We start from the raw sequence: 115740 nt of genomic DNA, 5'->3' as shown, positions 1-115740 counted from the left end.
TTTAAAAGCACTTGTGTTCATTGTTTTTTTTTTTTTTTTTTTTTTTTTTTTTTTTTTTTTTTTTGCCTGCAGTATTTTAACTAAGCACCCTTGGTTAAATTCATGTTATTTTTTTTTACCAGAATACGGCCATATAAAAAAACTCTTTAAACTTTAAATTTAGCATTTATGTAGAATTTTAAAAATAATTTCAGTTATTAAAAAGTAATTATATATTTTTCCCTGCTAAAATGAATCTTTTTATTATTTTAATAATTTATCAGAGCCTACTCGGAATAATTGGACACAAGGCAGGGAGACACCCCGGCAGTGGTGCCAGTTCTTCACAGGGCAACACACACATTCATCCGGAGGAAACCCACATCACTTACTTTAGTGCTGCATTCAAAAAACAGAAAATTGGTTCCTAATATAGTACCCAGGCAATAAACATTATATCACTGCAACCTATTAATAGAATCAAGACGTCCCTTACTATATGTGAGATCCATTGACATGTATAATTAATGTAGATCTCATTTACACATGAGTCTAAGGTCACCAATATGGGTTAGAGCAGTATAAAAACCCCTCTGCTTTGGTCTGTGGAGCAATGTATTCTCTGGAGTCATGGAGCACCCTCCATACATCTTAGATGGGTTGGAGTGGTGTTTGAGACTCATCAGCATTACTGACTTGTTCGTTCTTGTTGCTGAACATTCAGATTCAGGGTGACTGTCTGTGAGGAGTGTGGTGTGTTCTCTTTGTGTCTGCGTGGGTTTCCTCTGGGTGACTGTCTGTGAGGAGTGTGGTGTGTTCTCCCTGTGTCTGCGTGGGTTTCCTCCAGGTGACTGTCTGTGAGGAGTGTGGTGTGTTCTCTCTGTGTCTGCGTGGGTTTCCTCTGGGTGCTCCGGTTTCCTCCCACAGTTCAAAAACACAGACCTTGGTAGGTGGATTGGTGACTCAAAAGTATCCGTCGGTGTGAGTGTGTGAGTGAATGTGTGTGTGTGTGTGTCACCCTGTGAAGGACTGGCGCCCCCTCCAGGGTGTATTCCCGCCTTGCGCTCAATGATTCCAGGTAGGCTCTGGAACCACCGCGACCCTGAACTGGATAAGGGGTTACAGATAATGAATGAATGAATTTGTAATATGTACACATTTACATTCTTAGAAATACAGTAAAGTGGGCTGTTAGTGCACAAAATGTAAAGACAATTACTTGTAGGAACCATTTAAGAAATTCCAGTTACAAATTAAATAAAATACAAATTTTGTACAATAAAATAAAAAACTAAAGTGTCTAGAATGGATTAAGAAATTTTGGACGGAAATTAGGAAAATGTGCACTCAACATGCATTTCCCTTATTAGTATCTCTTATGTTTTATATTAAATAATGGGCTTTTTCACTCCGTAGATCTCAATGTGTTGCTGTTTTCACTACATACAAAAGATGGCGCAACTCCTGATTGTGAGTCGTCAGTATGTATCTAAAAATCTTATTGTGGTATTTGAATATCTGGCAACCCTATTTCACACTCACTCTCGTGTTACCAGGTACAGGTACATGGAAGATTTTACTCGTTAAGCCATGAATGCAGGCGGTTTGCAGTCGTAGCTTTAGTTTGGGGAAAGTTATATTCCAGATATTTCATGACGCCATGGCGGTTAGCTTTATAGCAAGCTAAACTTTTCCTGAACAGACTTCCTTTCTGGATTTAGCGCGCTGCTGAAAGGTCGAGTTAAAGAGTAAATGTGGAGGAATGTGGTCTTCATATCGTTGTATTTGAAGGTGATGTATGAAAAACACCTTTCCCTTTTTCTGTTCAGTAGTGTTCTGTTTACTGTGATTTGAGCTGTAGTCATCCCAGGTGCAGAGTGACACTGAGTTCTAATTCTGTTAAATTTGAACATTTACACTGGTAAATGCTGTTATATGTGACTAGCAAGAACTTTTTGTTCTGATCTTGACTTACAGGGGACTGAATGATATTTCACTGTGCCCTTCCCCCTTTACAGCCCACACTATAAGATCAGCTCCAATGATCCAGCCCTTTACTTTTTAACAGTGAGGTGTTTTTACACAAGTAAAAGTGTGCGTGAAACAAGCAGTCCGTGCCATGGCTAAGCATTTCCATTTTGAAACTGAAGAGTTCCACTCCCAGTCGCACAGGCTGGTTCAAACAATCAGGGTTTCTGACATCATAAACCTAAGTAGCCAATCCCCCCTGAGAGGTGGAGCATTTGAGTTGGGCAATTTACACATCCATGGAATCATGCATACTAAACAAATCAAAGGTGTAAAGCTGCATCAAAGCCACTTTTAACGCCCTGTGGGAATTTTCTTCCTGGTAGTAACTTGTAAATCTCTAAATCTGATGAACAGATGACTTTAAGGACAAGGTATATTTCACAACAGCGATGGAGGATATAAACTGGGAACCTAAGGTGAGCCTCATAGATGCACACTGTAAAAAAAAAAATAATAACAATTTTATTGTAAAATGAAACCACTTTTATTTTAAACGCTAAGCACCACTTAATGGACCTCCATGAATATTTCACATTATTGTAGTTACTGACAGATATAAGTATGAATTAAAATGAAAATAGCTGCTTAATTTGCTTTAAAACTGACAATCTTATTAAATTGACGTAAACACCCGAGCTCGCTACGGAAATTCTCGAACGCAACCGTGACGTCACTGGTGGACAACAGCTGAACAACGCCGCGGTAAAACACCGTTATGACTGACTGTTATGACAGTATCTAGCTAAATAACCAACATTATTCATGACAATAGCCTAGCAATAAGCTAAACTCAAATGTAGAGGTACCGTTATTCTTGTAAATGTGATCGAAGTCGAACTCGAATTCATCCGACACTATAAACCTCCGTAATGCAGCTACGTAGCCGAGTATAATCTGAGCCACCGAGTTTAGCGAGTCAAGCTAACGTTAACTAACACCAACTAAAACAGGCGAAGTGAGTGTCCTTACCCTGTTTACCTCCATGTTACAGAGGCTCTTGAACACCTTTCGTTGGTGTCCTTACATGCCCATATTGTTGGAAAAGCGCCAGTGAAATGAGCTACAGATAACGGAGTGAGCGGATGGTCATTTCCAAAGTGTCTGTTTAAAGTTGACAAATTTAGTCCATTTTCTGGATATTGTGGGATCTTTGGGCCATTTGTTCACAGATGTCCCACTGTACATTGAATGATTGCAGCCAAAAACAACACACCTTTTCCTCATTCTGCATTAAATTAAGTGCAGCTTCTAGAGTGTTGTCCACCATCTACGTCACAGGCAAGACGCCTATTAGAGTTTCCCAACACCGCTGGGGGGGGGACCAACGGTCTTTTAAACCTTATTCCTTCAATTAGTAAGAAATAACATGTTTTCTGACTGTCAATAAACACAAGTTAGGAACTCAAACTCCACTGTATTTATCTGTTTAACACTTTCATAGAGTTGCTGCTTAGCCTTTAAAACTACCCTAAAATGTAAACTGATTTGTAATAATAAGAACAAAAAGAGAGAATCCTGATCAGTAAACATGATTAGAACAAGGGTGTACACCTCTAGTCCTGAAGGCCTTTTGTTCAGCATAAGTTGCTTGTTTTTAATACTGAAACACCCCTGCTCAACTCATCCATTGACTGCCAGGATTAGTGGGTGTGTTGGAGCAGGGCCAGGGTATCACTAACTGTGCTGGACACCATCCAGGACCAGAGCTGTGCATCCCATGTAGTTTAATTAGTGAATGAAAACAAAACAAAAAAATTAAAACATCAGTTATTTACAGTACAGGAATCACACCTTCACCATCTGCCACTGAGCATGTTTCTTTTCTTGGCTTTTAGGTGGCAGAGCTCCTGAACTCTAAGGTGGGAAAGTACTTGAGAGAGCGTCCTTTCTTAGCCCTGGTTCTGTTGGTGTTTGGGGTAACAGCTTCGGTGCCCATCGGGCTTTTCCTGGCATTCACCGCTGTTACATTCATCTCTGTCGCAGCATGCTTCATCTTTGTGGAAAGTAAGTAGTGGCGGTGATATAACTAGGACCTTACTGGCCACAGTGAAAATAGAAAAACACCAGTGTGTTACATCTACTCTCAAGGATGAACCATCCAGAAAAAGGATGCCAAAATGCTGGTTTGACTACATATAGGTCTCCTAGTAAACAAACATGGAGGTTTGGCCAGGTAAAAGATATCTGTACAGTAAATGTAGATACCCAAGTCATGTGATGTGAGCTTATGGCATTAGGATCAGGTAACAGTATTAAGAGTCATATAAAGATGTAACAAGACCCAGTCACGATGTACCACATTTGATTGGATGAAAAAAAGTTATGTTTATTGCTCATATTTACTCATTTTCCCATACAGTTTTCCTGCTGATGATAGGAGGAACCACCTTGCTGTGTGTTCTGTTCTGCCTCGCCATGGTAGCCTTCTGGGTCTCCTGCGTACTGAGCACCTTATACATCATTATATCCCTCACATCAAACTTCAGTTCCATTCATAGGTACAGTATCAACCAGGTTTACGTTTAGATTCCTACAAAACCATAGTGTTGGATCTCTGATAAACGCCATGGTTAAAGAATATTTAAACAATATACGCTAATGTTGCTAGCAATGAATAGAAACTAGTAGTGATTAATGTGTTTTTATATCTGATTAGAACACCTGCACAAATCTTCTCTACTGGAGATATGGAGACCAAAGAACCCGAGTAGTAAAGGAACCTGTAAACTGTTCCTATAGACTCCATCCTGTCTGGAAAATGCTTTATGTTACAACTTCAAAAAACCTCAGGTAAATGAAGAGATCACATGAAGAAGTCGTAGCGCATAAAGGTACATATTATTTGGAAAATGAATTTCTCAACATGTTGTTATTGTTACTGTGGTATTTTCCTACTCTACAAATGTTTTATAAACAAGTTTATTTTTGTTACTCAAATGGGAGATTCAGATTCAGATTATATGTTTTAATTAAACTCCATAAATATTGCTATTGTGTGAGAAAGGCAGCAATCATTGTGCAAATACTCTGGTACCTTTTTATGCAAAAATATGAAATAGTTTTAAGTGTTTCATAAGCTTATTTGTAACTACAGCCTCAAAGAAAAACTAGTTTTTCAACTATTTTGGTGCAGGATAATACCAAACACTACCATGTTACAACATAGTTTTACAAATCCTTGCTGCTTGAAGTGGTCATTATTACAGATTAGCATCATTAGGAGGATGGGTGTTATGACCTAGAGCAGGTACTACTAGAAAGTTACATTTCAGAACATAGGCTACTTTGAAATAGCATTATGGGCGCAGCAGGTTAGTGTCACAGTCACACAGCTCCAGGGACCTGGAGGTTGTGGGTTCGTTTCCTGCTCCGGGTGACTGTCTGTGAGGAGTGTGGTGTGTTCTCCCTGTGTCTGCGTGGGTTTCCTCCGGGTAACTGTCTGTGAGGAGTGTGGTGTGTTCTCCCTGTGTCTGCGTGGGTTTCCTCCGGGTGACTGTCTGTGAGGAGTGTGGTGTGTTCTCCTTGTGTCTGCGTGGGTTTCCTCCGGGTGACTGTCTGTGAGGAGTGTGGTGTGTTCTCCCTGTGTCTGCGTGGGTTTCCTCCGGGTGACTGTCTGTGAGGAGTGTGGTGTGTTCTCCTTGTGTCTGCGTGGGTTTCCTCCGGGTGACTGTCTGTGAGGAGTGTGGTGTGTTCTCCCTGTGTCTGCGTGGGTTTCCTCCGGGTAACTGTCTGTGAGGAGTGTGGTGTGTTCTCCTTGTGTCTGCGTGGGTTTCCTCCGGGTGACTGTCTGTGAGGAGTGTGGTGTGTTCTCCCTGTGTCTGCGTGGGTTTCCTCCGGGTGACTGTCTGTGAGGAGTGTGGTGTGTTCTCCTTGTGTCTGCGTGGGTTTCCTCCGGGTGACTGTCTGTGAGGAGTGTGGTGTGTTCTCCCTGTGTCTGCGTGGGTTTCCTCCGGGTAACTGTCTGTGAGGAGTGTGGTGTGTTCTCCTTGTGTCTGCGTGGGTTTCCTCCTGGTGACTGTCTGTGAGGAGTGTGGTGCGTTCTCCCTGTGTCTGTGTGGGTTTCCTCCGGGTGACTGTCTGTGAGGAGTGTGGTGTGTTCTCCCTGTGTCTGCGTGGGTTTCCTCCGGGTGACTGTCTGTGAGGAGTGTGGTGTGTTCTCCCTGTGTCTGCGTGGGTTTCCTCCGGGTAACTGTCTGTGAGGAGTGTGGTGTGTTCTCCCTGTGTCTGCGTGGGTTTCCTCCGGGTGACTGTCTGTGAGGAGTGTGGTGTGTTCTCCTTGTGTCTGCGTGGGTTTCCTCCGGGTGACTGTCTGTGAGGAGTGTGGTGTGTTCTCCCTGTGTCTGCGTGGGTTTCCTCCGGGTGACTGTCTGTGAGGAGTGTGGTGTGTTCTCTCTGTGTCTGCGTGGGTTTCCTCCGGGTGACTGTCTGTGAGGAGTGTGGTGTGTTCTCCCTGTGTCTGCGTGGGTTTCCTCCGGGTGACTGTCTGTGAGGAGTGTGGTGTGTTCTCCTTGTGTCTGCGTGGGTTTCCTCCGGGTGACTGTCTGTGAGGAGTGTGGTGTGTTCTCCCTGTGTCTGCGTGGGTTTCCTCCGGGTAACTGTCTGTGAGGAGTGTGGTGTGTTCTCCTTGTGTCTGCGTGGGTTTCCTCCGGGTGACTGTCTGTGAGGAGTGTGGTGTGTTCTCCCTGTGTCTGCGTGGGTTTCCTCCGGGTAACCGTCTGTGAGGAGTGTGGTGTGTTCTCCTTGTGTCTGCGTGGGTTTCCTCCGGGTGACTGTCTGTGAGGAGTGTGGTGCGTTCTCCCTGTGTCTGCGTGGGTTTCCTCCGGGTGACTGTCTGTGAGGAGTGTGGTGTGTTCTCCTTGTGCCTGCGTGGGTTTCCTCCGGGTGACTGTCTGAGGAGTGTGGTGTGTTCTCCCTGTGTCTGCGTGGGTTTCCTCCGGGTAACTGTCTGTGAGGAGTGTGGTGTGTTCTCCTTGTGTCTGCGTGGATTTCCCTTCGGGTGACTGTCTGTAAGGAGTGTGGTGTGTTCTCCTTGTGTCTGCGTGGGTTTCCTCCGGGTGACTGTCTGTGAGGAGTGTGGTGTGTTCTCCCTGTGTCTGCGTGGGTTTCCTCCGGGTGACTGTCTGTGAGGAGTGTGGTGTGTTCTCCCTGTGTCTGCGTGGGTTTCCTCCGGGTGACTGTCTGTGAGGAGTGTGTTGTGTTCTCTCCGCGTCCGCGTGGGTTTCCTCCCACGGTCCAAAAACACACATTGGTAGGTGGATTGGCAACCCAAAAGTGTCTGTAGGTGTCACGTGTGTGTGTCTGTGTTGCCCTGTGAAGGACTGGCGCCCCCTCCAGGGTGTATTCCTGCCTTGCGCTCAATAATTCCAGGTAGGCTCCGGACCCACCGCGACCCTGAACTGGATAAGTGGTTGCCGATAATGAATGAATGAATATTGAATATTGACCTTACAGCAAGCCGATCCAGGTTCGATTCCCAGACCGGACGGTTCTGTGTGGAGTTTGCATGTTCTCCCTGTGCTTGCGTGGGTTTACTCCAGTTTCCTCCCGCAGTTGATCGGCCTCTCTAAATTGCCCATAGGTGTGTGTGTCTGCTGAAAAGAGGTTGGGATGTCTGTTTATCTAATCTCATAGAGCACCATAAATACGGTGAACGCCTGACTCTTCCGTGCAGAAAACCATCGCAAAAAGTGATGGCGGCGATGTATGTTTGTATAGTCCATCTGTTGCTCTGCATACAGTTTGCCACTTTTCACCCTGTCCTTCAATGGTCAGGACCCCCAGTGCACTGCCACAGAGCAGATATGATTTTCATGGTGGATCATTCTTAGTGCTGCAGAGATTTATGTGCTGGTACAGGTGGATCAGAAACAGGGCTGCTGAAGTTTATTAACCCCTCGGTGTTACTGCTGGACTGCAATCAATAATAATGACAAAGGGCTAATGACCAACACAATCTGTACAGCAACAGATGAGCAGCTGTTTCTGACTTTACATCTACAAGCTGGACCAGCAAGTTAGGCGTGTGTAATAGAGTGGACACTATTTAAAAACATTAGCAGCACAGCTGTGTCTGATCCACTTGGAACAGCACAATACACAATAACACCACCACCACCTCATCAGTGTCACAGCAGCGATGAGAATCATCGGCCACCAAAATCATAGCTACTCTGGTGGTCCTGACTATTGAGGAACAGGGTGAAAAGGGGCACAAAGTATGCAGAGCAACAATGAACTTCAGTGTGTAATTTTATAACTACAAGCTCCCGCTGTAGGTCAATGGACCTGAGAGAATTGACAGTGAGTGTAGAGACAATGAGGAGGTCATAATGCTATGGCTGATCAGTGGGCATGTGTGTATTTATATGTAAAAGTTTTTCTTTTTTACATTATAAATTATATAAAATTGCACAGCAAAATAAACGTTTGTTAGTGTATACCAGCTGTTTAATAGAATGTAGTGAATCATACTAAACCTTTAGAAAGTTATGTATATAAATTTCTGAAATGTCAAATGGTTTGTATGTTTAATGCACTTTTTTTTTAAACTGAGAGAAACCCTATTCATTCTAAAGAGGTGTACAAGAATGAAAAGCAAAAACACTGGCCTGTAACATTTTTATTGGAGGTGGTAATATGTAAAAATCTAAACCACATAAAAAGAAAGAAACCCTACAGGAATGACTCAAGTCAGGGGAAGTATTTAGGAATTTAAGAATCTAGAAATTAATATCTTAACTCTTGAACTTCAATGAAAGCCATATACACACACTCCAGATTGCTTTTGATATATGCACACCATGTTAACTTCCATGGGCTCTTTTGATGAATTACTGCATGTGAACAACAAATATTTAGTTGCAGGACACAATTATCAATATTATCTTAGTCTGTGTTGTACATGTTTTATTTTACACCATGACCACTGATGAATGACTTCATCCCCTACAGAGATACAAAACCCACAGTAATTTGGAGCCAATACATTAAGTATACAAACTATCAGTGCTGAATGAATTGGCAATACAAAACACCCTCATATTCTCTTCTTTACACAAAGGTTAATACATTTACAGGGGGCATCTCTGTTTATATACTGTACATAGTGTTGCTAAAATAAGGCCTTTTTGTGACTTTATTATGAAAAATCTTGTAATGTTTGGGTCTGAAACCACTCTTTCACGTCATGTTACACTGAAATGACTCTGTATTCTAAATTATTCGTGTTATAGGGCTGATATTTGGCATGTACAATGATGAAAGTTGTGTACTCTGGTTTTAAACCTTTGTGTGTGATTTGTGAAATTTTTGGAAACATCCAACATTGATGTCATGAATATTCAAAAGTATTCTAACAATTTGAGTTTGTAGGTTTTTTTTTGTTTGTTTGTTTTTTATTGGGTCAATCGTTACAATTGGAGATTCATCCTATAGAAAACTTTGTGATGTGTTTGTTTGTTGTTTTTTTTATTTTTTTATTTTTTTTTTAAACAGCACTAAAAAGGTATTGCAAGATGCTGAAAACAAAAAAAAATATGTTGACAGATCCAAGAGAAATCCTCATTGCAGTTCATAGCGCTGCTTCATTTTCATCCAGATGATATTTCACAAAAGCAGCAAGAGTTTCACATACTTTCTGTCTTCGGCCTCTCGCTGTGGCATTAGTGGCCCATGTCCCCTGCAGTGTTCTGAATGGTGACATGGGTCTCTGTTCTTTGGCACTTACGCTGGCAGGCTCAGCTTCTTTCCTTTCAGTACTGCACAAACCAGAGACGATGTTAGAACGGGGACTTCATCATGAAATACTTTTTTTTTTTTTACACAGTATGATTTAACAAAAGGGGTGTACGATACTGAAATAAATATACAAGACAATTCCACAAAAATTGAATATACATTTTGCATATCATCATTTAAAGCTGATGTACCCATGTGGACATGGAAACCTTTCTGAGTAAATGTTTACTTTTCTCAACAAGTAGTAGACAATTTTATGACATTGGTTGTGCTTCAGACTCCTTCCCCCAGCTTGGTTAAGAGCAAAATGGATTAGCTACTATCATAAAAGTAGATTCTGTATCTAAGCCCTCTCAAATACCAGCCCATCACGCAGGACATGTTTAAATTGCATTTGATATGTAACAAGCACAGAAATATGGTTTGGTCCAAAAAACTCCCAGCAAAGCCACAGTTATGACTTTGAAACTGATATTATGCTTAACAAGGTACTTCATCGTATTCCAAATGTTTTCAAAAATGTATGTGCTGCTTCTTTGAATAAATACAGCAACATCTAAACTACAAAGCATGTCAGTTTTCCCTTTTAAATCTTATGTTGTGTTCATCAGTGAGTCGAGTCTTACCTTTTGTGACATAAAGGTAGAAGAAGTCACAATAGAGGATGGTCTGGACAACCCCAGCCACAATGGCGATCATGTCAAAGAAGCCCTCGAAGTAGAACCTCCAGATCCAGTTGAAGAGGTAGAGAGCACGGTAGACGCCCAGACAAAACAGATAGTGGGTAGTGATGGTCTCAGCTTCTCCCGTCTTACTGATCAGGAAGAGCTGAGGCAGAATGGCCACTGACTCAAGGTAGATGGAGAAGGTCCACAAAATCTGCATTCAGAACATAATATGGATGTTTGTTTGTTTTTTTTCTGAATCCATAACAACAACAAATTGTATAGGAACTTTGATTACAAAAATAAAGGGGGAATATGCAGATCTTTCTCCATTACACACAAAACTCACTGGAAAAATCAGCTCAGGGATGACTACAATGCTTTTAGATCAACGTACCTCCAGCGGAGAAAAGTCATGGTTGACCAGAAAAGACAGGCCTCCCACTGGGACGATAAGAAACTCCACTCTGAAAGTGTCATGGTTCCCATCATATGTGGCTTTGAACTTCATATAGATTAGGTAGACAGTGGCATAGGCACATCCAATGTAGATGACCTGGAAAGTAAGAAATGGTGCTTTGATGAACACAGACAAAAATGATCAGATACTCCAGTTTGCTCCAGCATGCCGAAGATTGCCCTGTGATTTATTTAATTAGCTGTGTGTGTGGTACATTCACAGTTAAACTTTTTAAAACTTGGAGACAGGCTCAGTTTGGAATAATCTTATATGTAGTATAGCTAAATAAAAAATGTAATTTGTAACAAAAATAAAACATGGCATTGAATGCACAAAAAAGAAGTCACCAGAATAACCTTAAAACTCACTTCAAAAGTAAAACAAATGTAGATATATTAAAAAGCTTATAAATAGCTAAAATAAGATACATTTAAAAAGGTTAAACTGTCTTTAGGGACAAAATAATATGCATTATTTGCTGTACCTTCATGGATGTGTTGTAAAGGGATATGAAGGAGGTGAGGAGATCCAGATAACGTGTTGTGAAAACCAAGGCAAACAGGATCTGGCTTTTTCCAGAGATCCCTGTAAAGCAGAAATAAGAGTCAGACTCTGGGTCCCAACTTTCAGAACTGCACACCTTTGCTTGCTTTGAGTCACCGAGGCCACGTTAGGAATACGAGTTGAAGCTGAAGTGAGCCGAGGGCATGTCTCTGCGGAGCACATATTGCTTACATATTACAGACTGCCACGTCGAAAGAGAACACCTAATTTTGGGGGGTACTTGCTGAGGAGAACTGAGATAAATGCTGCCCATTAGCATAGAAACAGAGCATGTACGGGACTCTATTTTTGACCTGCAATGTAGTCAAAAAGTCAATTCAATTACTTTTGCATTTTTCGCATCCGTTTGTCGATTTTAACGATTGAATACCGCTGGGATATTTGCCGTAGTTTTTTTGTATGGGGCTAAAACCTTCAACTTCACAAATGCAGGGAAGAAATAGAGCTTTTAAAAGTCAAGACGACGGGGAAAATGGTTAGGATTGTGTCCCAAACTCCCCCCATTACCAAATTTGCACCTCTCTATCTTCTAGTGTAGCCTGAATTAAACAGCTTAATATACCTAGCTAAGATAAATTGACAGTGATATAGTAACAGAAAACTCCAAGCAGGTTATTAATATCAAGTATGAGGCAGAAAAGCAAAATAACACTCACTGTTTTCTCAGTTTTGTAAAGAACCCCCGGGTTAGCAGCAAAACCGTTACCGTTAGCGATTGCTCAGTGGCTTCCACCAAACGCCAGCAAGACACATTAATTCCTCTCAAATACAACGCATTACATTAAAACTCGTAATGCTGCAACCGTCCTAATCTTCACATTAACATTAAAACCAATACTGTGATTTAAAATGAAGCCTTACAGTACTAGACTCATTCAGGTGAACTGAGGGCTAGTTTTATTTTAGCTTGATAAGATAGTGATAGCTAACGGAAATTAGCTTCCATTGGAAGCACAAGAGAGAAACACGGCTGTGTCAAAGCCCGTGTACAGATGAAGACAAACCCCGAGTGGCATTGTTTGGTGTGTCTGCGTTTCAGCTAGAATCCTCACTTACCTGCGCAGGACCTGCTTTTCCATATTTTGAGCAGCAGGATGATGATTGCTGCTAAGTGTGACAGATCCCCGGCCAGTCTAAAGACATTCATGTTTATACTTTAACTGTTTAACCACGAACAAGGGAAGACTAGTCCTTTATGTCCGCTGTTATTCCAATCGCGAAACGGCCGAAATTCGCTTTAACCGGTTTTCTACACTTTTCCAGCGCATTCCTCCAAGAAATATGGCGAACACGGGGCGACGTGGCCGGGGGACGTGGCCAAGAGTTAAATTACAAAGCAGGCCGGGAAGAGTAGTACAGCACGGCGAGAGAGCCCGAGTCCCGCCTACAAGTCAGCGACTGGGAGTGGAGAATCCACTACACTCAAACGCAGAGGATATCTACAGCGGGTTGATGTGTTCATTCGTTCACTCATTCATTCAGGAGCTTTTTTTAGACTGTAATATTTTGGCGCACTCATCGTTTCGAGGGTCCTATGGGGACACAGTGCGTAGAGTGAACATGTTCCACACTAAATAGTTTGAGATTTAACATTAAGGGCCTATGTTACACTACAATGGATGAGAAATGAAGAACACATTAATATTAAAATACATTTTGATTAACTGCAGTAATTTTGTTTATATGAATCTTCTTGAACAAAAATTGCCAAAAATTATTTAAATTTCTGAAGGGCTACACTGAAAATGAGTTACCTTCTGCACTTCATAATATAATTTGACATTGTCTAGAATTTATTTATAAATGTAAGTCTTTGAAATTATTTTTTTTTTACCAGTTATGGGTTTTTGCACCTTACGTGGGCAGGGAATGTTATACTGTAGCCATTGAATGTGATTTTGGAAGGTTATACTCTTAGTATGATCAAAATATATCGTTATGGGTTATTTAAAAAAAATGTTTGCGAGTGTTCAGTTAAAAAGACGAAGGAATTTGCTCTGACTGACAGCTTTGGGTGCTCTAGCTTTGGAAAGACGATGGGCATTATGGGAATTGTAGTGTCTGTGGTGATTTTGCGTAGCGTGTTCTATAGTGCTACTCAGCCATTCAGGATGGCTTTTAATCGCTGTGGTGTTTGTTTTTGTTTGCACAGCAACAGTTTACTGCCTTTTCTTGCTGAAGTAATTTCTAGGAAATGGCGTCATTTGATGGCAACATATGTTGTGATCACTGATGCTCCCTCCTATACCATGAGAGATGTTGGCTTTGAACTGATGCGGTCTTTTTGCTCATTTTGCAAATCTGGATGGTCCCGTTCATCAATACCATAGAAAACACAATGTTAATATTTTCATGAAAACTAGGGTGACCAGATCTGGGATATTGAAAAAGAGCACACGTCTCCGGGAGGGCGAGGGGAGGGGGGGGGGTAGCTGAACCTATGTGTGCTTTACACCTTTATTTGCTACAGAAAACATGGGAATTTCTTTTTTAATTCATCCGAGAACTTACATTTACGTTTCGGCATAACTGCTCGAGCTGAGGGTGGGTACATGAGCTTTGCCTGAGGTAAACAAGGACTACTGACGTGCAGACTGACCAATTAAATGTTTACAGAGAAGGTTATCGACCAATAACGGTAGCTCTACAGTCAGACCGTCCAATCAGAAGATTTTAGGCTACTTCACCACGCCCCCTTCTCACTCAAGCGAACCAATCGGAGTAGGGGAGGGCGGGACTAGTTTGTGAACGAAACTTCTCGAAGTTCTACGTAAACTCTAGAAAAACAAAATCACGTTTGTGAAATTCCGCCCGGACATTTTTTTTAAGTCTAAACAAGAGGACATGTCCGGGTAAAAGAGGACGTCTGGTCACCCTATGAAAACAAGCTGACACATAGACTCCTCTGACCAAAGCAAACATTTTTACTGACTTTTAGACCAACTGAGATGAGGGTTTGGGCCTAGAGCGGCTCCTTGCCGCAATGACCCTTTTTTTTTTTGGTTTGCCGAGATTGAGCCTTTGGTGAATGCTCCTTTTATAGCTTTTATTCACCTGCTTATAGTATAATGCTTAGGAACATTGTGACAATAATTTTCTATTAAGTTTCAATTCCATTTTTTAAAAAGTTCCTTCAAGATGCTTCTTTAAAAAGGGGGAGTCCTAGTCTTTAAATGGGAAAATCCCAGGCTGTATTCTGCTGTGGTTCCACTGTATGATTACAACCAAAGTTAAATCAGTTTCTCATTTTGAATGTGATTTGAGTGTTCCTTTCAGTGTTAATCATCTTAATTCACAATTTTATTTAATCAAAGTTTTTTTTTCCACACATGCTTTTACCTGACTATTTAATCGCAAACAAATACAAAGCATTAAAATGTGAACTTGAGCACGATTGTAAATCCCAGTAACACGCCACACATCAGTCTACCTGAACAAGGCTTATAGTAGCTCCTGACAAGTGATGTGGACAAAGCCAGATATTATAGGTAAAAAAAAAATTTATTGTGTTACTTACTGTCTGTGAGGAGTTTCGTGTGTTGTCCCTGTGTCCGCATGGGTTTCCTCCGGGTGACTGTCTGAGGATTGTGGTGTGTTCTCCCTGTGTCCGCGTGGGTTTCCTCCGGGTGACTGTCTGAGGATTGTGGTGTGTTCTCCCTGTGTCCGCGTGGGTTTCCTCCAAGTGACTGTCTGTGAGGAGTGTGGTGTGTTCTCCCTGTGTCCGCGTGGGTTTCCTCCGGGTGACTGTCTGTGAGGAGTGTGGTGTGTTCTCCCTGTGTCTGCGTGGGTTTCCTCCGGGTGACTGTCTGAGGATTGTGGTGTGTTCTCTCTGTGTCCGCGTGGGTTTCCTCCGGGTGACTGTCTGTGAGGAGTTGGTGTGTTCTCCCTGTGTCTGCGTGGGTTTTCCTCCGGGTGACTGTCTGTGAGGAGTGTGGTGTGTTCTCCCTGTGTCTGCGTGGGTTTCCTCCGGGTGACTGTGAGGAGTGTGGTGTGTTCTCTCTGTGTCTGCGTGGGTTTTCCTCCGGGATTCCTCCCAAGTTCCAAAAACCAGATGTTGGTAGGTGGATTGGCGAATCAAAATTGTCTGTGTGTGTGTGTGTGTGTGTGTGTGTCTACCTGTGAAGGACTGGCGCCCCCTCCAGGGAGTGTTCCAGCCTTGCGCCTATTGATTCTGAATAGGCTCCTGACCCACGCCACCCTGAATTGGATAAGCGGTTTCAGACAATGAATTAATTAACATATAATTTAAATATATATACCTACACACACCATATGGAGTGTATAGTCTGGGAAACGGGAGCAAACTCTAAATTGCAAGACTATGACAGTGTTTACTTTCTACATAATATATGGGATTCCCATGGTGAAGTCCCTTTAAGAGTAAATTGTCTGACGATGAAATATTTTTACTTTCATCTAAAAACAGAAAAAACCTATATTTATTGCTGACAACATTCATGTGATAATTTGCACACCAAAAGTGACTCAGTGGCAGACATAGGTCACACTCAGAGCAGTTAGAGGAAGGAAGACTAAACCAGATCACTTCTCTTATTTATCTCATACAGTTTCTGTTTATAAATCACTTGGAAAGACCGTTGTTTCACCAGACAACGTACAAGAAGAGCTGGTTATATTTCGACCAAAGCCTCTTATCACCATGATCTTTTACTTCTTTTTTCAAGCCATGTTTATTCTCATCTTTTCCTCAGGTAAGAAACTAGAAGCTAACATTTGGCTGTTTGGTTTGATTTGAGGATGTGAGTGTTTGTACTGTTTAAATTATCTAAAAATATCAGTACATTTGCAGTGATTAGTTGGCAGTTGCAGTCAGCACCTTTATATGCATTACTTTTCACACGTATCTTTACTGTCGATTAATGTAGTCATTTGAAAAAACTTTGAAATGCTGTGTATATTTTGGCAACTCTGGGCTATGTGTGGTCCGTACATTTATTACATTCTCACCTGGGTCAGTTAAAACCGTTTACTAGAGTTAGAGGTCTTCTTAGCTTAAAGACACTGTGTTTGTCCACATGGTTTCACGCTTGCTGTCTGCAAAAACTTTAAAAGAGTTGAGGGTGACTGGCTTCCTCTAACTTTTCGTCCTCTGGGCAGCCACCAAAAATTAAAGCTCCACATTGTAAGTGTGTGCTAGTACCCCCTTATTATAAGAGCACTTATAGTCTCCACAGAAAATCATGAAATTAAATGGCATGCTCTGGAGCATGTTTAAAACCAACATCCACTTGAGGAGCATAAAGTCCTCCAACATATGCTTTTGAAGCAGTGGAACTGAACATTACTCTCTGCAGTAATAGATAGATCTGAGATGAATTGGAAAGGATTTTGTGATCTAGAACTAATCACCTTTTACCAATACTTGACTAATCACTATTGATTATTTTTCTAAACATCATTGATTCACTAGTACCCTGGAGGCTGAATGTAATCAACTCCGTACAGAGCAAAATGTAGGAGTAGTACAAACTTTTATTACATCAAAGGTGGATAAACTAGAAAGTGTGAGTGTGTGTCGCCCTGTGAAGGACTAGCGTCCCCTTCAGGGTTTGTTCCCACCTTTCGCCCAGTGTTTCCTGGTAGGCTCCGGACCAACCGCAACCCTGAACTGAATAAGCGGTTACAGACAATGAATGAATGAAAGGATAAACTATAAACACTCTTCATTTAAGAGAAATCTGGGTTGAGACACAGTGACTAACACGCTAGTCACTATAATTTCTTGATTGTGTTTGGTATACATGTATTACGTCTGGAAATATCAATAAATACAGAAAGAATGCTTTGTATCTGGGCGGCACGGTGGTGCAGCAGGTAGGTGTCGCAGTCACACAGCTCCAGGGACCTAGAGGTTGTGGGTTTGATTCCCGTTCTGGGTGACTGCGAGGAGTGTGGTGTGTTCTCCCTGTGTCTGCGTGGGTTTCCTCCGGGTGACTGTCTGTGAGGAGTGTGGTGTGTTGTGTCTGCGTGGGTTTCCTCCGGGTGACTGTCTGTGAGGAGTGTGGTGTGTTCTCCCTGTGTCTGCGTGGGTTTCCTCCGGGTGACTGTCTGTGAGGAGTGTGGTGTGTTCTCCCTGTGTCTGCGTGGGTTTCCTCCGGGTGACTGTCTGTGAGGAGTGTGGTGTGTTCTCCCTGTGTCTGCGTGGGTTTCCTCCGGGTGACTGTCTGTGAGGAGTGTGGTGTGTTCTCCCTGTGTCTGCGTGGGTTTCCTCCGGGTGACTGTCTGTGAGGAGTGTGGTGTGTTCTCCCTGTGTCTGCGTGGGTTTCCTCCGGGTGACTGTCTGTGAGGAGTGTGGTGTGTTCTCCCTGTGTCTGCGTGGGTTTCCTCCGGGTGACTGTCTGTGAGGAGTGTGGTGTTTTCTCCCTGTGTCTGCGTGGGTTTCCTCCGGGTGACTGTCTGTGAGGAGTGTGGTGTGTTCTCCCTGTGTCTGCGTGGGTTTCCTCCGGGTGACTGTCTGTGAGGAGTGTGGTGTGTTCTCCCTGTTTCTGCGTGGGTTTCCTCCGGGTGACTGTCTGTGAGGAGTGTGGTGTGTTCTCCCTGTGTCTGCGTGGGTTTCCTCCGGGTGACTGTCTGTAAGGAGTGTGGTGTGTTCTCCCTGTGTCTGCGTGGGTTTCCTCCAGGTGACTGTCTGTGAGGAGTGTGGTGTGTTCCCCCTGTGTCTGTGTGGGTTTCCTCCGGGTGACTGTCTGTGAGGAGTGTGGTGTGTTCTCTCTGTGTCTGCGTGGGTTTCCTCCGGGTGAATGTCTGTGAGGAGTGTGGTGTGTTCTCCCTGTGTCTGCGTGGGTTTCCTCCGGGTGACTGTCTGTGAGGAGTGTGGTGTGTTCTCCCTTTGTCTGCGTGGGTTTCCTCCGGGTGACTGTCTGTGAGGAGTGTGGTGTGTTCTCCCTGTGTCTGCGTGGGTTTCCTTCGGGTGACTGTCTGTGAGGAGTGTGGTGTGTTCTCCCTGTGTCTGCGTGGGTTTCCTCCGGGTGACTGTCTGTGAGGAGTGTGGTGTTTTCTCCCTGTGTCTGCGTGGGTTTCCTCCGGGTGACTGTCTGTGAGGAGTGTGGTGTGTTCTCCCTGTGTCTGCGTGGGTTTCCTCCAGGTGACTGTCTGTGAGGAGTGTGGTGTGTTCCCCCTGTGTCTGTGTGGGTTTCCTCCGGGTGACTGTCTGTGAGGAGTGTGGTGTGTTCTCCCTGTGTCTGCGTGGGTTTCCTCCGGGTGAATGTCTGTGAGGAGTGTGGTGTGTTCTCCCTGTGTCTGCGTGGGTTTCCTCCGGGTGACTGTCTGTGAGGAGTGTGTATTATAATAATACAGTGTGTATTCCTGCCTTGCGCCCAATGATTCCAGGTAGGCTCTGAACTGGATAAGCGGTTACAGATATTGAATGAATGAATGCTTTGTATCTCCTCATTGTAGTGTTCTCAGTGTCTGGGTGTCACCTGGAAGTAATTCAACCAGAAAAGCAAATCCTTGGGACAGAAAACCAATCTGTGTCTATCACCTGTCAATTCAACATATCTTCCTGTAGCAGCTCACTGCAGGAGGTGCTCTGGTATGTTTTCACCCATAATTCACACCATCAGCTGGACCCAAAGGAAAATAGTGGCAAGTACAAACTGGAAGAAAATCGTCTACATATAAATTCCCTCTCAACCAGTGATGAAGGAGTTTATTACTGTGCTGTTACCTTAAATGGTTTGGGCAAAGATGGATCACAAGCTTTTGGAAATGGCACCACAGTAAGTCTGCAAGGTAAGAGCTAGTTGTATGTTTCGCTCAGAGCATATGTCCATAGATGTGTTCACGTTCTGAAAAGGACACCTACTGTGGACATAAACATTCAACTGGGTGCCTGCAGCTGGTATAACCTTTATAGCAGGCTTGAAATGAAATAGGAGCAGCTGCACATGAACCTATGTGCACCATACCCAGTACCAAGCACTGGCTAGTGGGGTACGAAGCTCCTCAGTTGTAGGAATGTGTTCTCTGTACTTCACTAATATTCTAATGGATGAACACTATCAGATCCTCACTGCAGTATTCCAACGTCTAATATAGAAGCTGTAATTGCAACAAAGGGAAAACAAACACTTCATTAATCCCCGTAATTTCAGATTCAATTGTGGATTATTATTACTGTTATTATAATGTGTCTAGATTAATAAACATGTTTTTTTCACAATATAAAATTTCAGGCCAGTTTTTAACCAGGCCATATCAAGGGGTCATCCATGTATTGTTAAATATAATAAAGGTCTTGAGTAGTAATGTAAATTTACTTCATTTTATACTTTGACTCTTACAGCTTTGTAATGTTAAATATAATTAATATCTGCTCTGTATTCAGGCCACGTCATTCAGACCAAACATGTTGGGTATACAGTGCTATTGGCACTGATGGTCTTACTGACCATCTACAGTCTCATTATCCTGACCCTTATAATCTGCGTTAAGGTAAGCTGAATCATTAAATCTTTTAATAAATAGCTGTATTTCTGTACCAAGCCTGGTATCTTCCTTTTCCCTTTTTGCGTAAACTGAAAATATGTTATGCATGTGTAATGCATGGGGCGGCACGGTGGCGCAGCAGGTAGGTGTCGCAGTCACACAGCTCCAGGGGCCTGGAGGTTGTGGGTTCGATTCCCGCTCCGGGTGACTGTCTGTGAGGAGTGTGGTGTGTTCTCCCTGTGTCTGCGTGGGTTTCCTCTGGGTGACTGTCTGTGAGGAGTGTGGTGTGTTCTCTCTGTGTCTGCGTGGGTTTCCTCCGGGTGACTGTCTGTGAGGAGTGTGGTGTGTTCTCCCTGTGTCTGCGTGGGTTTCCTCTGGGTGACTGTCTGTGAGGAGTGTGGTGTGTTCTCTCTGTGTCTGCGTGGGTTTCCTCCGGGTGACTGTCTGTGAGGAGTGTGGTGTGTTCTCCCTGTGTCTGCGTGGGTTTCCTCCGGGTGACTGTCTGTGAGGAGTGTGGTGTGTTCTCCCTGTGTCTGCGTGGGTTTCCTCTGGGTGACTGTCTGTGAGGAGTGTGGTGTGTTCTCCCTGGGTCTGTGTGGGTTTTCTCCGGGTGCTCCGGTTTCCTCCCACAGTCCAAAAACACACGTTGGTAGATGGATTGGTGACTCGAAATTGTCCGTAGGTGTGTGTGTAGGTGAGTGAATGTGTGACCGTGTCTGTGTTGCCCTGTGAAGGACTGGCGCCCCCTCCAGGGTGTATTCCCGCCTTGCGCCCAATGATTCCAGGTAGGCTCTGGACTCACCGCGACCCTGAACTGGATAAGGGGTTACAGATAATGAATTAATGAATGAATGTGTAATGCATGATGTAGGTCTATGCATGATAACAGCTTCTCTCAGTACACTCTCAGAAAAAAAAAGTACGGTACATTATTGATATGGCACGCAGTGTAAATGTACCTTCAAAGGTACAAAAGTCCAGTGCACTAAATATTCCTCTACAGAATCATCCACAAACATGGTTTAAAATTCCACTGCTATGCTGACGATATCCATATGTACATCAGCTCTTCTTCCCTCGCTGCCTCTGCCCAGGCTTTGAGTACATGCATCTGGTTACAGAACAACTTCCTCAAACTAAACGCAGACAAGACTGAAGTTTTATTAGTTAGAACGAAATTTCTCTGTTCATGTTGATGGTCTTGATATTAAGCCAGGCCCGTTCCGTTAAGAACCTTGGCTGCCTCCTAGATTCGAGTCTCACTCTTGACTCTCATGTTAATCTAGTCACTAAAACTGCATTTTATCTTCTGTGGAATATTGCGTCCCAAGCTTAGTGACAGTGATGCTATAATCTATATTTTTTTCTCATATTGATTGTTGCAATTCACTGTTCTACATACGTCCAGTCAAACTGTTTATCCGTCTTCAATACATGCAGAATTCTGCAGCTAGGGTTCTTACCTCCACCGAGCGTACAGCACATATTACACCTGTTCTCCAGCAGCTGCATTGGCTTCCTGTTGAGCTTAGGATTAAATACAAAATCTTTCTTCTCACCTTCAAAGCTCTACATGGTCTGGCTCCTTCACATTTGTCTGAATTAATTTCTTTGTATTGTCCTTCCCCTGTCTCCGCTCCTCAAACTCTGGTCTTTTTACTGACTCCTCAACTAAACATTCTACCCTGGGTGGCAGATCTTTCTGTGCTGCTGCCCCTAAACTTTGGAACTCTCTTCCTCCTCTTAATTTCAGCTGTTCGTCTTCATCTTTCTTCAAATCACTGCTAAAAACATTTATTTTTTCCAAATTTTACTCCCAGTAAATTATTCCTCAGGGTTTTTTATCCTTTATTTAAAGTGTCTTTGGGTTTGGGAAAGGCACTATTTAAGTTGAACGTATTATTATTATTTGTATTCTTTCATTATCAAACTCAATTTTAAGTTCTTCAATTATAATAGATTAAAAGTACAATTACATTCCCTAACTAACAGTACAGAATATGTACCCTTGAGGGTACCACCACAGTAACAGTTTTTCTGACAGTGTACTGTGCAATATGTCTTCAGCTTTCACCTGCATGACTCATTTTCCAGCATCAGTGCACTATTTTGGTCTTTAATATCCTCACCCACACAGAAAAGCACAGAGCCATTTGATCCTGGTTCTGATGAAAACAACACTAAGCACTTGTGTACATGCAAAAAGATGCACAGAATTCACTCTGACCATTCACACTCATGTTACATGCCCAAAAATGGGATATGTAGCTGATCTAGGACAACAAATGAAAGTGACTCAAATCTGATTTGAAAACATCAGATATGACATGTAGTATGTAATCTGTTTCGCTTACATTCTATACTCAACTGTACTTCATTTCAATTAAATAGACTGGACGAAGCACATTGTTCAGGAAGGAAAGATCCAGGAGACAAATCAAGGTATTGCTGCTTTATACATATCATTAAACAACACATAGGCACCCATTTAAATGTTGTCTGCAGCAGCAAAGGACATAGTTTAGCCGGACCATGTTTGTTTTACACAGTAAGAAAATGTATCATTTCATTAAATCAATTTTTGTGAATTCATATTATAGGGATAACAAAAAATAAGATCAACGACTGTGACTTATTATAAGGATTGTTGTCGAAGCTCATTAGAATAACTTGTACTCAAATGGCTGTGTATAGAAAGTGTTAAAATATAAAGTACCGTATACTACATCAGTAATTGAGATATTTCAATAAAAGTCTGCTAAAGCAGTGGTTTTCAATACTATTCCTGGTGGCTACTACTCTGCATATTGTAGTTTTCTCCTCAGCTTTAGCTTTAGAAGCTTTTGCTTGTTAGCCCATAAGCATCAGTTGTGTTGGGAGTAGAGGAGCCTCTACAATATGCAGGGCAGAGACCCGCCACGACTAGCATTCAGAACCTTTGAGCTAAAGTAACTAGGTACTCAGTAATATATGATTTGACAGATATTCTGAAACCAGGGGCTCTAGTTATATATGTCCCTTGAAATAGCGGCTAATATTGAAGCACCCTATCGATTTCTGACCACCTTTGTGCATTAACAGTAACTGTTGACCTAAAGAGTTAAATTTGTTTTCTTTTTCAGAGTGATTTGTCCAACCGAGCCCATTTTGGTGTGGTGGTGCAAGAATTATACAATAAGAGGAACTTGCGCAGTAAAAAGAAAAAGTCCAGATATGCTTCACATGACATCAAGGTTGACATCTTGTTGTACTTCTACATTTAGCTGTAATTTGGAAGTCTGTATGTGAATGTGAATATCTGCTGACTGCTGATTTTAATAGCTCTGCTTTACTTTTCTGCTAAAATCTTTCACAGTTTGAAAATCCACAGCCCCATGCTGAGATAGAAGACATATACCAAAATCTGGACAGGACTGAATAAAACATCTGTGTTCTTAATTTATACCGGACACGTGGATCAACCAGCAAGAAGGAGGATGAAAAATTGACAATTCAGCTTTGATCTAGGTAGACACCAGACCAGCCTCCTCTCTCAGGTCCTACAAGACATAATCTAAGCCAGTATAAACTAAACTGTGAAACAAATAGACCAAAAGTGTGTAAGTTATATTAACAGCTCTGAACTTAGTGGTTTACTAACCACATGTTGTTTACTTCCTCTATGAAATGCATGGTTTCTGATAGATATCATTTCTTGTTTTTCTTATTTTTTCTTGTAATGTTATTTTTGAGCCATAATTTTAATATCATGTCATTTGAAATTGTACGATATACCTGGGCACACAATATTTTGTATTTACAAATCATTCAGATTTATTCTCAGTCCAAGTGGTCCATATATGAATATTAAACTGCAATAACAGCCTGCTTTGTATTCAGTGTTATGTGAAAAACCTACACACTTTCATAAATATCCACCATTCAGGGTACAATAACATTTTCCACTAATCTTAAAATTGTAATGGCTGTTTCAGTTGAAATGCTTGTATGATATCAAAACAAGAACTACCTGACTATTTCTAGTGAGGTTGTAAAATGGCCATAGATAAATGAACTATGACTATGAGCAACATTGTCTGTATCTGTTATTCCAACAATAATGGCCTATGCATTTAAAAGGAATGAATGTGTCATCTCCAGAGGTGGGTAGAATAGTCTAAATTCATACCAAAATAAAAGCACTGTTTCTTGGTTTATATAATGGCTCAGGTAGAAGTAAAATTACCTTCCAAAAAATACAAGAAGGTATAAATCAGTAAATGTGGAAGGCTGAAATGGAACTGAGTAGAGTATTGTGAGCTTGCAATACTCAGAAAAGAAAAAAGAAACATTAGTATATGAAATAATAATTATGAGTTATCATGAATGGAATAAGCAGTCCACGTCATGGCTGAGCTTTAAAACTCCAGTCTTTCAAACGTGAATCAATGAGTACTGGGTTTAATCAGTGGTCGAAGTGGGGCATAATCAAAAAAGGTCCTTACAAGTATCTCATGTTAATAATTCGTTATTAGCGTCTTTAGTCTATTCGATATTCTCACTAACAACATTTATACACTGGCACGCTGAAATGACGCAATGCTGCAAAACACCAATCAGAAGTTGAGATTTTTGCCAACTGGAATATTCAGATCAGCCACTGTCACCGCGTGTTTTCATTGGTGGAGTGACTGTGCTCGTGCATGTGGGGAGGGGCCTGACGCGCGTGTCCCTTCTGACACCTCTAGATGAAGGTAGAGGCTAAAATATGGTGAGTTAATTTTGTCTATATTAATATCTCGTTCAAACATCCTAACTCAAAGTCTTAAACGGACACATATAGTGTTACAGTGGTTCTTGGTGTCCATTTAAGTCGAAGTGGGTCCATTTTAACCCCGCTTTCTTTAAAATGAGAGGATTTCTCTGTACCTTACCTAGTCTAATTTCTGCTTAAGAGTGATAATCAAAACCAGTTGAAAAACTGCCAGTTGTTATGTTTTACATATGTTTAAGCCATAAATTAGAGATACCTTGTTTTTCTGTATTGTCAGTTTTGTGGCATTTACACAAACAGAAGTGCTAAATATGTTTGGATTGTGTGTTTTGGAGGGCAGTCATGTGGTCCATGTTCCAGAACACCATTCATTGTTGACCCTTGCTGAGGCCCTGTCCCTCAGTACACAGCCAGATTGTGTTAAATAGAAATAGAGCACATACCAGCAGAAAATAATATATATTTTAAAAAGACATAACAAATAATCTTATGTTATAATGTACATTGAGCATAACTTTTTTTCCTACAGGCAGAAGTAGATATGGGCTTACAAAGCTGTGGCTATGATGTGGAGCTTTTTGTGGATGTGCCGGACCATGACCTGATCTGCAGCATATGCCAAGGAGTGCTGCGCTGTCCGGTACGAGCAGCCTGCCACCATATTTTCTGCAAGAAGTGCATCATGCAGTGGCTAAAGAGGTATGTATGTCTTCAGTTCAGTGCTGTTAAAACTGACATTGTGGATTTTGCTGGATGTTGAGTATCTTTTCTCTCCAGACAGCAAACCTGCCCATGCTGCAGAAAACCTGTCAACCAGAGCCAGATATATGTCATGTTCAAGCTCAGCAAAGCAATCGGTCGGCTTAAAATAAAGGTAGGCTGCTAATCAAAATGTGTCAGTGTTAACTCCTCTGAAGTTTATGCAGTATTTTAGAACAATAGCCTTGTGTCACCTAAATATTCTTTAATAAATATGTATTAAATCCTTATAATGTAATTAGTATAATGTCCCAAAGCACTGCAACATTTTGAGTATCTACAAAAATGCTATGTATGTGTAACAATCATTCATGCATTCATTCATTCTAAACATCTGCTGATGCTATTATGACTCCTTTACTATCATATACAGTGCTTTGTGAATGTATTCAACCCCTTGGCTTTTTACCTATTTTGTTACATTACAACCTCCAATGTTTATTGTTACTCTGGATTGTAATGTGATGCATCTATATAGCTATATATATATATATATATATATTCAGAAGTCACATGCTTACTGAAATGACGTCCACCTGAATGCAGTCTAAGTGTCACATGATCTGTCAGTACATACACCTCCACATAGGCCCCGGAAGCTGCAACACCATTAAGCAAGAAGCACCACTAACCAAACAACACCATGAAGACCAAGGAAATCTCCAGACAAGTCAGGGATAAAGTTTTTGAGAAGTAAATGTCAGGGTTGGGTTATAAAAAAAATACCCAAATCTCTGATGATCCCCCAGAGCACCATCAAATGGAAAGAACATGGTACCACAACAAACCTGCCATGAGAACCCTGCATACAAAATCTCTCGAAACGGGCAAGGAGGGTATTAATCAGAGAGGCAGCACAGAGACCAGAGGTAACCCTGAAGGAGCTGCAGAGTTCCCAAGCAGAGACTGGAGTATCTGTCCAACCATAAAAAGCCATACACTCCATAGAGCTAGGCTTTATGGAAGAGAAGCCTTTACTTACAGAAAAAATAAGAAGGTTTGAGTTTGCCTCCAAGGAAAACACAATGTCTGGCGCAAAACCAACACATTTCATCACCCCAAGAACACCATCCCCACAGTGAGACATGGTGGTGGCAGCATTATGCTGTGGGGATGTTTTTCAGCAGCAGGGACTGAGAAACTGGTCCGAGTCAAGGGGAAGATGGATGGTGCTAAATACAGGGATATTTTTGTGCAAAACCGGTCTCTCGATGATTTGGGACTGGGACGGAGGTTCACCTTCCTACAGGACAATGACCCAAAGCATACTGCTAAAGCAACACTCAAGTGATGGGGGAAACGTGTAAATGTATTGGAATGACCTAGTCAAAGCCCAGACCTTAATCAAATTGAGAATCTGTTGTCAGACTTGAAGATTGCTGCCCACCATGTGGTGAATAGTTATGCACACTGATGTTTTCTGTTATTTTGTCCTATTTGTTGTTTGCTTCACAATTAAAAGAAAATCCAATGTACAAATTTCTAGGCATTCATTCATTCATTCATTATCGGTAACCCTTATCCAGTTCAGGGTCGTGGTGTGTCCAGAGCCTACCTGGAATCATTGGGCGCAAGGCGGGAATACACCCTGGAGGGGGCGCCAGTCCTTCACCGGGCAAAATGCTCACACATTCACTCACACACTCACATCTACAGACACTTTTGAGTCTCCAGTCTACCTACCAACATGTGTTTTTGGACTGTGGGAGGAAGCCAGAGCACCCGGAGGAAACCCACGCAGACACGGGGAGAACGCACCACACTCCTCACAGACAGTCACTCAGAGGAAACCCAGGCAGACACAGGGAGAACACACCACACTCCTTACAGACAGTCACCCGGAGGAAATCCCTGCAGACACAGGGAGAACACACCACACTACTCATAGACAGTCACCTGGAGGAAACCCACGCAGACACAGAGAGAACACACCACACTCCTCACAGACAGTCACCCGGAGGAAACCCACACGGACACAGGGAGAACACACCACACTCCTCACAGACAGTCACCCTGAGGAAACCCACGCGGACACAGAGAGAACACACCACACTCCTCACAGACAGTCACCCGGAGAAAACCCACGCAGACACAGAGAGAACACACCACACTCCTCACAGACAGTCACCCGGAGGAAACCCACACAGACACAGAGAGAACACACCACACTCCTCACATACAGTCACCCTGAGGAAACCCACGCGGACACAGAGAGAACACACCACACTCCTCACAGACAGTCACCCGGAGGAAACCCACACTGACACAGGGAGAACACACCACACTCCTCACAGACAGTCACCCTGAGGAAACCCACGCGGACACAGGGAGAACACACCACACTCCTCACAGACAGTCACCCGGAGGAAACCCACGCGGACACAGGGAGAACACACCACACTCCTCACAGACAGTCACCCGGAGCTGGGCTCGAACTCACAACTTCCAGGTCCCTGGAGCACCGTGCCTAAATTTCTAGGCATGTAAATTAAAATATGCAAACCCTCAAATAATCCATTTTAATTCCAGGTTGTGAGGTAGCAAAACACGAAAAATGAAAAAAAGGGGAGTGAATACTTTCACAAGGCACTGCATTTATAATATAGCAAAGTTATTGATGGAGCTGCACTATGTGTATTAAAAGCCTCCATCAAAAATGTGTTCATCCATTACTGATGATGACTAAACTACTACAGCTAACAACCCTATCATCCTAATCAAACCCTTTGCTGGTACATTATGTTTTCCAGTTTGTTCTCTGTGTTCAAGGGTGGACATTTCTGATTTGATTCCTGCAGGAACAGCTGATAATATTTCTAGCCTTATATGGGTATCAGGCAAAATGTCTGATGAATATAATAATTATGTAAAATATATATTTATATGGGCACCATGGTGCCTGCCTCGGCTCACTGCCTGTGAGGAGTTTGGTGTGTCCTCCATGTGTCTGTGTGGGTTTCCTTTGGGTGCTCAAGTTTCCTCCAACAGGTGAAAAAACCTCATGTTGTTAGGTGAAATGGTATACATTGGTGTGAATGTGTGAGTGAGTGATGCCCTGTGATGGACTGGTGCACCGTACAGAGTGTGTTCCTGCCTTGACAGAGTGATTCCAGATAAGCTCCGGACCTACCATGTCACTGAAAAAATTGAATGAATCTATGAATGAATAGATTACAATGTGGTGTGCTTATATTTGCAGGGTATCATCACCAGTTCTTGGATTAATTGCATTATCTCCTACACTGTGCTGACCAAACAAATATGTAACGTGATTGTGTATGTAAGGCATGAACAAAATGAAATTTCTCCACCTTCCCACAGTGCAGGAATGAGATCCAGGGCTGCCGGTCCACTTTCCCTCTCTCTGAGCAGTACTGCCACAACATGGGCTGCCCCTTCGAGCTTATCTCCTGTCCTTACCAGGGCTGCAGGTCACAGCTTTTGAGGAGGGACCTGGAGGCACACACTCGTCACTGCGAGCACTGGAGACAGCCATGCCACATGGGATGTGGTGCCGTGCTTTCTCAGCAAACGCGCAATCAGCACAACTGCTACCAGGAGCTGCGCCGCCAATATGAGGCCAAACAGCAGAATCACCGTGCCATTGCCAAAGCTCTGCAGAAGAAGATGATGAAGATGCAGAACACCATGGCTCACATGAAAAGGCAGATCAGCCTTATTTGTGAAAGTCTGGAGGTCATGGAGGATGTGGAAGAGGTGGATGAACATGAGGAGGATGAGGAGCAGGCAGCAGCGATTCTTGAGGGTTAGGGGACTCTTTGGGATATGCTCCAACCTTAACTGATTACTGAGGTAATTTTCTTATCTGGAAGCTCATATTGGTCACCAATCCCAATGTTTTATTTTGAGATTTTGAGAATCAATTCTTGGATAAAAAAAAGTATATAAACTAGAATATCTCTTAAACTTTAATATATTTGTTTTATTAAATCTGATCATGCATTTGATTAAAAAGAAGAAATATATGACTGAAACACACATTCATTCATTGTCTGTAACCCTTATCCAGTTCAGGGTCGCGGTGGGTCCAGAGGGGGCGCCAGTCCTTCACAGGGCAACACACACATTCGAATCGCCAATCCACCTACCAACGTATGTTTTTTGGACTGTGGGAGGAAACTGGAGCACCCGGAGGAAACCCACGTGGACACGGGAAGAACACACCACACTCCTCACAGACAGTCACCCGGAGCGGGAATCGAACCCACAACCTCCAGGTTCCTGGAGCTGTGTGACTGCGACATGCCTTATTCAGATATAATACACACATGCCTTATTCAGATATAATAATGAAAGTAAGGAAAATTAGGGCTAATATATTGCACATAAAATACATAAAAACCCCATTTGCAAAGAAAGTTGGAATGTTGTACAAAATGTAAATAATATTGCAATGACGTGCAAAATATTTAAACCCTATATTTAACTGAAAATAGTACAAAGACAATATTAAAGTTTGAAACACTTGCCCATTTTGAATTTGACGCCATGTTTCAAAAAAGTTGTGACGTGAAACAAAAATACGGATCGGTCGTATAATGCTACAATAAAATAAGGTTTAAAAAATATGTATATTGTGTATCATTAAAAAAAACAGATATAGTAAGCATATAGTATGTATAATACTATACATCCTTGGTACAATGAATATAATGGTATAAATACTTAAAAACGTAATATGCATACTTGAAAATGTAGTATACATACTTGATTATAGATAAATAATATTAAATCAATATTTTATAATTGGTAATTTAATCATTTTTAATGTAGTACCTAATAGTTAATTGTGTGCATTTAAAATATAGTATGCATAATTAAAAATAGTAATATGCATACTTAAAATATATATTTTGCATAATATGCAGACAGTATTTTATATATGCATACTATTTAATATAAGAAAGTAATTTGCATACTAGTTTGAATACTACATTTATGAGCACACGTCATTGTTGTGTATACATACTACATGTATTTAAGTATGCATGCCATAATTTTAATTAATCATACTATACTTTAGAGTGTGTATACTAAATATTTAAGTATGCATGCTAAATGTTTAATTATGCACACTAGTTTTTTTAAGTGTACATACAAAATTTTTATGTATGCATACTAATTTCTTAAGTGACTTTTCCAAATATCAGTCAGTGGTTTATGTCCATTCTGTAGATATCTAGCACAGTTATAGCACTGTGTGAATTTTGCAGGGTTAAATTAAACACTGAACAATGACAATTAATGTGCGCAATCATTATCATATATTATCTCTGAAACGTTTTATGTAGAGCTAAGAGTTATGGCACATTTCAACTGCATTGTACCTAGTAGACTCTGCTCAGCACGACTCAACACACTTTTCAGTCCCTGGTCACTTTTCCCCATCTCTAACAGGAACCACAGGCTTTGAAAACCATAACAATGGCGTTGGTGATGTTCAGCGCTGTTTACTCATTGTGTATTTGTGTGTTTTTTGTGGTATTTTTAACAACAACACGGCCCAGTTTTTACAGATCATCAGAGTCTACTTCTTGCTTGAGTTTTTAAACAGCCATCAATCCAAGGAGCATTTGAACCTCTTTGAAAAAAAAAAAAAACACAACGTAATTTTTATGAGCTGCTGTTAAAAACAAATGTGATGCTGCTCTATCTTGGAGGTTTTAAATAGTTTATGCTGCAGGTCTGCAGTTTTTGGTGGTTGACAAGTCTGTCTGCACACTGCAAGGTTTACATCTCACTTGGATCTGTGTTTGAGCAGGGACTGGTTCCACGTAACCAAGTACTAGATTTGCCTAGTGTAGTCCAGCCCCTGTAGTGAAATGTTGCCAATAGAGAAGGACTTTGGAGAAGATAAACATGAACCTATTGGCACAGTGCCTAATGCCGTGCGTAGGATAGAGGGGTATAAAGCCTCCAGCATAGAGCTCTGGAGCAGTGGGAGATGCTTTTGAGATGAGGTAGGGTCAGGCTTATTCAACATCTTTAGCTCACTGACACACGCTGAACGCAGTAAAATGTAGTAGAAAGTGTTACCTGGACTGTAAAAGAGTGTTACTCCAACAAAAGCAAGTTAAACACTTTTAATATTGATTCCTGCAGAAGGAGTGAATGAGCAGGTGTCCCGAGACTTTTCCCATAAAGTTCAAAACTTCAGACACAGACTGAAGAGTCAGGAGACACTAGCCTGTGTGACTGTGAAGTGTGAAAGAGTGATGGATATTAGTGTTCAGATTGGTGAAATGGTTTTTATTTACTGACCAGAAAGCAGTGTTTACAATGCAAATACAACCCATTAATTCTCTGTCCAGATTGACCAGGGAGTCTACGTCTTATAGGGTTTGTGGGGGCCTGTATTACTTCGCTATAAGAAGTAACTGCATCTTAGAAACTGTGGGCTTTTAAAGATATCATATAAAATCTGGAATGGAGCATTTCACACAAACCTCTCTAACTATGCACACATCCGGGAAATTCATAGAATTTGCAATGGGATTGTGTAATGTTGAGAATTCTTTTATTTGTGAATAATCAGTTGTTGAAGTGATACTTGTACTGTTTTTAATAATGATATTAAAGACAACTGATTGTATCAAATTTGTGAAAGGATATTTTTCAGTTGTATGTGGTGTATATGGAAGCATATCGGTCACCAAATAAACATGAAAATGTAATTTTTCAAGAGACAAATTCAGATCTTAAAATTAAAACTAAAATTCATTGGACTCCATTGAACTACTGAGTTTTCATTCACAACGAGATTCAGACATTTTAGGAGTATCATTATTTAAATACAAATGCATTAACATGATTATGTTCTTGTGCCATGTTGGCTTTAGAATGATAATAAAATGTTAATTACATTATTTCGTTGAATGTGACTCATGGGCTTCACGTATCTGTGAAAGAGTCGACTCATCAGGGCAGACCTACAGCTCAGGAATTAGCATTGTACGGTTTATAGCTTATACTAAATATTCAGTATTGTTTACGTCAAAAACGTTTGTGTTAATGAAAATTGTACTGTATTTCATGTGCTTTGTGGGTTGTAGTTTGAAATTGAATTAAACCCTTGATTACATTGCGAATGTTATACTATATTTCTATATTTCCGGAGACCGTTATCCTTTATATCTCTCTCAATTAAAATTCAGTCATTTGTTTGAGCGGCCACCAGAGGGCACGACGTCACAGCGGCTGGAAATATCGCGAGGATTCCTCTGAAATAAATACAACGGGAACTCTCGTACAGCCTTCTTTTTCCTGAACTCACATCACGTAAGTCAGAAATGGCCTTCTATTAGCGCGAAAATAAATCCATTTACATCGCAGCTTTCGCTTCATACACGATAAACCCTATGTGCCGTAATATCTTATCGATGTGTTTACATTTCTGTAATGGTACAATTGGGCCGATGGCTTAAGCAGAAAATGTATTTTGTTAGATTAGTAAATTCAGAAATGGCGACCTCTCGGTCTGTGTTCCGTGGATTAGCCTTTATGCTATAGAGGGTAATGTAGATAGTACACTAACCTTTTAAAAAGCCAAAAGGTAAATTTGGTGCCTCTTACTGTGTGTAGTACGTGTTAATGAAAACGTGCTACTGGTAAAAAAAAAAAAGGTTGATTAGCCTTGTAGCTAACAGGATATACTCTTGTTTCTCTCGTGGGATGAAGCTTTTTCCCCCCCGCAATAACTGAATTTATTGAATTAAATTATGGCGCGCAGGGAGCTGTTGGAACAAGACACGAACCTCGTTCTGGTGACCCACTGTTGGGAAGTCATTTGGGTTTATAAACAGTTAAAGATATCATTTGTTTCACTCCAAAATGAGTAATTGAGGGTGCAGTCATATATTATAGGCCTGAGATTATTACTACAGGTGGAGATTTATGTTAAAGCCATGAGGACATGAACTAATGATTGTTGCTACGAACTGGACTTAGAGAAAATGGAGTTTAACGTGTAAAAACGTAATGTAATTTAACGTGTTTCATGAGGTAAATGTGTTTAAGATTTACACTTTATTGCAGCGACCAGGTTTAATTTTGTCCAATACTTCAAGCTAAAATAGTTATACAAAAACACACTGAAATGGCACTGTTGTTTGTTGGGAAATACTCTTTACCTGCACCTAAATTATCACTTTTATTCATTTTTCATGTTTCATTTACAAAAACATATACAGATAGGATGTAAATGACACCCCAGTCATCGTTTAATTATTATTATTTTTTATTTTTTTTTGGTCTAGCAAATGGCGGACGACGCCGGTGGTAGAGGAGGTTTCCGCGGAGGTTTTGGCACCGGGGGCCGCGGCCGTGGTCGTGGACGTGGTAGAGGCCGCGGACGGGGCAGAGGAGCCCGGGGTGGCAAGTCCGAGGATAAGGAAGTAAGTGTCCGTTTGATGGTCCCTCATACTCTTAACGTTTTGTTGCTTAGAGCTGAAAGTAAACTTAACCCCTTCTATTTTTAGTGGGTGCCTGTGACCAAGCTGGGTCGTCTGGTGAAGGACATGAAGATCAAGTCCCTTGAGGAGATCTACCTGTACTCTCTGCCTATCAAGGTATGTGGTAACTTCCAGTAGTAGGTGGTGTTAAGATTGTCACAAGAAGTGAGATCTCAGAATTGTACTAATGTAAGATCAGTGATTTGACAGCTTTTTGTTTTTGTTTTTTTAACAAGTAATTAGAAAACAATTATATTTCCAGTGAGCTGTAATGTGCATTAGATGCTTTACATTGAAGGGCTGCTGCAAGATGAGATGTAGAAGGGATCTTTAAGAGGAAATTACTTTTTTTTACTTCTCCTCTCACCACTCCCCCACCCCCAGTGAGAAAAGGGTTGTTGGGAAGATTGTTTCCTTTCACACAAACGTCTGCTTTACACAGTTTAGACCCTTTAATTTTATGAAATGTAATTCTCTGATTACAATTTTGTTTTGGTCTTATTTCAGGAGTCTGAGATCATTGATTTCTTCCTGGGGTCAGCCCTGAAGGATGAGGTGCTGAAGATCATGCCTGTCCAGAAACAGACTAGGGCCGGTCAGCGTACCAGGTTCAAGGTGAGTCTGTATTTTCATGATTTGTTGTGTTGTGGCCTTTTTATTTATTTTTATTATTATTTTATTAACATGGTGACTGTACCTTAGGCTTTTGTTGCCATTGGTGACTACAACGGCCATGTTGGTCTGGGAGTGAAGTGCTCCAAGGAAGTGGCCACTGCCATCCGTGGAGCCATCATCCTGGCCAAACTGTCCATCATTCCTGTCAGGAGAGGCTACTGGGGTAACAAAATCGGCAAGCCCCACACCGTACCCTGCAAGGTGAGGAATACAGTGCAGTAACTGTTGCCTGTAGTTTGTGTTGGTGTTTTCTCAGATGTGTTAACATTATGGGATGGTCTCTTAGGTGACCGGTCGTTGTGGTTCAGTCTTGGTGCGTCTGATACCTGCTCCTCGTGGTACCGGCATTGTGTCTGCTCCTGTTCCCAAGAAGCTGCTCATGATGGCTGGTATCGATGACTGCTACACCTCGGCCAGAGGCTGCACAGCCACTCTGGGCAACTTTGGTGAGATGTCTCTCAAGCACAGTAGCGTTTAAATGTGTGTGTTCTCCCTGCTCTGGCCAGCTGCATCTCGTCTGTGGTGCACTTGATGTTTTTATGGGAGAAGAGGAATGAGTATACTAATGCACGGCAGGAATGTCTTGTGATATTTCTGTTCCCTATTGATGCTCAACAGGTTTTTGTTATTTGTTTGGCACCGTGTTTTGTTTTTTTGAGGTTCTCATCATTTTTGTCTTTGCAGCCAAGGCTACTTTTGATGCCATCTCCAAGACATACAGCTATCTGACCCCAGATCTCTGGAAGGAGACGGTCTTCACCAAATCTCCTTATCAGGTATGTTATCTGCTACAGATTTGTGCATTTATATATTGAAAACAATTGTAGATTCCTGACTGAATATCTTTTGTCTTTATTTCAGGAATTCACTGACCATCTCGCCAAAACTCACACCAGGGTCTCAGTTCAGAGGAGCCAGGCTGCTCTTCAGGCAGCTTCCTAAATTTTGTACAACAGACTGAAATAAAGTCCTGGAAACAAATGTACTAGTCTTCGTCTTATTTATCCAAATGTCACATGACCATGTCATTTGGACTTGATTATAAAGATGACTCCATTTGATACGGTACAAGTTATAAATTGGCACTGGCACATCCACCTTGCATATCTACAAATGAGGATGTGCATTTTGCTACATCCTGTTGTATAAATGAACAGCTAAATGTTTGGTCAAAGTGAAATTCAGTTTCTGTAAACTTGTGAACCAATGACTTTACTCACCCTGCAGTCCAAATCCTTAAGTGTACTGCCACTAATTTTCCAAATGTGTACATTTTAATAATAAAACGGTAAACTTAAAAATCATAGCCTGTAGCTGTTTTCTATGCTGTCGGTTGTAATCTCGTAGCAGACATTTCCTCTAGCATTTTATTCCCTGAATTTAACAAAAAATTTGGTAACAGCACCATTTTAGTTGTATACAAAATATCAAGAACCTCTAAAACATGCAGAGTACATGGCCAGCGGGGACAGACAGGAGGGATAAATGTGACTTGGTGGGAATGGTGATGGCAGATGTACAGTTGACCTTTCCTGGCAGAAACAACTACTGGTCCAAAACCCTTTGTTTGCTACTTGCTGTTTGATGCAAGATTGGCTTGAAAATAAGTTCACACAAATATGGTAAAGTGACAGAATTGCAGTGGTGCGAACGGAAACTAATGGGTACTCTGTCTCTAAAGATCTGTCCAAAGCCATGTCTTGAAATTGAGTGAGATCTTTGATGTCAGCCAGCAGTGACAGGTGTTGACATTTCCAGCGTACATGAACTACAAGGCCATGTCAAACTGCAAGAGATTCCTAGGTTTATACTTTTAGATGCTAGGATCAATTTTTTTTCAAAACATTTGGCATTGATTTCTTGAAAAATGTAGACGTTCCTGAAATATTCTGACTTTAAAGGCTAAGCACCACTTAATGGCCCTCCATGAATATTCCACATTATTGTAGTTACTGACAGATATAAGTATGAATTAAAATGAAAATAGCAGCTTAATTTGCTTTAAAACTGACAATTTTATTAAATTGACGGAAAAACCCACGCTACAGAAATCCTTGAACACAACCGTGACGTCACTGGTGGACACTAGCTGAACAACGCCGCGGTAAAACACCGTTATGACCGACTGTTATGACAGTATCTAGTTAAATAACCAACATTATTCATGACAATAGCCTAGCAATAAGCTAAACTCAAATGTAGAGGTACCGTTATTCTTGTAAATGTGATCGAAGTCGAACTCGAATTCATCCGACACTATAAACCTCCGTAATGCAGCTACGTAGCCGAGTATAATCTGAGCCACCGAGTTTAGCAAGTCAAGCTAACGTTAACTAACACCAACTAAAACAGGCGAAGTGAGTGTCCTTACCCTGTTTACCTCCATGTTACAGAGGCTCTTGAACACCTTTCGTTGTGTTCTTACATGCCCATATTGTTGGAAAAGCGCCAGTGAAATGAGCTACAGATAACGGAGTGAGCGGATGGTCCTTTCCAAAGTGTCCGTTTAAAGTGGACAAATTTAGTCCATTTTCTGGATATTTTGGGATCTTTGGGCCATTTGTTCACAGATGTCCCACTGTACACTGAATGATTGCAGCCAAAAACAACACACCTTTTCCTCATTTTGCATTAAATTAAGTGCAGCTTCTAGAGTTGTTGCCCAGTTGGAAAAAGGCTGTTTCAGACTGGCAAGACAAAAGTAGAGCTCAGAGTTGCCAAAAAAGGTTATAACTGGTGTAATGGTTCTCAGAATTTCAAACCCCAGTTTGCTGTGTGGATGGCTGTGATGTTACCCACTATCACTTTAAAAGAATATTCACAGATGAGCACTGAAGAGTATTTTCCAATACATTTATTTTACATGTTTATACATTAGAGAAAGCCAGAGATGTTTATGCACTTTCTGCCTTCATCCGCTCTTTTTGCTTCATCAAGCACTTGCGCGCACTAGCGTATGCACCAAGATCCCCATCTGAAACAAAGCAGAGCAACATCATATACCTAGAAAACTTTAGTTTGTATTAAATTTGACACTGAAGTTGAATATGTCCGAACAAACACTATGATGTGCTTTTCTTAAAGATGCGAGGTCAATGTGTGTTGATAATAATTCACAATTCTGTGTGAACATAAAGAGCAGGATGAACGGATTGAACTCACAGCGAGACTGATATGCCCTGGAGACCTCCTTAAACTGCTGGTACTCCTTGGCACAGTTCTGCTTGTAACTGGGGCCTTCACGCTGCTGGCAGGCACGAACTCGCTCTTGAACAATCTTCACAATCTCCTGGTCTACCTTACTACAAAACAACAACGTTCAGAGATGTTACAAAACTAACACACACACACAGGAGAAATTTTTAGACAGAATACACTGATACATACTGATCTCGTCTCCACTGCATCTCTGCTTCATAATAGCAGACAAAGTCACCTTCCTGGCATTCGATCAGCTCTGGCACACGACGGAAATTCTGGTGGTAGTAATAATATTTGTTCTTGTTCCTGATGCTGTCAACAGCATCTATGGAAAGACAAGACATTAATAAACAATAAAATACACAAAAACACACAGAGAGAGAGAGAGAGAGAGAGAGAGAGGGAGAGAGAGAGACATGCTGCCTGGATAGCCACCCACAACTCTGGCAATTGTAGATGATAGATTTCAGGTGTGAATGGACCTCTCCACCACATATAATTGCTTGTTTGAGTTAATGTCTGACGAAGAAGCAGATAACTTTGGCCTGATGTCATGGTGCATTATCCTGCTGTAATATCCCATCACCGTGAGGGTATATAAAGGACTGCAAATGGTAACCAAACAGTGAAACATCCCTGCCACCGGACAGACCAATTGTCCTAACACATGCTGTGAGCAAACACCCCACCCCAGTATGGAAAACCCCTCCAGTCTGCACAGTACTTTGTTGACAAATGGGGTGCCTGGCTTCATGTCTTCTCCACATATAAGCCCTACTATCAGCCTGGTACCTTGACTCATCGGACCATGCAGCACACTGTGCGATTCCCTTAGGGTCAAGTTAGCATCCTCACAAGCCCACATTACACACTTTGTCTGGTGTTGTGGCGTTAACAAAGGCATTCTGGTGGGCCTTTTGCTCCCATGTGGATGTGATTTCTGGTACAGTTTACTGATTATTTGTATGAAACATTGTAGCCAGACTATGCTGTTCGTCTGAGACCTATTCCCTTTGCACATGTAAAACTTTGTAGGAATATAAAGTGCCTGCACAACTTATGGTATGGAATGTCCCATCCATCTGACCTTCACAATCACAACTCATTCGAACTCCAAACATTCATGTGGCCTTGCCATTAACATGGTGGCCAGTGTTCAGTGTCACTCACAAGAAAACACCTCACAACTTATACACCTGTGAGACATCCTGAGCTGTGCCCTGAGGTAATGCCACTTCATAATTAATTTACATACTGCTATCCCATGATTTGTGGCATGCTAGCATTTGTTTATATATATGAATTGTGTGTATATATATATATACACACACACACAATTCATAGAAAAACAACATAGTTATTATTGCAATTTATGTATTCATTCATTCATTATCTGTAACCCTTATCCAGTTCAGGGTCGCGGTGGGTCCATAGCCTACCTGGAATCATTGGGTGCAAGGCGGGAATACACCCAGAAGGGGGCACCAGTCCTTCACAGGGCAACACACACACACACACTCACACCTACGGACACTTGAGTCGCCAATCCACCTACCAACGTGTTTTTTTGGACTGTGGGAGGAAACCGGAGCACCCGGAGGAAACCCACACAGACACAGAGAGAACACACCACACTCCTCACAGAGAGTCTTCCAGGGAAAACCCACGCAGACACAGAGAGAACACACCACACTCCTCACAGACAGTCACCCGGAGTGGGACTCGAACCCACAACCTCCAGGCCCCTGGAGCTGTGTGACTGCGACACTACCTGCGGCCCTATTGCAATTTAGTGAATTGGAAAATGATTTTGATCTTTTATGATTAAATGAGAGGATAGGAAGAGAAGAATATTTAGGATATTTAGGTCCTTATTAGTGTTAATTTCCGTAGTTATTTTTATTTCCATTGATTTATTTTAAACAAAAATATTTTTCACGTGCTATGTTTTCTTTAAAAAGATACATATCTCAAAGACCTTTCCTCAAACAGACCACTCGCCGTCTAGATTCATAGCAGTGCAAAATTAATTCGTTTCTGTGCAAGAGCTGATGCCACTGGTATTGACCACTGCACATTACACATGACTATGTTTACATGCCTCTATATAATTTTAATACCCCTTAAGATTTGTAGGGGTTGTTTTGGCTTCATACCTTCAGTCTTTCCTGAGCAACAACAGTCACAATATCCATAATTTAAGCACAGGACTCTCAAAATCTCTCATTTTTTATTATTTATCGCTTCAAATATACACTTATATACACAGTGTGTTATTTGTGCAAACACTGCAACTCCACAAGAGAAGGAACAGTCATATTTATCTGGTTTAAGCGGTCTAAGGCTGAGGCCTGTGGATATGAATTGTTTTTAGCTAGCTAGCTAACGTTAGCTCTTTGCTACAAAAAGGTCACTTAGTATAACTGCTTTTTAGAACTCAAATTCTATAACTTTATAAGCTAAACCATGAAAAACCAGTCACTGTAACCGGAATCCCTTCAAAAGAGTGTTAACAAGGCTCACTCACTTCTGAATGTGGTGACTGGAAGGTCCACAGAGTAATAAAACAGATTGGTTAAAATTAGAGCAGGGTTAGGGAGAGTCGTCTGTTTATCCACCACCGGGGTCCGGCGCGGAGGCTCGGGATACACGTCTTTGTCGAAGTCCTTCGGCATTTTTTTGCTCCAAAACTGAGCGAAATATTAAAGAAATCTCCCTCCTGTTCGACCTCAACCCTTCTCCTCTGTCTTCTCTGCGCCTGCGCGAACCAAACAACATGGCGGCAGGTCACAGAGACCGGAGCGAGGCATAAACCTGCGCTGAAATTTGATTTCACAGAGTCCTAGCGCACAACTCATCCATTTAATCAAACGACAGTATTTGGGTTTTAAAAGCACATTACTCTTTTTTTTCTTTGACTTTAAACAGGTCAAAGGTAAAAGGTCATACACGGCAAAGGGAATACAATGTTTTGCCACTAGAGGTCACTGTTATTCTACATTTTTAGCTTTCCCCAGTTACTAGGCATGAGCAGCAGCACAGTTGCTCGCTGAATATTAGTGATGTTCAATCTGTTCAAAGATGTGGTATTGGAGGTATCAGTATTTCTGTATTGATTCGCACATCACTACTGAATATACACAACGTAATACCAAGTCTAATATTCATTCATTGGTTCATTGTCTGTAAGCGCTTATCCAGTTCAGGGTTGCGGTGGGTCCAGATCCTATTCAGAAACAGTGGGTGCAAAGCAGAAGCACTGTACAAAGTGCCAGTCCAGCATATGACACCACACACTCACATATTCACTCACACCCTCGGACATATGGACAAGTATGAATGGCCAATCCACCTACTGGAATGTGTTTTTTGACTGTGGGAGGAAACCAATAGCACACCTGAGCTTGAACCCACAACCTCAGAGTCATGGAGCTGTGCGACTGACACTATTCAGTTCAGAAATAGATCCTTGGTTCATGAAGTCATGATTTTTAGCAGGTAGTGTCTCAGTCACACAGCTCCAGGGACCTGGAGGTTGTGGGTTCGAGTCCCTATCCAGGTGAGGATTGTGGTGTGTTCTCCCTGTGTCTGCATGGGTTTTCTCCGGATGACTGTCTCTGAGGAGTGTGGTGTGTTCTCCCTGTGTCTGCATGGGTTTTCTCCGGGTGACTGTCTGTGAAGAGTACAGAGTGTTCTCCCTGTGTCCTTGTGGGTTTCCTCCGGGTGACTGTCTGTGAAGAGTGCAGTGTGTTCTCCCCTTGCTGAACTTCATTGACAATTTTAACTTGTTTTTTGGGAAGAGAGAACTTTTTAGGAGAGACGGACTGCACACAAACAAGAGGGGTGTTAAACTTCTGACAGACAATCTCATTTTCTCAGTGTGCAATCTATCTACTTCTCTTGGGGGTGGCGCATCAGCATCAACATCCAGGAACTCTCCTCTACAAGCTGATGACACCATGTCAGAGCCGGAACATCCTCTCTCCACTGAGGACGACCTGAGGGAGCAGCAGACACTGGACATGAGTGGCAATGACCAACTCTATCAGCTGCCAGAGACACCAAAACCCCAAGAGGAATCCTCCTTGTCCTCTATCTCCCCCCCCACATCACCCCACCTGAACCTCCCAGCAGCCATGGAGAAGCTGGTTTCGGCTGGGACAAGGCTGTCACTTTCCCTGTCAGCCAGCCCTCAGGTGCAAAGAAGAACCACCCCAGCTTCTACTCCACCATCATCTACTGCCACTTCTCCACTGCAGTCCCCCAGACTGTCCCCTAAGAATAATCACACTCCATCACCACCTAGAGCACCTCAACGGAAAAGACAAGCTCCTCAACCCCCGGAAAGGCAGCTTCGCTCACGGCCCCATCGCCAGCAGGAGCTTCACACAGCTTCGTCAGCTGATAAAGGCAAAGAAAAGTGATGTTTTTCGGGTCCTGGCTGCTGCAGTGATGATGTCAGCAGTACATGTTTTCAAAACAAGCTTGGACCTTTGATGCCTGTAATCTCTCCCATTCCAGTACTTATCAGAGAGAGAAAGAACAGAGAGTTCAGGTCAGATTCTGTGAATGTAGCCAATCTACAGCAAATAAAATGTGAAACAGAGATTCTGTGGCAAAGTGCACAAGTTACTAAGTTAGCTCTTCTAAATATCAGATCTCTCACAAACAAATCACACTTAATTAATGATTTTATTACAGCACATGGGCTTGATTTTATACTTTTAACTGAGACTTGGCTAAATGAATGTAGTGCTGCAACTGTTTTATTGGAGTCGGCTCCTCCAGATTTTCATTTTTTAAATGCATCTCGTGCCAGCAGAAAAGGTGGAGGTCTAGCTGCTTTGTTCCATGGTTCTTTTCAGTGCAAGCAGTTATCATTTGGAGACTTCACAACATTTGAGAATCTCTGTGTAGTTTTGAAAGGGACACCACAGATATTACTAGTAACTGTCTACAGGCCTCCGAAGTACAGCGCTAATTTTATTGATGAATTTACAGAGATGCTGTCCTTTATTTCTACAGACTTTGACCATTTTGTTATTGCTGGTGACTTTAACATACATATCGACAATCCCAAGGACTGTTTTGCCAAGGAACTACTTGCCATATTGGACTCTTTTGGTCTTTCACAGCATGTTACAGGGAGTACTCATTGTCATGGTCACACGCTGGATATTGTTATCTCAAAGAGTCTCAACATATCAGTGACTGTGAAGGACGTCGCACTGTCAGATCACTACTGTGTGTTCTTTGATATGTGGGCCTCACCAGTCATCAGAGATAGAAGAGTTTGTGTCAAGAAAAGGATTATAAAGGACTGCACAGCTACACTTTTCATGAGTAAATTGTGCACTACACCATGTGAACGATCCAACTCTGTTGATGATTTGCTGAATAGTTTTAATACAAAAATTGTCAGTGTAATGGATGAGATTGCGCCAGTTAAAATGAAGGCCTTGTCTTGCAAACAGAAAGCACCATGGAGAAATGCTTCTGTTGTTCAAATCCAAAAGAGGGAGTGTCGCAAGGCAGAACGCAGATGGCGTAAAACAAGTCTTCATATTCACAAAGAAATCTACAAAGATAGGCTACGTCAATACAACGCGACAATATGCAAAACACGACAATCCTATTTCTCTAGTATCATCAACAATAACACTAACAACAGCAAAATCCTCTTCACCGTGGTCGACAGACTTACTAACTCACCCACACCAATGGCCCCTGAATTAGTATCAACTGAGAGATGTAATGAGTTTGCATTCTTTTTTAACACTAAAATCCAGAATATCAGACAAGCGATTAGTACATCTATATCCAACAATGAGTCTGTACCCTCTCCATCACCTCATAAAAACTCCTTAGTTAAAATGTCAGAGTTCAGTACTGTTGATAGTAATATTTTAACTGACACAGTTAATCATCTCAAATCATCCACTTGCAGTCTTGACACACTACCAACCAATTTTTTAAAGAGTGTGTTTCACACTATAGCACCAGACATACTCCACATTGTAAACACCTCACTCATGTCGGGGGTTTTTCCGAGCTCACTAAAAACTGCAGTTGTAAAGCCTCTTCTAAAAAAGAAAAATTTAGAATCTTCTCTGATAAGTAACTACAGGCCAATTGCTAATCTACCGTTCATGGGCAAAATCATTGAGAAAATAGTTTTCAGGCAAATCACTGGTTTCTTGTCCATAAACAGTAGCCTAGACAAATTCCAGTCCGGGTTCCGGTCTAATCACAGCACTGAGACTGCTCTAATCAAGGTAATTAATGACATCCGCTTAAATACAGAGGCTGGAAAGGTATCTCTTCTATTACTTCTTGACCTTAGTGCTGCCTTTGATACCATTGACCATAAGATTCTTATAGATAGACTCGCAAACTGGGTTGGACTCTCAGGAACAGTCCTGAAGTGGTTCATTTCTTACCTGGAAGGCAGGAACTACTTTGTAGAAATAGAAAATAATATTTCAGAGAACATGCCAGTAACCTGTGGTGTCCCCCAGGGCTCTATTCTTGGTCCACTTTTATTTAATTTATATATGCTTCCTCTTGGCCAGATTCTACAGAACTATGGGCTGTCCTATCACAGCTATGCAGATGATACTCAGATTTACATGGCCCTGTCCCCAAACGACTCTGGCCCAGTTGACTTATTAAGCAAGTGCCTTGAACACATCACAAACTGGATGGGACACAATTTTCTGCAGCTGAATAAAGATAAAACTGAGATTATACTATTTGGGAATAGCACTGAGAGACAAAGATTGGCTACGTATCTGGACTCGAGAGCCCTCAAATCTAAAGAACTGGCTCGCAACCTTGGTGTATCAATGGACTCAGATCTCAGTTTTAGTAGTCATATTAAAGCGGTTACTAGATCAGCATTTTACCATCTTAAGAACATCAGTAAGATTAGAGATTTTCTGACTAAACCAGACCTAGAGAAACTTATCCATGCTTTTATTTCTAGCAGGATTGATTACTGTAATGGTCTCTTAGCTGGACTTCCAAAAAAGACCATTAAACAGCTTCAGCTGATTCAAAATGCAGCTGCCAGAGTTCTCACTCGGAGCAAAAGAAGAGATCATATCACCCCCATCCTCAAATCCTTACACTGGATACCAGTCTGTTATAGAATAGACTTTAAGGTGTTATTACTGGTTTATAAATGTCTCAATGGGGTAGGACCAGCGTATTTATCAGATCTGCTACAGAGATATGAGCCGAGCAGAGATCTCAGATCTTTAGGAACTAGTCAGTTAGTCCTGCCTCGGGTCAAAACTAAACATGGAGAGGCAGCATTTAGCTACTATGCCACTTTTAAATGGAACCAGCTGTCTGAGAATATTAGAAGTGCCCCAACGTTAGACACATTTAAATCAAGACTTAAAACTCTCTTGTTTGAGCAGGCTTACAGCTCAGTTTAAAATATTCTGCACTTTTCTGTAACGGCATTTTATTTCTTTTATTTCTTTTCATTTATTGTCATTTTAAATTGTTTTAATCATTTTAATCATTTTACTCTTTTTATGTAATTGTCTTATTGGAATTTATGATTTTACTCTGGCTTTTAATGTAATTTCTTTTTCTGTAAAGCACTTTGAATTGCTTCTGTATGAAAGGTGCTCTATAAATAAACTTGCCTTGCCTTGCCTTGCCTTGCCTTGCCTTGCTGCGTGGGTTTCCTCTGGGTGCTCCAGTTTCCTCCCACAGTCCAAAAACACACATTGATAGGTGGATTGGTGACTTAAAACTATCCGTATGTGTGAGTGTGTGTGTTGCCCTGTGAAGGACTGGCGCCCCCTCCAGGGTGTATTCATACCTTGCGCCCAATGATTCCAGGTAGGCTCTGGACCCACCGTGACCCTGAACTGGATAAGGGTTGTTTTGAGTTTTATGAGTTTTAGGATGCTTGAGATCCCTTATTTTCTTTTTGTACTGTCTCATTCTGTAACAGATGCTGGTTCACCTCTCTAGGTTTCCCTTCAGTGTCATCTCTTGGCACTACCAGGCCGATATGAAAAGCAACACCACTTCTTAACTGGGCCACCCACCAACTTAGAGTGCTTAACCTCTGTGTCGTCTTAAGCATGAGTCTTAGAAAAACACTTGTCGCTGTCTCTTTCAGCTTCGGGTCTGGACCGAAAACACAGCCATGGTCAGTGATCTCCTAGATTTTCTAGCCTTAAAGCTGACTTAGAGGGTTTTTCTGTGACGTGTCTGATTGTAGACCTGTAGTAGAGTGAGTGTGATGATAATTACTCTAAAGTTGGCACTTTGTGATTGTGTAAAGTGTATGAACCTGATCATTTTAGATTCGATGTGAAGGACTGAATCATGTTTGTTCCTGGCATTTTTGCTTTTATTTTATTTAAAATGATATCTACATTTTTAACGAAGGCATTTACCTGAATTTTTTTAAAAAAATGTAACTTCAAGGAACCTACAAAGAAGAGAAGATAGGGGTAATTCACTTCTGAAATACATGGGTCATGCTTTTCTCTGAATAGACAAGGAGATATCTATCCGAAAATCTGAGACACAGATAGTGTAGACATTGATGACCCTATGTAAGACCCACAATGCTATCCAGAATGCTAACTTTGAGCATTGATGTAACTGGGAAGAGGCATGAGGCTTTGTGCATGTTGAATACTCATCAATCCAATGTTTATTCTTTAAAAATGAAGCTTTAAAATGTGCTGTTTGCTAAAGCATTCCACTTTAAAGCATTAGCATCTGAAACAAAGCTCTATGGCTCTCAAAGTCAAGTCATTTTAACGTTAGAGTCCTTTATAGTCAAAAATACACATTTAATAATATGACCGTTCAGCTCACACAATGTGAGAATGTGTTACAGTTTATTTCAGTGTCAATTTGTGAAGTCTGGGTTTAATAAAATTTGGGTTTGTGTTACCCCCACAGTCTCACCGTAAATTCCATGCCCCTCGTCATGGGCACCTGGGCTTCCTTCCTCATAAGCGGAGTAAGAGGCACCGTGGGAAGGTGCACAGCTGGCCCAAAGATGACCCCAGAAAGCCTGTCCACCTCACAGCATTCCTGGGCTACAAGGCTGGCATGACCCACACACTAAGGGAGATGCATCGCACCGGCATGAGTGAGTCTTTTTAGATTAGTGGAATAGCTTCACAAAATGCAAAGTAACAGTTTTTGTCCTTGTCTCACAAACACTAGTGCCTTTCATTAGAGGAGGGCGATACCGGGAATTTTGGTATCGATCCGATACCAAGTAAATGCAGGGCCAGTATCGCTGATATCCATACCGATACCTCTACTCTTCGCCACGTGACAGTGCAACAGCAAAACACGAGGGGATACTGCTCAATATCAATACCAGCGTTGGTATCGATATTTTGATCGATCCACCCACCTCTGCCTTTCATCTCTTAACATGGTAGATAAACATTTATTGTTGTCAGTATTCAGTACAGCCAGCCAAAGACTCTTATTGTAGTTTGCATTGTTCAGTAGCATTTATGGACAAGTGAAAAACAGGATATTGGCATTTGGTATTTGGTACACATTGGAATGTGTCTTGGAAAACACATGGGAATCGCCCACTTGCTAACAACAAAATGCTTTAAAAAAGACTCCCGAGTTTGTTTAGGGAGGTGTTGTGATGCCATAAACGTCTCAGACTCTTTCAAACCAGTGATTACATCTGATATATTCAAAACAGAACTATTTATTTACCCATCCGACACATTGGAGTAATAGCTGTGCCCAGTTTAACATGCAGTAGATATGATGAATATGTAAGGTTTAGACGTCCTTTACCACAACCCTCTAAAACGTCATTAAACTCAATATTCATTCCAGTGTAACTTTTTTTCCTCCCTCAAAGAGATATCAAAGCGAGAGGAGGTGGAGGCTGTGACTGTTATTGAGACTCCTCCTGTGATTGTGGTGGGAGTGGTAGGATACATCAACACTGTGAAGGGTCTGCGCAATTTCAAGACCATTTTTGCTGAGCACATTAGCGATGAATGCAAGCGGCGTTTCTACAAAAACTGGTGTGTATTTTTTTGTTTATGCGCCTCTCTGTGCCATCTGTTAACTTATAAACAATTATTGGAGGGGGTATAGCCAACTTACAATTACTGGGGTTTTGTAACCCCCAGTTCTGACAAGACATTATTATCTGTTATTACATGTACGATAATGAGAGTAGATTAGAGAGAGAGAGAGAGAGAGAGAGAGAGAGGGAGGGAGATACAGAGAGAGAGAGGGAGATACAGAGAGAGAGACCGAGAGAGAGAGAGAGAGATTTTTTTAAAAACATAACATTTATTCAACCATCCATAAACACATATAACAGTAAACAAACACAGTACGACATCACAGACATAACCACAGTATCAATTAAAGCATTCAGCTCAAAGGGCTTGTGAAGATCAGCTCTCCCTCCTCAACCCTGCACAGGAGATCATTACAACACCATTCCAGCTCAAAACCTTCAATGTTATTCAGAGTTTTGTAAAAACCAAACTCAAAGAAAATTCTGGACTTTATTAGGGACAAGAACAGAGGTAAAACCTCCTGACCAGATCTGTCCTCCATTTTATTTCTCCTGGAGTTGTATATCGCCAGTTTTGCCTGACCCACTATGAAATTAAGCAGCTGCCACTTAACACGGTCTTTTTGTCGATAACCAGCCCCAAAAATAAAAGCACAAGAGTTAAAAATTTCCCCACATTTCAAAAATAAAAACTCAAGTGTCAGAAAAAGGGACTTAAGCCTTGAACAGTCTAAAAAACAGTGAAAGATGGTCTCTCTGAGCCCACAAAAAGCACACCTATCACTGACTTCTGGATTTATCACAGACACAAAGGAGTTCACTGCTATGACCCCATGTAAGATCCTCCACTGGAGATCTCCAGACCTCTTAGTTAGGGGTTGTTTATATAAAACCCTCCAGACAGGCTGCCTTTCCGTCCCTACCCCCAGCTTGTCCCTCCACACCGTGTCAGGTCGTCCATTCAGTACTGTTTTATTCAACACTTTAACACAGCATTCATATAAAACACGGCCTGACACAGAGTGAAGGTCCACGTCCCGCAGGCCCGAGAGCTCTAACAAAGGGCCCGATGCTCCATTTAAGTCAGGAGTAAGAGCAGTACGTGGGAAAAGGTCCCCTTGTTGGGCATTATACTCCCAGTACTGTACTTTTCCAACAATGACAGTTCCTCCAAGGACAGCCTGTCCTTCCACAAGTCAGTGATGGTTTCAGCTTGACGGAGTGACCTCAGCCCCAGTACAGAGGCAACATTCTGAATGTCCTTTAAGCCTGGCCCTAACACACCCACCAGGTCCCGCAATGTCACTGTTCCAGAGTTACTGAGCATTAAAGCAAGGCCCGGTACACCATCTCCAGACACGTCCAACCGAGCCCCTTTTACTATTGGCTCTTCCAACAGCCAAAAAAGCGAGGCAGTAGTCTCCAGTCTGTGCTTCTTAAAAAGTCCCCACATTTTAAAAAGCCCCCGATATAAAAGAGGTAATCCAGCAAGGTGCAGTCTTTTATAGTCTGTAAAAAACAGTGCAGTGTCCAAACCGAGTCCATCGACCTTGCGTAGGATGGTGCAGGCCACTTCTCTCCACACTAGATCAGCAGGGCCAGCCAGAAGAGCCAGAGAGAGAGAGAGAGAGAGAGAGAGAGAGAGAGAGAGAGAGAGAGAGAGAGAGAGAGAGAGAGAGGGAGATACAGAGAGAGACAGAGAGAGAGACTGAGAGAGAGAGAGAGAGAGAGAGAGGGAGATACAGAGAGAGACAGAGAGAGAGACTGAGAGACAGAGAGAGAGAGAGAGAGATAGAGAGAAAGAGAGAGAGAGAGAGAGGGAGATACAGAGAGAGACAGAGAGAGAGACCGAGAGAGAGAGAGAGAGAGAGAGAGAGAGAGAGAGAGAGAGAGAGAGAGAGAGTTGGAGTAAAATGCTTTTAACTACATGGGACTTTCCTCATAAAAAGAGTTCACTTTATTTTTGTATTCCTTTACCATGACCCTGTTTCAGGCACAAGAGCAAGAAGAAGACCTTTACTAAATATAGCAAGAAGTGGCAGGATGAAACAGGCAAAAAGCAGCTGGAGAAGGACTTCTCCCTGATGAAAAAGTACTGCTCTGTTATCAGGGTCATTGTTCATTCTCAGGTAAAGTTAACACACGTATGTGAACATTGCATTTCCACATCACGTCCCAAAATATAACTAGCAGAATTCCACACAGCTATAAGTATTTTTCCAGCTTTTCCAGCCACCTCAACATGGTGTGACAGATCATCTCTGAGACAGCTGGGATGGCTTTTTTTGTTTAGTGATAGGTGGGTGGTTGGAAGGAGCGGTAAAATAGTTTGGTTAACTTTATTTTTCCCACCCACTGATGCATAATGATGTGATCAATATTACCATAAGATGTTACAGAGACAGTTTAGGGTTGCAATGGGATCAGCGCCTACCTGGAATCACTGGGCGCAAGGCAGGAACACAGCCTCGAGGGGGGCGCTATTCCTTTGCAGGGCGACACACACTCACACATTCACTCACCCCTATGGACACTTTTAAATAGCCAATTCCACTACCAGCATGTGTTTTTTGACTGTGGGATGAAACCCAAGTGCCCAGAGGATACCCACATGGACACAGGGAGAACACACCAAACTCCAAACAGACAATCACCCAGAATGGGGCTTAAACCCACAACCCCAGGACCCTGTAGCTGTGTGACAGTGACGCTACCTGACCACTTGTCAGAAATGTTTAACCAAATATAATAAGTGCTGTGAAATAGCTAGGTAAAACGGCAAATATAATTTAATAATTCAAAAAATAGAAATGAAAATAATAATAATAACAATAATAAAGGTCTTCTCAAAGGAACTATCCACTAAAAGTATGTTCAAAGAATCAGAAACCGTACATGTTTGGAATCACTATTAAAAGCCCTTGTTTTTAAACCATGCTGTGGTTTTCAATCTACCCTCACAATGAAATCACGTTAGAAAATAACAGGATTTCACTACTCTCTTTTTATCTCATGCAATCGATGAGCAATCCATTACACTTTGGCTAATAAAAAAAATGTTCCACCCATGCGTGTAAGAGCATGAGACTGCGGTTTCAAATGGCAGTTTAAAAATAAGCCACTAAACAGAAGCCTTGCTTACTCACTGCACATTGAGTTGTTACATAGCCCCTACACAGCAATCACGTAAACACTTACATCAGCAGAGCTTTTGGTGAAGAGTAAAGTAATTTCACACTGAATGCTCTCTAGTATGAGCAACCTCATACCTTTGGCACACATTTAAAGGCCCCCAAACTACATCTGATTACTTAAAATAACAGTTTAGAATGATCTGAAAAGGAAAACGTAGGTAATTTTGGATATACACACATTAATATATCAAATATTGATATTAATTAAGATTTGTACCAAACTAAACTGTAATAAACTGTAATATAAACTGTTATTTACTACTGAAAACCCCAGTTATGGTCTTCTGACCTGCAGTGGTCTAACTATTGGCCCTGTCATTAGTATGATGGTGAGCTCAATCGCTGGTCCCTGGAATTCTTCTCTTCAACAATTTGAGGCCAGGAGGACAATTGGCCTCACTCTCTGGGAGGGTATGATGACTCTCATCTGCCCTTATTTACTGCTTACGGTGCTGTCGAGTATGGGGCTGGCACATAACTCAAGTGCATAAGGGCAGTTAGCATTCTCCTTAGCTCCATTAAACTGTTCAGTTATGTTGCTTTAACAGCAGAAAATCTGGCAAAAGAGACAAGCCCTTTCAGTGCAGATTGTGCTTAAGAGAGCAATTAGCATTTTACACAGTGATTACGCTACACAGTATGAAACAACATTAAACTGAAAAATTGAGTCCTGCATGTAACAGCAATCCTGTATTAAACATTAAATGCTGTACGACCTCTGACATTTGAGGGGCCCACTCTATGGAGCATAAACGCTTTCATTGAGAGATGACAAAGTTGTTTAGTTCTTCTTCTACTGAGATTGATTTTCATTGAAAATAAATGTAAAAAAGTATTTTTAATACTTTTGCTGGTGGCAAAATGACAAACTGCTCCTTTAGTTTTTGGTTGGAGAAATCATTGTTATTTTAGAAAAAAATAGCCTCATTTGCTTCTCTTTGTGCAGATGCGCCTGCTGCACCTGAGGCAGAAGAAGGCTCATATCATGGAGGTGCAGGTAAATGGAGGCTCAATAGCTGAGAAAGTGGACTGGGCTAGAGAGAAACTGGAGCAGGCCATACCCGTGTCCTCTGTCTTCTGCCAGGACGAGATGATCGATGTAATTGGGGTCACCAAAGGCCATGGAATGAAGGGTGAGATGAATGATGAGATAACAATAATGGAGAATTTTGGTGGATTTCTTAAAACTGAAAGAACTTGATAAACTTGGGGCTTTTTCATGCAGCGCTGCAGTGTGTCTGGAATTTCTAACAGTAATAGGGTGACCAGATCTGAGAAGGTGAAAACGAGCACAAGTTCCCGAAGGGGTGGGGGGGGGGGGGGGGATTACTGACGTGCAGACTGACCAATTAAATAATTAAACATTTACAGAGAAGGTTATCGACCAATAACGGTAACTCTACAGTCAGACCGTCCAGTCAGAAGATTTTAGGATACTTCACCACGCCCCCTTCTCACTCAAGCGAACCAATCGGAGTAGGGGAGGGCGGGACTAGTTTGTGAACGAAACTTCTCGTGAAATTCCGAAACATTTTTTTAAGTCTACAAAAAGAGGACATGTCCGGGTAAAAGAGGACGTCTGGTCACCCTTAACACTAAATATCTAACACTAAATTGTTCTTTAGCCAACATGTTTTTGTTTTACTTTGCACAGTACACGTATAGCAAGTTATGAAAGCTTATTTCACAAATTAGAAGAGTAAATTTAAATTAAAATCATCTATGTAATACCTGACACTCTCACACTTTGATACCTGTAAAACCTAATGAAACAAACTATAGCATAGCTAAAGTAGTAACAGCATTTAACCCAAATTTCATCATTTTATCCATATTTATAACAGTACACTAACAGAAACCACATAAGCAGGTCTCATTGAAGTTAAATAAAAAGTATTGTAGAAGAATTTAAAGGCAAGACTGATTGTTTCAAAATGCTAACTGTTGGCGATAAGCTTATTTTACATGTTAGCTTGTTAGCATGTTAAAAAACTGACCACAGACCTTAGCTGATTGACAATATAGATTAAGTGAGATTTCCCTATCAAATTATCACTTAAAAGCTGATTCGCGTCTGTGTTCCCAGGGGTGACAAGCCGCTGGGACACCAAGAAACTGCCCAGGAAAACTCATAAGGGACTAAGGAAGGTAGCCTGCATTGGAGCCTGGCATCCAGCTCGTGTAGGCTACACTATCGCCAGAGCTGGCCAGAAGGGCTACCACCACCGCACCGAGATTAACAAAAAGGTCTCATATTTCCTTGTCTTTTTCTGAAGCTCCATATATTTTGACTAATATAAATTACATATCCAAAAGTTTGCAGACAGATACTTTAATTGCAAAGCATCATCTACAGTGGTATAAAGCCTCTGAAAATTGGACTGTGCAGCAGTGGAACTTGATGTTCTCAGGAAGGATGTAGCTCCATCCAATGCCTTTGGAAAGAGCTGGAGTATGTTCCATTGTCTAGTGTAAAGCTTTCCTAGTAATTAATTAATTAATTCACTCACTCATTGTCTTTTAGTGCATTTATCCTATTAATGGACACTTTATTGTGATTGTCAATCCAAATACCAACAGTTATTTTTGGACTGGGAGGAACCCCGTGCAGACAATGGGAGAACACACCTAACTCCTCTGAGACAGTAACCTGACACAGTAACCTGAAACTACAACCCTAAAAGCCTGGAGCTATGTGACAGCTACAGTGTTACTCTTGCATCACTGTGCTCCCCTTTCGATAATAAATAATAATGCAGTTTATTTATATAGCGCCTTTCCCAAACTCAAGCTCGTTTTAAAATTGAATATTATCACAGGTGGGAAAATGGATAGGAAAACAACGAAGTGCTTTTAAATGTTGGCTGTTTTATAATTTCCCAGAACATTACGAGCTGTTACTGCAGCAAAGGGGAGAAAAAATATCAATTATACCGTTCATTTGAAGAGAAATGTTTGATGCAGAAACATTAAACAACACTGTACGTAGTATTTAGACGTATCTGAAATCTTCACATGAAACCGTTCTTCCCAGTAACTGAATTATTATATATTTTTTCAGATCTATCGCATTGGGAAAGGGATTCATGTCCAGGATGGCAAAGTGGTTCACAACAGTGCCTCCACCAACTATGACACAACCAAGAAGACCATCACTCCTCTGGTAATGAACGTCTAACATTCATGATTCACACCTGGCTGATTTTTGGTTTGTGACTCTGGTTTTGCTTTTGTTGGAATCCCTGAAGTTGCCCTTTAAAGGTTCACAAGGTTATTTTATTTTATTTACAAAGTAGTATAAATTGAGTTTACAATTAGAAAAATATTGATGACTTAGCCATGGCATTAGCATAAAGCATTTAGGGCCTGAGAAAAACAACCTTTCGTCTGTTTTCACGGTTCGGCTATTTGGCTAATATAGGTCACATTTGACAAATGCAAATATTGGTCAGGATTCACTAGCCATTAGCAGCTAACAGCTAGGTGCTAGGTGCGTGAACACTGAGAGGCACACAGGTGAAATTGACTATTTATTCTTAAATATTTTTCTAATGACAAGCTGACAATGGCTCAATGCATTATTTACTTCAACAGGGAGGCTTCCCTCGTTACGGAGAAGTGAACAATGACTTTTTGATGTTGAAAGGCTGTGTGGTTGGGGCTAAGAAACGAGTGCTCACCCTCAGAAAGGTATGTTGGAGTTAATGTTATACAACTGTTGTATACTAACACTGGATGCAAATTTTGTAACATAACAGGAGACTGTATTGTCTATTTTAGTAAATCTGTGCACCTTTGCTAGGGGTTCGTGGGATTTTTTACCCAGTGTTTAACGGAACACAGTGTAAGAGTTGGGTCTTTATTTTCTTTTAGGGCTCCCCCTAGTGTAATTCATTCATTATAGCACTGTACTGAAATCACTGGGGAAATATTGACATATAATAGATATACAACTCTAGCAAAGGCAAACACTGAATGCAGGGAGGTTCCAAATAATGTACATTTTTATATTTCGCTTAAAATCCTGCCCGTGTCATGACTGATAGCATCAGTGCTCCTCTCAAAGCTGAACTGAAAGCTACACCTCTGTCTTTTATGTACTATATGTGCTATTCTTTATCATGTGACATGTTCACAGAAAGATTCATTCACTCACATCTCTGTTTTAGTCCTTGCTTGTGCAAACCTCACGCAGAGCAAAGGAGCCCATAGAGCTCAAATTCATCGACACCACCTCCAAGTTTGGCCATGGATGCTTCCAGACAGCTCAGGAGAAGTTTGCCTTCATGGTAAGTCATTGCTAGGTCAGGAAGTGGAGGATGTAGCAGAAAATCTGAATTGAAATCCTAATGTGTGGCACGGTGGAGCAGCAGGTAGGTGTCGCAGTCACAGCTCCAGGGACCTGGAGGTTGTGGGTTCAATTCCTGCTCCGGGTGACTGTCTGTGAGGAGTGTGGTGTGTTCTCCCTGTGTCTGCGTGGATTTCCTCCGGGGGACTGTCTGTGAGGAGTGTGATGTGTTCTCTCTGTGTCCGCGTGGGTTTCCTCCGGGTGACTGTCTGTGAGGAGTGTGGTGTGTTCTCTCTGTGTCCGCGTGGGTTTCCTCCGGGTGACTATCTGTGAGGAGTGTGGTGTGTTCTCTCTGTGTCTGCGTGGGTTTCTTCCGGGTGACTGTCTGTGAGGAGTGTGGTGTGTTCTCCCTGTGTCTGCGTGGGTTTCCTCCGGGTGACTGTCTGTGAGGAGTGTGGTGTGTTCTCTCTGTGTTCGCGTGGGTTTCCTCCGGGTGACTGTCTGTGAGGAGTGTGGTGTGTTCTCACTGTGTCTGCGTGGGTTTCCTCCGGGTGACTTTCTGTGAGGAGTGTGGTGTGTTCTCACTGTGTCTGTGTGGGTTTCCTCCGGGAGCTCCAGTTTCCTCCCACGGTCCAAAAACACACGTTGATAGATGGATTGGTGACTCAAAAGTGTCCGTAGGTGTGAGTTAATGTGTGAGTGTGTGTATTGCCCTGTGAAGGACTGGCGCCCACTCCAGGGTGTATTCCTGCCTTGCGCCCAATGATTCCAGGTAGGCTCTGGACCCACAGTGACCCTGAACTGGATACGGGTTACAGATAAGGGGTGGATGGATGGAATCCTAATGTTCCATGCAGTCTTCCAGTATTATTTTTATCCGTATCTATTTTGCATTAAATTGTAGGTTGAAGTGGTTACAACTGATTCAGAATTTAGATCGGGATTATTCTATTCCCTCAGGGTCCTCAGAAGAAACACCTGCTGAAGAAAGCCTCTGAACCTGTCTCAGAGGAGCAGCTTTGAGGTTTTTCAACAGGCTTCATCTCTCCTTCATCAAACCTAAGTCCTTTTAGGAAAATCCTCTCGGAGTCCATCTTAGCAGATTATCCATGCAGTTAATTACTCATAAAGAAATCTGATGTAAACTATATTAGCAAACAGTAGTCAAATCAGGCAAAAAAAAAAACTGCATGAGTTGAATAACGAAGCTCAAATAAATGTATTTATTCATTTATTTATAAAGCTTTTTTTGGCTGCTGTGCTGTGGAGGGCTTTTTCTCACTTTACTCTCAAGCTCTGTTTTAATTAAAGGGCCTATAACTGACACCATTCTGACTGTCACATGATTGCTTTCATTTTTCCAACCAAGGACACCTCTCATCCTTAATATCATCTCTGATCAAGCACAAGGCATTTCATCATTCTTTATTGTCCATAAACACTATGTTACAAATACATGCAAGACTCACAAAATATTCTATCTTAAGGCCAGCTCACGGTCTTAGAAAGAGAATAATTATACTTTACATACGACAAGAGGGCAAACTCATACAGTTTACTGGCATTGACCACTGGAATATCTCTCTAGACAAAATATATCTGATCCCAAACACTGCTGGCCCTGAATTTGTGAGGGAGTCATGGTATGTCTTGGTGTCTTTGTTTATTATTGAATATTGTCTTTAGTGATCATCACCCTCAGGGTTTCCGCTAACGTTTTCTGTTCAGTACAATTTTGTATTCGAAGTTCAAAAGTCTTCTCCAACTGCAGCTCCTATTTTACCACACAGGATCAAGCCTTTAGCTTTATGCTGTGTACTTAGAGCTACAGGAGGCATATTCCCACAGAAACACTCTATTCTCCATATCTCAGTGCATCCTAATTTCACTCCAAATGTTCATGTTCCTGCCGCTCCGGACTGTCTTCTGAAGAATGCTGTGATACAGAGGAATTGTCCATTCCAGACGACATCAGGGGCAGATACAGGTCATCCATGTTTGGCATCACAAAGACTTTCTGCAGACAAGCAATCAAGCTAATTAGATAACTATACTGTGTATATACAACAGGCCTACATTCAGTCATCTTATGCACTTGTGTGTGTGTGTGCGTGAACTGACCTGAAACTCACACTGCAGTTTCCTCTCTATCCATTCAGTGACATGAGAGAAAGTGACTTCTCTCTCACCCAGCATGGGTTTCACTCTCAGATCCAGCCTTGGGGGCACACGGAAACTGTACCTGCACACACACACACACACACTGCATTATAACTAGTGCACAAAAGGCACCAATAACAGCATTCTGTTTTCCTGAAGCATTTATATTTTGATAGGAAAGTCCTCAGTACCATATTCTGTCAGTAGGGGGCGGTGGGATGTTGACAGCCAGAGTTCCAGAGAGTTCCAGGACCTCCACAGTGAGCAACAGGGGGGTGTTGGAGACCTCTGCAATCTTCTTCTTGATGTACTCGTTCTCTGTGGCTTTCTGGAAGTACTTGGACTTGGCGATCTTATCCACGAACCGCAAGATTTTCCTGCTGGTGCTTCCACTGCTGTGCCTGTAAAGGTAAGTCAAACATTTCTCTCATAATCTTCCCTCTCTTCTCAAATCATCTTCCTTACTTTCATTACTTTAATGAGCATTCACTCTGGAACTCTGAAGACTCTGAAAATCCACAGAGGACCACACCGTAAAGAAGTGTGAAGTCTTAATCTGGATCAACAGTGAGGTCCAGAGACAGTGATGAATAAAATGTTATTTTAGCTTTATTTTATTTTATAGCTGACAATTAGGATGTTGATCATGAGACAATAGCAGTCATTGTAGAGATACTTTACTTAATTTAGTTTCCAGATAAGATTCAGATCATAATTTCAAGCCTGATTAAACTCTGGGTTATGACGTTTTTTTTATGGGGCTACTATGAGAACGTGGGGCGGCACGGTGGCGCAGCAGGTAGGTGTCGCAGTCACACTGCTCCAGGGACTTGGAGGGTTGTAGGTTCGATTCCCAGTCCAGGTGACTGTCTGTGAGGAGTGTGGAGTGTTCTCCCTGTGTCTGCGTGGGTTTCCTCCGGGTGACTGTCTGTGAGGAGTGTGGTGTGTTCTCCCTGTGTCTGTGTGGGTTTCCTCCAGGTGACTGTCTGTGAGGTGTGTGGTGTGTTCTCCCTGTGTCTGCGTGGGTTTCCTCCGGGTGACTGTCTGTGAGGAGTGTGGTGTGTTCTCCCTGTGTCTGTGTGGGTTTCCTCCAGGTGACTGTCTGTGAGGAGTGTGGTGTGTTCTCTCTGTGTCTGCGTGGGTTTCCTCCAGGTGACTGTCTGTGAGGAGTGTGGTGTGTTCTCCCTGTGTCTGTGTGGGTTTCCTCCGGGTGACTGTCTGTGAGGAGTGTGGTGTGTTCTCTCTGTGTCTGTGTGGGTTTCCTCTGGGTCACTGTCCGTGAGGAGTGTGGTGTGATCTCTCTGTGTCTGTGTGGGTTTCCTCCGGGTGACTGTGAGGAGTGTGGTGTGTTCTCCCTGTGTCTGCGTGGGTTTCCTCCGGGTGACTGTCTGTGAGGAGTGTGGTGTGTTCTCCCTGTGTCTGTGTGGGTTTCCTCCAGGTGACTGTCTGTGAGGAGTGTGGTGTGTTCTCTCTGTGTCTGCGTGGGTTTCCTCCAGGTACCTGTCTGTGAGGAGTGTGGTGTGTTCTCCCTGTGTCTGTGTGGGTTTCCTCCGGGTGACTGTCTGTGAGGAGTGTGGTGTGTTCTCTCTGTGTCTGTGTGGGTTTCCTCCGGGTCACTGTCCGTGAGGAGTGTGGTGTGATCTCTCTGTGTCTGTGTGGGTTTCCTCCAGGTGACTGTCTTTGAGGAGTGTGGTGTGTTCTCTCTGTGTCTGTGTGGATTTCCTCCAGGTGCTCCAGTTTCCTCCTACAGTCCAAAAACACACGTTGGTAGGTGGATTGGTGACTCAAAAGTGTCTGTAGGTGTGAGTGTTTGTGTTGCCCTGTAAAGGATTGGCGCCCCCTCCAGGGTGTATTCCCGCCTTGCACCCAATGATTCCAGGTAGGCTCTGGACCCACCGCGACTCTGAACTGAATAAGGCTTACAGATAATGAATGAATGAATACTATGAGAACGTCCTGATGCAGAATCCTAAGTCCTGGAACTAAAGCAAACAGAGGATTAATACCCATCAGCCCCAGGTGGCGTGCTCTTTTCCCCTAGAGTTCCTTGAGGCTCACAGGACATGGTTTCCTCTTCATCAGATGAGCCTGCACTGGATGATTCCTCATCACTGTCTGCAATGATGCATAGCCTAGGCCTGGAGCTAACGCACACACACAAACACACACAGGGATAGAGAGAGAGAAACAGAGATCACTTTTCAGAAGACAAATACTTGATATTCTTTTAGTTAACACTGCAGTCTAAGCTATGACCCACACACTCACAGAAAGAGCTAGTGCTAATTTCAAACCTTGTTCTGTCAGACAGTTGTGCCATGCGGCTCAAATGAAGGCTGAAAAGCAATTGGTAGAGCAGTGAGTGACAGCATGTGGGTTTGCAGTCTGAGAGAGGTCTAGGAACACTAGAGGATTCAAAACATTTTTTATATCGTAACAGATAATAATCTAGAATAAATATAGACTCAATTACAGCTTTGATATAAAAATGAACACAAAAAAACCTGTCACTGTGGTGGTTAAATTAGGGAACGTAATAGTACCTTATTATACTTCTGAAGAAGAAGAGAATGTAATGTACCTTTAGGAAACACAGCTGTACCTTTAAAGGTACATTAACTCTTTGTGCACATTTAGTGACTAACAGTGTAGCTCTACCTTACCTTTATATCTGACAGTGTATCAAACACTTGTGTGTCACAATTACCATTTTATAAACGCCCTGCATAACAAGACCTTGTCGTATAATCACTTTAATATATGGGTTTTGCAGTGAAACAGATGGTTAAACCTGGAGGAACTAAAGGATGCGCTGACACAGGATTCAAAATGGAGATAAGGAGGTGATAGCGATAGGCAGAGAGTGAGAGCTTGAAGAATGGCAGTCTTCCAGCAGTGTTCTTCTTTAAAGGCTAATTTTTCATTTCAGTGCTGACTGCTGGAGTGGATACCTCTTTATTCTCTCACAAAAGACAAGAGCCTGGATTTACCCCACGAGTCCACTGCCCTCTGTGAGGTTCTCTGCTTCGGAAATGCTTTCTCTGCCCAGTTTCCGCAGATTCATCTTTGTCTCTAGAGTCATCTGCAGTGAGCCAGTGTAGACCACCTCCAGCTCCAGCCACAGGCCTTCGAACACAAACACCAGATTACATACACATTCATTATGATAACATAATGTCACAATATGTGCTCAACGTTTGACACCATACATTGGCATTCAAATGTTTTTTTACTAGATTTTGGTCTATATTTATATCATGTAACAGCCCTTAATGACATCTGATGGTGTGGATATATCAGACACTTTGTACTAAACACCCACTAAACACATAAAGGAAAGGTATTGCTTAGTATTTGTCAGTTGCTCAAGTTTGTATCAATATTGCCTGCTATTTTTGGTGGTAAAATGGTTCACTCCTTCCTCAAGTTCAGCTCATTTAAGTTTGATTATTACATGGTAAACTAAGTCAAATTCAATGCATTATATAACTCCAGAGCTTGGGTCAGTAAAACTAAGTAGATTAAACATTCTGTTGTGTGGAACAAAAGGGAAAACTGGCTACGTGTCCAACCCTGTTACACAATTTAAACCACTGTGAGGAAAGTGAAATATATGGTAATGTTCCTGGGATGTGTTACACACAAATGTTTTCTCCGACTGATAAGAATAAGACCACAAGCTAAGGCTCCACTTTAAAAGGCAACAGTTTCGATTTTGGGGAAATGCTATTCTCTTGTTTGTTGATGTTCAGAAGCTCAGTGTCTTTTAAGGTGAAATTACTGTTGTTTGTATGTGGGTGAAGTTTAAATTGCCTGTAAGAAATGATTCACTGTTTGAAATACCATAGAAACTCATTTGTAACTTAATTTGTTTAGTTTTATAACACGTTTGTTCTGTGTGTTACTTTCATGCAGTTATCGCTCTCCCAAATTTAGTACCAGTTCATACTTTCAATGTCTGGAGGTCTTTTCATTGTCTAATACCCTTTAGCTGTGAGCAGAGAAAGAAAGCCTAGCGTACCGAACGTAGACCCTTTTTTGTAAACACAATACATTTCAAGCATGTAAACAGACAGTAGAGCTAGCAAATGGTGAGGAAACATCCTCGCAATTTTATTAAATATATTTTTAACTAGGCACGGTGACTGTCTGTTAGGAGTTGTGTGTTGTGTTCTCCCTGTGTCTGTGTGGGTTTCCTCCGGGTGATTGTCTGTGAGGAGTGTGGTGTGTTCTCTCTGTGTCTGCGTGGGTTTCCTCCGGGTGACTGTCTGTGAGGAGTGTGGTGTGTTCTCTCTGTGTCTGCGTGGGTTTCCTCCTGGTGACTGTCTGTGAGGAGTGTGGTGTGTTCTCCCTGTGTCTGCGTGGGTTTCCTCCGGGTGACTGTCTGTGAGGAGTGTGGTGTGTTCTCCCTGTGTCTGCGTGGGTTTCCTCCGGGTGACTGTCTGTGAGGAGTGTGGTGTGTTCTCCCTGTGTCTGTGTGGGTTTCCTCCGGGTGACTGTCTGTGAGGAGTGTGGTGTGTTCTCCCTGTGTCTGTGTGGGTTTCCTCCGGGTGACTGTCTGTGAGGAGTGTGGTGTGTTCCTGACTTGCGCCCAGTGATTCTGGGAAGCCTCCTGACCCAACGCGACCCTGAACTGGATAAGCGTTTACAGACAATGAATGAATGACAGAATGTTTTTGACTAAAATCATGAACGTCACCTTTAATGATGAACACAGCCACATACTAAAAAGTTTATATATGTGTATATCACCTCTTTTGTCCATTGCAAGTTTGGAGGTACTAAGCACTTGCGGCATGCAGGTGCCCATGTCCAGCTCAGCCAGGGTCAACTCATTCATGAAGTACGGCAACTACCACCAGAAAAAAAAAGTTACTGTAAATCTAAATTATATTTATATTTTATCAAAATACGGGAACTGCAAAGTGCCTTCAACTTCAAATTCAAACTAAAATGGGCTCAATAATGATGTCTAAGCATTACAAATCACTGAAGCTATAAGATCTTTCTGGGTTTAACAGCTTTTAATCAGGAAAGTGTCAGGATAATAAAGCCATTAGGCAACGTCTGTTGAGCATCTCATTCTGAAGCTTAATGCTTGCCTCCCACTGCGGCTTCTACAAGCTGAATCATCATTACACTGCACAATGCTTTTTGTTTCGGATCAACTGGGAGTAATTTTACAGAGAAACAGGGAGAAAGAGCTGAGACTAAGCAGTGCTTTAGCAGCCCCTTGCTAGTAAACAGCGATTAGCATTGGCAATCTCTACATTAAAAGCACAACATCCACCCACTTGCCTCTTTCCTACATGAAGTGGGTGGAATTAGTTCAGTACTGACACTGTTACAGGACGAGCAGCAATTAGCTTGAACGTTCCCTGATGATGAACTGCATGAATTAGCATGATTTCCATGCTGCTCTGTGGTCATACTTGTTAAATAGCACACAGGCATCCGTTTGTTTTTTCCTCATTTTGAAACTTAATTTCAGTTCCATTACGTTTAGTTTAATTACGAATATTAATTAATTCCCATTCAAACTTAGGAAATCTTTTTCTCTCTGGTGTAAAGTTAACATTTTTGAGATGTGGAGTTTCGTCATAGTGTTTTTGCTGCTAGCAGTTTGTTCCTAGCATGGTTGTAATCAAATACAGTAAAAGCAAGTGCTGCTGCTTCCGTACAAAGGCATAACCTTACACGAACTGCAGGCCTTGCAATAAAATAATGTGTATAAATTCAGTACACAAGGGAATCCCTTAAAAACCTCCCCTCAGTGTTTACACTCTACCGAGACTAATGACCTTTGTTTGAGCTGACTTCTAGAACAGTCTGCTGTGCTCAAGCTTTGTTTTGCCAGGCTATGTCCATCAAACCTCTAGTTTTTCCTCTCACCCTAATCTTGGTTAGCTTCTTCTGGATCTTGTGGGCAACCTGGTCAGCCCAGTACTTCTCCCTCAGGAAGTCCCAGAAGATCCTTCCGATCAGAGCATTGATCCATGCCGGCCTGTACTCTCCCTGCTCTGCTACCGGATCACTGGACAACTGCAAACAACAGAAGACATGAAGATCATCTACTAGAAGACAATTGCAGGTATTACTGGCAAATAGGTGTCTCTAAATATTTGCTTGGTCCATGGGAGTATAGTTATGAGTTATAAAAGAGCTACGTCTGTGAATGTGCTCGTTATAGAAGCTTTTCCCATTCTGTGTTGCTCTGACTCTGCTGATAAAGGGCACTCTTAAAATGCAAAAGGGAGTTATTTGGAGCATCTTTAAAGCTGCTATAACATATTAACCCTGGAGAAATACCTGAGAGACTCAAGAGTATCGTTCCGCTGATGTCCCAGAGTGGTTCTTTCACATATGTAGCACACAGTGGGAGATTTTCTGTATTTGATTGGGAAATGCAGTATGTGTGAATGCAGTGTGCTTTAGGCATGGGGCTGCACCTGTGCAGTGCGTGCAGGAGAAACTCTATTCACACACGCGCTGAAGAACTTTTCAATGAGTGTTATCTTAAAATGAGATACAAAATTTGAAGAACTGTTTTATATTTGAAAGTACCTCCATAAAGATTCTGTGTAACATCTGCATGTTTTTCCTTGAAAACGTGCAGAGCAGATTTACTGAGATATCAGGACTGGGAAACACTGTAGTAGCAGTGATATTCTTAGTAAAGCTCAGAATAAATATCTTCCAAAAACATAGCCATAAACATAGTCTCCAAGACACTATACAAGGCAAGTTCTCTGCCTCTAATTCAAGTATTGACCTGTATAGATTTTTCTTCCCAGTATCAACTCTTCTGCTCATTTTTAATACAAGCAGCTGTTTTTTTCTATTTGTTTGATCAATAAGAATAATGCAGAAATAGCTGAAAGGTCTCAGGTTAAGCACGGCTTACATTTCTGAGTCAGAGCTGAAATCTGAGAAACACAAAGAGCTGCTTAGAGATTGTTCTCAGAAACACGCCTCTGGCTTCTTCTGCTTTCAAATTCAAATGATCAAGCTTCATTAAACTGATCAGATATTCTGTTATGGGCTCACGGTTGTGCTCCTCTCACCCTGTGTGTGTCAGCGCCTGGTTCACTGTGGGTGGGACTGGGCGTTAGGCTGCAGCTCTCGGACATGACGAAGTGAGCCATGTAGGAACTGTAGTCCAGAAGGATCTTCTCTCTGACTGAACCAGCCAGCTCCCTCAGACCCAGCATTGAGGCCAGGTCATCAGTGCTGCCCCGACTGGAACCTTTAGCACTACAAACCTCTAAAGAGAGACAGAGAAAAAAGACTACTCTGTGAAATATTACTGTTGCAAACAAAAGCGTTAGCTATGATTCTAAAAAAAAAACAAAAAACAAAAAAACAATAATAAAAATAAAACATTCATGAATTGGGCTTATTTTGATGTAAGGGATGAATTCAGGTTGTACCTTAAATAAGAAATACAGGGGGTCCTCGACTTACGACGTTGATCTGTTCCTACGTCGCGTCGTAAACCGATTTTCGGTGTAAGTCGGAACATTCGTACATACTGTACGTAAATAACACACTGTAAGCACTTATCCTATCCTCACACCTATCCTCCTCGGTCCCGAGCAGCGTCACCGTGTATTCTTCCGCCGCGCCGCGCACACCAAACACGAAGTTCACGTTACGGCGTTTACGACGCAAAATCACTTAAGTCGAAACAAGGCTTTATACAGTAAACGGGAGATGTGTCGTAACCACGAAACATCGTAACTCGGGACTGACGTAACCCGAGGACCTCCTGTATAAATAAAGCAGGGTGCTAAAAGAAATTCATGATCACGGGTATTGAACATGTGATATTGCGTCCCATTCTACTGGCAATCTTATTCTATTTATATTTAGTAGATGTTCACCTGTTTCTGACTCATCTCCGATGTCACGGGGCTGGGCTTTTGAAGCGAGCAGAAAATGTTGGTACCACTCCTCTTTCTCCCTCCCTGTACGTGCAAAGAGGTAGAGCGTGGAGATCTGGGTGGCTTCCTTCTCCCTCTGTGGAGATTTCTCTGATCTCTCACTTTTTGGTACTACCTCTTCTGCTTCGCTCATGACCTCCTCCTCTCCTTGCTCCTCATCCTCAGCCAGTCTGATGCAGATGGGATACTTCTTATTCCACACTCTCTTTTTTGCCAAGACCGCTGGCAGCAGTGTCACCTGTTAAAGGGCAAACCCATCTCTCTTAAGACCTCAACGCAAACTGAAATGCGCAAATCTTCCATCCTCTGATTATCTCTGTGCACTAAGGATGGCAGAAGTCAACAAGCTGCATCCAGTAAAATTTCTCTGCTCTGATTGCGCTGACATTTACAACAGCTGATTTGTGTGATTCGCAATTTTTTGTTCTATCAGGTTATTCAAGACTAGACAAGAAATTACATAATTAGTTTGACTTTTGCAAAAGAACATTTGCTGAAGATTTATCACAAGACAAGGGACATATAGAGGAATAACCTGACCTTGCTGTTGTTCAGCTGGAAACAGTGTGAGCGCACAAAGGTCGTGTCATGGATGGGTTCGTTGGCGCTGGCTCGTCGAGGGACGTTGGTGCGGGGGTAGGCCAGGTGCAGCTGGCAGCCCTCCAGGGTGGCATAGACAGAGTGGCACATCGAGGGGTGGTAGGTCTCAGGATCATAGGAGTGCATCTCATTCATCCAGCCCTGCGGTGCATCATAAAGGGTTTATTGGTTTATTGACAACTCAGTGCCTCGCTAGGATTAAACGTGTTAATCAACTGTCACAGTGTTCAAAAGAACAAACAATAAAAACACCATTCATAATAAATAAATCTGTTCATTCCAAAGAATTAAGTAAAAATTCACCGAAATCTGTAAAAATGTAAAACCAACTTCTTCTGTGTGAATATATTTTTACACAAACAAAAGACAGATAGTTCAAAGTCCACTGCTAAGAAGCTGACGTCTTATTGCAGGAATATAGCTGTGTTAAGTGTGTTCAAATCATCAGTACTCTAGAAAAAATACATTCATAGGTCCACACCAACGTCAAGAGCAAATCTACGTCCTTGCAGCATATAACTATAAAACTCAAATGAGCCTAAAGCCATTTCTAAGAACAAGAGGACCCACAGCATCCACTTAATGATGATAATGAGGCCTACAGGCACTTATTATGCACTCAGTGAGGATAATAACAGAGCCTTTTTTCCATGACATTTTCTTTCTCTATATGGGGTCTCTATTCTGAGATTTGCACTGTGAGGAGCATGGTGTCAGCAGCACCTACCTTGGTGGCTTGCTGTGAACTGTCACAAAAATAAACAACCTTATCTTGTACACTTCTGTGTGGATTTAAATTTGTGTTATATGACTGAAGAAAAACCATTTCCAAGCGAGGAATGAAATGAACATGTGATATGATTTGATGAGTAGCATTTCTGTGATACATCTAAATTGTGTTCACAACATGGTAACTCATTCATTCATTTATTATCTGTAACCCTTATCCAGTTCAGGGTCGCGGTGGGTCCAGAGGTGGGCACAAGGCGGGACACACTGGAGGGGGCGCCAGTCCTTCACAGGGCAACACACACACTCACACATTCATTCACACACTCACACCTACGGACACTTTTGAGTCACCAATCCACCTACCAACGTTTTTTTTTTGGACCGTGGGAGGAAACCAGAGCACCCGGAGGAAACCCACGCAGACACAGGGAGAACACACCACACTCCTTACAGACAGTTCCCTGGAGGAAACCCACGCAGACACAGGGAGAAGACACCACACTCCTCACAGACAGTCACCCAGAGGAAACCCACGCAGACACAGGGAGAACACACCACACTCCTCACAGACAGTCACCCGGAGGAAACCCACGTGGAGAAGGGGAGAACACACCACACTCCTCACAGACAGTCACCCGGAGGAAACCCACGCAGACACAGGGAGAACACACCACACTCCTCACAGACAGTCACCCGGAGGAAACCCACGCAGACACGGGGAGAACACACTGTAGTGGATGTTGGTCATACACCCCGATACATATATATATAATTTTATAATTTGTTTTATAGCCTTGACCTTATTCAAACTCCTCCAACCTCTGATATTTGACTTAATGATATTAATTAAGATTTATAATTGGTTTAAGCAATTAGAACATTAATAATTAGTTTGAGAATGAATAATAATCATGCTAAATGAGTTCTTCAGGATTTTCAGAAATTCTAATGAATAAATTGCAAACACTGTGACTTCAAATAATGAGAGTTTTATTAATAAAAAGAAGATATTTAGTTAACATAGCACAACCTTGTAATCTCACGGTGTCCGGCAGGGGGAACTGATTTTGACCTTAAGGTGAGCTAGACACTTCTAACTTGTGACTAAGGTTACTAACTAAGGTTTAATTAAATGGTAAATTATAAAGAGGGTTTGTTTAGACATCAGCTACTGAAAAGGTGTTAAATACGCTAGCTTACTCGTTCGCCGTTTCACCGAGCCGTCGCGTCCTGTTGTTTAATCTCCGTGTCCCGGGGTGTTCTCGTCGTTCCCACGTGGTGAGAAGCAGGCCCGCTTATGGAGGATCTCTTTACAGTCGATTTGAAGACCCTCGATTCCGAGCTGAGCTGCGTCGATCGAGATTTCCCTTCTTCGGTTTTTCACAGGCGTAGCTGGTTTTCCACCGTAGTGGAAAGGCTTTTTCAGAGTATTAGCTAGTCTCGTTGTTCAGTTTTCCAGGATTGATGTCTTCAGGAATCAGCTTATAACGTTAATATATCTGTTATCGATTACTCAAACGGTTGATACCTTACTTTGGCCACAAATAAGTTTCACCCGCCTTGATCACTCGTGAGATCACACTTCGATAGGTAATAAACATAAACAAGATTAAAAGAAAAGAAAGATATTCAAATTACTCGACGTATTAGTAAAACTTCATACTCTTAGCTAATTTCGAGACGTCTCTCGTAAGCTTTTCTGAAGTCTCTGAGAGGGTTCCTTTGTTTGTTGTCGGCGTCCTCTCTTTTCCAGTTCCTTTCGTGGTCCGTTACTTCTGCAGAGTCCTCGCGACTCTTCAAACTTCGAACTCATTGTCTGTCTTGCTGTTTGGCCTTTTCAAGGCTGGCGCGGTCACGCCCTAATGGGAGGCGTCCTCTTTCTGATTGGACGCGAGTCCAGACTCACGTGACTCTCGTGAGGGAGAGAGAGAGAGAGAGAGAGTAGGAGGAGGGGGTTTTGACTCTGTGATTCATACATAAGGAATATGAGTTTCTCGTATCAAAATTCTTATACCTGTTATCAACCTATAACAATGAGTACATTGGACTATTAATATCAGACATTTACATAAGGTCCCATCTTGAGTACATTGTTCACGTCCAATTCGTGATGATACGCTGAAAAATAAAACATTAATCCATTTTCTCTCATTCAGAGACAAAACTGATCTTTGTAATAGAAACAATCGGCATTATACATCATTTCATTAGAAGGTAGGCATTCATCTGAGGGTACAGAAAGTGACATTCATACGTTCGTTTATACACAAATAACTCAGAGATCGACTATTTTCGCTATTGTCTTGCGGCGACTCCGGGCGAGGTGTAGTTCCGCCAGTGTCCATTTGGTGTCGTTGTTAATCCGTGTTTCAGCTGTTGGTTCACGGGAGTTCACTCGAGGTCACTTTGGTTTGAACATCTGTTGATCTCCGTGAAAGATAAGGATTAGACATTTAGGTGCCTTTGTCATAAAAACGGGCCGTAAAAGCTCTCTTCTTTGTTTGAGGTTCCTGTCTCTTTAAGTTAGTTATCTCGACAGTTCCTGTTAGTTAAAAGAGAGAAGGGGGGTGTTGGGGCCATGTGTTACTTAAAAGGGTTCTTTTGATGTCTTTAGATTGGTTGTGTGTGTGGGGGCTGCTATGTTGCAGACGAAAAGTCTTCTGCAGACTGGAAAAGTTTTAATCCAAAACTTTTCATTTCTTGATTGTCCGATATTCATATTTGGCTCATACTCCACTACATTCCCCCCTTTCTTTTCAGTTTTATGGTTCGTCAGGGATCATGGAGCTGAAAAGAACTTTTGCTGTGGAGGAAGGTGAGGTCAGCAAGCATATTCAAACACATTTCCAGAGCTGATGTATTCCTATTAGTGTATGGGTGTATATGGAATGTGTATGTTTGCATGCTGAAGGGATCCTAATTATTTAGGGGCAGGTCTTGTTCAAACGCAACCTCGAGAGCTGATTCTTCGACATGGCCTTCGGCTTCATATCTAAAACTTGGGGGTTCACCTCTCTGGGCTCTCTTATGTCTAACGAATTTGACCATTTTATTAGACCAAGTTTCTAACCTGCTCTGGAGGGCTCGAGTGCGTTTGAAATAGAACCAAGCTATACCAAAGGTCAAAAGATATCCTAATCCTACCAGGGTAACTAGTAAGGTGTCCGGGGTGGACCATGCATAGGTGACAGGCTGAACTGGCCATAGGGGTTGAGACGATAGTTCTCTAAGAGTGTTATCTATGGGGGTTAGGTCAATGACTTGGGTTCCCTCATATTCTAGGCGAGTTAGTGTTTTAGTATCTAGCTCGATGGTGTGTTTGGAGAAGAACTCTGAGATTTCTACGTCGCTCTCATATTGGTCAGGGTTTAGGTGATACAGGGCCAGGTCTCCTACATGTGAGATTGCGTTTACGGGGACGTCTACCCAGAAGGTTTGGCTAGGAAGGAGTACCCTTTCTGAGGTGTCATGTTGATCATAGGTTAGTAGGGCCTCTCTAAAGGGGGTGTTAACCAACCAACGATTTCCAACAATTTCAGCTTGAGTACTGGTTACCAAACGTCGGGGCGTGACGACTACCGGGCATTGAGTATTACTCATCATAGGCTTAAGGCCACAGATCCCATTTGCGCTGTCACGAATGAAAGGTTTGCTAGGGCACAAGTAGTGAATGTCTTTAGTGAGTGTGCACATAAGCAAATTGGGTACCAGATATAGGTCAGGGTTATCGTCTTGGTATGCTACAAGAGATGTTGTTTTCACACGAACGTAGGCAGAATCTTGCCAGAAACCAACGTTGACAACATCTTTCAAACGGTATATGTTTTCAGGCGCCATTATGGGAAGGTTAATAATGAATGCTAATTCTCGGTCTTGAGGATTAACATAAATTGGGATGGCGCTACCTAAGGTATAGGCTAGGTGGGCCTGGAGATCAGTAACTACTTCTCGAGTTGCTGTGGATAAAATCTCTTGTACTAAGGATAGGGGCACCAAGTAGGGAGGGATTCTCCCCATGGCTAGGCTATCTACAGAGGAGCTGATTTCTTGTAGCATATCAGACAATAACATATTCACAAGCTGGATGTGGGCAAGGTCAAGTTGTACTACTGAGAGCATGGAGTTAACCGTCTGGAGCGTTTTGTTCAAAGCGACACTGTGAGCGTTGAGCACTACGACGGTGCCACGTAGGGTTTGCCCAATGGTTTGCAGGTGCTGCTGCTGTTTGTCTAATTGGGTTTTAATGTTCGGAATTTCCGCTTGCAATTCCCCTACTTGACGTTTAACAGTGGCTACATTGACGGCATTGACGGCGGACGTTCCGAGACTCAGTAGTGATCCCACAGTTGCAGCTGCCATTAACAATCCGCCTATGAAGCGTTTAGGTCGTTTATTAAAACCATTTAGTTCTGATTGCGTTACGGTAAACTTTTGTAACTGGCGGAGCATGTGAGTTACGTCGGCTTCAGCATGGCTGATAGCTTCCTCAGTCCATCTAACTCCATTCCGGCCAGTCTGCAGCGTGGTTATCGGTAGGTTTTTGCTACACGCTTCGGCGGGATTCAACCGTATAAATACTCTCTGGGTATGGAGGCGGCAATTAGTGATTAGCAGTCCCGGCTGGTCTTTCAGTATTATTCCTGAGTCAGGACCTGGTTCAATCACTTCAGGGAGCACGGCGGTTCCTAGGGAGCCGACGATCAGGAGAATGAGCAGCGGGGCCATCCTACCGGAAGAGATGCTCATGGTTAGATTTAGGGTATTTATGGCGAGTCGTTTAGACAAATTATAAGAAATTTTCACGATACCCCCCTTTTTGATAAAAATTTCCTAGGGTAAGCACTCTACAATAATTGACGATGAGGGACTAGGGTCTTGCACCCTGAGTGTCCTCAGTCTGGTTAGAAGCTCGTTGCCTGCTAAAGAGTGAGAGAAAAAGGGAAAAGGGATAGGAGAACTAAGGTGTGAGTAGAAGGTTATAGTTGTTTGTTAACTAACACCCTTCCTGCCTTTGGTTCTGTCGTTTATGATCTAACACAAGCGTTAGTATCCCCTACAAGTCCCATGGGGGTTGTGTGTGGTCGGATTTGGTTGCGGTGGACCCATTTGAATTCGGTACTGCCCCGAGCTTTGTTTATTTTGATCCTGTAAACAACGGGGGACAGTTTGTCTGTTATCTTATAGGGACCGGACCATCGGGGTAGGAATTTGCGGGCCAAATTCCCCCCTGTTTTTCGCGACCTTCCAACAGGTTGGACAAAGATGTAGTACCATACCTTGTCCCCTATTTGGAGTTCGTCGTGGGATGCTTTGTGATCGTAGTAAGCTTTGCGACCTTCTGCACTTCTTTCCAGTTTCTGCTGGGCAAAGGCGAAAGTAGCTTTGAGGTGTTTCTGCAGGTCCTCCATATACTGATGAGTGGTGTAGGCTACAGCTATGCTAGCTTCACCTGGCTGATATAACAGATGTAGAGGCAGAGTCATTTGTCTCCCTGTCATCAACTCAAAGGGTGAGACCCCGACCGCGTCGTGTGGGGTCGCCCGTATGGCCATCAGTACGAGGGGGAGTTTGACATCCCAGTCTCGTTGGTTTGCTGCTACGTACTTTTTCAGTATGCTAACAACAGTTCGGTTGGCTCGCTCTACCTGACCTGAGCTTTGAGGATGGTAGCTAATGTGAAGGCTGGTTTTTACTCCTAAGAGTTGCCAGAGCTGCTGCATGACCTCAGCTGTGAAATGTGTCCCTCTGTCAGAGTCGACACGGCTGGGTAGGCCAAACCGTGAGAAGACATGGTTCATCAGTAAGTATGCAGTGGTTAACGCTGTGTCATTCGGTGCGGGGAGGCATTCTACCCATTTAGTGAATGCACACGTGACTGTGAGGAAGTACTTGTTACCTCTTACTGTTCGAGTGAGTGGTCCAACCCAGTCTATCTGGAGGTTTGACCAAGGGAAGGATACTCCTTTCTTTTGCAAGGGGGCTCTATGAAGAGGATTCGAGGGTTGAAATTGGCAACATACCAGACAGCCTTTAATGTAGTCAGCCACATCTTTTACCATGTGGGGCCAATATGCCACCTGCTTGAGCGCATGGTGTGTTGCTTTGACCCCTTTGTGTCCCGCAGATGGGGAGTCATGGGCGTGCATCAGCATCACCCCCCTGTGGCACTGAGGAACCACGAACGTAGGTGAAGTGTGCGAGTCAGTGGCATGAACTAGCAAGCCTTTGACGACTTGGAGGGACGCTTTGGCGCCGTATAGGTCTTTAAGGCCTGGTATGGTGTCAAGGTCTTGTGCTGCGATGGGATTAGTAGATGGGTCAGAGACATGGCTAAGCATTTTAGAAATGGATGGGTCTCGAGCTTGGAGAGTAACTAAGTCAGCGTCCGAAAAAGCAGGGTTAATAGAGACAATGGTAGTTTTGGCATTGTCGGGCGACGCCTTTGTTACAGTTCGAGACCGTGTGACAGCTAGGACTTCGATGTCGGGTGGGTTTGGAAAAAGGGAGGGATCGAATGTCCACGATGTGCCTTCGCGGGCCCCTTGCTTGGCTAAGCTATCTGCTTGATCATTGAATTCTTTGTCATCTTCCGGGACTCGGGAGTGACCCTTCACTTTCTTCCAGTAGATCTGCAGGTCATGTGTGTCTACCAAGTGTTCGCATGCCGCGAAAAGCTCTTTGTGTTTAACTGGCTTTTTGTTTGACGTGGTGTAGTTGTTGGTTTTCCACAGTCTCAAGTGGCATGTGAAGCTTAGGCGCGCGTAGTTGGAGTCTGTGCAGATCACCAACGTTTTTATGCTTTTCTGGACTGCAGACTGGATTGTGATAAGAATTCCTGCTATTTCAGCATATTGGGAGGACTGAGCACCCAATTTGAAACTTAGGGGTTCGTGAGGCCATCCGTTTATTCCGATAATACCCACCCCTGCCATCAGGGTGTGTTCTCGGCGGAACGAACAACCATCTACATACGCAGTGACAAGGTCTTTGCATGTGTTAGGATCGAAATAGTGGTGGTTAGCCACGGTGGGTAAGAGGGTTTCTGGAGTTTGTGGCACTTGGGAAGGAATGTTTCCTTCGCATCGCCTGCAGGAAGCAAGGCCTGTGCCTAGGGGGCTCTTGTAGTTTTGCGCGTAACGCACCTCTAAGTCAAAGCTTTGGAGAGCCATTAGCCATGACGCTACTCGAGCGTTAGTTACTACACCCTCTCGAATTCGTTGGCTGTTTAGGAAAGTGACTGGTTGATGATGAGTTTCAACAATCACCTTCTGACCACCTAGGTAGTTGGAGAAATGTTTGACTGCCCACACTGTTGCTAGTAGTGCTTTTTCGCAGTCACTGTATTTGTTTTCGGCAGCCAGCATAGTTTTACTAGCATAGGCTATGACACGTTTGTCTCTATCGTGTAATTGATACAGACCGGAGCTGAGACAGTGGTTCGAGAACCCTACTTCTAGGTAGAATTCTTTGCTACTGTCAGGATAGGCAAGGCATGGGGCCGTGCACAGTTTCGATTTTAGTGCCTGCATGGCGTGTTCCTGGGCTTCGCCCCAGGTGAAAAGAGTGTCCTTTTTCAGGAGGTCATAAAGTGGACGAGCTAGGTCCGCATAGTTCTCTATGAATTGTCGTGAGTAGTTGCATACTCCTAAGAAACTGCGGAGTTCCTTAAGGTTGGTGGGTGCTGCGAGGTTTGTTACCCCTTGCACTCGACTCACTTGTGGTTCAACACCATCAGTGCTTACGAGCAGACCGACGTAATTCACTTTTGTTCTGCACCACTGACATTTGGAGAGTGATATTTTCGCACCTGCTGTTGTAAGCTGGTCAAGAACATGATCAATCTCGTCAATGTGTGCCTGTAGGGAGTGGTTACGCATGAGTATGTCGTCCACATATATGAGGGTGCCTCGCTCGCGGGCATCAGGGCATGCTTTGTTTAAGAAAATATTAAACTCCGCGGGTGAGTTGGCATATCCAAAAGGGCACCTAGTGAATGTGTACTGTCGGTTTGCGAAAGTGAAAGCGAGCTTGTGTTGGTCTTCTGCTTGCACCGGGATGGTCCAGAAGCCAGAGGCTACATCGATGGTGGAAAAGTATTTAGCGTTTCGGACCGAGGGAAGCTCTTGCTCCAATTGTGTCATCGGCCATCGAGACAAGGGAACCTGTTGATTTAGTTTCCGATAGTCGATGGTTAAGCGCCATTTACCATTTGGTTTTATGACGGGCCATAATGGTGCCGAGTACGTGCTGTTACAGGGTCGAATTATGCCCTTTTCCAGCAAGTCATCAATGATTTCTTGTACCGGTTCATAGGATGCCAACGGAATTTTGTATTGGCGGACAAACGTGGGTGGTGCTCCCGGACGAGTGGGAATACGTACTGAATGAATGTCAGTGAGACCACAGTCCGTTGAATCTTTGGAAAAAGATTTTTGATATTTAAGGAGCACTTCACAGAGTTTCTCACGTTCTTCTTTGCTTTGGAGGGCGTCGGCCTCCTTTAGAACTTGTTCGACTTGGATACGAAATTCGGAGTCAGATAGTTCTTTCGAAGTACGCGGATTTGAAGTGTTTTCTCCCGCTTCGGGAAGAAGAGATGGTTCCCGGGAGGATTCCGGGGATGAATCTATGGAAAGGACCGTGATCGTCATTTGATTGTCGTCAGCGAGATCTATTCTGCAAATGGCATCATTACTCATGTCCAGAGCTGAGAAGAGAGCAACAGCTCGTGTCGGATGAGTGTAGAACACCTTTGATTCTGCATGATCAAGAAGCAGGGATTCAGGCATTGGTCCTATGATCGGAATTCGCAACTCGAAGTCATGGAATTTCGTACTGACTAACCAACCCAGAGGAGATGAGTGAGGGATCGTCAAGGGTTGAGTGGTTTCGTTCCGTACGAAGAGATAGGTGGATCTTGCTCGCGTCTCCACCAAAGGTGTGGCTTCGAGGGTGAGGCCTAGTTCGAAGAACTGAGGTGACGGTTGGAAAAGTGCATGCGCGTGGCTTAAGTGTTGGCCAGGTCGCATGACTAAGCGGATGGGTACATTTGCTGCGTTCGCAGGTACCACAAGTGCACCTTGGTTAGTGACCTGACATACCTCGGGAATAGTTTGTCCTGAGCCTAGGTTGCTGAGATCAGAGGACCAGGTTTCCGTTGAAACATCAGTCAAAGACCACAGTACACTATTGAGGGTGTCTACGTGGACGTCGAGGCGCACCAAGAAGTCACTTCCAATGTAAACGTCGTGCGGCAAGTTAGGGACGACTAAGAAATAATGGGTGATTACCCTTTTGTTCCACTGGACGGTTAAAGCGCAAATTCCATCAGTGGGTGACATTGCTTTTGATGCCAGGTTAAGAGGAAAGCGACAAGGACTGCTCACCAAAGGAATATTTGGTTGAGTGAGGCGCAGAGTGTTAAAGAGGGTTTGGCTTATGGCGGACTGGTCGGTCCATAGAGCCAGAACTGCATTGTCTACACGATAGTCCTGCATTGTGAGACCATTCACGATGGGAAGGCCTGGAGCGTCTGTTGTGGACGGCTGTGTGAAAGTGCACAGGAATGTGTTCCGTTGTTCTAACATGGCACTAGGGGGCCAGGGAGAGACTGCTGTCTCTGGTGTGGCTGCCATGGGCTCAGTTTCCTCTTCCTCGAAGTGAGGGATCTGACTTGGTGGATCTCCTATTGATTCAGGCCGGATTTCGAGACGGCAACACTGAGCTTCCCGGTGGTGTGGGGTGCAGATGGGTAAAGGCTCACGCACTTGTGCCCAGATCTTTGACCTTTTGAAGTCAATCAGTGGTTCGAAGCGATTAAGGAGATCTTTGCCGATGAGGAAGGGAATTGTTTCGAGAGGAGACACATGGACTGGATGCACTAAGGTCATTGGTCCAATGGCTAAGTGTATTAGTGCCATAGACTGGATAGTGAGGCCTGCATGTGAATACGGCTGAATTTTAAGAGAACAGTTTTGGAGCTGTATCTCGCGATTTTCACGCCGCGCAATGGCTCGAACCTGGTGGAACAAGGCGGAAGACATGAGCGTGACATCTGATGCAGTGTCCAATAGGGCCTCATGTACTAGCCTTCTTTCCACAATGGTGGACAAGTAGAATTTGCGTGCAACCCCTTTTTCCGTTAGGTGTCCCATGAATTGTCGGACGGGTGTGTCGCCTTCAATGACTGAAGGGTCATTTGGCGTTAAACCTTCTTTACCGTCTAACTGAACAACTAAAACAGCACTGGAGGGTGGTTGCGAGTCACCCCCCTGTATCATCGGGTTTTCAGTGTTTGTTTGGGTCACGAGGAGATTGCACGGTGCGCTAGAAGACGGAGCTTCGCTTGTCACTTCTCCTACATAACTTTCTAACATTTCTGGGGTGTTAGAGGATGGCTTTGGGTTAGACCGCGAAGAGGTGATAGAAAGAACGTCAGGTTTTTTCTTTTTCTCTTTGCAAATCATTGCAAGCATTCGGCGGATGTCCTCTAACTCCTTAGAGCTGAGTTCCGTGCCTTTAAGCTTGTCTTTAGTGTGATTTTCTTTATTTTGATACCAGTATTTCTCTTTCTTTTCTCTATAGGAATCAGAAAGCTGGTTCGGAGCTGTTCGCTCATATCCCTCATGGGGGTGTGATGGTTTTCCACGGCCCGCACCGCGGTTTTCTACAGGGTAATAGTCACGACCATACCCAGCCCTGTCCCGAGGGTTCCAGAAATCTTTGTCATGATTTCTGTCTGGCCTGCGAGGAGGGTAGCGCTTGTATTGGTGTGAGGGCGGATGAGGTTTCGGGCCCTCACTGGTCCACGGAGTGGAGGAAGGGTTCAGGGCGGATCTTGGTGGATCGGCCTGGGTGGCGCCTTCTAACTCTAAATGTGGGGAACTGGAGTCGACATTGAAGACTTGGGGTGTTTCGGACCGCCTGTTGGGAATTTGTTGGGTTTTGAGGAAACCTCTGAGTGCTAAATCACGCAGCTGCCTGCTAGACAGGGTGCGAGGGCAAGCTGAGACTCCCAACTGGTGACTGGTGTGGGGATGGAGGTTTTGGATAAATAGTGATTTGAAATTTAACTCTTCCTCCATTCCGGAGTCATTTCTAGGTCCGAAGTACGCCTGTCTGAGTCGATTATAATATTGCTGAGGGGATTCCTGGCGTTGCTGTTTTATGTTCAAAGCAGTGGCCAGTCCGGTCTGTGACAGGTGATTGGAGAATTCTTCCTCCAATGCTTGGCACAGCACATCATATCGCGCTTTTACATAGTCTGGCTGACGTTCAATGAAGTTACTGACGTCTCGGTTGGAGGTCAGTTTAATCACATATAGTCTGTCATCTATGGTGATCCCGGGGAACCTTTGGAGGTAGAAGTCAATATCTTTTAGGTAGGAAAAGATATCATTAGAACCGTCAGGTTTGGGATCAAAGCGGGTTATATTACGCGCGATTTTATCTAGGTCCTTGTATGAGGGACCATGAGAGGGTAAAGGTTGAGGGGACCAGACACTGGGTTGCAGTGCTCTGGGTCTAGCAGGGCGTTGTAAGGGACGACTGACAGGAGACACAGGGGAGGGGGAAATACCCGTTGATACCAGAGGAGGTGCTGCAGCAGCTCTAAAGGTTACGGTCCCTGAGTCTGGTTCCTGATCCTCACTATCTTCCTGCTGGCCTTGTCTTTCTGTAGCGGCACTAGGTGGCACATTGGGTGTGACCTGGGGCAGCGTGTTCCCTTCAGCTATTTCGCTTTGAAGTCGACTTAGCTCTGCCTCTACCTTTGCCTGCTGTCGCCGTGACACGTCAAGCTCACGTTCGCTGGCTCTGAGCTGTACTACAGCGAGGAGGGCTATTTGACCTAAGGCCTCAGTTAGGGGCTTGCCCTTGAGGATGTCGGTTAAGTGGTTCTCTACCCACTTAGCCACCATGTGGTCACGATGGGCCTGTGAGGTTTTCTGCACAGTTTCTGCGAGTCCAGGCATCACATCACTGGTGATGCTGGTCAGAACAGAGAATGCCTCATCCCACAAACCTTCTACATATGCTTCCGAAGAAAAAGTCCCTTCTGCCATGTTAGCTGTGTTTTTAACTGCGAGGTGTAACTTACTTCTATTTAGTTAGGATTAATTCCGTTAATCCCTTTTCTAACTAAATCTGAACTAAATTCACCTGTACCGAGTGCTCTAAGAGTAACTGCTAGTATGTATGGTGTTAGAGTTCACTTGTGAATCTCTAAGGGAAGTCTGTTAGTAGGAGAGGGTGGAGTGAAAGTTGCTATGTGCGAGTGAATAAAAGAAGAGAGAAAGAGAAAAAAAAAAATTTTTTTTTTCAATAATTAAAATTATTAAAAATTTTGAATTAAAGAATTGTCGAAAAATTTGGATGAAGGAATTTTAATATTAAGTGAGTTTTATTATTAGATATAATTTCCAATTAAGGAATTATGAAAGTAAAAGAATTTTCCGAATTACAGAATTATTAAGAATAGCGAGATTAAAAGACTCTCTCTTTTAACTGCGTTTGTGATCTGGTATCAAGTTAAAGTGTCAATCTCTAATTACTGCACACTGTCTGCTGTAGTTGTATCAACTTATTATGCTTCCAAGCCTTTACTTGTAATTATTCAGATGTGCAGAGTTTAGAGACAGCCACTAGAGCTGTGATACCAGGTCTTATCAGTGTGAACTGGTCGACAATTTCAATTGCGATAGCAAGTTTTCTCCACCAGAGGGTACTGAAGGTAAGTCTGAATGGCAACAGCGAGCTTCAGTATTTAAGTTGAACTTAAATTGTAATACCAGACTAGGACACCAGAGGGCGACAAGCAAGTTACAATGCAATAGCAGCAATGGACACCAGTCGGCGCTGGTGGGAATCCCAATAGACACGGTACCAGCAGATACACTAACACAAATGGGAATTTCCACTGTAGCGGGAAGTTTCAAAACTAGAGGGCGTTATCAGATTAAAATCTAAAATGGGATAAAGGTTTTAAACGCTCAGATACTCTATCAAAAATAAAAATAACAATTTAAAAGGGGAACAGAGATTTTACACTAAGGTATTTTAAAAGAATTTCATCTGTAATGACAACTTTTAAACACCAGAGGGCTGCTAAACACTTATGTTGTCTCGGCGGACAACCTCCCAACCACTAGAGGGTGTACGGGAATCAAACGTCAAGGGTAGCACCACTTGACCACAAGGAGGAGCAAGGGAGGACACGCTTCAATAGACGCTAGTTATGAAGTATTTTTCCCTGCAATTACGCACTTATACCACAAGAGGGAATTTGTCTTCCTCTGTTTTGGGGGCGTTTTGAATTTCCCTCCTTAGTTTCAGCTCCGCCCCTTCAAAGGGGTTCGTTCCTTTCTGAATATGATTTCAGTTTAACAGGAACAGCTGACGAGAGCAGACTGCTCTTCATACAAGCCGTATTTTCGGCTGTTTAATAACCTCCCAATCGCCTAGCGCGCGATCTCGTTATTAACGCTGGTAGCGACCCAGTTTAAAACGAACGGGGGTATTCGGTTCGGTGGTCTCTCTTCGCCGGGATTTCGCGGCGGGAGGTCGAATCCGACGGCAAAGTCTCACAGCGGAATTTCGCGCAGTTCAGACGTGCCCAGGCCTCAATTTAATGCATGCGAAATGGCGCAGAGCCGCGCTCTTTCAAAAACAACCAAGCTTATTTTCTAACCGGTATATATCACAGAACAGTTTTTCAGCAGTAACAAACACAACACGAAATTACCCACATCAAGCTTTGAATCTCAATCGTTATTCAGCAACACAAACAGTGGAAAGTATTTCATAAACCCAAGCTGATATTCAGTGTTTTGCAGTTTGTTCATTAAAAGCCTTTTTCCGGCCTCGCGTGGGCGCCAATAAAATATATATATTTTATATGTAGTGGATGTTGGTCATACACCCCGATACATATATATATAATTTTATAATTTGTTTTATAGCCTTGACCTTATTCAAACTCCTCCAACCTCTGATATTTGACTTAATGATATTAATTAAGATTTATAATTGGTTTAAGCAATTAGAACATTAATAATTAGTTTGAGAATGAATAATAATCATGCTAAATGAGTTCTTCAGGATTTTCAGAAATTCTAATGAATAAATTGCAAACACTGTGACTTCAAATAATGAGAGTTTTATTAATAAAAAGAAGATATTTAGTTAACATAGCACAACCTTGTAATCTCACGGTGTCCGGCAGGGGGAACTGATTTTGACCTTAAGGTGAGCTAGACACTTCTAACTTGTGACTAAGGTTACTAACTAAGGTTTAATTAAATGGTAAATTATAAAGAGGGTTTGTTTAGACATCAGCTACTGAAAAGGTGTTAAATACGCTAGCTTACTCGTTCGCCGTTTCACCGAGCCGTCGCGTCCTGTTGTTTAATCTCCGTGTCCCGGGGTGTTCTCGTCGTTCCCACGTGGTGAGAAGCAGGCCCGCTTATGGAGGATCTCTTTACAGTCGATTTGAAGACCCTCGATTCCGAGCTGAGCTGCGTCGATCGAGATTTCCCTTCTTCGGTTTTTCACAGGCGTGGCTGGTTTTCCACCGTAGTGGAAAGGCTTTTTCAGAGTATTAGCTAGTCTCGTTGTTCAGCTTTCCAGGATTGATGTCTTCAGGAATCAGCTTATAACGTTAATATATCTGTTATCGATTACTCAAACGGTTGATACCTTACTTTGGCCACAAATAAGTTTCACCCGCCTTGATCACTCGTGAGATCACACTTCGATAGGTAATAAACATAAACAAGATTAAAAGAAAAGAAAGATATTCAAATTACTCGACGTATTAGTAAAACTTCATACTCTTAGCTAATTTCGAGACGTCTCTCGTAAGCTTTTCTGAAGTCTCTGAGAGGGTTCCTTTGTTTGTTGTCGGCGTCCTCTCTTTTCCAGTTCCTTTCGTGGTCCGTTACTTCTGCAGAGTCCTCGCGACTCTTCAAACTTCGAACTCATTGTCTGTCTTGCTGTTTGGCCTTTTCAAGGCTGGCGCGGTCACGCCCTAATGGGAGGCGTCCTCTTTCTGATTGGACGCGAGTCCAGACTCACGTGACTCTCGTGAGGGAGAGAGAGAGAGAGAGAGAGTAGGAGGAGGGGGTTTTGACTCTGTGATTCATACATAAGGAATATGAGTTTCTCGTATCAAAATTCTTATACCTGTTATCAACCTATAACAATGAGTACATTGGACTATTAATATCAGACATTTACATAAGGTCCCATCTTGAGTACATTGTTCACGTCCAATTCGTGATGATACGCTGAAAAATAAAACATTAATCCATTTTCTCTCATTCAGAGACAAAACTGATCTTTGTAATAGAAACAATCGGCATTATACATCATTTCATTAGAAGGTAGGCATTCATCTGAGGGTACAGAAAGTGACATTCATACGTTCGTTTATACACAAATAACTCAGAGATCGACTATTTTCGCTATTGTCTTGCGGCGACTCCGGGCGAGGTGTAGTTCCGCCAGTGTCCATTTGGTGTCGTTGTTAATCCGTGTTTCAGCTGTTGGTTCACGGGAGTTCACTCGAGGTCACTTTGGTTTGAACATCTGTTGATCTCCGTGAAAGATAAGGATTAGACATTTAGGTGCCTTTGTCATAAAAACGGGCCGTAAAAGCTCTCTTCTTTGTTTGAGGTTCCTGTCTCTTTAAGTTAGTTATCTCGACAGTTCCTGTTAGTTAAAAGAGAGAAGGGGGGTGTTGGGGCCATGTGTTACTTAAAAGGGTTCTTTTGATGTCTTTAGATTGGTTGTGTGTGTGGGGGCTGCTATGTTGCAGACGAAAAGTCTTCTGCAGACTGGAAAAGTTTTAATCCAAAACTTTTCATTTCTTGATTGTCCGATATTCATATTTGGCTCATACTCCACTACAACACCACACTCCTCACAGACAGTCACCCGGAGGAAACCCACGCAGACACAGGGAGAACACACCACACTCCTCACAGACAGTCACCCGGAGGAAACCCACGCAGACACGGGGAGAACACACCACACTCCTCACAGAGGGTCACCCGGAGGAAACCCACGCAGACACAGGGAGAACACACCACACTCCTCACAGACAGTCACCTGGAGAAAACCCACGCAGACACAGGGAAAACACACCCCACTCTTCACAGACAGTCACCCGGAGCGGGAATCGAACCCACAACCTCCAGGCCCCTGGAGCTGTGTGACTGCGACACTACCTGCTGCACCACCGTGCCACCCTACATCCAGATTAGCAATGCCTAATTTGATGAAGAATATGTTGATGTCAGCGTAATGATATTGACCAGATGTGAGCTGCAAGGGTCTTGTTTATGGAATCTCTCAGAAAGTGGTGTATTAATCATCCTTAACAACTAACACCTGCCCCAGCATGGAGGTCCGTGTGTGTATGTGCGTGTCTAGATGAGGGAGATGAAATTGCTGAATCAGCATAACCCAGAACGCCCTCACTCATAGTCTTTAACTGCTTATACAGATTAGCGCTGCGATGTGTCTGGAGTCTATCAGGAATCACTGGGTGCAAGGCAGAAACACACCCTGAACGATGGACTGTAGTCCACCTCTTGCTCTGCAAGCATTGTTTACCCCCTTTCGCCCTGTTCGTCAATGGTCAAGACCCCCTCAGGACCACCACAGAGCAGGTCTGATATGGGTGATGGATCATTATCAGCGCTGCAGTGACACTGACGTTGTGGGGGTGTGTTAGTGTGTGCTGAACTGGTGTGAGTATGGATCAGACACTGTGTTCACTCATTGTCCACTATTAGACACAACTACTTTGTTGTAGATGTAAGAGTAGATGTCAGAAACAGTAGCTGGACAGTTTGCGTTGGTCATCCTCTATTTGTTCATCAGTGGACACAGGACACTGTTGGCTGGAAGGTTTTGTTTGATGGACTGCTCTCCAGAATAGCACTGAGGAGTTTAGCCCAGCACAACACCACCACATCTGTGTCATTGCAGCACTGAAGATAATCCACCACTCAAATCATACACGCTCTGTGGGTTTTTATTTTGGAGAACCTGAGCACTGAGGAACAGGGTGGCTAACAATTTATGCAGAGCAAAACTGGACTACAGTCTGTAATTGTGCAAAAGTGCTCCTGTATGGTCAGTGGAGCTGAGAGAACAGACAGTGAGTGTAGAAACAATGTTGTGGTTGATTGGTATATACCATTTCGAGTTACTTGCTGATCAATGGAAAGAGACTTCCCTTTAATAGTTGGGCCTTCCAAACCTGCAACAACAACACCACCGTATCCAGGTAAAAAAAACAAACCCATTGACCTCCATGCTGTGGTTACAATGACAGACTGACCTGCAGTGTGCCTGGTTCCCTCTGTGCTCTGCTGATTGAGTCTGTTGGCAGGCTGTCATCAGGAGAGGCAGCTGGCTTTCTCTGGCCGGTGGCTGGTCGCCGCATCACCAGCATTAGCACCACTGCTAGGCCCATCATGAACCCACAGGCCATTCCCAGAAGCAGTCCGGTCAGGTAGGATGAAAGTGGGAGTACAAAAAAGCCATAGGCCAGCAGGCTCACACACACCAGCCACCTGCCTGCGCCGGAAGTTCTCTGGCTTACACTCTTTGGACATGGATCTTTGAGCCCTGGGACTGAATGTTCTTTAATCTCCACCACCTGCATAACATCACCATAGGTGCGTATCTCATAGCGGCTGCCCTCGCTGCCCAGTTTGCGGTAGAATTCAGGTGAAAGTCCTGCATATGGCCCTTTCCTTGGCTTCCTCAATGGAGTCTCACAAATGGTTGGGCGACTGCCCTCCTCAGCTCGAGCAGGTGATCCGCCACCAACCGGTGAATCCCCTCTAGGAGCCTTAGGGCTGCCTCCCCCCTCGTCACCCATGATCTTACTGAGTACACTGAATGGCTCCTGCATGGCCTCAGAAAACTTGCGGCGTGTGTCCTCCAGCTCAGCCAGCAGCAGACCACCAGGCTCTGCTTCAGCCTCGTCCCCGGACTTGGCCATCTGCTTCCAAGGTTGTAGGTGGAGTTTGGAGTCTGATCTAGAAAGGCAGACCTCGGGCTCTCGGCGGGATATCTCAGAAGAGAGGGACTTGACGAGGCTGAGCAAGGGCTTGGGTCTCAATGAGGCGGTCTCTTTCAGTGCAATGTAGTTCAAATTAATATTAATGCCATTAAACCAGAACAGCATACATGAACACATTTCATACTATTCTCTGAACTGTGGCATGTTTACACAACACTGTACAAAAGTACACAAAGTGCAGGACAGGTACTGCAAAGTGTAAAGCATTAAACGTATGCCCAGCACTGGATATGTAATCAAACAACTATTTTTAGAGCTAGCTCCTTTACTCAATCAATTGCAAACACATTCTCTGCTCAGTGTATAAAGTTCCATCACAATATAAATTCTAGGTTAAGCCCTGTATAAAAAAGGCAGTAGAGTAGGAAACCATAGTGGTACAGGGAACAAATTCTAACAAATTATAATATTACTTTACCTTTGTACTCTATGTCAGAGGAAGATGAGGAGGACTTGATAATGCTGCTTGCGGATGAGGAGGGACCATGGACAACGGTGCCAGGAGCCGAGGCTGAGAGTTCTCCCAGGGAGCTGGGTGTGGAGGAAGAGAGAGGGAAATTGAAGGCAGAGGAATGGAGAGCTTGTCTGCCATCTCCTCGTCCATGGGGTCTCTCTTTGGAGAAGGAGACAGTCAGACCCTCTTCGTCTCTGTCCAAAGAGAAGACGAGTTCACTATCTTCCATGATGCTAGGCTGCGGAGTAGACCAGGTCAGGTGCGCTCACGGCATGCACGGCCTCTAGTGGACATTAGGCTGGGTCTGCAGTTTTTACAAGTCATCTTCTCCTCCCAAGGTACAGCTACAAAACTGTAGATGCCTGTGGTAGAGTGGAATTAAAAATAAAAATAAATTAATTCTGCATTGTAAGTAAAATTTATGAAGAATTATATATTTTAAGGAAATACACGTTATTTCTTTCCTTTGTTGTGTGTCTTGCCGCATAAACCCTCCACAAGGTTTGTTTGGAGACTTGGAGTAAAGGGTATTTCCTGATCCCTGATTGGATAGCAGTTTGTTCACTTGGTGGTGTGGCTTGAATGTAAAGTCCAGACATTTCTCAAAGCCTGTGCGGCAGCTTTACAAGGCATGGTTTTCAGATTCGACAAATACCAAGTTTTGTATAGTTTTGTCAGTGATTTATGTGCGTAGTGAATTGCGTTTAAGTCAAAAGCAGTATAATCCAGCGAGGCTACTGTCTACAATTTGAGAAAGAGTCATTCCTCCAGTTTTTAAAGCAATCCAATTACAATGGTGAAAGCCAAAAGAATGGTCAAGAGGAAGGCAAATCTTCACTTACAGTTTGAAGATTGAAACTGAAATTGAAAACATGACACTAATGTGCTAGGTATGAAACACAGACCTAACAAACAGAAAAGGGCATTTTGTCTCCGGCTAAGTCAAATACTAGCTTCACTCACATTTAAAGCAACTCTTTTCTTCAACATTTCACATGTCATGGGATGTCTTTGCTACTATATTTCTACATTTCATTGAGTTAGGCAGTTTTCCAAAAAAAAAAAGATAAAGATTTAAGAGCCAAATGGTAGCTATTTAGCATGTTACAGCGGACCTTAACTAGCCTATGCTTGTTAGCCACATAGCTAGGTGCTTTTATAGGGCCAGAGGTACTGTAACGCATCATTTTCATTTTTATTTGATTTGAAATAAAAATTACACAATTACAGGCCAAAATATTCTGCATAGCACTTGAATTCGGGCACAAAAGCAGACTGTTATCAAAGCTGAATGCTGCAAGATAGTTCCTGACAAGGACAAGAGCAAGGTTAGAAATTCAGCACCTACATCACAATTTATAATCAGTTATTCGTTTTTGCCTATTTTTCTCAAAATTACTGATGGGAAAGGCATCAAACCCCCCTCCACACACACACACACACACACACACACCCCACACAGACTCTTTTACAGACTGTTGGGCAGGCAGGGGGTTGATTAATGGCTTTAGCCTTACAACAGGAGAGATTAAGAGAGAGAGAGAGAGCGAGAGAGAGAGAGAGAGAGAGAGAGAGAGAGAGTGTCCACATGGGAGAGAGATGGAAAGAAAAGACATTCTTTAGCAGCTTGCTAGCATTCAGCAATGTTTATGTAGATCTGTGTGAAGGACTGCAAAGTAAATGCGTACGAACTCAGAAAAAATGTCTGGTAGACAAGCGACGCCCCCGTAACGTTCTCAGAATTTTATTCTGGTCCGCTGCATAATGTTATGTACAAGACATAAGGAGGATGTGCTGAGTATGTTCATAACATTACATACATTACATTACAGACTGGTCATCTACTGTTCATTACATGACATTCAGGAGACATTAAGCAATGTACACACATGGTTCTGTGTTGGTTAGAACATGACGTCATAATGTTGTGAAGATGTCCAAATATGCATCATTTGTACTGTATCAGGGAGCCAACAAACTTCCCACATTGTTTGTTAAACTTATTACAACTATCAACTATCTATTATTTCTGACCATATGCTAAAGAGTGGTTTTAGGAGTGGTGGGAGGTTCTTGGAACATTGTGTAAAAGTCAGAAAAGATGTGGCCAGAATGGTTACAACATTATGTTTTATACCTATTTACAACATTCAAGACATTCTGAGGAGGTCCTAAAAACATCCGGGAACATTGTGAGGACGTAAAAAAGATAGACACAGCTACATAACTGCAAGATAACATCCATATAACATTATTTCTGAACATTATAGCAAATTTAAAGGGTGTTTTATGAACAGAAAATGAAAAGATTTCATTTTGTTAGCTGTAGGTAGGTCTTTCAGATCAAATGAAATCACTGGATTGGTTTATTAGTCCTGCAGCTGCCACAGATAAGAGAATATATTTTTAAAATTATCACAGCATTTGTTTTATTGATTGATATATGGGTATATTTATGTATTCACAAAAATACTTAAAAAATAAATGACATACTCCAGCATTTCTATTCATTGGCCAGAATATATCAGAAATGATGTACTAAACCAATTTTAAACATGGCCACCACTGTCAGAGGAACCTGCTCTATGTAACATAAACTAGATCATTCAGGGACTGCAAAGCAATTTACTGTACATTTAACGGAGTAAAACACTTCATTTAAACATTTAATTGAGTTTTTCATATCATATTACTCAGTACTTCAGTCAGTTGGGAGCTACTAATTTCATACTTTACATCACGTAATTAAGATACATTTATTTATACTCGGGTTAATAATGCTTAGAGATATGCGTGAGAATGGTTTTACTTTAACAACCTCTGAGTATGTGTGAGCATTTTTGTGCAAGTGTGAGTGTTTAATTGCTTTGATTTAACCCAATCCCTGCTGGTGGTTTCTGAAAGCTCAGAGACAGCCCCACAGTGCTATGTTTGGCTTATAATCTTGTGGAGGCTAAGAAGTGCCAAGCTTGAGCTTGTTACCCCCTCTCCTGTATATCTCTGTATACACTCTCCCATTCTGTCTCTCTCACCTTCTCTCTCCTTTCTTCCTCCGGTTCCCTCTCACTCATTATAAATTCCACCCATCACTCTCCTGCCTCATCTCTCACCTCTTTTCTATATCCTCTCCACATTGTCTCTCTTCTTAAGGTCATTATAACAATAAGATGCTACCAACAGCAAAATGTCTTCAGGCACAGTTTATTTTCATTCCAGCATTCTCTCCATGTGCAGCTATACACGCTTGTTGCTATTAGCTTAAACAATAACAATTTACATTGTCACTACTGCAGAAAGAATCCCCTTTTCTACTAATCACGCTTTTATATTGGGTCCAAGGGTATTTTTATATCTGCTACTGTAGATGACCATTAAATATTAGAGACAGAGAAAGAGAGAGAGTGAGAGAGAGAGAGAGAGAGAGAGAGAGAGAGAGAGAGATGTTCTGCTCTCCTTAGAAGTGTCATCTTTCTTACCTAATGATTAATTTTTCACCCAAAGCTGTTTTCACACATTCTGTGATCTCTGAATAAAATTAACCACGTGGCAGGCAAACCAGACCGAGAATATGAATCAGAGGAGAGAGAGAGAGAGAGAGAGAGAGAGAGAGAGAGAGAGAGATTTTTGAGTTTTCAACTGGACTACTTTTACACACATTTGAAAACAGATAAAAATGTAAAAATGCCCAAAAGTACTGTTAAAATTAAACTGCCATTATTTAAGCGTTATGCCAGAAGGCCAGTAAAGTTTAAGACACCAGTAGAAATGTTGCAGAACACTTCCTTATAATCCCATACACTCTCAAACCCATCAAAATATTCCACTACATTATTAAGCCTAAAATCCGTCTTCATCCTTGCCTGCATCAACCTTTTAAAATTCAAAAAACAAGTAAAACATTAATTTAAATATGCAAATTAAATCTTCAGTCGTTCACGCTGCATAAAACAATGAAATGGGGTTTCCCTTTTTAAACAAAAGTGATGAGAGAGATTTCTTTATTTTCACATTGAATAATTACTGCAATAGACTGCAATGAATAATAAGATTTTTGATGTAAAACCCTTGGATCCATTGAAGGACCATCAGTTTTTTCAGTATAACGCCTTGTGTATCTCAGTTAAATGTGTTGTAGTATAATTCCAGTTTAAAACATACTGGGTTTTTCAAAATACAGTTGTTGAAATGAGCTTTAAATGAGCTTTAATATTGTGAAAATGTATAAAATTCAGAGGGTTTTAAAATGAAATGCTGCAAATTTCCTTTAAAGATGTAGAGAATAAAACAATATAACAATATCCGAAATACTGAAAATACAGACATGTTATTTACTATTTAATGATTAATGAACCTACAAATATATGTTTAGGAATAGTGGTAAATCTGAAAAAGCACATTTTCTTTGGGTGCTATTTTGCCTTAGAATGCCCTGTAACCTGTCCACAATGAATTGATTTTAATAAATATCCATAGGACAATATTATGTCACACAACTTTAAAATCAAAGTCTCAGACTTGAGGCAGTGTTTTTGTTAACACTTTTTTTAATCCGTTTTTTTTTTTTTTTTGCGTGTAAAAGTTTGTGTCTAAAAAGCTCTCTTTCCTATCACCTCCATTGTCAACCATTTTGAATTTTCTGTAAAATGTAGCATTGTACATCAAAACCTCCAGTGTGACTTGTGTCCATGCTAGTTAGCTTTAGCATATATTCATTTCACTTAGCCTAAGCTTACCTCTGGACAAAGGCAAAGATAAGTAACGAAAGTAGATGTTTGTGAGTGAAAATCCACTCTCTTATTTTGATCTTTATCTGCATTGATAGGAAAGTGTTTGAAGCCTTAGACCTTAAAATATGGCTTTGACGGTTAGCAGTAGCAATATAGCGCAGTGTTTTTGTGTGCAGAATAGCTGATGTAATCAAACTGACAGGCTTGCCTCCTAGGCAGCAGTTCATCAAGATTTAAGTGTACACAGTGTCCATTAAACCGCTGAACTAACATCAGTGCAGCCAAGATCTCCTGCTGGAAGATGAATGGGAAAACCAGAGAGTGAGCTAGTTTTAAAAGAACATGGTTGTCATTTGTAATTTGCTATAAAATATGACCATGACACTGCTGTCAAACTCAGCATGGGTCACTCAAGCTAACTGCTAAGAACCAAAACATTGGCAGACACCTCTTTCGTAATGCAATTACTGAACAGCGAGCAGCGTTTAAGAGGACAGAATGTGAGAGCATGTCTCATGATTAGGGATTTATGAGGACAGTTAGTCTTTTTCATTTTTAAATTGTCGGTAAGGTGAATAAAATAATTCTGAAATGGGGCATTAATATGTACAGATTAGTTCAGTACTAGGAAGAAACTCATATAGGGATGATTTCCAGACAGGGATTTTGGGAAATCATCCCACAGTGATTTAAATATCCTAGTTTAGTAATTTACTGTACATATTTGATAAGATTTCCAAAACGTCATATGCTGTAATGTAGCATGACACAGCAAACTGCATGAGATTGGAGGACTCAACAATGACTTGTCGTTAAAGTGTACCTACAATGTACCTAAAACGTAACTTAATATTATACATTGATTTAGCATCTAATAGGAAGTTAATTGAAGGATAGTCTGGTTTCACTTTCTATAATTTTTTACTTGATATAAATAAACAAACTTCAAATTAGTCTAACTAAGCCATGTGAGCAGTACGCTAAGCAGCTAGCTGACCAGGCCCAAAACAAACTTTTTATCCCCCCTGAATTGGACTCAATCAGATTTAGACTCATCTGTCTAGCTGTTGGGTAAGTGGAATGGTCAGCTACTCTTCCCTCTGTGTGAAAATACTAGGATAGTGCACTTCAGAAGTCAATCATTAATCATTGCATATTTTAGTAAGCATATAATAGGCTAGTTAATTACAAACTGACATTCAAAACATGTTGAAAAACTACTGTTATTGTAAAAGTGGAGGAAGAGAGCATTGTCACCACTCACATGAATTTGGCTCTGCTCATAAAGTGCACTCAGAAGACTAACCTGTCTCTTAGTTTGATGGTATAAGATTAAAGCCCTTAATTACTGCAGTGCTGAGCAGTATTTATTGAGTTACACTGACCGTGCAACATTTTCAAGGAAATGAAACTCTTGAATTCAGAAGCTTGATGTCATTACTGCTGACCACAGAACTGCTGAACTTTAAACGAGATAAATGATAGGTGCCATTATCTGTATTATAGAAGATCTGAAAATGTGGAAACTGTTGTACATTGTGTTCACCTCATTCAACACCATTGCAAACATAATTTCCACTCAATTAAAATATTCTTGCTGATCTTCATTGTTTTGGGGCATAACTTATTGAAGATATATTGAAGTTTCATTAATCCATTTACATTTTATAATGTTTTCCTTTCTCCAAAAGAGTTACCACTTTGGGAATATTAGAAGTTGTCAACAGACACACTATGTTAAATAATTTTGTCAGTGTGCTGACTGAATACATTTTGTTCACGGGTAAATAATGTACATGTTTTAATGAAGCAAATTCTATGCATTAAAATTTCTATGTATAACAAAATAACATACTGCAAGTAGCATACACCTGGAGCTACCATTACACCAAAGTTCAGTGGCGAGTAACAACAACAGCGACCTACTTTCCCTACTTTGTAGATAAAAGACTCTTAGCAGCAGGTCTAGACCAGGTCAATGGTTAGTCGTACATGGAGATGCTAAACGACTGAGATGTGTTTAGAAACACGGTGAGAGTGATCCTCCACCCACAAACAATCTTGAAGGACAGTGTGACGACAAGAAGGAGGAGCTACTCTTCTGTCTGTGGGTCAAATATAGCAGCGCTAATTAGTGGACAGCAAAACAGAGCTCAGTAGGGAATAGTGCAGTATTGAGAGTCTTGGTTTCCAAAACAATATTCCCATCCTTAAAAGGTGTAGAGAAAATGGAACTTCTTACAACCAGGAAGACGTTAAAATAGATAAACACTCCTATATCATTAATTGTGCTTGGGATACCTTTCTTCACACGAAAAATATCCCTGCAGATTTCTTAAAAGGACTGAAAGAGTCCCTGGATCATTTTCCTGCCCCTGCCAAATTAATAACTTGTAATTAATGATGTCTTTGACAGGAACATTATGAAGAGTGGTCTGTGACCTACAGAACTGCATCTGGCAAACGAAAGATGGCATCAATCTAATACATAATAGCTTCTCTCGTATGGTAGTAGAATGCTTGTGCATCCACAACTACTAACATGTAAACAAAGACAGTGTGTGGCTGGATGTGAATAGTTCATTCATTAATTAACTGTAACCCTTATCCACTTCAGGGTTGCGGTGGGTCCAGAGCCTACCTGGAATCATTGGGCTCAAGGCAGGAATACACCCTGGAGGGGGCACCAGTCCTTCACAGGGAAACACACACATTCACACCTACAGACACTTTGAGTTGCCAATCCACCTACCAACGTGTGTTTTTGGAGCGTGGGAGGAAACCGGAGCACCCGGAGGAAACCCACGCAGACACAGGGAGAACACACCACACTCCTCACAGACAGTCACCCGGAGGAAACCCACACAGACACGAGGAGAACACACCACACTCCTCAGAGACAGTCACCCGGAGGAAACCCACACAGACACGAGGAGAACACACCACACCCCTCACAGACAGTCACCCGGAGGAAACCCACGCAGACACAGGGAGAACACACCACACTCCTCAGAGACAGTCACCCGGAGGAAACCCACACAGACACGAGGAGAACACACCACACTCCTCACAGACAGTCACCCGACGGAAACTCACGCAGTCACAGAGAGAACACACCACACTCCTCACAGACAGTCACCCGGAGGAAACCCACGCAGAAACAGGGAGAACACACCACACTCCTCACAGACAGTCACCCGGAGTGGGAATCGAACCCACAACCTCCAGATCCCTGGAGCTGTGTGACTGCGACACCTACCTTCTGCGCCACCGTGCTGGATGAATAGTCATTTTGGGAAATAGCCTAAAAGTCTGAAGCCTCTTAAAGCTACTAAACAGAAACCTATAACATGAAACTGCTGATATCTGAGACATTATTTAAAGTAAGTTTGAAATGGCACAAAACCTAAACCTGTGGGATCCCAAAAAATTTGAACAGTAAAAACAGGGGACGTAGACACAATACAAACACTTTGTTGACTGTTGGATTACACCAATCCTGGCAGGAAAGGCCTAATGCAACCTGTCTGGGGCAGATTAAGTAACAAACAATACAACTTCTGCCAGCAATTTATATAATTCACCATCACCATTATTGCATCTGCCAGTTTTGACAAACCACACTAAAGATAGGCTGCTTTCCCCAGTTCATTTAAATAACAGGCAACAAATATTAGAATTCTAACCCCCACTGATACCTGCACATAGTAATGCAAAAGTTGCCACAGTAACACAATGCACCCTACAGAGCACTGACTGTTGGTGCTATGATTTGTTTTGATCCAAAACCACTCATTGTTCCTCAGCACCTTGTTTCATGTTTTGTAAATGAAAGCAACCACAGCAATCACATCCTCACAGCACCGTTACATTACACGGTTTGTATGTGTAAGACCATGATGAGCTGGTTTCATTGACGATGATTAAACCCAGACTTAAACTGCAGTATGTGTAGCATTTGTAATATGCAGCCTATGTTTTGTGCGTGTTTTTTTCTGCAGCTGACTACTTTTAGGTTATCCGTGTCTACCCAGTAAACAAGGAACGTCCCTGGACGTTAAAAATAGGTCTAAAAGTAGTCTGTCCGTCAAGGACATATTTTAAACGTCAATGGACGTCCAAAATCCATCTTAATAAGTTCGTTAAGTGGTGACCAACCGATAACGTCAGTAGACGTCCAAAACGCGTTTTATACAAGTTATTTATTTCGGGACCAGTTAATAACGTCAATGGACGTCCACAATACGTCTAACAGTCGTCTTTTCAATGTCTGTGTTTGGACGTCTTTTCAACTTTCATTTTCAACCTTAAGAGAACGTTGATTAGACGTCAGTCATTACGTTATTTCAACGTTGAATCAACTGCTAAATGTTTACTGGGTAGGCTTCGTTAAATGTTAAATTGTATGTTAAAAGTCCCTTCGTTGATATTTCTAGAGCAGATAACTCTAGCTGTAGACACATTTCTTTGAACTCACCTGAATTAGACCGTTCTGGATGGACAAGAGTTCAACAGAGACCCCCACAAAAACAAAAAAAAACTCTCGTACTATTTCCATCGCATCTTCATAACAACAGTGGTCCAGCAGATGCGAGAGGACTGTGGGTGGCGGGGTTCGAGAACTGTGCTAAAAAAAACAGCAGCATCAGTGGTGTAGCGCTCGTGAACGCTCTGCTGCAGGGAGTGCAGCAGAAAGCACGCGCTCGCGGTCAGCCACGCGGAGGCAAAAACAAGCCCAAACCTGACCGTGCTCGGTATCGGAAAAACGTCTGCAAACGTGGGGAGTACAGGTCACTCGGAGGCCGGAGTTCCAGTCCTGTTCCTCAGCCACTCTCCCTCCATCAGCTCCGGAGCTGTCGTCTCTTTACGGCTGCGTCGGCACTTTTTTTTTTTGTAATCCAGATTAACTCATTACCGCTCGCGACTCCGCTCGCGTGCTCCACTGCAGTGAAGTGAAGCTCGCGCCGCTCCAGCGCAGCTCTCGCGCAGCATAGCGACGCCAAGCTTATGTAATGTTCTCTAAACAGGTGCACTACCACAACCCAGCCCCCAACGCTTCAGCCTGTCTGGCGTTTCATAGTTTTAATAAAGATACTTTAATATTCAAAAATCCACACTCAAGTGAAACTGTGGCCTGTGGTTATTTACGGTGCACAAATGCGACAGCATTTCTCCAGAGGAGTATAGTGAGGGTTTACTTTGTTTAAATGAATTAATGAGTTGTAATAAATGCTAATATTGTTATTTATTTGCCACAATACTCCTTAATTTTTTAATTTATTAATTTAGACTAAAATAAAATAAAGTAAATCCTTGTAGAAGGGGTCCAGATTTCATTCATTATTTGAATTCCAGGCCCACCTGGAATCATTAGGTGCAAAGGAACACACCTTGGACAGGGCACCTGTTCATTTAATAGACTCATACACTCACACCTAAGGACACTTTTGCACAGCCAACCACTTCCCAACATGTGGTTGGACTGTGGAAGGAAACCCACACAGACACAGGGAGAACACACCACACTCCTCACAGACAGTCACCCGGAGGAAACCCACACAGACACAGGGAGAACACACCACACTCCTCACAGACAGTCACCCAGAGGAAACCCACACAGACACAGGGAGAACACACCACACTCCTCACAGACAGTCATCCGGAGGAAACCCACACAGACACAGGGAGAACACACCACACTCCTCACAGACAGTCACCTGGAGCAAACCCACACAGACACAGCGAGAACACACCACACTCCTCACAGACAGTCACCCGGAGGAAACCCACACAGACACAGGGAGAACACACCACACTCCTCACAGACAGTCACCCGGAGGAAACCCACACAGACACAGGGAGAACACACCACACTCCTCACAGACAGTCACCCGGAGGAAACCCACACAGACACAGGGAGAACACACCACACTCCTCACAGACAGTCACCCGGAGCAAACCCACACAGACACAGAGAGAACACACCACACTCCTCACAGACAGTCACCCGGAGGAAACCCACACAGACACAGGGAGAACACACCACACTCCTCACAGACAGTCACCTGGAGGAAACCCACGGAGACACAGAGAGAACACACCACATTCCTCACAGACAGTCACCCAGAGGAAACCCACACAGACACAGGGAGAACACACCACACTCCTCACAGACAGTCACCCAGAGGAAACCCACGCAGACACAGAGAGAACACACCACACTCCTCACAGACAGTCACCCGGAGGAAACCCACGCAGACACAGGGAGAACACACCACACTCCTCACAGAGAGTCACCTGGAGGAAACCCACACAGACACAGGGAGAACACACCACACTCCTCACAGAGAGTCACCCAGAGGAAACCCACGCAGACACAGAGAGAACACACCACACTCCTCACAGACAGTCACCCGGAGGAAACCCACGCAGACACAGGGAGAACAAACCACACTCCTCACAGGGAATAAACTGAGGCAGGACTCTGACCCACAAGCCCATGGCCCTAGAGTTGTGTGACAGCAAGCACTACCATGTCGCCCCAGGTCCAAGTTTTATTGAGTAAACTCCAGATAAATTTTTGACATTACTCGGATAACATGAAATGCAGTTTACATACGTTTAACTTTGTAAGACAATATTACAAATTAAGCTCAGGTTAAATTCATTCCTGTAAACGTGCTGTAGTACAATATTTGGGATTTGTAATTTCTAGTGTACGGGCGGCATGGCTGTGCGACAGGTAGTGTGGCTGTTAGACAGATCCAGGTACCTGGGGTTGTGGGTTCCAGCCCTGCCCTGCCTGTTTATGAGGGTGTTCTCCCTGTGTCCGCGTGGGTTTCCACCGGGTACACTGGTTTCTTCCCATAGGCCAAAAAATACATTGGTAGGTGGTTTGGCGACTCAAATGTGTCCTTAGGTGTGAGTTAAAGTGTGATGGACTGGTGCCCACTGTAGGTTGAGTTTCCACCTTGTACCCCGTGATTCCGTGTAGGCTCCAGACCAACCGCGACCCTGAATTGGATAAGCGGTTACAGACAAGTGAGCACTAACATTTTGTAAATAACATTTCCTGTGCTTGTATGCATAATTAAGAAAGAAACAAGTGACATTTTTATGGTGTAAAAATTATATTTTTGGTGTACTATTTTCAGTTCAACGGTGGAACTGAAGCGTTTAGAAACCCCAGCAATACTGCTGTATCTGATACTCTCATACCAGCACCACACGCTAGTGTACAGGGTGGGCCATTTATATGGATACACCTTAATTAAATGGGAATGGTTGGTGATACTTCCTGTTTGTGGCAGATTAGTATATGGGAGGGGGGAAACTTTTCAAGATGGGTGGTGACCATGGTGGCCATTTTAAAGTCGGCCATTTTGCATCCAACTTTTGTTTTTTCAATGGGATGAGGGTCATGTGACACATCAAACTTATTGGGAATTTCACAAGAAAAACAATGGTGTGCTTGGTTTTAACTTAACGTTATTCTGTCATGAGTTATTTACAAGTTTCTGACCACTTATAAAACGTGTTCAAAGTGCTGCCCCATTGTGTTGGATTGTCAATGCAACCCTCTTCTCCCACTCTTCACACACTGATAGCAACACCGCAGAAGAAATGCTAGCACAGGCTTCCAGTATCCGTAGTTTCAGGTGACACATGTCACTGTAGTCCTGAGAATGATCCATCCCCCAAATATGGCCCACTCTTTGGTGTTCCTATGGGGGTCCTGACCTCTGCAGAACAGAGTAAATGCGGGCTAACAGTATGTATGCGGAGCAACAAGTGGTGATCTAGAACTACAAAGTGCACCTACGTGTAGCGCTAGACAATGAATGAAGAAACAAGGAAGCCAAGTTTCTTTTTTTTTTGCTGATCAGTGTACATGTTCACACTACACAGAGTCTGTATTATAAACACACAACGACAGTGTTTAATCAAATCACACAATGTAAACTTGCAAGGTAAAATATGGCTTAATTAAAAGGAAAGGTAAATTACAACAAAGGAAAATAAAATCAAAGAAAACATGACCTGTAAGATATAAGCTATCTGATAACAGCATTGCCATCATTAGTAGGCCTGAATGCTGCAGGGGAACTGAGGTTAGCTCCCCATTATTCACTGAATGCACTCCGTGCACCTGCTGGATGATTTAAACAGCGGGATGAACAGGCCTAAAGGATTACAGCATGACAGCACACACCAAGGAACAATATGAAAATGATCATGAAGCAAACACTGACATCAGGTTTTTCTTTTTGTGAATGTTGTTTTATAGTGGGATATTCATGTAAATAGATATCATCCAGAGCACACAAGAGTCATTAGAGTCATTAGAATAGTACATGAACATTAACCATGAAGCTTTTCATTCTGTGAAAAGATTCACAAAGCTCCAGATAGCAAGTTATATATATATATATATATATATATATATATATATATATATATATATATATATATATATATATATATATATATATATGAAGGAGGCGCCAGTCCTTCACAGGGCAACACACACACTCACACATTCACTAACACACTCACACCTATGGACACTTTTTTGAGTCACCAATCCACCTACCAACATGTGTTTTTGGACTGTGGGAGGAAACTGGAGCACCCAGAGGAAACCCACACAGACACAGAGAACACACCACACTCCTCACAGACAGTCACCCGGAGGAAACCCACACAGACACAGAGAACACACCACACTCCACACAGACAGTCACCCAGAGGAAACCCATGCAGACACAGGGAGAACACACCACACTCCTCACAGAGAGTCACCCGGAGGAAACCCACACAGACACAGGGAGAACAGACCACACTCCTCACAGACAGTCACCCGGAGGAAACCCACGCAGACACAGAGAACACACCACACTCCACACAGACAGTCACCCGGAGGAAACCCACGCAAACACAGAGAACACACCACACTCCTCACAGACAGTCACCCGGAGGAAACCCACACAGACACAGAGAACACACCACACTCCACACAGACAGTCACCCGGAGGAAACCCACGCAGACACAGGGAGAACAGACCACACTCCTCACAGACAGTCACCCGGAGGAAACCCACACAGACACAGAGAACACACCACACTCCTCACAGACAGTCACCCGGAGGAAACCCACACAGACACAGAGAACACACCACACTCCACACAGACAGTCACCCGGAGGAAACCCACGCAGACACAGAGAACACAGAACACACCACACTCCTCACAGACAGTCACCCGGAGGAAACCGGGTGTGTATATATATATATATATATATATATATATATATATATATATATATATATATATATATATATATATATATATATACAATTTATATATCACAGTTGCCTGAAGAAATTATTAGAGCATTAGTGAGATGGGGACTAATGGGTACCACATGAACCTGTCTTTAAGCTTATGTACAATGCTATATTTGTATAGATTTTCCGTTGAGATAATGCAAGCTACATGTGCCTATTATATTCAGGGAAACGATAAAACAAGGTAAAGCGTTAAGCTGCTAAATTCAGTCACGTCTGTGAAGTTTTGGTCATGTAAATGGAGAATGTGTTTGGAAACAGACAGCTAAAGCCAACTGAAACTCCTCTCGGTGTGTGACGCTTGTGACAGAGTGCCTCTGGCCTGGGTTCATTTGAACACGTTAGTTTGATGTTTTGAATTTGAGAAATGTCGTCATCTTGTGGTAGACTTCGTTCACTGTTTCACGAGTGTGACGTCAACGTTGACCTCAGTACCTTCCCGAAAGAGAAGGAACCCATATATGTAAAAGCGGCAGATATCGTCTGGAGTAGTGTTTACTCTGAAATTCTTTTCCAAGCCCCGGCAGCTCTGTAGCCATGGCGTTTTGTACATTTTCGGGTCGGGAGTTCTATAAAAACCACTTTGACACGGGTAAGTTTTCGCCGTGAAGGTAACTTTCACAACGGAGCACATTTTTCACAGTCATTCAAAGTAGTTTTCTGACCCGTTGAGGACGTGCACTCTACCGTCAGTTTTGACCGGTTCCGTCGACGCGGTGAATACGACCTGAGGTAAAGTGTTTCTCCTCCCGCTGAGGTTAGTTTTTATCACTTTATATTAAATTATTCTCATATTAAAGGCAGATATGTGACATTAGACAGACTACACTCGAATATAACTTTACAGACGGGTTGGTGAATTATCCTTTCTATTTTGACCGTTAAAAAACCGAATAAAGTGGATATTAGTGTCATAGGCCGGAACTAAAATTAAGAAGGGAATTTAAACTCACCGGAAACTCCCTTTTTTTTTTTTTTTTCAAATGTTTAACCGTCTATGTCATCACATGAAATATATACACTACCACTTGTAGCATAGGTCTAGATGTCTGTAGACATTAATTAGAATTCGTCTATGGTGTATTTCTTTGTGGACACAGGCGCTGTGCAGTCACCTGTTGAATGTGGGACAGTTTAACTTTGTGCTTTCCAAAGAACACAGAGCTTCCCAAACTACCAACTACCAGCAAATACTACACAATAAGGTTCTAAGATCTAAAGAAACATTAGATGAGCAGATGTCCACAAACTCCATCTACGGTGATTATAGACAATAAGCACAAGGCCGAAGGTAAAAACTACTGATGCTGCCTAAGGTCTGGAATGAAATACCTGAATATTACAAGTCTCTTACTTATAGCTCCCTGTAAGTATAGGCTATGGATTTATTTTTCTAAATCCATAATTTTATTCTTGTTACGCTTAATTAGTCCATTGAAATGTCACGGAACTTTAATCGTGTTGATTATATGATTTTGTAAGTGTTGTAAATGTGTGTAGGATCTAAGAGTATGACGATGTCAGAGAAAACTGACGATATAACACTTATTTAAAGTGGGCCACAGCATAGAAAAACCCACAGAAGTCTAGAATTAAACCTTTCATTCACATTAAAGAAGCATAATCTATTCAAAATTATTTTCTTATCCATCCACACGAGCCACACCTTTATTCGAGGACCTGCGGAATATAAAAATGTACAGGAAATCAGCCAATAAACATCAGTTTAGGAAAGACGTCTTCATTAGTTATCAAATAACATACAGACCTTTATGAACACAGCTCATAAAAGATGACACGCACAACCTTTTTGTGATAAATAAGTACAGAGCGTGCCGTCCATTACACTGTGTCCAAGCACAAAGTCTAAGTTCATAGTTTCACTTGCAAGGTGGTTTCTGTTGTGAAAATACGTCTGCTATGAAACGAGGATCATTTCAGCTTCGTGCTATCATCTATTACTCATCAAACACGCCACTGTATGATCAAACACGTTAGACAGGTTTCTTTCAAAAGAGCTGTTATCTGGTCTATCTTTTGTTTTGTTTATTTTCTGAACTGAACTTACTGCACTTAGGTTTTTCTCTCTCTCTTTTCCTTCCTTTTCCTAAATAAATACATTAATTATGTACTTTTTTGATGGTTTTTTTTTTACATTATGGAATTTTCTTTAATGTAGGTGTGTATGTCTGTTCAAAATGTGGCTATGAGCTGTTCTCCAGTAAATCTAAATACGAACACTCTTCACCCTGGCCTGCCTTCACTGAGACCATCCACGAGGACAGTGTCTCCAAAGTGGAGGAGAGTCCGAGAGCATACAAGGTAGACTGTACAAGACGTGTATCATTGCTGTCCACAGAAAACATTCATTCATTGTCTGTAACCGCTTATCTAATCCAGGGTCGCGGTGGGTCCGGAGCCTACCCAGAATCACTGGGCACAAGGTGGGAACACACCCTGCAGGGGGCGCCAGTCCTTCGCAAGGCGACACTCACCTATGGACAGTGTTGTTAATGAATTTTGTTGAATATAATCCAATTTAGAATTTGATGCAGGTTAGCGGTTGGGGTCATCCATGAACCAACACTTAATATCAATTCATATATTAGCTTTGTGGTAAAAACCTGCTTCTTCAACTTGTCCTAAAATCCAACAGTCTCTCTCCCAGGACACGTCTGAAACTCACATTCATGCATTCGTCTCTAATCTATAATCATATATATATATATAAAATGAAAGACATTTATAAATAAAATATTATTATTATATTAATCATCCTGATTCATTTTTTGCACCGTTTGCATTACCTCTGTATAAAGATGGTTCAGAATTCCACTGCACACTCATGGGTCTCATTCCATGACATGTTTTTTCTGTAAACATTTCACTCAATTTCACTCGTGTGTTGCAAGCCTTAAATTTCAAATTAGTTTGTATTTACAAAACACATTCAATGTGGTTAGTGCAAACACTGGAAAACTTTATTTTTTCAGTTAAATTAAGTTTCATGAGAAATAACAAACAATATATTCATGATTTTATAGCTTTTTTAATATATCCCACTTTTCTGGATTAAAAAAATTAATAAATTAACATATATATATATATATAATATAATATAAGGGGTGGCGCAGCATGTAGTGTCGCAGTCACACAGCTCCAGGGACCTGGAGGTTGTGGGTTTGAGTCCCGCTCTGGGTGACTGTCTGTGAGGAGTTGGTGTGTTCTCTCTGTGTCTGCGTGGGTTTCCTCCGGGTGACTGTCTGTGAGGAGTGTGGTGTGTTCTCTCTGTGTCCGTGTGGGTTTCCTCCGGGTGACTGTCTGTGAGGAGTGTGGTGTGTTCTCTCTGTGTCCGTGTGGGTTTCCTCCGGGTGACTGTCTGTGAGGAGTGTGGTGTTGTCTCCCTGTGTCTACGTGGGTTTCCTCCGGGTGACTGTCTGTGAGGAGTGTGGTGTGGTCTCCCTGTGTCTCCTCCGGGTGACTGTCTGTGAGGAGTGTGGTGTGTTCTCCCTGTGTCTGTGTGAGTTTCCTCCGGATGACTGTCTGTGAGGAGTGTGGTGTGTTCTCCCCCGTGTCTGCGTGGGTTTCCTCCGGGTGACTGTCTGTGAGGAGTGTGGTGTTGTCTCCTTGTGTCTGCGTGGGTTTCCTCCAAGTGCTCCGGTTTCCTCCAAGTGCTCCGGTTTCCTCCCACAGTCCAAAAAACACATGTTGGTAGGTGGATTGGCGACTCAAAAGTGTTCGTAGGTGTGAGTGTGTGAGTGTTGCCCTGTGAAGGACTGGTGCCCCCTCCAGGGTGTATTCCCGCCTTGCGCCCGATGATTCCAGGTAGGCTCTGGACCCCCCGCGACCCTAAATTGGATAAGCGGTTACAGATAATGGATGGATGGATAATATAAGGTGTTATATCAGCTGCCCTGTAGTTATTAGACAGTCATAAGATGGATGTTGTATGTTGTAGGTACGATGTGGAAAGTGTGGTAATGGCCTGGGTCACGAATTTATAAACGACGGACCCAAACGCGGTCTCTCACGCTTCTGAATATTCAGCAGCTCACTCAAGTTTATCCCTAAGGGTACGTAATTCTGTCTTTTTTTAAAGATTGTTTTGTTTATTTTACAAACCACACTTCTGGAAACACTGGGACATTGTGTAAAATGCATTAAAAACCCTTTGTCTTTTTCTGAGTTAAAAAACGATTCAAGGAAATTAACAATTGTTTTGTTTTTAAACATTTTACAAAATCCCAAACTGTTCCAGAATTGGGGTTTTCATTTAAAATCAGATCAAAATATAATCCGATATTTTCTTTTCACAGAGAAGGGTGAACAGTAGAGTGAGTTGGTGGATAAAGAATCTAAACAGCAGCTCTGTTCTGTGGCCAGGGAGGTCATTCTATGACGTTTTCTGTGATAAAACCCACGATGGACGTTCAGAACGCTGAAGTTAATGATCTCTTTGGTCGACAAGCACGAGTCTGTTCCAAACAATGTTTTGCAATCAATATCAGACTCGCACAAATGAACTTTCATCTTTCCTCATCTAGATATTATCCTTATTTACGTGTTATTTATTAAGATTTCTCTACATTTATTCCTCATTCAGACATCATTTATGAAGATTTTTCAGTTCGGTTTATATTTGTAGAATGATTTTAGGTCCGATGTCGTCACAAAGCAGCTTTACTGAATTTTGGGTCCTAGCACCAAGTGAGCATCACCATGGAAACGAGTGGCAGTTTCAGGCTTTGTTCAAGGCTTTGAGGGTCTGAGGGTCACATATTCAGCAGCTTTTTCTGCCCTAAATCTTTTCATGATGTTATGAACTGTAAATGGTGAAAGTCCTAATTTCCTTGAAATGTTGATCTCTTGGGCAATTTTCTCATAAAATTTGGCATAAAATCCTGAGTAACAAACTCTTCTTTCTTGCAGTGACTGAGCCTTTCGTGAATGTCCATCTTTAATGTTCATCGGCTTAAAATGTTATGTCATGTGTACTGTCTTTAAACCTTTCACTCTTATCCTCACCCTGTCTTTTTTCCGAGTTGGTGGAAGTGTGTTGCAGCATCCGGTTTTAAATTTGTTGATATTTACAAGGCATAATAGAGTTGATCTGTGCAAACACTGGGAATATTTTCTTTGTACATCTGTCCATAATTAAAGGATAGACAAATAACAAATCCATGTTTTATTGCATTTTATAAAAATTCCCAACATTTCTGGAACATGATTTTGTATATTTTGGTATAATTGATGAAGAACTAGATCTAGATACAATGCATGAAGTTTTATCCAAATGTAAATCTCATTCAATGATACTTTAAACATATTTATTTAGATATAATCCTCTTCTAGAAATTATAAACAAAGATTTCTCAATGGGAAATATTCAGCCAGATGTAATTGATAAAAACGGATTAAGATTGTCATAGATAGTGTGTGGAGGGAAGGAACAGGGAAGGGGGTAGGTGCAGGAGACTAAACAGGGAAGCTAAACACTAAACAAGAACAAAACAGAGCAAGGTTACTAAACAGAGGGCTAACTGAGTTCCCTGTTGGTGATGGAACAATGTACTGAAGACTGACAACAGACAAATGACCCACCAACAATGAGACAAAAGACTAGCCCTGAAATGGATCCCTATTCACTATTCCATTGATTACTCACTATACAGTGCACAATGATAGGAAACTTAAGTCAGGAGTTTAGTGAACAATTTCGGATAATCAAACAGTGCAGTGCATTATGGGTGTCCACTAATATCAGCTAGGGTGCATGGGTTCTACACTACTTTTTGAGGTGCATTGTGGGATTGTTTGAGCATGCTGAAAATTGTCCATGTTTTTGAACACTACTACAAAATGGTGGAACACCAAAATAGTGCACTATATAGTGAACAGGGCACAGTTTTGGGCACAGCTCAAGCTTTTAAAACAACAAACAAAGTACAAGTCACATGACACAAATGAGGGGTGTGACATGACTGAACAAACACATGGCAAAGTAAACAAAACACCTGAGAATCAAAGCAAGGAAAACCAAAATTAAACTGAATTAGAAAAGAGGGGCAAAACCTGGCAAAGATATATTACTGTATCAAAATTCTTAATAATCAAATCACTTCTTCACATTACAGTTATAAATGCACCAGCTGAACCTCAAGTTTTAGATTTTACTTTGCTGTCTAATTTTTTAAAGGTATAGTGTTATGTAGATGCACTTTGTGGTTCTACAATTACAGACTGTAGGCCATCTGTTGCTATGCATATATTACCCCCCTGTTCATCTCTGGTCAGGACCATCGGGTAATATTGGGGTGAGGAGTTGTCTTCAGCGATGGAGTGGCACTGACATGGTGGTGGTGTTTTAGTGTGGGTATCGCTTCCAAAAAATTTGGGATGATCAACAATGTAACGGTATGCAAATTAGGTAAATCATATATTTAATTTAAAAAATATTACAAAGACAGCATATCAAATGTTGAAACTGAGAAACTATTGTTATTCTTGCATGTAATGCCAGCAACATGTTTAAAAAAAAAACTAGGGACAGGGCTACTGTCTTATCTTTTAACAACACTCTCTGTGTTTGGGAACTGAGGAGACCAATTGCTGTAGTGTTTATCATTTTTGCTTGACATAGGATTTCAGCTGCTCAACAGTTCAGGAGCTCATTTGTTGAACTTTCATAAGGTGCCTAAAATTTTCAGGTGGAATGAAGGCAGTCCAGTTTATCAAGGACTTTCCCGAAAGAGATTTCATCTGGATGGCACCATCCAGGTCAGGGTCTAACCCAGAATTACTAGATGTAAGGCAGGAACAACCTGGTCAGAGCACCCATCAATCACAAGGCATCAAACTGGCACATATTCACTTACTTTTGATTTGCCAATCCACAAGTGTTTCGTTTTACGCGAGGAAACTGGATCCCACGCAAACACATGGAGAACACACCAATCTCCTCAGGTAGGGTTTTAACCCCAGAACACTGGAGCTGTGTGACAGCAGCCAGACCATTTGAACCACTGTGCCACCACGTGAGAACTAAAATCTGAACTAAAGAGAACTAAAGGCATGTGAACTCTGGGATCACCAGGTGGTGGTGCTGTTGTTAAACATTTGTGGGTTAAATACAATTATATTTTATGCGTTTTGTCACGTTTAAGGTGGAGATATGTTTTAACAGCACCTGCTGACAAGAAGAGATAAGATTCCCAAACCAAACACACTTCCAGGGAAAATCCTCAGTGAATAGCAGGTGTGTCCTTCAAACAAAAGCAAAGAGCAAGGAGTTCACAAGTTTAAACGAAGAACCTGTACCAGGTGTTGAATAACAGCTGTTATTAGCAATTCATTATAAAGTGTCTTTTCTGACAAAATAAATAAATAACCTAGGAAGTTATGGTTTTAATAATCAATGTCACTTCTTTTTTCCTTCTCAATATACAGTTCCATATCAAGCATTTGTCTGTCATCTACATTAAAACATGTTTAGGATGTTTTAATGATCTGTATACACCAGGAAAGGCAAGTTTATTTATGGAGCATCTTTCATGGGACATTATTTTACAAAAGAGTACAGAGAAAATTACAGAAGAAGTAAAAATTTAAAAGAGAATTTTTAGAATTAAACATAAGAATGAAACCAATAAAAGAAAAGAAAATTAAACAGAGGTTTTTTATACATTTAAATGAAGGTCGAAAGTGAAAGCTTTTCTTCTCTTTATAATAATAGACTTCACTGTACACTGTCAGAAAAATAGTCTGTGACATGAAATGGTGCATAAAAAGTCAACACTATTAAAAAATCTACAATTTATATATAATATATTACAATAATGTCCCCTAAAGAAAATACTGAAGATATACCCTTGAGGATACAGTGAAAGTTTTATCTGAGAGAGTAAAATCTCAATATTCCCATGGGAAGAAATATGCTTGGCACTAAATTCCCCTTTAACTAATTACAGCTGGATGTGTTCCCAACATTTGCACAGAACTGAAAAATCTAACTTTTAATTACACTGTTTATTTCCATGTGATAATCCTCTGAATCTGTAGAATATCTAAATGATTATGTTTTTTGTAGCAACCTCTTAAGCCTGCAGTGATATGGTTTGATGCCCTTTAAAATAAATAAATACATGAGTATATATATTTATTTGATTTGAGTTGGGTGTTTGAGTCCCACTCCTGGTGACTGTCTGTGAGGAGTGTGGTGTGTTCTCCCTGTGTCTGTGTGGGTTTCATCCGGGTGCTCCAGTTTCCTTCCACGGTCCAAAAAACACGTTAAGTGGATTGGTGACTCAAAATGTCCATAGGTGTGAGTGTGTGAGTGACTGTGTGAGTGTGTGTATTGCCCAGTGAAGGACTGGCACCCCCTCCAGAGTGTGATCCAGTGATTGCACCCAGTGATTCCGGGTGGGCTCCGGACCCACCGCAACCCTGAACTGGGGAAGTGGTTACAGATAATGAATGAATAAATGTGTGTGTGTGTGTGTGTGCACTATTTGTTGGTAAAAATGACTTCTTTCTCCTGTAGTATCAGTCCACAGATTGATGTATTCCCAGCAGGACTAGGCAGGATCTATGGGGGTGGGGTGGGGTGCTGTGATATAATCTAATCGGTGGTCTCCTCTTCACGAATTAGCTGAATTAACCTCCAAGGTCAGTGCTCCAGGCGCCAGTTAACCTGTAATACTAAGATCAGCTTCCCTTGTACAACCTCTAACCTTCACTGCAAGGAGAAGGAAACACAGAGCTGCTTCTAGGAACTTCTGTCTTCACTACTGACCACCTCATAGTCCTGTCTACTTCCTGTGGTTCTGAATATATTTTCTCTAAAGAGAGGTCATGGTAAGAAGGCTTTTTCCACTTTAAATGCGCTTAAGGCTTGATGCAGAGTATTAGCAGTATGTTGATAGAGAAGCTGAATTGTTGTGTGTATAATAAATATATAGTCAGTCTGAAAAAATAATTCTGAAGAAATTCTTATTCAGCATTCCCTCCAATCTAGCTAGAAAAATAAAAATGTAAAGACTAAGTCATTTCAAACATGCCTTTACCTGTCATTGTACAACCTACAACAAAATGTGTTTTCCACATTTAACCCACTTGTGGCAGTGAACACACACTAGTGCACTAGGGGCAGTAAACACATACCTCGAGCTATGGGCAGTCATCCCTGGTGCCCGGGAGAGCAGTTCGGGGTTAGGTGCTTTGTCTGAGGGCAGCTCAGCTGGGGATTGAGGAAGGAGAACAGTGCTGTCCCAAACCTGCTTCTCTAACCATTGGACCACTGCTTCCATATTAATACACGAGGCAAACTTTAGGGATGAACCATATGACAAGTAAAAATATATGGACGCAAAAGTGAAATGCCATACCAGCCGTCCCTGCTTTATTTCAAGGCAAAACTGATACCATCTTGGCCTACTTTCATCAAGGCAAAACAAAGATATTTTCACATTTACACAGTCCAGAATTCCCACCTCAAATTCCTGAGACATATTTATTTGGAGCATGTTACACTGAACGCCTATTGTCCATGCATTCTGCACTCATTGGTATTTTTTTATTTCTTGGCCTAGTACAGCCACGTATATGTATTCTTCAAATGGATGGAAATGTAAACAAGCTTTAGAAGCAGAGTTAGCGTGTGCTACTCAGCAACCTGTTAGCATTAATAGCAATGAGCAGTATAAAGCCTTGCTATTTAATGTGTATTTCCAAAGACCACTTGCTACTAAGCAGTTTCATTTCAGAGTTGATCTGAGTGCTCTTCCCTAAACTCTTTTTAACTCTTTTTTTAATGTACAGTTGTGTGCTAAATTAAAGTGCCCTTGTCAGCAGACTTCTTTTGTTACTAAGTGACAATTAGTTTCTACAGAGAACACACTTCTATATATATATGAAGCGTTAAATTCAACAAATAAATGGTAATATTAATTTTAAAATAATGTCTTTTGTTGTGGGGAGCAGCAGGTAGGTGTCGCAGTTACACAGCTCCAGGGGCCTGGAGGTTGTGGGTTTGAGTCCCGCTCCGGGTGACTGTCTGTGAGGAGTGCGGTGTGTTCTCCCTGTGTCTGCGTGGGTTTCCTCTGAGTGACTGTCTGTGAGGAGTGTGGTGTGTTCTCCCTGTGTCTGTGTGGGTTTCCTCCGAGTGATTGTCTGTGAGGAGTGTGGTGTGTTCTCCCTGTGTCTGCGTGGGTTTCCTCTGAGTGACTGTCTGTGAGGAGTGTGGTGTGTTCTCCCTGTGTCTGTGTGGGTTTCCTCCGAGTGACTGTCTGTGAGGAGTATGGTGTGTTCTCCCTGTGTCTGTGTGGGTTTCCTCCGAGTGATTGTCTGTGAGGAGTGTGGTGTGTTCTCCCTGTGTCTGCGTGGGTTTCCTCCCAGTGACTGTCTGTGAGGAGTGTGGTGTGTTCTCTCTGTGTCTGCGTGGGTTTCCTCCAGGTGACTGTCTGTGACGATTGTGGTGTGTTCTCTCTGTGTCTGTGTGGGTTTCCTCCGGGTGACTGTCTGTGAGGAGTGTGGTGTGTTCTCCCTGTGTCTGCGTGGGTTTCCACCGGGTGCTCCAGTTTCCTCCCACAGTCCAAAAACACATGTTGGTAGGTGGATTGGTGACTCAAAAGTGTCTGTGTGCGTGAATGTGTGAATGTGTGTGTTGCCCTGTGAAGGACTGGCGCCCCCTCCAGGGTGTATTCCCACCTTGCGCCCAATGATTCCAGGTAGGCTCTGGACCCACCACGACCCTGAACTGGATAAGGGTTACAGATAATGAATGAATGAACGAATGTTGTTGGGAAAGTCAGTTCTCTCTGGTTGTTTACATTCAGAAGCTCTGTATTTCTTAAGGTGGAATGGTGTGTTTAAGGAGAAAAAATGACTTGTTTGTACGTGGCTAAACGTTAAGTTATCTGCAAGTTTTTATTCACTGTTTGAATTATCACAGAATCTCATTTGTAACTCGAGTTGTTTAGTTTTGTAGCACTTAAGTAATGCAGTTATCCAAATCCAAAAAATAATTGTCTACCTTAAGTGATCTGAAACAACAATAATAAGTCAAAATTACCCAACTATAGAGCGATCCTCATTTTGGTTCAGGCTTTTCAACATTTATAGTTCTCTCCATTGTCTAAGATGACTCAAGATGCCTCTGCCATGAGCAGAGAGAGAGAGAGAGAGAGAGCGAGAGCCTAGCATACCAGACCCAAGACGGTTTGTTTATTTACGCATTTACACTGGGGAGCATTGCAAACAGACTGGAGAGCTAGCAAATGGTGAGGAAACATCTTGATTTACATTCATTCTGATCAGGGTCACGTTAGCAGAATCACTGGGCACAATAACACCAGAGTTAGTCACCCAGTTACTCACACACTCAGACCTGTGGACAATTTCACACAGCCACTCAACAACCAACATGTGTTTCTGGATTGTGGGAGGAAGCCAGGGCACTTAGGGGAAGCGCACAGAGATAGTCACCTAAGGCAATGTTCAAACCCAGGTCTCTGAAATCCTGGAGTTGTGTGGGAGCAACTCTAAATACAGCACAAACATCCCACCTTATCAAATACAGCCAGAGGTAAATAATTGAATCCATGCATTTTAAAAAGCAGAAAGCACCATAATTACTTTTGTTCCCTGTTAAGTGTGTTTATTTCACATGCAGTCGTTTTACCCTGAGCTCTGCTATGTGCACAGAAGAAATACCTAAAGATAGTGGAAACTGTAAACTTCATGACAGCCACACATCTGGACAGCAGACTGTGTGTTTATAAATGTTATGAATAAGTCTTTGTGTATGGCTTTAACACAATTTTATATAAAACAAATCAATTGAAAAATTGCACATAAGAATCCATATGAAGAATACCACAGCCCTTTGTGTTTACAGTGGGAGTACTGTCATTCATCTTCTGTAATGGCTTCATCCTGATCAGGGTCATGGCTATTTGGAAGCCTGTTCAGAGTCATTGGGTGCAAGGCAGAAACACAGACACACAGTCTATTACAGAGCACCACACACTCACCCAATCACGCACCTGTCGGCAGTTTCACACAGCCAATCCGCCTACAAACATTAGTTGGTGTTTCATCATGTTTATTACTGTATTACATCTTTCAGTATCATGGCCCCAAATCTATGGAGCACATCACCTAAATCTCATTGTCTCTGCCCTTCTCTCTCTTCCTTAATCTCACCTGAACTCTTTTACATTACATTTTCATCAGCCCCCTCCTGTTAACAACTGATTTTTTTGTTCCTCCCCCTTGAGTGTGAAAAAGGCACTATATAAATTAAATGAATTATCGTTTCTATAATCGATTATTTGCTCTAGACATATGACAAGGTTGAGATGGCCAAGTTGAGTAGTTTCTGAGAGAAGAGATGTAATCAAAACTGAAAAGTAGTTAATAATAATTCATCCATTCATTATCTGTAAGCGCTTATCCAGTTCAGGGTGGATGGGCGGTGGGTCCAGAGCCTACCTGGAATCGTTGGGCGCAAGGCAGGAACACACCCTGGAGGGGGTGGCCAGTCCTTCACAGGGCAACACAGACACACACACACACACACACACACACATTCACTCACACACTCACACCTACGGACAGTTTTGAGTCGCCAATCCACCTACCAACGTGTGTTTTTGGACTGTGGGAGGAAACCGGAGCACCCGGAGGAAACCCACGCAGACACAGAGAGAACACACCACACTCCTCACAGACAGTCACCCGGAGGAAACCCAAGTAGACACAGGGAGAACACACCACACTCCTCACAGACAGTCATCCGGAGGAAACCCAAGCAGACACAGGGAGAACACACCACACTCCTCACAGACAGTCATCCGGAGGAAACCCACACAGACACAGGGAGAACACACCACACCCCTCACAGACAGTCACCCAGAGGAACCCCACGCAGACACAGGGAGAACACACCACACTCCTCACAGACAATCACCCGGAGGAACCCCACGCAGACACAGGGAGAACACACCACACTCCTCACAGACAGTCACCCGGAGGAAACCCACGCAGACACAGGGAGAACACACCACACTCCTCACAGACAGTCACCCAGAGGAACCCCACGCAGACACAGGGAGAACACACCACACTCCTCACAGACAGTCACCCGGAGGAACCCCACGCAGACACAGGGAGAACACACCGCACTCCTCACAGACAGTCACCTGGAGGAAACCCACCAGACACAGGGAGAACACACCACACTCCTCACAGACAGTCACCCGGAGGAAATCCACACAGACACAGGGAGAAAACACCACACACCTCACAGACAGTTACCCGGAGGGAACCCACGCAGACACACGGAGAACACACCACACTCCTCACAGTCACCCGGAGGAAACCCACACAGACACAGGTAAAACACACAGACAGTCACCCGGAGGAAACCCACGCAGACACAGGGAGAACACACCACACTCCTCACAGACAGTCAACCGGAGGAAACCCACGCAGACACAGGGAGAACACACCACACTCCTCACAGACAGTCACCCGGAGCGGGAATCAAACCCACAGACCCCTGGAGCTGTGTGACTGTGACACTACCTGCTGCGCCACCATGCTGCCCTAGTTAATAATAATATTTGTAGTAAAATAAAAAATGTGTGTAACTATTTCAATTTCTCTAGAAGTTTGTGCTTTTTCTTTCTATCTTTCTTCCCTTCTTTTTTCTGGCGTTCAACCTTATCTCCCCAATTTAGTCTTTGTTAATGTCTTCTGAACCATGTGAAGCCAACCACTGAATCTTTTGAAAGCACTTCTACAGTGTTACTGGACAGCTCAAGAGGTTGTGTCCAGTGTGTCTGTCATACAGCTCCAGGGTTTTGGGGTGGTGAGTTCGAGCTTCATCCCATGGAATCCTGTGTTCTCCCTGTGTCTGTGTGGGTTTACACCAGGTGCTGGTTTTCTCCCACAGTCCAAAAGCACACTGGTATGCAATAGTGTCCATTGGTGTGAGTGTGTGGGTGTGTAGTGGCCTGTGATGGATTATCACCCCATCCAGGTTTCTGGGTGCGCTACAGACCAATGGCGACTGAACTGGATAAGTGGTTACAGACAATAAACGAATGAGAGGCATCACAATTTCATGCTGATGGGCCAATGCTTAGAAAGTTGCTCTAAATGGGAACACATGAAACCAGTTTAAAGAGTGCTAAAACTGTAAATGAGGCATATTATCATCATTTCAAAGTCCAATATATTCATACTATAATTTTCTGCATTTGCTTTCACACTAAAAACTGAAGCCTTTTTTATGTTGAACTCACTTTCAGCTTCTGTTTACTAGGTTTTTCAGTCATTATAAAAACATGCCCCCAAACTGTGACCATCGGGCCCTAGTCTTTCCTTGTTGGATTAATTTTTCTTTTCTCTTTGTTATTATCATTTGAGCAGGTGGACACTCAGATGTCTTGTGGCTGACATTCCTACAACTTTTTTGATGGCTTGAGTGGATAGTTCAGGTTTTTGAAGATGACTGCTTCACAGGGGCGTGGGTTCCTGTCTTCTCCCTCATCCGTTTCTTTGAGAATGAGTGCTCAAAGGGAGTCAGCAATGTGTGTGTGTGAGGGCTGGTAGGCCAGCCTTGATCTGGTGGCTTGTTTTTTCCGTTTCCTTTGTGCCACAAAGCTGAAGTTGGAATAACAACCTGATGAAAAAAATATATATATATGGGAGATGCCCTTGTCCTCTTGCGTTGTTCCCCCATTCTGGTCCTTTCTAGGCAGAATTGTCTGGCCCAGTTGATCATTTATTTTCTTTTATTTTGACTCACTACCCAGGGGCTTACTGATTACAACCATTGCAAACCTAAAGAGTTATATCATTTAACTTAATCTGAAATCAAAACAGCTATTAAACTACTACAATTGTGGGGAAACAACTACAATTGTGGGGAAATGCAGCTCTAAGCTCAGCATTTTTAAGGTGGAACAGCATGTTTGAGGGAAAATAAAGACTGTTGTTTGTACATGGCTGAAGTTTAACTTGTCTGTACTTTTTTATTCACTTTTTGAATTACCACAGAAACTCGCTTGTAACTTGAGATGTTAAGTTCTGTAGAACTTTCAGTAATGCAGTTAGCCGTCTCCTGACAACCTTACCACCTTAAGTGATCCAAAACAGTAAAACAAAGTCAATATTACCGAGCTATGGAGAAGAAATAATAATAATAACCATACAAAAGATAAAATGTAAAATATCCTATGCCAATCCATTAGAGCTTTACAGGGACCACATCACACTCTTCCTACCAGTAGCCACACAATTTCTATTGTTCCAATCTTACAGCTACACCGTATGGTTGCTGTGGCCTTTTATGATCCGATCAGCAACCAGGTACCCTTAACATCTATGGTTAATCATTGAGCTCATCACATGAGTACCCAAACCACCCACTGCATCACTAGCTCTTCACAGGGGTCATCAGGTAGGTACCTCCCCACCTCAGTGTTTCGCTGAATCAAGCCCACAACACCTCCAGAAGACCCAACAGTGAAGTCTGGTGTCCCAGGTCCACCCCCCTCCAAGCTAGCTTTACAGTCATTTCATACCCTTAACCATCAACAAACATAAATCCACACTGGCCTCCCTGGTGACTAAGGCTGTACCTAGCCCCACTGACACTGTTAATGCATGCTCAGTGCCACCAATTACATGTGATCTTTACATGCTACATTACCAGCCATCACAACAGCACCTCTACAGTGCATTTCCCCAACTTCTCCACAACCACTGACTAGACCTTTCAGCTGTTTCTGATAACTCCTTCACAGCTGTCCTTAGTTTCTGGACCCTAATACTGAACCTACCACCTACCACGTGCATTCCCTCACCTCAGCCACCAAATCCACATACTTTAGCTTCTTCCTTTCAAATGCTTCATCAACTGTATCCTCAAACGGAACTGTTAACTCTATGAAATAAACTATCAGTTTACTTTCAGAGTACTGCACCATGTCTGGCCTCAGTTTAGTTAACGCAATACACTCTGGGACCTGCAATTTTTTTTACCTACATACACCAGTAATTTCCAATCTCGTGCTTCACCCCATCTACCAATATTTATAGCCTGTGCATGCTCTTGAATACGTTCCCCCTCATGCACAAACCTAATCACTTTATTACTACTAGCACTCGTCAGTGCATTTACCTTTATGTGTTTGCTGTCCAACAAACATGCTAAAACCCTTAGCATCTGATTATATCTCTATGTATGCTGAAAGCTGATAGAATATGCTTCAGCGTGCCAACCCCTGTACATAATCTACAACTAGGGTCTTCATCTACCTACTGTCCAAGATTTTGTGGTGTTGGAAGGACGTCATTAGTTGCTCCCAGCAAAAACTTAATACGACTTGC

The 115740-nt window shown here is 42.5% G+C and overlaps 9 protein-coding genes across 10 annotated transcripts; 6 read left to right on the top strand and 3 right to left on the bottom strand.

Annotated features, from left to right (window-relative positions):
* The first annotated feature begins 1543 nt into the window (after positions 1 to 1543).
* LOC136665462 (lipid droplet assembly factor 1-A-like) lies at positions 1544 to 5470 on the top strand. Of its 2 annotated transcripts, XM_066643111.1 has the most exons (5): positions 1544 to 1770; positions 2365 to 2426; positions 3846 to 4014; positions 4370 to 4508; positions 4667 to 5470. In XM_066643111.1, exons 2-5 carry the CDS (start codon positions 2400 to 2402, stop codon positions 4719 to 4721), a joined length of 390 nt encoding a protein of 129 aa, XP_066499208.1. In that variant the 5' UTR covers positions 1544 to 1770; positions 2365 to 2399; the 3' UTR covers positions 4722 to 5470. The 2 variants fall into 2 exon arrangements, with proteins under 2 accessions (XP_066499208.1, XP_066499207.1); XM_066643110.1 differs by lacking the exon at positions 2365 to 2426.
* Positions 5471 to 8559: 3089 nt separating this feature from the next.
* Positions 8560 to 12864, bottom strand: kdelr2a (KDEL endoplasmic reticulum protein retention receptor 2a). The gene is made up of 5 exons (XM_066642831.1): positions 12493 to 12864; positions 11357 to 11457; positions 10810 to 10968; positions 10374 to 10626; positions 8560 to 9767 (listed from the first exon to the last, which is right to left on the bottom strand). The coding sequence occupies exons 1-5, from the start codon at positions 12581 to 12583 to the stop codon at positions 9733 to 9735; spliced, it is 639 nt and encodes a 212-aa protein (XP_066498928.1). The 5' UTR covers positions 12584 to 12864; the 3' UTR covers positions 8560 to 9732.
* Positions 12865 to 16015: 3151 nt separating this feature from the next.
* Positions 16016 to 23922, top strand: si:ch211-139g16.8 (uncharacterized). Its single transcript, XM_066643004.1, has 6 exons — positions 16016 to 16148; positions 18856 to 19191; positions 19787 to 19893; positions 22279 to 22329; positions 23010 to 23120; positions 23243 to 23922. The coding sequence occupies exons 1-6, from the start codon at positions 16097 to 16099 to the stop codon at positions 23306 to 23308; spliced, it is 723 nt and encodes a 240-aa protein (XP_066499101.1). The 5' UTR covers positions 16016 to 16096; the 3' UTR covers positions 23309 to 23922.
* Positions 23923 to 24608: 686 nt separating this feature from the next.
* LOC136665468 (RING finger protein 151-like) lies at positions 24609 to 29901 on the top strand. The gene is made up of 5 exons (XM_066643116.1): positions 24609 to 24637; positions 25170 to 25339; positions 25418 to 25514; positions 28721 to 29212; positions 29430 to 29901. The coding sequence occupies exons 1-4, from the start codon at positions 24635 to 24637 to the stop codon at positions 29168 to 29170; spliced, it is 720 nt and encodes a 239-aa protein (XP_066499213.1). The 5' UTR covers positions 24609 to 24634; the 3' UTR covers positions 29171 to 29212; positions 29430 to 29901.
* Positions 29902 to 32587: 2686 nt separating this feature from the next.
* On the top strand, positions 32588 to 35526 carry rps2 (ribosomal protein S2). Its single transcript, XM_066642091.1, has 8 exons — positions 32588 to 32698; positions 33676 to 33813; positions 33898 to 33987; positions 34378 to 34485; positions 34573 to 34746; positions 34832 to 34991; positions 35230 to 35321; positions 35407 to 35526. The coding sequence occupies exons 2-8, from the start codon at positions 33679 to 33681 to the stop codon at positions 35485 to 35487; spliced, it is 840 nt and encodes a 279-aa protein (XP_066498188.1). The 5' UTR covers positions 32588 to 32698; positions 33676 to 33678; the 3' UTR covers positions 35488 to 35526.
* A 1861-nt stretch (positions 35527 to 37387) lies between these two features.
* ndufb10 (NADH:ubiquinone oxidoreductase subunit B10) lies at positions 37388 to 40544 on the bottom strand. The gene is made up of 4 exons (XM_066642568.1): positions 40274 to 40544; positions 37933 to 38071; positions 37708 to 37847; positions 37388 to 37519 (listed from the first exon to the last, which is right to left on the bottom strand). The coding sequence occupies exons 1-4, from the start codon at positions 40419 to 40421 to the stop codon at positions 37440 to 37442; spliced, it is 507 nt and encodes a 168-aa protein (XP_066498665.1). The 5' UTR covers positions 40422 to 40544; the 3' UTR covers positions 37388 to 37439.
* A 1161-nt stretch (positions 40545 to 41705) lies between these two features.
* Positions 41706 to 56305, top strand: LOC136664497 (large ribosomal subunit protein uL3-like). The gene is made up of 10 exons (XM_066641674.1): positions 41706 to 41942; positions 46687 to 46879; positions 47627 to 47795; positions 49794 to 49929; positions 51941 to 52127; positions 53081 to 53241; positions 54056 to 54157; positions 54589 to 54684; positions 55164 to 55283; positions 56243 to 56305. Exons 1-10 carry the CDS (start codon positions 41706 to 41708, stop codon positions 56303 to 56305), a joined length of 1464 nt encoding a protein of 487 aa, XP_066497771.1.
* Positions 56306 to 56563: 258 nt separating this feature from the next.
* On the bottom strand, positions 56564 to 94826 carry LOC136664668 (testis-expressed protein 2-like). Its single transcript, XM_066642002.1, has 13 exons — positions 94473 to 94826; positions 85233 to 85630; positions 84065 to 84864; positions 65926 to 66126; positions 65326 to 65623; positions 64507 to 64706; positions 63335 to 63484; positions 62195 to 62294; positions 60433 to 60568; positions 59449 to 59586; positions 57634 to 57843; positions 57404 to 57524; positions 56564 to 57299 (listed from the first exon to the last, which is right to left on the bottom strand). The coding sequence occupies exons 2-13, from the start codon at positions 85495 to 85497 to the stop codon at positions 57168 to 57170; spliced, it is 2751 nt and encodes a 916-aa protein (XP_066498099.1). The 5' UTR covers positions 85498 to 85630; positions 94473 to 94826; the 3' UTR covers positions 56564 to 57167.
* Positions 94827 to 99777: 4951 nt separating this feature from the next.
* msrb1a (methionine sulfoxide reductase B1a) lies at positions 99778 to 104514 on the top strand. Its single transcript, XM_066642383.1, has 4 exons — positions 99778 to 99934; positions 101522 to 101664; positions 103301 to 103415; positions 103659 to 104514. The coding sequence occupies exons 1-4, from the start codon at positions 99880 to 99882 to the stop codon at positions 103673 to 103675; spliced, it is 330 nt and encodes a 109-aa protein (XP_066498480.1). The 5' UTR covers positions 99778 to 99879; the 3' UTR covers positions 103676 to 104514.
* Positions 104515 to 115740: the final 11226 nt, after the last annotated feature.

Source organism: Hoplias malabaricus, chromosome 13, assembly GCF_029633855.1.
Source record: "Hoplias malabaricus isolate fHopMal1 chromosome 13, fHopMal1.hap1, whole genome shotgun sequence".
Taxonomy (NCBI): Eukaryota; Metazoa; Chordata; class Actinopteri; order Characiformes; family Erythrinidae; genus Hoplias; species Hoplias malabaricus.
This window is presented reverse-complemented; position numbering and strand designations above follow the sequence as displayed.

Coding starts and splice junctions, on each gene's coding strand:
- LOC136665468 (XM_066643116.1), top strand. Junction 25,340..25,417: donor ATCATGCAGTGGCTAAAGAG/GTATGTATGTCT, acceptor TTTTCTCTCCAG/ACAGCAAACCTGCCCATGCT. Junction 25,515..28,720: donor TCGGTCGGCTTAAAATAAAG/GTAGGCTGCTAA, acceptor ACCTTCCCACAG/TGCAGGAATGAGATCCAGGG.
- rps2 (XM_066642091.1), top strand. CDS start 33,679: ATGGCGGACGACGCCGGTGGTAGAGGAGGTTTCCGCGGAGGTTTTGGC. Junction 33,814..33,897: donor GCAAGTCCGAGGATAAGGAA/GTAAGTGTCCGT, acceptor TTCTATTTTTAG/TGGGTGCCTGTGACCAAGCT. Junction 34,747..34,831: donor CCCACACCGTACCCTGCAAG/GTGAGGAATACA, acceptor ATGGTCTCTTAG/GTGACCGGTCGTTGTGGTTC.
- si:ch211-139g16.8 (XM_066643004.1), top strand. CDS start 16,097: ATGATCTTTTACTTCTTTTTTCAAGCCATGTTTATTCTCATCTTTTCC. Junction 19,192..19,786: donor CACCACAGTAAGTCTGCAAG/GTAAGAGCTAGT, acceptor CTCTGTATTCAG/GCCACGTCATTCAGACCAAA. Junction 22,330..23,009: donor GATCCAGGAGACAAATCAAG/GTATTGCTGCTT, acceptor TTTCTTTTTCAG/AGTGATTTGTCCAACCGAGC.
- LOC136664497 (XM_066641674.1), top strand. CDS start 41,706: ATGTCAGAGCCGGAACATCCTCTCTCCACTGAGGACGACCTGAGGGAG. Junction 52,128..53,080: donor CAAAGGCCATGGAATGAAGG/GTGAGATGAATG, acceptor CTGTGTTCCCAG/GGGTGACAAGCCGCTGGGAC. Junction 55,284..56,242: donor AGGAGAAGTTTGCCTTCATG/GTAAGTCATTGC, acceptor CTATTCCCTCAG/GGTCCTCAGAAGAAACACCT.
- LOC136665462 (XM_066643110.1), top strand. CDS start 1,732: ATGTGGAGGAATGTGGTCTTCATATCGTTGTATTTGAAG. Junction 1,771..3,845: donor TCATATCGTTGTATTTGAAG/GTGATGTATGAA, acceptor CTTGGCTTTTAG/GTGGCAGAGCTCCTGAACTC. Junction 4,015..4,369: donor ATGCTTCATCTTTGTGGAAA/GTAAGTAGTGGC, acceptor TTTCCCATACAG/TTTTCCTGCTGATGATAGGA.
- ndufb10 (XM_066642568.1), bottom strand. CDS start 40,421: ATGCCGAAGGACTTCGACAAAGACGTGTATCCCGAGCCTCCGCGCCGG. Junction 37,848..37,932: donor ATGCAGTGGAGACGAGATCA/GTATGTATCAGT, acceptor GTTGTTTTGTAG/TAAGGTAGACCAGGAGATTG. Junction 37,520..37,707: donor CAGGGCATATCAGTCTCGCT/GTGAGTTCAATC, acceptor GCTTTGTTTCAG/ATGGGGATCTTGGTGCATAC.
- kdelr2a (XM_066642831.1), bottom strand. CDS start 12,583: ATGAATGTCTTTAGACTGGCCGGGGATCTGTCACACTTAGCAGCAATC. Junction 11,458..12,492: donor GAAAAGCAGGTCCTGCGCAG/GTAAGTGAGGAT, acceptor TCTGCTTTACAG/GGATCTCTGGAAAAAGCCAG. Junction 10,969..11,356: donor TTTACAACACATCCATGAAG/GTACAGCAAATA, acceptor CTTACTTTCCAG/GTCATCTACATTGGATGTGC.
- LOC136664668 (XM_066642002.1), bottom strand. CDS start 85,497: ATGGAAGATAGTGAACTCGTCTTCTCTTTGGACAGAGACGAAGAGGGT. Junction 65,624..65,925: donor TCCAGCTGAACAACAGCAAG/GTCAGGTTATTC, acceptor GCCCTTTAACAG/GTGACACTGCTGCCAGCGGT. Junction 57,844..59,448: donor ACGCCACCTGGGGCTGATGG/GTATTAATCCTC, acceptor TTACCTTTACAG/GCACAGCAGTGGAAGCACCA.